At 41.2% G+C, this 144179-nt stretch overlaps 1 protein-coding gene across 4 annotated transcripts; it reads right to left on the bottom strand.

The window, feature by feature from the left end:
* Window positions 1-43084: 43084 nt before the first annotated feature.
* Window positions 43085-113851, bottom strand: LOC110537755 (gamma-aminobutyric acid receptor subunit gamma-2). Of its 4 annotated transcripts, none has more exons than XM_021624119.3 (10): window positions 112217-113851; window positions 105420-105562; window positions 101464-101531; window positions 91702-91922; window positions 91005-91087; window positions 89128-89265; window positions 62354-62506; window positions 56834-57039; window positions 52272-52295; window positions 43085-49664 (listed from the first exon to the last, which is right to left on the bottom strand). In XM_021624119.3, exons 1-10 carry the CDS (start codon window positions 112330-112332, stop codon window positions 49383-49385), a joined length of 1434 nt encoding a protein of 477 aa, XP_021479794.1. In that variant the 5' UTR covers window positions 112333-113851; the 3' UTR covers window positions 43085-49382. The 4 variants fall into 4 exon arrangements, with proteins under 4 accessions (XP_021479794.1, XP_021479795.1, XP_090048880.1 ...); XM_021624120.3 differs by having other exon boundaries at window positions 43085-49661; XM_090192754.1 differs by lacking the exon at window positions 52272-52295 and having other exon boundaries at window positions 47280-49664.
* Window positions 113852-144179: the final 30328 nt, after the last annotated feature.

Here is a 144179-nt window from a genome sequence, read left to right as displayed (position 1 = left end):
TGTACATAGTGTAAGGATTAATTGACACCGAAATGCAATAATTTTTTGTCCTACTATGATTCAACCTATTTGCAGAGCTGTTTACGATTGGAATTTCAATTATATATAGATATTCAGTTAGTCAAGTGCATGTTTGTTCATGTTGTGCGTGCATGTTAGCTCAAAATGTGTATTTATGTTTATTTTGTGTGTGTGTGCGCCCATGTGTACTGCATATGTCCATATATAGACACTCCTTACCTTCCTTTGTTTATCAACAAGTGGTGATGCTTGGCAGTGGGCCAAGCTCAGGGCCGTTCGCCTGCATTTACTCACTGACGGGCACTGATAGCTATTAAGCCCCCTCACAGACTAGTGCTTATTCCCCTGTGAGCAAATAGAGGGTGGTGATGGACAGCTTCCCATTAGACTTCCTCTACTCCTGCATGTTATTTAGCTGGGATGTGTTTGGATGGGAGTCAGAGTGCACTCTCTCTGGGAGGAATGAGATTCCTGTGATTTTACAGACGCTTACAACGGATATGTTGTTGAGCATATTTACAGTCATGTTAGCATACTATAGTGTCCCATTCAGCACGGTTTACAGTCAGTGTGTACGCTAAGTGGGTTGAATATATGTACAGTAGGTGTCAAAAGTGAGTGTTCAAACTCGGTCAGCACATTCACAAAATCCCTGTCTTGATCAGTTTTTGGCCTTAATTGTCCCCCGTGGAAATCAATTAAAAACATCCCCATCAAAATCTGCTTGTTTTAGCTAGAGACATGCATGGGCTGCTTCTCGATCCAACACAACCGCCGATATCGCCCTTCAACATCTGTGTTGAAAGCGGTGTTTGTCAGACCATGAGGCATCCCGAAAATCGGTCTTCTCACAAAAACGTCTGTAGCGTCCGAATGGCTTCTTGAAAGATGAGACTCTCACGAACACATGTTTTCCGTTTTGCTCGAGGACAACCACAGGCCTCACAAGACTCGTCTGAAGTCGGTACAGCCTCTTCTGCCAACTTCAGCGTCCGAACTGTTTGTGCTGCTCACCAATATGACACCTCTATGGAAAGCTGACTCCATTTCACTCTAGAACACAAAACAAGACTTGTCTGAAGATCCCCGGGACCAGTTAAAAAATTAATGGAAGTATTCTGAAATATAAATGCATCAGGCAATCATTTATATTATTTCGTGAGTTACAATACACTTAAGGAAATCAGTCAATTGAAATAAATTCAATGGGCCCTAATTTATGGAGTTCAGAAAACTGGGCAGGGGCGCAGCCATGGGTGGGTCTAGGAGAACATAGTCCCAACCACTTGGGTGCCAGTCCCAGCCAATCAGAATAAGTTTTTCTGCACAAAAGAGCTTTATGACAGACAGAAACATTCCACACTTCCATCAGCTGTCCGGGTGGCTGGACTCAGACGATCCTGCAGGTGAAGAAGCTGGATGTGGAGGTTCTGGGCTGACGTGGTTGCATGTGGTCTGTGGTTGTGAGGCCAATTGTATGTACAGCCAAATTCTCTAAAACGACGTTGAAGTGGCTTATGGTAGAGAAAATTATGTTAAATAATCTGGGAACAGCTCTGGTGGACATTCCTGCAGTCACTATGCCAATTGCAATCTCCCTCAAAACTTGAGACATCTTTGGCATTGTGTTGTGTGACAAAACTGCACATTTTAGAGTGGACTTTTATTGTCCCCAGTAACAGGTGATACCTGTGTAGTGATCATGCAGTTTAATCAGCTTCTTGATATGCCACACCTGTCAGGTGGATGGATTATCTTGGCAAATGAGAAATGCTCACTAATAGGATTGTAAACAAATGTGTGCACACAATTTGAGAGAATAAGCTTTTTGTGTGTATGAAAGATTTCTGGATCTTTTATTTCAGCTCATGAAACGTGGGACCAACACTTTACATGTTGCATTCATATTTTTGTTCAGTATATATACGGAGATAGTTTAGTGCTGTCATACCCTGATCTGTGTCACCTGTCTTTGTGATTGTCTCCACTCCCCTCCAGGTGTCGCCCATCTTCCCCATTATCCCATGTGTAATTATACCTGTTTTATACCTGTGTATTTATACCTGTTATGGGAATGGCCAAAAATGTATGAGACATACTCCACATAATCTGTGAGCATCTGCAAATCACTGCATTGTAGAATACACTTCAACTCCAATCGGAAACGAAGCCATGTCTTGTTATTCCAAAACTCCATGTAAAAGATGAAAACTTAAAGGGACAAGAGCAGTATGAGACACAAACGACACACACACAAGCATCCCTTTAAAACAGCCTTTGAAGCAGAGGGAGAAGAGTGAGATTGTGAAGCCACCACTGGTGAATGCTCACTCAAAAAGCACAACAGATTGCTCCATAACAGAGCTAAATAAATGAGGGCTGGCAGTACTTCTTGGGAGTTGGGGCAAGAGCATTAGTATCACACCCTGATCTGTTTCACCTGTCTTTGTGATTGTCTCCACCCCCCATCCAGGTGTCACCCATCTTCCCCATTATCCCCTGTGTATTTATATCTGTGTTCTCTGTTTGTCTGTTGCCAGTTCGTCTGGTTTGTCAAGCCAATCAGTGTTTTTGTGTCGGCTACTGCTTTCCTAGCTACCCCAACCCCGGCAAACAGCTCCACATCCCCCACAGCTACTTGCCCAAGCCTCCCCAGCTTCTCCTTCACCCAAATCCAGATAGCAAATGTTCTGCAAAACCTGGACCTCTCTTTCTAAAATTATCCGCCGCCATTGTTGCAACCCCTATTACCAGTCTGTTCAACTTCTCTTTCGTATCGTCCGAGATCCCCAAAGATTGGAAAGCTGCCGCGGTCATCCCCCTCTTCAAAAGGGGTGACTCTCTAGACTCAAACTGTTGTAGACCTATATCCATCCTTCCCTGCATTTCTAAAGCCTTTAAAAGCCAAGTTAATAAACCAACCATTTCGAATCCCAGCGTACCTTCTCCGCTATGCTGGTCACGGGTGCACCTCAGTCACGCTCAAGGTAGTAAACGATATCATAAACGCCATCGATAAAAGACAGTACTGTGCAGCCGTCTTCATCGACCTGGCCAAGGCTTTCGACTCTGTCAATGTATTCTTATTGGAAGACTCAACAGCCTTGTTTTCTCAAATGACTGCCTCACCTGGTTCACCAACTACTTCTCAGACAGAGTTCAGTGTGTCAAATCAAAGGGCCTGTTGTCCGGACCTCTGGCAATCTCTATGGGGGTGCCACAGTGTTCAATTCTCAGGCCGACTCTTTTCTCTGTATATATCAACGATGTCGCTCTTGCTGTGGGTGATTCCCTGATCCACCTCTATGCAGATGATACCATTCTGTATACATCTGGCCCTTCTTTGGACACTGTGTTAACAAACCTCCAAACAAGCTTCAATGCCATACAACACTCCTTCCGGGGCCTCCAACTGCTCTTAAACGCTAGTAAAACTAATTGCATGCTTCTCAACCGTTCGCTGCCCGCACCCACCCGCCCGACTTGCATCACTACTCTGGACGGTTCTGACTTAGAATATGTGGACAACTAGAAATACCTAGGTGTCTGGCTAGACTGTAAACTCTCCTTCCAGACTCATATTAAACATCTCCAATCCAAAATGTAATCTAGAATTGGCTTCCTTTTTCGCAACAAAGCCTCCTTTACTCAGGCCGCCAAACATACCCTCGTAAAACTGACTATCCTACCTATCCTCAATGATGTCATTTACAAAATAGCCTCCAACACTCTACTCAGCAAACTGAATGCAGTCTATCACAGTGCCATCCGTTTTGTCACCAAAGCCCCATATACCACCCACCACTGCAACCTGTAATTCTCTAGTCGGTTGGCCCTCACTTCCTATTCGTCGCTAGACCTACAGGCTCCAGGTCAACTATAAGTCTATGCTAGGTAAAGCTCCGCCTTATCTCAGCTCACTGGTCACGATAACAACACCCACCCGTAGCACGCGCTGCAGCAGGTATATCTCACTGGTCATCCCCAAAGCCAACACCTCCTTTGGCCGCCTTTCCTTCGAGTTCTCTGCTGCCAATGAATGGAACGAATTGCAAAAATTGCTGAAGCTGGAGACTTATATTTCCCTCACTAACTTTAAACATCAGCTATCTGAGCAGCTAACCGATCGCTGTAGCTGTACATAGTCCATCTGTAAATAGCCGATCCAATCTACCTACCTCATCCCCATATTATTTTTATTTTGTTATCTGCTCTTTTGCACACCAGTATTTCTACTTGTACTTCATCATCTGCACATCTATCACTCCAGTGTTAATTTACTAAATTGTAATTACTTCGCTACTAAGGCCTATTTATTTAACTCCTCACACCATTTGCACACACTGTATATATACTTAATTTTTTTCTATTGTGTTATTGACTGTACGCTTGTTTATTCCATGTGTAACTGTGTTGTTGTTTGTGTCGCACTGCTTTGCTTTATCTTGGCCAGATCGCAGTTGTAAATGAGAACTTGTTCTCAACTAGCCTACCTGGTTAAATAAAGGTGAAATAAAAAATACATCTAAAAAATGTCTCCCTTTTCTCGTCCTTCTGGCTTTTGACCCTTGCCTGCCCTGACCCTGTACACACCCGCCTGAACACTCTGCCTGACCCTGAGCCTGCCTGCCGTCCTATACCTTTGCCCCACCTCTAGATTACCGACCTCTGTCTGACCTGACCCTGAGCCCACATGCCGTCCTGTACCTTTGCCCCACCTCTAGAATACCGACCTCTGTCTGACCTGACCCTGAGCCTGCCTGCCGTCCTGTACCTTTGCCCCACCTCTAGATTATCGACCTCTGCCTGACCTGACCCTGAGCCTGTCTGCCGTCCTGTACCTTTGTCCCTGTTGCTGTAATAAACATTGTTACTTCGACATGGTTCTGCATCTGGGTCTTATTTTGATACCCGATAAGTGCCTGAAATAAGGGGATAAATATATGGCAGAAAAATAATTATAATAGTTTCCTGATCTTTGTCATATCTTTCAGGTATAGGACAGACAGAACAAACTTCATTTTGATTTATTTGTTGACTATCTGTTGTTCCATGTAGTTGTATGAATTGCCTTTGATCCTTGAACTTGTGCTTTCTTGAGTGATTGGACATCTTTCGGTGTGCATTCTCCATTGTCTCCAACTGTCCGGTACGAACCAGAGGCTTTTAAAAAATAGTTTTTGAACATTTTCAAACAGTTCTCCTCAAAGTATTAGCTAAAGAATTTTGGAATTGGATTAGCATTATTGTCATGCTTGTGCTTCTCTTCATGACATTCACACACATCTACGTCTTGCGACACGAAATGTGTCAACAGCAGGTTACGTATAGGACACGTTGTTACCTCCATGTGTCTCATTATCAGCTTTAATTTCCACATAAGTAAATTTAGACTCTACTGCCACACATTTCCTATGTGATTATGCAAAGTCATCTGTCGTCATCTGTCTCCAGAAGATATACAGAGCGATGTGCACACAACCCCAAATGTTGCCCAGAAACCTTAATTGAACCACCATGCCACTGAATAGACCTGGGCCCGCGTTCCCAAAAGCATCTTAAGGCTTTAAGTTCATTAAAACCTTTGAACTCAATGGTTCTAATGATTAACTTAGCCTTAATATGCCTTTGGTTAACTGGGCCCTGCATCTTTGAGGAGTACCATACTGTGCATCATGCTGGTTACGAGTCCTGATCCTAAGGTCATTCAAAACAGTGGCTACAGATAAGATGTCGGGGAGATGTACAGGCAAACCTTGCGAAGTTCTCCATTCAACAAAGTCGTCTGATCGTGATTTAAAGGGGCAGTAAAGTCTAAAACGTCTATTACTTGCTTTATAAGGATATTTCCACACTATGAGGTTGAAATAACACTTTGGTGTTGTGAAAATTATGATAATGCCCTTTTGTGTAAGAGCATTTTTTTTTTTTTAAATGGCTGCAATTTTTGCACGTTCAGGTGGGTTGGTGTTTTTGGCCGCCGCATAATGTCACCCGGCGGTCTGATTGTAATAGACCAATGATATAAATATAAAAGTACACTTTGGCTGTTGATTGGGTTACCACTTACCAATATCTATTTTTTATGTCACCACATTCTATAATCAAAAGGTAAGGTGTAAGAGGGTGATAGACTACGCTGGCTGCAGCACCACTCTGTTCCTAAGGCCCAGATAGACACAGCACCAATTGTCAAAGCTCCTATAGGCCAGATACCTGTAATGACTACCAATGTCTTCTATTGGTCATACAGCCAATTACAGATAGACGAGTAGCCCCTGTCCATTGACAATTCCTACTAAGTCTGGCAAAGGGCATGCTTTAGCCACTACTTGGACTGAAAAAGAGTTTTGTACATATATAGGATCCTAATTTGATCACTCTTTTGTTGCTGATAATATTCTCATAGTGTATTTGAGGTTTAAAAGGGCTTCTGAAGTTGATGTCAGACTTGATTTGCCCTAATGAGAAATGTATTAACCCCTACAAAAAAATTTCCATTAATTATAATCCGCAGAATTATTTTCATTGTGTCGTAAACTGTCTCAAATGAAGGTCGTACATCTGTAGAAACCCAAGACTGTTCTGCTATGTGGACAAAAGTTATATATATATATATATTACTTTTTTCATAGAGTGTAGTGGTTGAACCATGCCATATAACCGATTAGTAGGAATTGTCAATGGGTCTATGGCTCTCTATGTGATTGACTGTATGATTATTTTAAAACGCATGTGAAGTGTGTGTAGGGGCAGTGGTCACCAACCATCCTCCTGGAGCTCTATTCTCTGGTAGATTTTCACTCTAACCATCACATTTCCCAACACAGCTAAGTGTAATTGTGTGCGTGCAATAAGTGTGGAATACTAACTCTCCTACCTTTCCTGTCACAGGGTGAGATTATAGTTGTGTATAGTAACGTCAGTGTTGGAGAAAGCTAGTGATGACAATGTAAATAAAGACACTGCTTTTTTACCTACTATATATGACTACTCTTTTTCTGTTCTATACCTCCTATCTGATTATGTTTAGCTAAAACCCTCTTACTTTCAATAACAACAACTTGAAAATGTACTTACATGCCATTGCAGGCTGGCGTCTTCATTGAGCAGTAAACATTCAATAGTGTTTACTCATTAGAAAGAAATGCGAATAAGTTATAATCTCCAGCACCATCACAAAGTGTATTTCGTTAAAACAAATGTAAATTTACTTTTTGATGATACTAAAGATGATACCTTACTGCCTCCATTCTGATGTGGTGAATGTGAAATGTGAGTGTCAAAGCAAGTCACGACTCCCTCACTTTGGAAGAACTTTTCAAACATATGTTCACAAATCAAGGCAATATTGTGCCGTATTATTTCAATGAGTTAGTTACATAACCGTCTGCGTAAAAAGATTGAAGCTATGAGAAACTGGCAGCAATGTGTTTTTCTGTTCTCCCCCTGTATGTGCCAAACCAAGCGCCTCCCAATTAAGGCTTAGCGATGAAAGCCAATTATGTTATCACAAAGGGGGAGCTAGTCAAGATAATTATACTGTACATATCCATTCATTCACTTTTACTTTTACTTCAATTGCAAACATTGACTTTCATTTCAATTATTGTGACTGTAGATGATCCATTAATTGCATTTAACTTTCCTAGGATCATTGTGGATTTTAGTACGCACACATCCACATCCACATGCACCCTTGACTGCCTGTGACTACTATGTGTGTCTGTGCTTATCAAGTATTCATTGACAGAACATAAACCTACAGTTCATAGAGGGTTGTAGAGTGTTGTTTAAATGGCATAGGAGTCCTTTAGTGTGGCGCTCAGGGGACTACCATCTTGCCTGGGGGGTAAAACGGATTACCATATAGGCCAATGCGTTATACGATACTACCTCCTTTGTTGCCACCTCATACGTCCCCTGGCGCACAAGGACTGTGAGTATGAGTTCTCTCCTCGTATGTTATAAATGATTCACTGTTGATTCAATTGACAAAAGTTGAGGTACATTTGTGTTATGTGAAAAGCATTCAATCCGCACCACATTTCGGTGACACGTCTTTGAGGAAAAGACGACAGGCACTTTCTCACTGACACTACTGTACATGAAAGAACATTCCATATTGTCAAAGTTGCACGGGTTCAACGTAGATTATGGAATTGTTTTGTTTTACAGACGCCTACACTTTATGGTTCCGTAGAGATGTGTCCTTCTTAAACAGCAGCAATGACAATGACCTTGAAAGGAAACTGATATTTTGGGGTAAAGCTCCCCTGATTTTGTCAAGATCTTGACTTCCACAAATACAAAATACCCACCGACCGGAACTCAGAGCCGCACCGTGGATGATCTAACTGAACACATTCACAGAATTCTGCTAATGAAGTGTGGAAGCCCTTTCTGGCCTGGCAGGCAGCATAATTGACTGTACATATTTTCAACCCTGGTGGATGCCTTGTTTAATGCAGGACAAACACCATTAGGAGGAGTAGACGCTTTAACTGTGAGACACACGCAGAAGTAGGGACAGTTGTCTTTATTTCATACAAAAATCATCCCACTTCAAAAAATGACCCCCACCGATTAGCAATGCACTCGGGAAGGGGAAGAATTGCATTGTATTGTGGGCTGTGTGTTAAAGGAAGGGGGAACTTTACGGCGTTGGTAATAATATCAGCACGAACTGTTACTTTGAATGAGATCCATTTTTCTTTCTGCTCTGATCAGGTGTCACCTCATGCTCCATCTCTTCATGCAGTGATAATCGTATGAAAATGTGGGACTTAAGAATGTTATTTTTCACTATTGAGGCAGAAGACAAATTAAGGCCTAGTGATAATCGGAGACACCTACATAGCTACATATCTGATGTTGTGTAACTAGGGTAACTGTGTTGGAGCGGTCCAATTGGTGAGCAGCTGTTCTTGGTCATTGTCGCAAAGCCACACCCGTCCCACTCACATTAGAAGTTTAGAACGAGAAAGTGTAGGCTATTTAGAAACGATGGCCAAATTGGAAATCATTCAACAAAATAATGAGGATTTCTATCAGCCTAATCAAGGTTTTGATTACATCTCACATTCCAGTGTTGGAACTTGTAAACAAGGCTGCATGGGATTTTTTTCTCTTAATGTGAATCCGATAGAAGCGGATATGATTGAATAGAGCCCAGGATCTCTCTCTCGTCCTTCATATGGCTTGATCTGCTGATTTTCATATCTGTGTTCTTATATCCAGAAAATGTCTGATGTGGGGGAAGTAGACATCATTTGATTACTTACTCTTCAGTATATATCATTAACTGCCATTGAAAACATGTATGAATGGTATAGTCTTGGCAGTGATCACAACAGACCAAGCAGACTTTCCCTTAACCTCTTAAGTATATGAATGCAAAATATATATTATATTTAGTTGTGTTTATTGTGCTATGCGTGAATTGTTGTGTCTTCATAAAGGTTATTAGGCTCTGCAAACAGCTGCTCGATCCTCTATCTGAAAACTGGACCACATTACCAGTGTCTGTTGTACTTTGCCAGTGCACAAAGTCAATTGCTTGTGATATTGAGATGCCATAGCTGAGTGCACCGTTGGCCCCTGCATTGATGTCCTGTTTGCTAACACGCCTGCCCCTAGCAAAGGATGTGTAAATAATGCCATCTATCTTACCCAAGTGAAACTTTTAGATGGGTCAGCAGCAGCAACAGCAGCAGAAGCTGGCAGCGCACATCGTTAACGGCCTCCAACTTTGATCTCCTGGACGGAATTGAACTTCCCCCTCGCCTCTCACCCAACGGATATTCCCATCTGCAGGGTGGAGCAGGCAGAGCAGGCCGCCCATCACTTCTACTAAAGCTAGCTACAGCCTCGCTCTCATCTGGCGGCAGGCCAAGACAGGTGCGCCGTCAGTCCTAGGGCCACTGTCTCCTCAGATCTCCCTCAGATGTCTCCCCTCCCCTCCGCCCTTCACTAACACCCTTCCAGGGTTCTACAGCAAGATTAAAGAGGTGCACTCAGAAGTTAGAAGCCCCTAACGGAACATTGACATACAAATATAGAACGCAAAAGTAAAGTTTTTCTGGGGAACTTTTTTCTAGATATTTTTTGAGGGGGCAGAATTTCTGGCAACCTCACCCCAAATTTAACGTCACAACCTTAAAATGTGTACATTTAGATTTTAACATCAACAAATAACCTTCAATGAATTGCATTTAAATTTATCTTATCAGCATTAAGAGAACCAATAAATACATGGACTCAATAACATATTATTTTTCAAATTATCTTTCAAAACCGTGTATATTATACAATAAAATCTGTACTTTTGTCCCTGCCCCCCGCATTTTCCTTTCAATTTGTCGACCCCACTGTATTTCCCTGACTTTGAATACCACAGATGTGACACATGAGCCAGTGAATAAAACTTAACAACATTGTAATCTCAATGTGTAAACCATCCTAACAGACATTTGTGACTATTCAACATGCAATCCCCACTGCAGGAATCTATTAACCAGCATGTTAAGCCAGTAAGATGTTTTGTTTTCTCCCAACATTATTAAGAGCAGCACGCGTCCTGACGGATCATCCAAAAGGCCTTTGACCTTGGCTAATTATCATTATTTTAACAACACTGTGCTCGACACCAGCAGAATTTTGAACCACATCACTACCTCAGCAGCACATAGAGCAGGAACAGGAGTAGGTCTAGCAAGGGTATTGATAATAAGCCACAGACAGGATAAGCCAGTCCCACAGGGTCGCCAGGGCTGAAGGTGAATACACTTTACCTTCACAAGACATCTCAAATCCCAGTTTGTGGTAAGGCATAACGGGTTTGAGAAAATAAGAATGGTATCAGGAAGGGATCTTTTTTTTAAATGAGTTCAGTGCATTCCACAGTGTTAAATGAAATGACACTGAGGGAGATGCAGTATGTGACAGGAAAATTGATGAGAGCTCCAAAGAGTTCATGAGATTTGAGACAGATTTAATACTCAGTTCCATCAGATTAGACAACAAACCTTTTGTAAACATCTCTGACTTAATTACCACCAATTAGTCATGGTCAACTGAAAAATGAGTGAAAAAAACTGCTTTATCTTAACACGGGAGAGGTAGCCTAGATTTGAAATATAGGATTGCCTTGATCATTAGTTTGTATTTCAGACATGGCAGATGGCTTAGATACCATAGTGAAGAGCAGCCTTGGTTAAATAGCTCTCTGAATGGTTCAACAGCAGAGCCAGGATGTTCTCTAATCAAATCAAATCTAATTGTATTTGTCACACCGGTGGTCACAAGTCATGACCACAGTCAAATTCCATATGACCGTTTAGTCACTGTCATTAGCAGCCTACCAAACTTGCTATCTGCCTGTTACCCAGCACTCTATTGTCCCTCTAATTACGATGACAACAATGCAAATATAATCGAAAATCAAATCAAACACTACACGGGAGCCCATGAGAGCTATGCAATTGTGTGAGAAAACAGAGTTTTGATGACCTCTATTAAAAAGAGGAGGATCCCATCAGCTTACTATATTCTTACAATTTTTATTTATCAACTTTCCTAATATTAAGCACATTGCTTCACTTTACAACAGGCGTATAGCATACCTTGCTGGCATGAAAATAAACCACGGGAAAAGCGTCCTCCATTCGCTATTTAAGTGCATATTTGACATATATTTCTTCCCCTGCCCCTAGATAGGTGCCTGATAATGGTCCATTCTAAATCAAAACAAATTTCACACATCTATTATTTAGTATATGTAAAGATTACATTAAGAATAGTCTGATACAGTAGGTGACAATATCAGCCTATCACATGTGAAGGATGCCCAGCGTGTGCAGCAAGACAAGAAACAGCGCAAGTCCTTGAAAGTAGCAGCTCTACCCTTTAGCTCAGTGCGGATGTTGCCTGTAATCCATCGCTTCTGGTTTGGGTTTGTACGTACAGTCGCTGTGGGGACGACATCATCGATGCACTTATTGATGAAGCCAGTGAGTGATGTGGTGTACTCCTCAATGCCATCAGAAGAATCCCTGAACATATTCCAGTTTTTGCTAGCAAAATTGTCCGGTAGCTTAGCATCTGCTTCATATGTCTATTTTTTTATTGACCGAGTCACTGGTGCTTCCTGCTTTAATTTTTGCTTGTAAGCAGAAATCAGGAGGATAGAATTATGGTCAGATTTGCCAAATAGAGGGCGAGGGAGAGCTTTGTACTCGTCTCTGTGTGTAGAGTAAAGGTGGTTTAGAGTTTTGTATATGTGGGTCAAACATGTTTGTTTTTCTTTTAATCTTGTCGTCATTACCAGGGTCTACATTTTGTTATGAACACAAGTCATTTTGCAAAACTAGCCAAAGTACTACAACATTTTGGACAGTACATCGTTTCATGCGTTTCCTAGAATTTGACATGAGAAGATAAATAGGGTGTCAAATACAGCGGTCATTGTCAGTGTGCATGGGTTCACCTAGCCAAACTTTTCTCAGCTCCACCATTTACATCACATCAATGAAGTTGAGCGGAGATGACTGTGGGCGGACTGAACCTCCTACCACATGGAGTCGCTGTCAGTCCATACTTGTAAATGTTTTAAACCCTTGCCTTGTGCCCACTGTATGTTTGTCCTCTGTAGCTTGCGTGCCTTTCTTTGTTTGCTGAAATACATACTTTTTAATACAACTTTTGTCAAAAACAACCACCAACTGTTTCCTCGTGTCATCTGACAGCGACTCAATGTAGTCAGAGTTACACTCTGCCCAGAGTCGTCGCAACCCAACTCCAATGTGCTATACATATCGTGGAGTTAAGAAACCCAGCTTGGGTTCTCCATGCAGGATCAGTCTGTCCCACACACTAAAAACAAATGGTTCTATATAGTGCCAAATAAGGGTTATTTGGCTTTCAACCATAGCGGATCTCTTTTGGTGCTGAATATAACCTATTTTTGAAGGTTCCATAAGAACCATGCTCATACAGCTCAAATTGGAACCACTGTGGTGCTATAAAGAACACTTTCCTGGCTCTTTTCCTGAGCGATTAGGTTTAAGTGCCTTGGCTTGGTGATTCAAACCAGCGACCTTTCAGTTACTGGCCCAACACTCTTTACTGCTTGGCTACCTATATATATCTAAAAAATAGGTCCTTTAAAGCACAAAAAAAGGTTCCACTGCATAGCATAATGGTTACAACCCTTTTTCGGGCTATATAGAACCCTTTTTATGGTTCTTTATAGAACCTTTAGGGACAATGGTTTTATAAAGAACCTTTTCAATCTTGCGTATGCTTACATGTGTGGGTCATACAAATAAACCACATGAATTTCAGATGTGATCACATGATGTTGTGTGAAGTTAATGTGAAAAAAATGTAATAACATGAAACTACAAATGTGAGCATATCATCTTGTGAAATAAATGTGACAAAAGGCACACGTCAAAATGCAATTCCACACGTGAAAGTTCGATTTTCACGTGAAAAACGTTCAAATGTAAAAGTGCAAATTCAATTTTTATGTGGAAAAGTGCAAATTCGATTTTCACATGTGAAAATGCTATTCCACGTGTTAGTTAGATTTTCCATGTAAAAGTTTTTCCCATGTGAAAGTGCAAATTAGATTTTCACATGTGAATGTTTTTCTCCTGGTGAAAAGTTGGTGTTAACATGTGAACTCTAAATGTAATACATGTGAACATATGGTTTCACATATGAACAAATTTCTGCTCAATATGTGCAAACAGCTGCAGTATTTCACATGTGAAAATGCAATTACCATGAAAAATGCAATGTTCACATGTGAAACTACAAATGACACGTACATTTCAAGGGAATTCAATTCTATGGGGGTTTTTTAAGTAAGTGGTATGATGTTCAGCTAACATTGTGTAAAAAAATCTTTACTGAATGACAATATGATTACATTTGACAGGATCGCTTTTTAATAACATGACCCCACCTGGGATTTGAAATGACAACATCTGGATTTGGGGTATGCTGAGCTTATGCTGCACTGCAAAGTCTGCAGCATTCCTCTACACATTCATTACCAATAATACGTCTCTGCACTCTGTCATCTGCACTTCTACTTTAGTTATCACTTCATCTGACTATTCTCTGATCATTGATCTAAATGAATTATTTCAGCAATATGAGGGGTTTTCTGTATAGTTGTTTAATGTTGGTGGGCATATTGTTCTATGTTAATGTTACTCCTGAAACACTATGATAAATATGAGAGAATTTCTTGAGTGTATTTCTAAAAAGCTGAGGTTTACATTAATTAAGTCCAAAGTGTATGCATAGGTGGTGAATTCAGTCATTGACACAGACATGCTGGTGTAGCAGGAATATCAGAACACTGTGATTCAAGGTTGTCAGTTAAAATCCCTTTGAGGACATGTTGAATAGTAATTACTCTATAAATAAACATACACAGTCAAATTTGTACATTGAAAACAATACAGGCACTGTTTTGTGTGTATCCACATGTGAAACTTCATGTGAAATATCATTGTGTGAAATGTTCCAAAGATACATGGTTTCATATGATGTCACATGTGGAATTTCACGTGAAATAAAATGATAATGTGCAAAACGTGACAGTTTTGCATGTGAAATCATGTGTTTTTTCTTTAAGGGCAGTTCTTTGTAGATCCTTCTTAAGAACCATACAGGTTTTTTTTTTTACTCTGGTTACTCTGTTTTTTTACTCTAGAAGACCATACTTTAGTCTTTCACAAGACACCACTATTGGCACGGTCATTTACAATATGTGATTTCATAACACAAAGCATTAGATGACAGGAACGACAGACTCACGCACGGTTGCACAAAAAGAGCTGTGTACAAACCACTCCCCCAAATATACCTCTACCTATACATTTTAATTATCGCTTAAAGTTGCAAATAACCCTTTTGTGAACTGCAAAGAACCATTGAAGGGCTCAAAGGGTTCTGTGGGTCATTATGGTTCGCCCTTCCCGAAGAACCCTGGGGGAACCCTCTTTTCTGTGCAGAGGAATGGAAGTGACTGGGCAGACAGGCAGCGTGTCATACAGTAGGCAGGGGGTGAAAGGCCTGCCTGTCCTCCATACATCCCTCCCTCCCTGAACCTGATTGTTATATAAGCCCTGCTCTCCAGATGTCTTCCCCCTCTTCTGTCTTCGTCAAGTCAGATTGCAGGACGGCCAATTCCTGGAAGATTTAAATAAATGTAGTGTACTCCCGGGTGTGCTGTGTCTTGACTGTGTGTGTGTATGTGTGTGTGGGGGGGGGGGGGGGGGGGGGATGAGTGAATAGTAAGGAGGTCAAGGATTCTCACATGGGTATCCTCTCTCCTCTCTCAGGTCCCATTTGGCTTGAAGTTATTGTCATAGAGTGAGGGTTATCATAAGCTGTCATAATAATTTACATGCAGCCATAAATGTCATGGTCAATCACTCGTGCATTGCATGAGTGAGTGTCAGAGTGTCATATCAGAGCAGGGACTCTTGACATCTGGTAAAGGTCAGAGGGACTGATGCTATTTATTCTCTCTTCACTCTACATGTCAACAGTTCCTGTACAGTACATTGGCTGCTGGCTTTTTGGAGATTATTATAGGCCCAGTGCAGTCTTAAAAATGTATGTTCCTGTGCTTTATATATATTTGTTACCAAGTAATTATTTGATATTGAGATAAAAATGGCTGCATTGGACCTTTAATGCATTCATCACTGAGTGATGAGATTCTGTTAGATAGGATACATGTAAGATATATAACTGGATGGATACATGGACACATAGGAGGACATATGAGAAGATTATAAATATAGACATGTCTCTGTACCTTGAGTTTATCTATGCAGTAGATGGAAATGTCAAACACATAATGAAATTTAAGGCTTCCCAGTTGTTGCGGTCAACTACATCGCAAGCATGGTTCAGTTTATTATATCATCGTTAGTCAGTTTATTGCACTTTTTCAGAGTGAAATGAGGTGCATTGATGTCCGAGGCAAAATGAGGCAGTGACCGTTCACAACTCTGACCTTTCAGCACAGATGTTGCTTTCACATTGCATTTCTGTCTCCTTTGGACCAATGGACACCACAGCTGCTGTGCGTTCTATGATGTCACCATGAAATGGCTGTATGTAGAATCCCAGTAAGCTATAATGTAGGCTACTCTCAGACAACACAACAAGTATTTTGTTGCTTGGTGAGCCACAAGTGGCCATGAGAAAACACATTTTTCTATTATTTGTTAGCTAGCTCCCAGCTATGTTCCAGATAGGAAGATGGCTTGTATATCATGACGTTTTAGATTGTGAGCATAGCTATAATAAACAGTAAGTAGGTATAGACAAGAAAACATTAATCAAAGCAGTGCTACGCTACCTATAAAAATAGAACTACAGAATTCAAAAAAAGCAAACACACATACTGAAAAGAAGAAAAGATGAAGGACTAATTATTTTTCCAAACTCAGTAATAACTCTCGACCTGAAAAATACAACTTTGTTTTTAAAAGCCTGCACCACACACAAAAACGTCAAGTACATGTTTTATCTTTGTAACCTTGTTTGTGGGTTTGAGATTTCATCTTGTCTGCGAGCCTGTGTGAGGTGAAGGAGCTCTCAGACCTGTCTGATGTGTTTGTGATCTTATTTGGGAGCTGTGAAAGAAGGTCTGCCATGACACCACTATGATGGAAAGCTTATTGGAGCGCTACAGCACTCCTCTCTGTTCCTACCGTGAGCCTCAGCTGCAGACACTGTCTGCTGGACCCTTGGGGATTGACTGACAGACAGAGGGAGCAAGGAGCACATTTTAATCTTCCCTGTATTGTCCTACACTTTTGTCTGGTCCACTTAACCTCTCTCTCTGAATCTAAAAGGAATGGATTTTTGGGACTATGATAACATTTAATTCAGTCTGCAAGGTCATTTCAACAAGGTTGTCATTTGGTCATGTATGGAAAAAATTATATTGGTTCAAAAGATAATTGATGTACTCTTAGCTGACTGTAAAAGTTTGACGGTAGGTGTTGGTTGGTTCTTTATGCAATGTCATTTGGTTAAACAAACACGACAAATAAACACAACAAATGCCAACATTGAGCAGAAAAAAATATGATTTTGCAACTTAGCACCATGGAGCTACAGACAAACACAATTAACACAATTCCTCCTTTTAAAAGCAACAATTTTCCATTGTGGTTGTTTAAAACCTCTACAGGATCGGTGGGTCCCTCGTGGGATGGTTGAGCTAATGTAGTCTAATGCGATTAGCATGAGGTTGTAAGTAACAAGAACATTTCCCAGAAAGCTTAAATTGTTGTTAATCTAACTGCACTGTCCAATTTAGAGTAGCTATGACAGTAAAATAATACCATGATTTTGTTTGAGGAGAGTGCACAGTTAACTTGAAAACATATTAATAAACCAACTAGGCACATTTGGGCAGTCTTCATACAACATTTTGAACAGAAATGCAATAGTTCATTGGCTCAGTCTAAAACTTAAATATTTTACCAGATCTAATGTGTTATATTCTCCTACATTAATTTCACATTTCCTCAAACTTCAAAGTGTTTCCTTTCAAATGGTATCAAGAAAATGCATATCCTTAGTTCAGGTCCTGAGCTAGAGACAGTTTGATTTGGGTATGTCATGTTAGGAGAAAATTTTAAAAAGGGACGGGTCCTTAAGAGGATTAACAGGTCAACATTCACACGGCCACAGGGCCAGACGGTTTACCAGGACGTGTACTTCGAGCATGAGCTGACCAACTGTCAAGTGTCTTCACTGACATTTTCAACCTCTCCCTGTCTGTGTCTGTAATACCAACATGTTTCAAGCAGACGACCATAGTCCCTGTGCCCAAGAACAATATGGTAACCTGCCTAAATGACTACCGACCCGTAGCACTCAGGTCTGTAGCAATGAGGTGCTTTGAAAGGCTGGTCATGGCTCACATCAACACCATTATCCCAGAAACCTTAGACCCACTCCAATTTGCATACCGCCCCAACAGATCCACAGATGATACAATCTCTACTGCACTCCACACTGCCCTTTCCCACCTGGGAAAAAGGAACACCTAAGAGGGAATGCTATTCATTGACTACAGCTCAGCATTCAACACCATAGTGTCCTCAAAGCTCATCACTAAGCTAAGGACCATGGGACGAAACACCTACCTCTGCAACTAGATCCTGGACTTTCACAATGGGCCACCCCCGGTGGTCATGGTAGGTAACACTACATCCGCTAAGCTGATCCTCAACACTGGGGCCCCTCAGGGGTGCGTGCTCAGTCCCCTCCTGTACTCCCTGTTCACTCATGACTGCATGGCCAGGCACAACTCCAACACCATCATTTAGTTTGCTGATGACACAACAGTGGTAGGCCTGATCACCGACAACGATGAGACAGCCCATAGGGAGGAGGTCAGAGACCTGGACGTGTGGTGGCAGGACAACAACCTCTCCCTCAACGTAATCAAGACAAGGGAGATGATTGTGGACAACAAGAAAATGAGGACTGAGCACACCCCCATTCTCATCTAAGGGGCTGTAGTGAAGCAGGTTGAGATCTGTCCACATCACCAACAAACTAACATGGTCCAAGCACACCAAGAAAGTCGTGAAGAGGGCACGACAAAACCTATTCCTCCTCGGGAGACTGAACAGATTTGGCAATGGTCTTCAGATCAATGGTCTTCAGATCCTCAAAGTTTTTACAGGAGGAGTTTATCTAAAGTTCCATGTATAACAGTTGTATTTTCATCAACATTTATGATGAGCATTTCTGTAAATTGATGTGGCTCTCTGCAAAATCACCAGATGTTTTTGGAACTACTGAACATAACGTGCCAATGTATACTGAGATTTTTTTTATATAAATATGAATTTTATCGAACAAAACATACATGTATTGTGTAACATGAAGTCTTATGAGTGTCATCTGATGAAGATCATCAAAGGTTAGTGATTAATTTATCTCTATTTCTGCTTTTTTGACTCCTCTCTTTGGCTGGAAAAATGGCTGTGTTTTTCTGTGAATAGGCATAATCGTTTGTGGTGCTTATGCTGTAAAGCCTATTTGAAATTGGACACTGTGGTGGGATTAACAAGAAGTTTATCTTTAAAATGGTGTGAAATACTTGTTTGTTTGAGGAATTTTAATTATGAGATTTCTGTTGTTTGAATTTGGCGCCCTGCACTTTCACTGGCTGTTGTCCACTAGCGGGATCTCACCCATAAGAAGTTTAAATAACTTTACCTAGATGTACATATTACCTTAATTACCTCGACTAACCGTTTCCCCCACACATTGACTCTGTACAGGTACCCCCTGTATTTTACTGCTGCTCTTTAATTATTTGTTACTTTTACAACTGCATTGTTGGTTAAGGGCTTGTAAGTAAGCATTTCCCTGTAAGGTCTACCTGTTGTATTTGGCGCATGTGACAAAAATTATTAGATTTTATTTGATATTGATGCATACGCAAGTCAAGTAAAAATAACCATACACATACATACTCATGCACACAAACACAACACAAAATCCACACACAGACACACACAAACACACCTCTCTGGGAGACTATCTGGACCCTGTAGAAGTGACTCAGCTGTCAGCTGGGTGACTCAGAGGTCCTGGGGGCAGCAGACGGGCAGTGGAGGAGACATAAAAGCACCCGACCATGGACCCTAGCCTCGGGGCAGAGTTCCAGTCCAGCACAAGCAGACAGAGATGGCGTTGGAGCGACAGAGCCCATGGCCCTTGTTTTCACGTGGTACAAGGAAGCAGCAAGGACAACATCCACAGTGGCCAATTCTGTGGACGTGCATTTTCAAAGCAGTGGTTTATCCTCAAACGGACAGTGGGTGGGGATTTAGTGTATGTCTCTGGGGGCTTTCCTCTGTCTCTGCAGTTATGGGCTTGAGATAACCAAAGCCAAGACCCCGCGTTGTCCAGAGGCAGCATGATCCTGTGATGAACTGGGTGTGAGCATGCTGTCTGTGGACAAGAAAGCCCACCATAATCAGGCCTGGACCTGTCAATTCTGCTGACAGATAGTGAGGGGCAGCTGGCGTTGATGGCTTTGTTGGAGGTGGGGGAGTGAATGATAGGAGAGGGAGCCCCCCTAGGCTTTAGAGTCATGTGTCACCTGCACTTAAGATGGCAGTGGTGGAAATACCACCATATTAACAGTTCTGATGAAACTCAGAGCTCAGATGTAATGTGAACCTGGAGTCCGGACATTTCTGGATTCCTTTTTTTTGCTCAATCAAATCACAGACACAGATTAAGGATCTCCAATCGAGGAGTATGTCTCTGCTATATGTGAGGTTGTGAGTCATACCCTTTTATGTATGTATGTATGTATGCCTATCAGCCAAAAACTAATGCAACTTGCTGACACTTGCTGTCACACTGTCAGATATGATTGGGATCACACAGCTTTAATCCTTTTTTTCAGAATGAATCAAATGAACATCACATTTCATGAAGGTTTTGACACTTCAAGTGAGAAATTATATGAAGTTTTGGGTTGATGACATGGTTTAAAACTTTCATGAATTTCACAACCTTTCAAAAGTAACAAGGCCTTCAAACTACTAGCTGATAACACTCTTAGAAAGAAGGGTTCTTCAGCTGTCCCCATAGGAGAACACTTTTTGGTTCCAGGTAGAACCCTTTTTAGTTCCAGGTAGAACTCTTTTGGGTTCCATGTGTAAAGGGTACCTGGAACCAAAAAGTGTTCTTCAAAGAATTGTACTATGGGGAAAGAGCTGAAGAATACTTTTAGGTTCTAGATAGCACCTTTTTTCTAAGAGTGTACAGTGCTCAAGTAGACAAAAGGGAGTGTGAAATACAGTACCTTCGGAAAGTATTCAAACCCCTTGACTTTTGCCACATTTTGTTACGTTAAAGCCTTATTCTAAAATGTATTCAATCTTTTTTTATCAGCAATAATACACACAATACTCCATAATGACAAAGTGAAAACAGGTTTTTAGACATTTTTGCAATTGTATTATAAATAAAAAACAGAAATACCTCATTAACATATGTATTCAGAACCTTTGCTATGAGACTTGAAATTGAGTTCAGGTGCATCCTATTTCCATTGGTCATCCTAAAGATGTTTCCAGAACTTCTTTGGAGTCCATCTGTGGTAAATTCAATTGATTGGACATGATTTGGAAATGCTGCAGGATTTTTTTGGTACCCTTCCCCAGATCTGTCCCTCGACACAATCCTGTCTTGGAGCTCTATGGACAATTCCTTCGTACTCAGGGCTTGGTTTTTGCTCTGACATGCGCTGTCAACTGTGGGGCCTAATATAGGACACAGTGGCCTCCATCATTCTTAAATGGAAGAAGTTTGGAACCACCAAGACTCTTCCAAGAGCTGGCTGCCTTGCCAAACTGAGCAATCGGGCCAGAAGGGAGGTGACCTAGAAACTGATGGTCCCTCTGACAGAGTTCCTCTGTGGAGATTAGTGAACCTTCCAGAAGGACAACCATCTCTGCAGCACTCTACCAACCAGGCCTTTATAGTAGAGTAGCCAGACGGAAGCCACCTCTCAGTAAAAGGCACATGACAGCTTACTTGAAGTTTGCCAAAAGGCACCTAAAGATTGAACTATTTGGCCTGAATGCCAAGCGTCACGTCTGGAGGAAACCTGGCACCAGCTATACAGAGGCATGATGGTAGCATCATCATGCTGTGGGATGCTTTTCAGCGGCAAGGACTAGGAGACTAGTCAGCATCAAGGAAAAGATGAAAAGAGCAAAGTACAAAGAGTTCCTTGATGAAAACCTGCTCCACAGCGCTCAGGACCTCAGACTGGGCCGAACGACCCTACTAGGGATTTTGTTTATTTTTGCATTTTTCAACATTGTAGAATAACAGTGAAAACATCAAAACTATGAATGGTAAAAACCAATAAGTGTTCAAAAAATCTAAATATATTTTCCATTCGAGATTCTTCAAAGCAGCTACCCTTTGCCTTGATGACAGCTTTGAACACTCTTGGAATTATCTCAACCAGTTTCATGAGGTAGTCACCTGGAATGCATTTCAATTAACAGATTTTTGGAATTTCTTTCTTTCTTAATGCGTTTGAGACAATAAGTTGTGTTGTGGCAAGGTAGGGGTGGTATACAGAAGATAGCCCTATTTGGTAAAATTCCAAGTCTATATTTTGGCAAGAACAGCTCAAATGAGCAAAGAGAAACAACAGTCCATCATTACTTTAAGACATGAAGGTCAGTCAATATGGAAAATGTCAAGAACTTTGAAAGTTTCTTCAAGTGAAGTCGCAAAATCCGTCAATCTCTATGATGAAACCGGCTCTCATGAGGACCGCCACAGGAAATTAAGACCCAGAGTTACCTCAGCTGCAGAGGATAAGTTCATTACCAGCCTCAGAAATTGCAACCCAAATAAATACTTCACAGATTTCAAGTAACAGACACATCTCAACATGAACTGTTCAGAGGAGACTGTGTGAATCAGGCCTTCATGGTCGATTGCTGCAAAGAAACCACTACTAAAGGACACCAATAAGAAGAAGACACTTACTCGGGCCAAGAAACACAAGAAATTGACATTAGACCCATGGAAATTTGTCCTTTGATCTGGAGTTCAAATTGGAGATTTTTTTGTGTCATTTTTTTTAAATTTTACCCACTGTAAAGCATGGAGGAGGTGTTATGGTGTCGGGGTGCTTTGCTGGTGACACTGTCTGTGATTTATTTAGAATTCAAGGCACACTTAACCTGCATGACTACAACAGCATACTGCAGCGATACGCCATCCCATCTGGTTTGGGCTCATTTGTTTTTCAACAGGACAATGACACAACACACCTCCAGGCTGTGTAAGGGCTATTTTACCAATAAGGAGAGTGATGGAGTGCTGCATCAGATGACCTGGCCTCCACAATCCCCTGACCTCAACTCAATTGAGATGGTTTGGGATGAGTCAGACTGCAGATTGAAGGAAAAGCAGCAAACAAGTGCTCAGCATATTTGGGAACTCCTTCAAGACTTGGAAAAGCATTCCAGGTGAAGCTGGTTGAGAGAATGCCAAGAGTGTGCAAAGCTGTCATCAAGGCAAATGGTGGCCATTTGAAGAATCTGTTTAACACTTCTTTGTTTACTACATGATTCCATATTTGTTATTTCATAGTTTTGATGTCTTCACTGTTATTCTACAATGTAGAAAATAGTACAAATATAAAAAACGGTATCAACGGTCTATCATTCTACAGTAAAAGTAATCATCCCTCTTGGCGTTTTTCCTATTTTGTTGCGTTACAACCTGTCATTTGAATGGATTTTTATTTGTATTTCATGTAAAATAGTAAAAATAAAAAAATAAACTAGTTTAAAAGAATTCGGAAAAATACAAAAAGGAAAAGTGGTGCGTTCATATCTATTCACCCCCATTGCTATGAAGCCCCTAAATAAGATCTGGTGCAACCAATTACCTTCAGAAGTCACATTATTAGTTAAATAAAGTCCACCTGTGTGCAATCTAAGTGTCATATGATCTGTCACACGAGCTCAGTATATTTACACCTGTTCTGAAAGGCCCCAGAGTCTGCAACGCCACTAAGCAAGGGGCACCACCAATCAAGCGACAACATAATGACTAAGGAGCTCTCCAAATAGGTCAGGGACAACGTTGTGGAGAAGTACAGGTCAGGGTTGGGTTATAAAAAAGTATCAGAAACTTTGAACATCCCACGGAGCACCATTAAATCCATGATTAAAAGATTTGAAAGAATATGGCACCACAACAAACCTGCCAAAAGAGGGCCGCCCACCAAAACCACGGACCAGGCAAGGAGGGCATTAATCAGAGATGCAAAAAAGTGACCAAAGGTAACCTTTAACTTCTCTGGGATATGTGGGACGCTGGCCAACATCCAGTGAAAATGCAGAGCCCCAAATTCAAATGAATTACTATAAAAATTTAACTTTCATGAAATCACACATGCAATACACCAAATTAAATCTACACTTGTTGTGAATTCAGCCAACGTGTCAGATTTCAAAAAGGCTTTACGGTGAAAGCAAGCGATGATATTATCTGAGTACAGCACCCCAGCAAACAAACACAGACAATCATATTTCAACCCGCCAGGCGCAACACAAAATGCAGAAATAAAGATATAATTCATGCCTTACCTTTGACGAGCTTCTTCTGTTGGCACTCCAACATGTCCCATAAACATCACAAATGGTTATTTTGTTCGATTAATTCCGTCGATATATATATCCCAAATGTCCATTTATTTGGCACGTTTCATCCAGAAAAACACCGGTTCCAACTCGCGCAACATGACTACAAAATATCTCATGAATTACCTGTAATCTTTGTCCAAACATTTCAAACAACTTTCCCAATACAACTTTAGGTATATTTTTACATAAATAATCGATCAAATTTAACACGGGATAAATTGTGTTCAATACCGGAGGAAAACAAAGTGTAGAGAGCTTTTAGGTCACGCGCCTCTAACACAGAGTACACTTCTCTCTACCCTCATTCTGAACAGTGCTACTTCTTCATTTATCAAAGGAAAATCTGGAAATCTGGATTACCGAAGAAAACCCATTGAAAAGAGTGACCTCAAAATAAAATGTCTGAATGGTTTGTCCTCGGGGTTTCGCCTGCCAAATAAGTTCTGTTATACTCACAGATATCATTCAAACAGTTTTAGAAACATCTCAGCGTTTTCTATCCAAATCTACTAATAATATGCATATCATAGCTTCTGGGCCTGAGTAGCAGGCAGTTTACTTTGGACACGCTTTTCATCTGGACGTGAAAATGCTGCCCCCTAACCCAATAAAGTTAAGGAGCTGCAAAGCTCCACAGCAGAGATTGGAGTATGTGTCCATAGGACCACTTTCAGCTGTATACTCCACAGAGCTGAGCTTTACGGAAGAGTGACCAGAAAAAAGCCATTGCTTAAAGAAAAAAATAAGCAAATACGTTTGGTGTTTGCCAAAAGGCATGTGGGAGACTCCCCATATGGAATAAGGTTCTCTGGTCAGATGAGACAAAAATTGAGCTTTTTGTCCATCAAGGAAAACGCTATGTCTGGTGTAATATCTGAAAATGTAGCTAGCTGGACTATCCTACCCGTAAACATTATGGATTGATGTGTCTCCTGTCACGGATGCCATGGTTGCCCTTAGTTTGAAGATGTAATCTGGAGACAGGTGTTTCTCCATCTCCTTAGCTATCATACTCGAATTCCACTGATTTCAAAATTCGGTCCTCTGAAAGTGGAGAGCAATACTTATGCAGTTTTTCTACGTGATAAAACAGTTTTTAAACGCCTTATACAGGATTACCTACACATACTGAGCAGTTCAAATAGACAGAAGCGTGCTATATGGTAGACCAATTCAAACTCATCTCTCGGCATGTCCAGCCTACTCATTATCTCAGCCAATCATGGCTAGAGGGAAGGTTGCCAACTTTTTCTGTGGCTAAACCAACTTGGCTCGTAACTTAACAATTGTATTCGTATTTGCAGATGGCATACACGTTTGTTTTTAAGGCACATGAAAGCTCAAAAAAACACATTTTGATTTTAAAAAAAAGTTTATGTTCAAATGGCTCTCGTGTGAAGTAGTGACCCACGACATACCCCTACTTTCCTGAAACGGGTCACAAATTAGCAAACATTTAGAAAAAACAGGGTTTTTTGGTCATTATGGTGTATTGTTTGTAGATTGATGAGGGGGAAAACTATTTTATATATTTTAGAATAAGGCTGTAACATAATGTGGAAACAGTAAAGGGGACTGAATACTTCCGAAGCCTTTGTGTGTATTGGAAAGGTCTAAGAAAATACAGTAATGAAACATCTACATCTTCATCAAGCTTGAAAATGTAATATACAGCACATTATTTTGTTTGTTACACATCAGAATAGTTATTGCGGTGAAATATGAAAATATATTTATTTTGGAGGACATAGTCTAGAAGAACCTTTACCCTTTACTCTGGCTATTGAATGCCAGAATGCCATAAACCTAACAACATGCTGAGGACACAGCCCCAGTTAGGCCCATAAGCATTTTGTTGGTATGCTAATAAATTGCAATAACTAGACCTTCTGTAACCTCAGGAGAAGTGTTACAGCCCCGTCGCGGACCTCAATGTCTTGCTCCCAGACAAGCTAAAGAAATTCTTTGCTCGAATAGACACTGCAGCCAACGCGAGTAAAACATTTAAATGTGTTAACCTTCGCAATGCTGCCGGCCCAGACGGCATCCCTAGCCGCATCCTCAGAGCATGCGCAGACCAGCTGGCTGGTGTTTACGGACATATTCAATCTGCTGTTCCCACATACTTCAAGAGGGCCACCATTGTTCCTGTTCCCAAGAAAGCTAAGGTAACTGAGCTAAATGAAGTGCTTTGAGAGACTAGTCAAGGATCATATCACCTCCACTCTACCTGACACCCTAGACCCACTCCACTTTGCTTACCACCCCAATAGGTCCACAGACGACGCAATCGCAATCACACTGCACACTGCCCTAACCCATCTGGACAAGAGGAATACCTATGTAAGAATGCTGTTCATCGACTACAACTCAGCATTTAACGCCATAGTACCCTCCAAACTCGTCCTTAATCTCGAGACCCTGGGTCTCAACCCCGCTCTGTGCAATTGGGTCCTGGACTTTCTGACGGGCCGCCCACAGGTGGTGAGGGTAGGAAACAACATCTCCACCCGGCTGATCCTCAACACTGGGGCCCCACAAGGGTGTGTTCTCAGCCCTCTCCTGTACTCCCTGTTCACCCATGACTGCGTGGCCATGCACGCCTCCAACTCATTCATCATGTTTGCAGACGGCACTACAGTGGTAGGCTTGATTACCAACAACAACGAGACAGCCTACAGGGAGGAGGTGAGGGCCCTCAGAGTGTGGTGTCAGGAAAATAACCTCACACTCAACGTCAACAAAACAAAGGGATTGATTGTGGACTCCAGGAAACAGCAGAGGGAGCACCCCACTATCCACATCGACGGGAGTGGAGAAGGTGGAAAGTGGTGGAGAAGGTGGAAAGTGTTAAGTTCCTCGGCGTACACATCACGGACAAACTGAAATGGTCCACCTACACAGACAGCGTGAGGAAGAAGGTGCAAGAGCCCCCCTTCAACCTCAGGAGGCTGAAGAAATTTGGCTTGTCACCAAAAACACTCACAAACTTTACAGATGCACAATCGAGAGCATCCTGTCGGGGTGGATCACCGCCTGGTACGGCAGCTGCTCCGGCCACAACCGCAAGGCTCTCCAGAGGGTAGTGAGGTCTGCACAACTCATCACCGGCGGCAAACTACCTGCCCTCCAGGACACCTACAGCACCCAATGTCACAGGAAGGCCAAAAAGATCATCAAGGACAACAACCACCCGAGCCACTGCCTGTTCACCCCACTATCATCCAGAAGGCGAGGTCAGTACAGGTGCATCAAAGCTATCTATCTCAAGGCCATCAGAATGTTAAACAGCCATCAATTACATTGAGTGGCTGCTCCCAACATACTGACTCAAATCTCTAGCCACTTTAATAATTAATAATTGGATGTAATAAAAGTATCACTCGTCACTTTAAACAATGCCACTTTATATAATGTTTACATACCCTACATTACTCATCTCATATGCATATACTGTACTCTTTACCATCTACTGCATCTTGCCTATGCCGTTCAATAAGATTTAATATGATAAGATTTGATATGACAAAATACGTGTATGAATACATTAGCGGATCTCCTCAGCCTGTGTGATATGGCTGCTTACTGGATCCAGACTGCATAGATTAGAACCTACAGTAGATTAACAATGCAGCCCTGTCTGATGTCGCTGTGGTGCCAGTAACTAGGGGTTGGATTAAAATCTGTATAGTTGAAGTTTCGAGGAAGGTCCAAGCTAAAATGTAAAGGCAATTTCCGATTGAGCTGAGGTATGCAGCATTTATCATGAATGCAGTCTCCACTACTGCGGGAACATTGCCCTTAATCATCAATCGCACAATAAAGTGGATCGTTAGCACTACGGATTGAATAGAGCCCTATGTTTACTCTCCACTCCCGAGTGCATGGGCAGTAAACACAGGCCTTTGCCGTTTCACTGTGCTGCAGATTTGATTTCCCCTTTGACGTGGAGCCCGGGCGGGTGCTACAGGGGTGTAAAGCGCTCTGTCACTCCTGGCCTCACGCCCCATCAATCCTGCCAAAGCTCATTGCCATATTTCGTCTGGAACCCAACATGTGAAACGGTTGGTAATGGTGTCTGCCTTCCTTATCTAACTTTGATTATCTTAAATGGTCACCCAACGCTGAGCATGAAATGATGTGCAGCCCAGACCAGGTTTGGAGAGTCTTATTTCATTAGTTATAAATAACAATAAGACAGACACAACTGGAAGTGCTTGCTCTCACAGGAAAAAAAAGACAGAAACAGTGCAGTGATCTTCCCACCTGGGTCATATTCACTAGCAACCAAATAGAAAAATGTTTACCGGAACAAGGAGAAACTATGAACTTGTCCACTAAGAAACTCTAGTTTTCATTGGAAAACGTTTCGGTAGTGTGCAGTAATTAACATTACCCTGACTGTATGTAATGTCCTGTAATAACATTACCTCTTTAGCATTGACTGATCCAGCGCTTGTGTTCTGTAACTTCTAACTTCTCCAGGTTCAGTCATAGTGAGGAAGCCACTGCTGGCAGTCTGACAGATTATGGATTAAAACATTTGCATAATAAACAGCCATAGAGAATGATAGAGGCCTCTAGTGTCCTAAAGCCTGTGTTAGCATAGGCAGCGCCATTGAGAGCTTCCACCATTTTTATGTAGTCAACTGGATGGGACTTCCAACTTCGTTGGCTGATCCCTCCTGGTAACCCTGTTCTAGTCATGTCCAACCAGTTTATCAGGAGGGATCAGCCAATCCTGAAAAATTAAATGGACTACTTCAAAATGGAGATAGCCTTAATGCCGCTGCCCATGTTGTCATGGACGCTATAATGGCACAGATACAAAGATGAGTCTTCTATCTATCTCTATGTAAGCAGCATATCAGAAAAATGGGTGGAACTTCAGATCTGAAGAAAATGAAAAACCGCTTTACATGATTTATTCCCTGTGATGTAGCTTTCACAAAGTGTCAAAGTAAAACCAATGCTCATACCAAAGAACTGTAAAAGTGTGCGGTACCAGAATAGACATTTCATATGTATTTGACATATGGTTTCATTCATTTATTTTCAACATGTGAACTGAATCTGATGATGCCTGTTCAACACGTTTCATGGCTTGGGGATATAGGTTGCAATGAAGTCAAACACACACCTCCCATATTTAAACACTTTTTTTCCCCATGTCACATACAATTCACAGACTGTTCTTTTTTTGCATAGTAAACATAGCAGGTAGACTCCCTTTACAGGTTGATGCTTCTTGTTTAAAGAATAAGATATCCGTGCACTGTATGGACAACATTGCATACGTCTTTCTATGGGAGTGTTGATGGCATCTGGTCTGTAGTTTTGATCTGGACATGATGAGACGTGGATGTTAGTTATTTGGACGTAGTAGTGGACTTGTCAGTCAGCTGCCACCATAGTAGCATGATATAAATATACACAAGACCAACCCACCATGAAATCGTATCCAAAGTTTATCACAGCTATTTGCCTTTGAATTATATAATAATTCAAATGTGCATGTTTGGCATCCAAACAGCAAGTCCAATGAGGTAGAAAGTCTGCCTCTCTGCAACTCCCAAGTGTCTCTCCGTGAGGGGTGGCAGCTGATGCTTGCTAGGCAGTGTTGTCAGTCCCCTCCATGGTCTCTTTCCATCCTGTTCTTTTTGAGGACACATTTTTCATCAAATATTAAATTGGATAAATGATGAACTTCCCCAAAAGCAAGATGGAATAACATAAGTTTGAGATGCTTACATACAAACAGGTGTATATGCCGTTGACAGCTAACTAATTGGGGCGACAAGTAGCCTAGTGGTTAGAGCGTTGGACTAGTAACTGAAATATTGCAAGATTGAATCCCCGAGCTTTCATGGTAAAAGAAATCTGTCGTTCTGCCCCCCAACAAGACAGTTATCCCACCATTGAAAGGCCATCATTGAAAATAAGAGTTTGTTCTTAACTGACTTGCCTAGTTAAATAAAGGTTTAAAAAAAAGCCATGAATTCCACATCCCATTTTTCACTCCAAAGTTTAATGGGATCTTATTTTTATTATTTTGCTCAATGTGACAAACTTTGGATTGGCCAAGTCATTCAGCAGGGGAAAGCAGCATCGACTGTTTTCTGACTATCACCCTAAGCGTAAACATTCAAGTTCAAAACAAAACACCAGCTGATGTCATCAATATTAACTGCATCAAAGATGTTTTTACAAGTTCAGCCAATATAGTATGGCACCCCTGGAGCTAATTAGGGTTAAGTGCCTTGTTCAAGGGCACATCGAAAGATTTTTCACCTTGTCAGGTAATCAAGCTCAAACCACTAGGCTAACTGCTGCCCTAATCGCAACACATACTGCACAGTATGGTACTAATCATAATCAAATGAACAAATAACAACGAGCAAACACTTTGGGAAAACATTTGGAAACTGCAATGAAAGTGGAAAGTTAAATAGCTCACGGATCTCAGAGTTAGTTTTGTTCAGTTAAGGTTCATTTAACTTCTGTGGCCCTTGAGTGCTTTAGGAGACTGGAAAAATTCTGTTCACAGGTGAGAAAGCATCATGCCTGGCTCTCATGGTATATGAGCAGAAGACTCTACCATCTGGATTCGGGTCAGGTGGGTCTATAAATAGAAAAGCACTAACGCTCTCTCTCTTCAAGTGTCTTCACCTACTGTGCACAATGTCTTCTGGAGGAAACGATCTATTATCATTGTGTTTATCATAATGTAGGATCACTGCCTACGGCATGGTGGCTAGAGTGGCTGGTGCGTCCTATCTCCTACCATTAAACTGATGTTGTTTTCGTGAACATAATCACCAGAGGTTCAATTAGTATGTAAAAAATGAAAGGCTTAATAACTGGAGAGCGCCACAGGTTTCCTCTTTGAACTTCCAAATGTGTTTGCTTTCAAAAATAGACATTTAGAGGGAAATTAAGGGCATACGGAAAGTATCTTGTGGACTTTGATCTTATACCTAAATGGGTTCTCAGGCAGTTACAAAGTTTCATAATATTTTATTTATTTTTATTTAACCTTTATTTAACTAGGCAAGTCAGTTAAGAACTAATTCTTATTTACAATGACAGCCTACCCCGGCCAAACCCTAACCCGGACGATGCTGGGCCAAATGTGCGCCATCCTACGGGACTGACATTTTAGAATAAGATTGTAACTTAACAAAATGTGGAAAAAGTCAAAGGGTCTGAATACTTTACAAATGCACCGTAGGGGAGAGTTGTGTAAGTTGATTCAGCATCACTCCGTCAAGGGATATATAGTATTATTTCAAACAAACACCCCCGAGCCTTATATGGACTTCCTGCCCCATCGAGGCAAGCCGGTGGTTCGTTAAGCCATTGAGTGCATGGGGATAAAAGAGGAAGCAGGCTGCACAAAGAGGGAGAGGACCGAGAGGGAAACAAGTGTTATGGAGAGTGTGAGAAGCGAGATAATTATCTGTACATTTACCCGTTGTGAGCTGGTTGCTGGATTCCCACCGTGTGCAAATATCCCTAATAAATTTCCCATTTGCATTCTAGTTGTGCTTCTTGTGCGTGTTTGGTTATTGAGCTTGGTGATGTGGAAACCCCACACCCTTGTGCCTGCTACAATATATTTCACGATGTTGTGTATCCCTGGAAATAATCAGAATTCATGTAAACAGCAAAATTGTGAAAACATGGCTTTCCCCAGGGTAAATTGAGCCTCGGGACTGAGTAAGTAAAGCAGCCTACACATTTCTGTACTGAATGAAATGTTACCACTACATTTTGAAAAGCAAACACATTTCAACACAATCACGTTCACTTTTTTTGGTCTTGTAATCATTTTAAGCATCTTTTAACACAAGTTTAACACCAAACAAAACATTGTACTTTAAAACAATTTTAACATAGGCCAGGCCCTGTAGCAGACACATCTCAACATCAACTGTTCAGAAAAGACTGCGTGAAACAGGCCATCATGGTCGAAAAGCTGCAAAGAAAGCACTATGAAAGAACAACAAAAATAAGAAGAGAGTTGCATGGGCCAAGAAACACGAGAAATTAACATTAGACCGATGGAAATCTGTCCCTCTCCTTTCCAAATTAGAGATTTTTTAGTTCCAACCACCGTGTCTTTGTGAGACGCAGAGTAGGTGAACGGATGAACTCCACATGTGTGGTTACCACCCACATGGAGGAGGAGGTGTGATGGTGGGAGGGGGGTGCTTTGCTGGTGACACTGTCAGTGATTTATTTAGAACTCAAGGCACACTTAACTGGCATGGCTACCACAGCACACTGCAGCGATACACCATCCCATCTGGTTGTGGGACTATCATTTGTTATTCAACAGGACAATGACCCCAAAAAACTCCAGGCTGTGTAAGGGCTATTTGACAAAGAAGGATAGTGATGAAGTACTGCATCAGATGACCTGACCTCCACAATCACCCAACCTCAACCCAACTGAGATGGTATGGGATGAGTCAGACCGCAGAGTGAAGGAAAAGCAGCCAACAAGTGCTCAGCATATGTAGGAACTACTTCAAGACTGTTGGAAAAGCATTCCTCATGAAGCTGGTTGAGATAATGCCAAGAGTGTGCAAAGCTGTCATCAAGGCAAAGGGTGGCCATTTGAATAATCTGTTTAACACTTCTTTGTTTACTACATGATTCCATATTCCATACTCGTTACTACGTGATTCCATATGTGATATTTCACAGTTTCTTCACTATTATTCGACAATGTAGATAAAAAAGTAAAAAACCCTTGAATGAGTAGGTGTGTTCAAACTTTTGACTATATATAGAACTATTTTTTCCAACAATTGTTTACAGACAGATTATTTCACTGTATCACAATTCCAGTGGGTCAGAAGTTACACTAAGTTGACTTCCAGAAATTTATGTCATGGCTTTAGAAGCTTCTGATAGGCTAATTGACATCATTTGAGTCAATTGGAGGTGTACCTGTGGATGTATTTCAAGGCCTACCTTCAAACTCAGTGCCTCTTTGCTGGACCTCATGGGAAAATCAAAAGAAATCAGCCAAGACCTCAGAAAAATCTCTATAATCTGGATCATTCTTGGGAGCAATTTCCAAATGCCTGAAGGTCCCACATTCATCTGTACAAACAACAGTATGAAAGTATAAACACCATGGGACCATGCAGCTGTCATACCGCTCAGGAGGGAGATGCGTTCTGTCTCCTAGAGATGAACGTACTTTGGTGCAAAAAGTGCAAATCAATCCCAGAACAACAGCACAGGACCTCGCGAAGATGCTGGAGGAAACAGGTACAAAAGTATCTATATCCACAGTAAAACGAGTCCTATATCGACAAAACATGGGCCGCTCAGCAGGGAAGAAGCCACTGCTCCAAAACTGCCATGAAAATGCCAGACTACAGTTTGTAACTGCACATGGGCACAAAGGTTGTACTTTTTTGGAGAAATGTTCTCCGGTCTGATGAAACAAAAATAGAACTGTTTGGCCATGATTACCATCGTTATGTTTGGAGGAAAAAGGGGGAGGCTTGCAAGCCAAAGAACACCATACCAACCGTGAAGGATGGGGGTGGCAGCATCATGTTGTGGGGGTGCTTTGCTTCAGGAGTTACTGGTGCACTTCACAAAACAGATGGCATCATGAGGGAGGAAAATTATGTGGATATATTGGAGCAACATCTCAAGACATCAGTCAGGAAGTTAAAGCTTGGTCGCAAATGAGTCTTCCAAAAGGACAATGACCCCAAGCATACTTCCAAAGTTGTGTCAAAATGGCTTAAGAACAACAAAGTCAAGGTATTGGAGTGGCCATCACAAATCCCTGACCTCATCCTATAGAAAAGTTGTGGGCAGAACGGAAAAAGCGTGTGCGAGCAAGGAGGCCTACAAACCTGACTCAGTTACACCAGCTCTGTCAGGAGGAATGGGCCAAAATTCACCCAACTTATTGTGCGAAGCATGTGGAAGGCTACCCAACACGTTTAACCCATGTTAAACCATTTAAAGGCAATGCTACCAAATACTAAGTGAGTGTATGTACACTTCTGACCCACTGGGAATGTGATGAAAGAAATAAAAGCTGAATTAAATCATTATCCCTTCTATTATTCTGACATTTCACATTCTTAAAATATAGTGGTGATCCTAACTGACCTAAAACAGATAATCTCTACAAGGATTAAATGTCAGGGATTGTGAAAAACTGAGTTTAAATGTATTTGGCTAAGGTGTATGTAAACTGTAGACTTCAACTGTATATACGTATATATATATATATATATATATATATATATATACATATATATATATAAAGTGTATATACTCTACCGTTCAAAAGTTTGGGGTCACTTAAAAATATCCTTGTTTTTGAAAGAAAAGCACTTTTTTGTGTATTAAAATAACATCAAATTGAACAGAAATACAGTGTAGACATTCTTAATTTTGTAAATGACTATTGTAGCAGGAAACGGCTGATTTCTTTCATGGACTATCTACATAAGAGTACAGAGGCCCATTAACAGCAACCATCACTTCTGTGTTCCAATGGCACGTTTTGTTAGCTAATCCAAGTTTATAATTTTAAAAGGATAATTGAACATTAGAAAACCCTTTTGCAATTATGTTAGCACGGCTGAAAACCATTGTCCTGATTAAAGAAGCAATAAAACTGGAGCATCAACATTTGTGGGTTCGATTACAGGCTCAAATTGGCCAGAAAAAAAATAATATTCTGAAACTTGTCAGTCTATTCTTGTTCTGAGAAAGGAATCCTATTCCATGTGAGAAATTGCCAAGAAACTGAAGATCGCGTACAAGGCTGTGTACTACTCCCTTCACAGAACAGCGCAAACAGGCCCTAACCAGAATAGAAAGAAGAGTGGGAGGCCCCGGTGCACAACTGAGCAAGAGGACAAATACATTAGAGTGTCTAGTTTGAGAAACAGACACCTTACAAGTCTTCACCTGGCAGCTTCATGAAATAGTACATGCAAAACACCAGTCTCAATGTCAAAAGTGAATAGGCAACTCCGGATGCTGGCCTTCTAGGCAGAGTTCCTCTGTCCAGTGTCTGTGTTCTTTTGCCCATCCAGTCTGAGATATGTATTTTTCTTTGCAATTCTGCCTAGAAGGCCAGCATCCCGGAGTCGCCTCTTCAATTTTGACGTTGACAATGGTGTTTTGCGGGTGCTATTTAACGAAGTTCAGTGCAAGAGCCGTCACTACAGTTCCTGGTTCGATTCCAAGCTGAATCACATTCAGCTGTGATTGGGAGTCCAATAGTTTAATCATCTGCGCCGTGCAGTTAATATTCTTTATTTGAGGATGAATATTATTATTTTATCATATATCATATTATTACAATGTTAATGTGTTGGCTACTCTTGTGCACCATGCACAATAGCTTGTTGAAAGTATGGTGTTAGCTATTGAAATTAGTGCATTTCCTCTTGAACGCTGTTGTGTTATGGTTTGTTTAGCAATTATTTCTAATGATTGTGTGCTTGGGAGTTGGTGGGAGTTTCAGGTGATAAGTGAGTCCACTTTGCTTGATTTAGTTGGGTGGCACCAGCCTGATTCTGCATGGAGAGCTCACATCTCTGTTTTTTAAGCGGTGTGGTCATGATTTATGCTCTTATCTATTCAGTTGTGGGGGTTTGGAGTCAGACACATGCTCTGCTGTACAATAGACAGTTTAGTTTGAGTCGGGTCTCTCTCCGTCCTCCCTGTCTCCCTCCCCCTCACTCTCTCTCGTGGTGATCTGGAGCAGTGCTCACAATAGTCTCCTACTTCTATTTTCTATTAGTTCTATTACTTCCGTTTTCTTAGAACTTTCTTAGAACAAAAAGGGAATGGGAACCATTTTAAATAAGGAGCATGACACTCTCTCACCCTTGGCTTGCATGCCTGCTCCGGTCCATGTCAAACACGTCTTTCAGACTTGGTTAATTGTTTATGGCAAATATGTCAATATATCAGGCAGGAGTGAGTACACAATCATTTGATTGTGTTGTTGTATTGGGTGTATCTACCAACGGCCTGTATAGATCCGGAAATATCCGTTGTTTTGATATTTTTTGTTTTTTCTCTGCATGCAAACTCGCTGGATGATTCTGTGCAGTATTTCGTTTTTATGTATTATTTCTTACATTATGTGACCAATAAAATTTGATTTGATGATTCAGAATCCATTGAAGATAAAGAAGAGATAGTTACGAGCTCAAAGAAACAAGTCACTGTTTTCGGAGAATTCAAGCACTGTCAAAGACAACAAATCCAATCAACAAAACAAACCAAAGCCAAGTTGGCCAAGCGGTATCAATGATGGCATCAAACCATTCCCAAGCACGTGGGCGCGTGTGGAGAGTGGGGAGAGGTTTACTGATATAGATGTTGACTTGTTGAAATCCATCAATGAAAAAACTTGCCAAACTTGATATCTAACACTGTTCAAGCTTTTATGTCAACTCAACTGAATCTGCTCACAGATGTCGTGCGTTATGTCACTTTCTCCAGAGTCCATAGAATGGGTAAGGCATTTGGGCTATTATTGCATGTTTTGAACATTTTAAGCAAAAGGAAGTTGTCACGACTTCCGCCAAAGTTGGTCCCTCTCCTTGTTCATTCAGACGTCGACGTCATCGGCTTTCTAGTCACCACCGATCCATGTTTCATTTTCGTTTTGTTTTGTCTTCATTATACTCACCTGGTTACCATTCCATAATCAGTGTTCCTTATTTAACCCTCTGGCTTCCCCTGTTGTTTTGTGCGTGATTGTTTTTGTCAAGTGGTTCCGTGTACGTGATCTGGATTGTTGATGTTTATGTTTTATTTATAATTATTGTTGAATTTGAGTAAATATCATGGCTTTACTCATACCTGTGTCCTGCGCCTGACTCCGCCTTACTCCATTCACCTAGAACACTGACAGAAGTCGTGAAGAGCAGGGGCAGAAAACTCAAACACTGATTTTTGAATATATGATCACTTCCCCACGGAGATCAATGAAAGGAGAAAAAACTGTATCCCATCATGAAAGAAAAGCATTGCCTGAACCAACGAGTCTCCTTGGTGATGGATCAAATGTACACCAACGGGCAACTGTATCGGGACTCTAGAGCAACTCCCTGGCTATTTTCATCCAACTGTATCGGGACTCTAGAGCAACTCCCTGGCTATTTTCATCCAACTGTATCGGGACTCTAGAGCAACTCCCTGGCTATTTTCATCCAAATGTATCGGGACTCAAGAGCAACCCCTTGGCTATTTTCATCCAACTGTATCGGGATTCTAGAGCAACTCCCTGGCTATTTTCATCCAACTGTATCGGGACTCTAGAGCAACTCCCTGGTTATTTTCATCCCAATGTATCGGGACTCTAGAGCAACCCCCTGGCTATTTTAATCCAGTTTTCAAATCTGAGGTCGTTTGTTGCAGTGTATCATGACAACTTCAACTATAACGAATACATCATCTATTTATCTTCACCTGACAAGAAAAGGGCTGCATATAGCTCAGGTCAATGTATGTAGCCTTCCTAACAAAATACATGAGGTTTTTAAACTTAAAATAAATAAACAAATAAATAATATTCATATTTTAGCTTTAACCGGAACGCATTTGGATGCATCTGTAAATGATGGGCAAATGAACATTCATTGACATAGTCTACTGAGGAGGGACAGGAATAGGAATGGTGGGGGTGTAGCACTGTGCATTCAGAATCATACACCTTTGAAGAGGGATGACCTTAATGTATGTCAACAGATGCACTATGGGCTCAAGTACATCTATTGTAACTCACCAGGCACCCATATTGGTGGGATGTGTGTATAGACCTCCTAGCTCTAGTCTAAGATGTCCTTTCTGGATGACTTATGCACTGGATTTGACCAGGCCACAGATAGTAACAGAGATATATTTATTGAGGGTGATTTTTACATCAATTGGAAGGATCCTAATAATTCAAATAGAACTACTTTAATGAGATATGACGAGAGCTGTGGTTTGAAACAAATGGTTAATGACGGTACTAGATCATCAACTAAGTTAGGTCACCGTTCGGAAAATACAAAACAAGTAAGAGATAAGAATAACAAATAATTAAAGAGTAGCAGTAAATAACAATAGCTGGCTATATGCAGGGGGTAACGGTACAGAGTCAATGTGCGGGGGCACCGGTGTCGAGGTAATTGAGGTAATACGTACGTGTAGCTAGAGTTATTAAAGTGACTATGAATAGATAATAACAGAGTAGCAGCAGTGTAGAAGGGGGACTCCCTTTACAGGTTGATGCAAATAGTCTGGGCAGCCATTTGATTAGCTGTAGAGGAGTTGTATGGCTTGGGGGTAGAAGCTGTTTAGTAGCCTCTTGGACCTAGACTTTGCGCTCTGGTACCGCTTGCTGTGCGATAGCAAAGAGAACAGTCTATGACTAGGGTGGCTGGAGTCTTTGATTTTTAGGGCCTTCCTCTGACACCGCCTGGTATAGAGGTCCTGGATGGCAGGAAGCTTGGCCCCGGGGATGTACTGGGTCGTACGCACTACCCTCTGTAGTGCCTTGTGGTCGGAGGCAGAGCAGTTGCCATACCAGGCAGTGATGCAACCGGTCACGATGCTCTCGATGATGCAGCTGTAAAAACATATGAGAAACTGAAGACCATTGCCAAATCTTTTCAGTCTCCTGAGGAGGAATAGGTTTGTCATGCCTTCTTCACGACTGTCTTGGTGTGCTTGAACCATGTTAATATTGTGACCATAACCATGAACACCAAGGTCCCAAAGAAATAAACAAGGATTATGGTCAAGCGACATTTTAAAACATTTAATCATGAGCTATTTCAAAATGATTTGGCTGCTGTACCCTGGGAGCTGATTTATCTAGAGGATGATTTAAATCATAATACCGAATGTTTTATTGATTTGCTCACTGAGGTAATGGACCATCATGCCCCAGCAAGAAAGAGTACTTGGTGCTCGTCCATCTCCATGGATTGATGATCTACTGGGTAAGGTATTTTCTCAAAGAAATTTGACAAAAGTCTCAGTAGCCAAATCTGAACTAGAAAATGATGAACAGAAAAATAGAACACTACGTAATTATGCAGTTCAATTAAATCGTAAGAAAAAAACATTATTTTACAAAAATGCTTTTATTGATTGTGTAACGATCGTCTTCGGGAGAAAGAGAGGAGGACCAAAGTGCAGCGTGGTAAGTGTTCATGATTTTAATTAAAGAAAGCACTGAATACTGAATCAATAAAAAAATAACAAAATGAACGAACGAAACGAAACAGTCCTGTCTGGTGACATACACACGTAACACAAAGACAGAAAATAAACTCCCCAAAAACCCAGGTGGAAAAAGGCTACCTAAGTATGATTCTCAATCAGAAACAACTAACGACACCTGCCTCTGATTGAGAACCATACTAGGCCAAACACAAAAACCAACAAAGAAAAACCAACAGACTGCCCAAGACAAAACAAAGGAACTAAGGTCAGAACGTGACCGATTGTAAAAAGAAAATATTCTAAAAACGTATGGAATACAGTTAAAGGCTTACTTGGTACATCTATCTCACCATGCCCATCTAATGTGGAGGATGACAGGAGAACAATAACAAAACCAGCTGATATTGGCAATAATCTTGCTGATTTTTCTTACAAAGAAAATGTATTTACTGAGCAATAATGTAAACACCCATTCTTCCCAACAAACTACTGTCCAATGGATTGATGATCACATCATGAGCAAAAAAAGATGCTCTTTTAGTCTACAAATGGTGTTAGCAGAGGTGTTAAACCTATTGAATTTCTTAACCAATGGTACTGTAAATCTACAGATGTATGATTTTATGGACAATTTTTTACTTCGATATGATGCTCCCAAGATTGCAGCTCCACTGAAATACATATTTAATTGGTCACTGGAAAAGGGGACATTTCCAAATGTATGGAAGCATGCTAAACTGTGTCCAATCCCGAAAGACAGCAAAGAACCCATTATTCCTGCCAATAGTTGACCAATTAGTCTACTCCCTTCACTCAGCAAGATATTGGAGGGTATCGTGAGTAAACTAATGTGTGTGTACATGGAAAAGAATGATCTGATCACAGCATACTTATCACAAAAAACATTCCACCACACTGCATTGGTTGACATGACTGACCAGTGGCTCAATGCTATCGATAATGGCAGGTTTGTGGGTGTACTATTGTTTTTGATTTTAGTGAAGCATTTAATTTAGTGGAACATGAAATCCTTTTGACAAAAGTATTGTATTATGGGTTTAGAAAGTAGCATTGAATTGGGTACAGTCATATCTAACTGACAGGAAACAGTCCACCTCGTGCTATAACCTGTGGAATACCGCAGGGCAGCTGCTCTACAAGTAGATCTGGGAAATATCAGGGAGTGGGTTTGCCGGAACAAACTTGTTTTGAACACAAAGACAACCAAGGTTATGTTGGTCTGTTCCACCAGGAAAAGGCCAACACAGCATGGGGTACAAATTGAGGAAGTGGCAGAAAGTAAACTACTAGGGGTGCAGCTAGACAACTTTTAAATGCATGCATGACCAGAAGGATAGCTAAATATTTACCAGGAAATATTCCTAAGCAAACAGCCCAAGCATTAATTGGGAGTCAGGTGAATTAATGTTCTGTGGTCTGGGTAAATGCATCAGCAAGTGAAATTAGGAGGTTGCAGATTGCACAGAACAAAGCAGCAAAGATTGTTTTCAGGTGGAGATGTCATGCACAATGCTCTTGGTTGGTCATCAATCAACAAGATAATTGGAAAAAAAACATGCTTCTTTTATTTCACAATGTACAACATTTAAAAAAACATTCAGTAAATACTTGGAATAGATTGTCCACCATCAATTATTCAAACAGACAAGAGAAATAGGCCAAATAACATTTTGATTCACATAAATAAAGAAATTGAATAATTTATCTGAGCAAACCAGAAACCTTTCAATATGTACTTTAGAATCAGGACTATGGTAGATTAATAAGGAATCAATATATATTTTCAAACTGTTAAGAGTATTTATCTGGTCAATATGTGAAAATGTGATCGTATTATAAATTGTATTTAATTGCTTGAGGACTCTTGGAAGATCAGTCCAAATGAAATAAAATCAAACATGTGGACTTGTTGCACTAGTAAAACAACAAAGGGCGTGGCCCCACCGGTGCTGGATCAAGGTGAGCGCTTTTCCCCTCGATGGCTCGTATACGTAGCTGTCAATGGTCCTGAAACTATTGGTTTTTGTGCTCAGTTTTACTAGGCACAATCTTGTGTTTACTAATTTACACACCACTATCATTTCTCTCTCTCTTTCTCTCTCTCTCTCTCTCTCATACACACCCATTGTAATAACTATGAAATGTCTGTGCTGTTCACAGCAGGCTTTCAAATATTTTACCAAATCTGGTCCTTTGCTTAGGCTGCTCATCACTTTAGGACTTTATTTTATTGTTAGTCTGCATGGATGCATGCAATGCTTTATTATTTCCTTTTTATTTGATTTGAGTCATTTAGTAGACGATCTTATCCAAAGCATCTTACAATTAGTGCATTCATTTTAGGATTGCTAGATGAGACAACAACACATCTGAATCGTTTCATGTCAATTTTCCCTCAAACAAAGTTTTTATCAGCAAAGTCAGTGCTAGTGGAAAAGGGTGATTTCCCCCCCCCCCCCCCCCCCCCCTCCCAATTCTGGGAGGGATCTACTAGGGGACTTTTTCCTGGACATAGATTAAGCAACATCTTTGACTAAAACATGCTCAATGGAGCTATCAACCATGTTTAATTAATCAATATCTAAATCTAAATGCTGTGTTATTGACTCTCCAGGCCCATATAGTATTTTACAGGTAGCCTGTAGGATCAGAGACATTTATTTTTTGGACAAACTTCTTTCAAGTTCAGCATGTCTTATATTTCACATGACTAGAATCCCTCTTTTGTTATGTCCCTGGAATTACTTTGCTCTCCAACCACCTGGCTTATGTAGGTTAGTTAACCTCTATCTTGGCTTGCCGAGCTTATGGAAAGCTACAATCCCGGTGAAAAGCAAGTCCTATAGGGGTGAGTTTATGACAACATTCCAGGGATATGCACACTTCAATCAACGTACTGTAAGAGTGAAATGTAACTCCAGCAGCATAATAAATCCTGGATATTGCCTCACCTTGCCATGGACCAGATAGCAGAATGTTTGGCACCAAGACGATAATAATGTTCATTAAAAAATGAGTGGCTGTGTTGCATTATTAATGGTGGACCCTTGTAGTTCCCGTTTTTCTTCAGAAGAGCTTGTACCTCTGCAGATGAAAGGCTACCTTTGATAGTGCGTTGTGTAATAACCAGGGGGATTCGCTGCCATCTCTGGCCCAGCAGCTGCGACTCAACCCAGGGGATGAGGTGCCAAAGCAGAGGTCTCCCTGCACCAGCCAGCCTAGCATGCTGCTGCCCTGAAACACATCAAACACTGGGCTCCTGCTAATGCTCCCATTACATCACTGAACAGTCAACCACACCTCAACTCGGAAACCAAAAAAATGGTTCACATGCCTCCAAATATGCATCTTGTTTTGTTCAGGAACAGCACCAACCACTTTATCGCAGTTCAATAAGGATTTTAACCTGTTCTCACAAGTATTCTATGGTCTATACAGCGTGAGAAATCAGCAGCAAATGTTAGTTTGTCATGTTTGATGTATGGTCACATTTGTTTTGTGACCTTCCATAGAACAACACAAGTCATTAATGTGACAAACAAGACACATTGATAATGCAATCATTTTATTGCAAAATTCCACAACTGTGTGCAATTCCCTTATGAAAAGGATTTTTTCAGTACATTTAGTATATTATGCAGACCCTAACAATAATTAATCAGTGTCCCTTTTGTACAATACTCAATAAATATACAGAGATGGCAAACAACTAAGATATGAATGGAATTCATAATAGATGTATTTTGTTTTTGGAACCCAGGTACCCAGTACTGCAATTATGGTGTGGTATACTGTATACAGTAACAGTTGAAAGTTAGGACACACGTAGCACTCCAGGGTTTTTCTTAATCTTTACTATTTTCTACATTGTAGAATAATAGTGAAGACATCCCAACTATGAAATAACACATATGGAATCATGTAGGAACACAATAACTGTTAAACTATTTGATTTTTTTTAATGAGATTTTTCAAAGTTGCCACCCTTTGCCTTGATGACAGCTTTGCACACTATTGGCATTCTCTCAACCAGCTTCACCTGGAATGCTTTTCAAACAGTCTTGAAGGAGTTCCCACATATGCTGAGCACTTGTTGGCTGCTTTTCCTTCACTCTGTGGTCTGTCTCATCCCAAACCATCTCAATTGAGTTGAGGTCAGGTGATTGTGGAGGCCAGGTCATCTGATGCAGCACTCCATCACTCTCCTTCTTTGTCAAATAGCCCTTAAGCCGCCTGGAGATGTGTTTTGGGTCATTGTCCTGTTGAAAAACAAATGATAGTCCTACTAAGCGCAAACCAGATGGGATGGCGTATCTCTGCAGAACGCTGTGGTAGCCATGCTGGTTAAGTGTGCCTTGAATTCTAAATAAATCACTGATATTGTCACCAGCAAAGCACCCCCACACCATCAAATCCTCTCCTCCATGCTTCATGTTGGGAACCACACATGCAGAGATCATCCGTTCACCTTCTCTGTATCTCACAAAGGCATGGTGGTTGGAATCAAAACTTTGGATTTATTAGACCAAAAGGACAGATTTCTACCAGTCTAATGTCAATTGCTCGTGTTTCTTGGCCTAAGCAAGTCTCTTCTTATTATTGGTGTCCTTTAGTAGTGGTTTCTTTGCAGCAATTCGACCATGAAGGCCTGATTCACGCAATCTCCTCTGAACAGTTGAGATGTCTCTTTTACTTGAACGCTGTGAAGATTTTATTTGGGCTGCAATTTCTGAGGCTGGTAACTATAATGAAGTCCTCTGCAGCAGAGGTCCACATGAGAGCCAGATTCATCATAGAGCTTGATGGTTTTTGCGACTGCTCTTGAAGAAACATTCACAGTTCATGAAATGTTCCGGAATGACTGACCTTCATGTTTTAAAGTAATGATGGACTGTCATTTTTCTTTGCTCATTTGAATTGTTCTTGCTATAATATGGACTTGGTATTTTACCAAATAGGGCTATCTTCTGTATATCACCCCTACCTTGTCACAATACAACTGAATGGCTCAAAGAAATTAAGAAGGAAAAAAATTGAAATGCATTCCAGGTTACCTCATGAAGCTGGTTGAGAGAATGCCAAGTGTGCAAAGCTGTCATCAAGGCAAAGGGTGCCTACTTTGAAGAATCTCAAATATAAAATATATATATTTTTATTTGTTTATACATGATTCCATATGTGTTATTTCATAGTTTTGATGTCTTCTCTATTATTCTACAATGTAGAAAATAGTGGGGGAAAAAACTGGAATGAGTAGCTGTGTCCAAACTTTTGACTGGTATATTTTTTTCTCCAGTCTGACAAAGTATATAACTATAGAAATTATTTACATGTGCTCTTCACATAGGTCTTATTTGTAGTTTCCCCAAAATAAAATATCTCTGTCTTCTTTTATCTTTGAATGCTCTGTCCTCCTCTAACCTAAATTAGGTCATGAGATGGTCGAAGAGATGGAGGCCAAATGAAAATAAGCTGAGCAATACCCACATTAACTAAATGTTAAATATATTCATATTTGTGATTGACCTATACATCGTGTGCACACGATCTTTTATGATTATCTCCTTCCAAGTACCAGGAGAATTCCAAAACCTTTAACTATGTGTAATACTGTATGTACCATACCATATGTGTGTAAACTAACATAAGAAAATAAAGAAATCACAAAAATACAATATAATGTTTTTTTGTGTATAGTAAAGCAACATTTAAATAGTTGATATAAATAATCAAATTTAGTATGCCAGCACCGTTCAATATGACTGGTTGGTCATTGGGTATTTATAAACCACATACATACACTTGATACCTCAGTAACTACTTTCTCACAGTTAAAAACATCTCTACTTTCTGAATGTGCTCGTTCAGCCTTTCTTCAAACAAACAAAAAAAGATGCTAACTCATTCTCTTTATCAAAGGTTATACTTGAATGGATGAAAGTGTGTCTCTGAGACAGAGGCATTAAGATAAAGCTAATGCACGGTTTGGTCCTTGTGCTTTGATATTTGTTCATAAGCTATAGACCATGAGATAATGTTCCGTATGGCTCAGTTAGTAGAGCATTGCACTTGCAACACCAGGGGTTGTGGGTTCAATTCCCATAGGGGACCAGTACAGAAAGTGTACACACTCACTACTGCAAGTTGATCTGGATAACAGCGTCTGTGAAATGTAATAATGGTAAATGAAGGTATACAAATAATGTCTCGTGTATGTATGTGTTAATAGTAAATTATATCTGTTAAATATTATTTCTCGAAGAACACAAAACGCGTTTCTCCCATTTCGCAAAATAACAGTTCATTTTGACTAAGAGATCATTGAACACTATGGATTTCTGAATGGATGTATCACATTTGTGTCAAAGTTTGGCACTTAAAGTTGTTCTTCCACACCCTTACATTCCTCTCCATTTCAACTGAAGTAAACTATCAAGTGGCCAAAAGAATCCATTCCTTTCTGTTCAAGTGAGAGAAAAAAACACACACACCCTTAAGACAAAACCTTGTACTGAGTGATAGCTTCGCAACAGGTACAAAATAGAGGACCACTAGTGAATGCACAAGGGGAAGAGCTTCAAATTCCACTCACTTTCCACTTCGTTCAACTGACAATGGGTACTACAGTTGTTGCTAAGAAACTTTACAATTTAATGCAGAAACTCTGACGGTCACTTTAGACTAGAGTATCACGTATGTTCAGTACCTCAGGGAGTAGCTAATATCACAGTTGAATGTCTGAAAAGATATTGTCAATTGAGGCTGTAATAAGTAACTTCGCCACCTACCTTTTTAGTCATACCATTCAATGAACAGACTATAACTGGTCTTTTAGAGCCTATGTAGACCACAACATAGAAAATACAACAACAACAAGATAAATTCATTATAGAACGAAATGATGTCTCTATGATATTGTTGACAAAGGACATTCTCCATCTCTGTTTTGTTGAGGGCTTTCTAAATACGACGATTTCCTTGAAAAATACCCTACAACACTCAAACTCTACTCTGGACCTCAAAGCCAGTTTTTTAATTGTTCCCCTCTAATCAAGGACTTATTTAGACCTGGGACACCAAGTGGGTGCTATTAATTATCAGGTAGAACAGAAAACCAGCAGGCTCCGGACCTCGTAGAATACACCTGCCCTACAATATCCCACACAGTCCAGCATAATGCAATGATAATAATGATATCAATGAAAGGGGATACATGAAGAAAATTAAACCTATCATTGCCCCTTTCAAAAATTGAAGGGTTTGATAAGTGTTTGTTTCCTTTTGTGATCTACTATGTACACAATATCATGTGATTTACAATATGTACAGTAAAATGACTTATTCATTTCGATCAGGGTTTCCCAAACTTGGTCCCGGGTCCTCCCAGGGGGGCAAGTTTTGTTTTTTGCCCGAGCACTGCACAGCCTATTCATATAATCAAAGCTTGATGATGAGTTATTTAAATCAGCTGTGTAGTGCTAGGGCAGAAAACAAAACGTGCCCCCATGGGAGGCCCCAGGACCGTGTTTGGGAAACACTGGTCTAGATTAAAGCACTGCTTTAACATCCTCTGGCTGCCTTTAGCTAAGGTACTCTTTTGGAACAGGTTGGCCATGATTTGGGTATACAAGTACCCCATAAATTGCATTGTAAGCGTTCCATTAGCATATGATGTGAAGCACAAATAGTTTGAGTACTTATGTTGACATTCACAATGTGCCACACTATAAATGAGTAATGATGTATTGACACATTAATGATTTAATGAGCCATTGTAAACACAGAAAAGCAAAACAAACAAAAAAAATAAATTCCTGAACTTCTCCCAGATCTTTCAATACATTTTCAGCGTCAGATCATTGTAATTTCCACAGTGTTTCTCTTCAAAGAGAGTAAGGCTTATGCATCTGGTCTGGTCACAAGCAGATGCTTTCTTCTCCATGGAGCTGTCATGTTCATCAATATTCCTCAAGTTAAATGGTTTGTTTTTGCCTTAAGTCCCTCTAAACCACCCATTGAGACAGATGGAATGGATCCTGTTTTAATGCAGTGACTAAGTAATGCAGTTCAGTCTTATGACAAATGGGAGTTTGTTTTCTGTCACTGAGAGTTTTGGCATTTTGATGGGTGTACGCATTCAGAACTACAGCCGCTTCCATTGTAGACACTCAATGTGCCAGCTGAATGAAGTAAAACACTGCTTGATGTGTTTGCTTGAAATTCACTTCCACCAAGTGGTTGTGGGGGAGAGAAAGGGAGCAGAATATGTTTTTATGTAAGAAAATATGTTTCGATGTAAGAAAACTATACATTTGTTTTTGATGCCTATTTCTTATCTACACACTTCCCAAAGGAGCCAGCACAGCCATACTTGTGTGTCAATTGAAGATAGCCATCAATAGCAAAATGTTTGAAAGGGAAGAGTTTCTCAGAGCAGTCGACAAGTTAATAAAAGTTGATATAACAACGTTTTCCCTGTAAGGTCTGGATTGATCCTCTTGTAATACATATTGGTAGAGATTAACGTTAATTTATAAGACAAAATCTGACTTTGTCTCATTTTCTACTTTTCCTAAAAAGTAAGACGAAATCCAGATGGATAATCAGCAGTGTTCTTTTTTTGTATCCATAGCCAACAATAGAAGACCTTAAAGGGGCTATCCACAGTTTAAACAATAACAAACAGATACCCCACCTCTGTCTTTGTAAAAAGCTGAGGGATGGGCCTGAAGAAATGTAACCACTCTTAAATTTACAGACAGGGTTATTGATGCAAGGACTGACCATTCATGAAATCTAAATGATGGGTTTAAACATATTTTGAGGCGAAACAGTGTTTGTTTACATTTACAATGTTCACAAACATTGGAGTAAAACGAGCTTATATGCTGGGTTGGGATGGGGTAGGACAGTTGAAGTAAGCTCATGAGGCCTTTATAACTTCAAGTATCAATGAGAATATCATTAATTTATATGTCGGTAAATGGATGTAACAACTGTGGATTGCCCCTTTAAAACATGTGTTGATTTTGGGCCTGAAAGGTGCATGCAATAAATGTAAACCACTACATAATAATAAAATATATACAGTGTCTGTACAGTTGACCATTGACCATAAACAGTATTTTCTAGCGCTCTGACCACACATTCAAAAAAATGCATGTTTAACTGTGTAAAAGTAAAGTTTCACAGTTAGATGAAAGAAACCTAGCTATCAAATTATCATTGAAAATCATACTTACTGTTCAACCTACATAGCTATTAAAGTGCTTGAGATTTAGCTTATTTTGTATTTTGGATGGATGGAATACAGCAATAAGTAAATGCATATTTTAAAAGATGGGGAAAATAAGCTGATGTCAAATCTTCCGTTTGTCTTCTACGGCGCATGCGTGACTTGTTAACGCAAGAAATCGGGAACATGCCTTAATACTTTTTCAGTTTGAGTGAAAATGTTTACTGTGATCTAATTTACTGACTAAGGGCAGATACAAAAAAACAACAACATTGAAGCGGCCCTGACTGCGATTACCTTCTACGTAAACCAATTATCTGATCAAGGGGAATCTGGAAAATGTAGTCCTGCAGAATCACTACGGTGAACTTAGGTTCTTGCCTTACCCAAAGCACAGTCCCCACTATCGGACTCCAGATCCCTGCATGCCTAATGGTTTTGCTACAACTTTTGCTTCAACCATATAAAGAAATTATGAGAAATATGAATTAACAAACATAGAAAAATCAAACAGAAACAAAAGGAAAAGGAAAACATTTCAGTGGGTCCCCTTCTGAAAAATGGTCTAGTTGGAGCAGAACATATATTCTAAGTCTGGCTACACGCTGGATCTAGAGATAGAGATAGGAGATCCAGTAAACCAGGTTAAAGAGACCGAAAGCGGTGGGGAAACCGATGCGAGCGTACGAGTCTATCTTGGCGACACGGATATGCAACCGCCCGTGCCGCCAGGCCCCGGAGCGGCAGTCCTCGAAACAGCAGAAGAAGCTGGTGCAGTCCTTGCCGTCTAGGCACTCGTAGCCATACTCCTCATCCCGCTCCTGCATGTGGGTGGCGTTGTTCATCTGGATGGCGGTGGCTGAGCGAGGGCGTATGTCCACCGTAGGTGTCTGCTTATAACAGAGAGAGCACAGTTAGCGACTAGAGTCTAAGAGGCAGCACAGGGGACCTAATTTAGTCTCTCTTTATGTTAGTATACAAAATGTAATTTGCACCTTCACTTGCCGATGGGATCTTTTTAAGCATGTCAGCAAATACATGTTTACATATCAGCGGCACCTGCATTTAATTAGAGTGGCTTAAAGATGACAATGGACTATTCCCTTTGGAACACGTAATGCAAATTACACCTTAGGGTAAAGAAGTTTAGCTTCTGTCAAAAACATTGTGTAGTTTCGCTTTGTTTAGCAGAAAGATGATGCTAGTGCTGGGCAACCCATTATAAGCTCTGCTGTTGCACATCATGGGAAAAGAGTATCGTGGTTATCATTAGTCCCAAAGCTAAACCATAGTCCCCTTTCGCATTACGATTCACTCAAATTACATCAGTCCTGCACTATTTGAAGTGAATATTAGGAAGGCTTCATAAAGCAATTAAATAGGCTTCGTAAGCACTACATAAATGGGTCACAAATCATCTCTAACCGTATTTCATGCAAATGTGAACAAATATCTGTACGGTTACGTCACACACGCATGCCACATTATGAATCTTTATAGAGCATGACATTTGTTAATAGATTATATGTGAAGCATCTATGTAGTGCTTATGAAGTCTATATGAAGGCTTTATGAAGACTTCATGAGATGCACTTCAAATAAAGCGGGACCAATTCTTGTTCTGTACGTGGATGCCCTTGTATGGATTTCAGAGGGAGGAAATCTGAATTTATTGTAAATCGCTTATGATTTAAGCTGTATGATAAGAAAGACTCCTGAGCAGGGACTCACTGTTCCTCCATCCTCCATTTCCTGTCCCTAAATGGGTTAAATCAACTTCCATTTAAGCCTGCTCACCACTTCAGGGCACAGCGTTTTATTTCGGATGATTCCTAAAATAGGTCAGTGACATCAGCGAGTCCTTTGCTCCATCAGTCAAAAGAGGCACAATTAGCATTCAAACAGGGCATTTTCATGGGCTTTTATCGCAAAACAACACGCCACCTTTTAAGAAAATGTAAAAATAACTCTCATGATCAACTTTAAGAATGAGTTTTCTCTGACCCAGCATCATATTTTCTGTATGAGTCACTTAGAAATATGATGACGTAGTTACATGTATTGCCCCGCTTAAAATAAACTGAATGGAATCGCTACTAACTGAACGGAGACCAAAGCCTCTTTCAAAAGCCTTTTTGCTCTTCATGAGCCTTTACTGTAGCTAGATTTACAATGTGATGCCGTGCCAGTACTATGTTTAGGTAATCATACTGCTTTCCGAATGTTTGGTCTTTATAAAAATGAATCATATGTGTGTCAAGTACCACTTCTCAAATGCCATAAGCATTGGGGTAAATTGTTTAAGGCGTGTGTCATCATAAAAGCTCAAAACACTGATTTGACTTTAACTCGTTCCCTGCAGCTCAAATTTGCCCAGTACTCGAACACAAGGGTTATTGTCGTCCCTTTGAAAATGATACATGGCTGGTTCCACAATTTTGCCTGATTGATTGACAGCCGCCGGGGGATTTGCAGCAGGGAGCAGCATCAGGTCATGTGACCCGGTTCTCAAAGTGGGGTTGCACGGGAGAAGGAAGGGTGTGGTAGGAGCTAGCTCAAGCAGTGTAACAAACACAGATACTGCAGCGTGGCCGGGGTTTGCAAAACAAAATAGTGGCATTGCAGCTTTAACCGGATGAAAGTAGACAACCTCTGGGGAGGAATGATTGAAGGAAACACAGGCCTCTGCTCTGGACCACTTTAATCTAAGCTTAGCGTCAGCTGCAGTACATTTTTGTTGTTGATTTTTGTCCATTTCAAATAGCTATAGAAAATGCCCTTCCTATAAATGGCTGGTTCAAATGTTGACTTACAGTATTCTCTGACTAATGGTATTTAAATTCAGTCAAATGACCCCATTAAGAAATGTTCTTTCATACCATAGATTAAGGGTGATTCAGGTTTTGAAAGCACACCATCTTCTTTACTTGAGTGTTAAATATAGCTCTTCAGTAGCACCCTCTGCACTGTGAGTGTATGAAGATTACTGGGGCTGAATCTACTCTGCTGCGTGTGTAGCCGTTAAGATGATCACTACTAATGAGGCCTAGCACAGTGTAGGGGTTGTCTACTTCAGTCTGTTAAGGCTCTGCTGACTCTATAGGAAGCGTCAGGTTAAAAGCCCCACAAATACACGGGTAGGTTAAATGATAGCGGAGAAAAAGATGCCACCGGTTTACAGTCAAAATTGCACAGTGTGAGGCAGAAAGAAATGGGAAAAAAGCCAGAATGAAACCATTGCGTGCCATCTTTATACATCTTTCAACCAGTGTGGACTGGTTGAAAGAGCGTAATATTGTCACTACACAAGTACGTCTGGCTGCCTCCGCACTTTCCTGTGAGCACTTTGTTTGATGGTATTGCGGAAGAGATTTTGAGGTAAAGGTAAAGAAAGGGTATCTAAAACAGACAAGTAGCAGTGCAATGCGCTAGCTGGGGCCAGAAAGAGGCAAAATGCAGCAGACACATGCAGTCAATAGTTGAAACTGAAGGCAATATACCTTTGAGGAAAAGAGCCGGAGGAGCTTTTGTCCCAACAGGAAACAAAGAATATGTGGAATTAAAAGAGAACAACACAAAAAAGAACACATGTTATAAACAAAAACATAGAGAACATCAAAAGAACATCAAAAGTAGAAAGAGAACAGTATACTGTAGAGACACACATACAGGAGGAGGAAGGTGCATGACAGGACACATCACACTGGAGACCAGGTTGATCTCCAGCCAAATCTACCTTTAGAGATGTGCTATATCCATGATAAAAACAAACTTGACATCAATGGTTTAGGGGTGATATTGATCCTAGTAAGGCTCAAAGCTGACCCGTTACACCAAAACAAGACAATGTCATTTTTTTGTACAGTTAATGGCATTTGTATCTAAATAAAACACATTGAATATGGATTTATACTCTCTTTCTCCATCTAACTTAAAATACCTTAGATTACCTAATCAGTTCCAGTGCGCATACATTTAGTAGATTGATTATAAATTACCTGTTGTTGTTCTCATGCATAATGCAGATATCTGAACAAATACCATCATAACATGAAATAGGACATTATTATGTTTTATTTTTCATAAAATGGTTAGAAACAAATGTATTTGTCACATACACATGGTTAGTAGATGTTAATGCAAGTGTAGCAACCATGCAGTAATATACCCTAAAAATGTCACAACAACTACCTACACACAAATGTAAAGGAATGAATACGAATATGTACATAGAAATATATAAATGAGTGATGGCAGAACGGCATAGGCAAGATGCAGTAGATGGTATAGAGTACAGTATGTACATATGAGATGAGTAATGTAGGGTATGAAAACATATAAAGCGGCATTGTTTAAAGTGGCTAGTGATATATTACATCAAGATGGGAAGATGTAGTAGATGGTATAGAGTACAGTATGTACATATGAGATGAGTAATGTAGGGTATGAGAACATTATATGAAGTGGCATTGTTTAAAGTGGCTAGTGATGCATTTAATTACATCAAGATTGCAAGATGCAGTAGATGGTATAGAGTACAGTATATACATATGAGATGAGTAATGTAGGGTATGAGAACATTATATGAAGTGGCATTGTTTAAAGTGGCTAGTGATGTATTTAATTACATCAAGATGGCAAGATGCAGTAGATGGTATAGCGTACAGTATATACATATGAGTAATGTAGGGTATGTAAACATTATATAATATAAAGTGGCTAGTGATAAATTGATTACATACATTTTTCCATTATTAAAGTGGCTGGAGTTGAGTCAGTATGTTGGCAGCAGCCACTCAATGTTAGTGATGGCTGTTTAACAGTTTGATGGCCTTGAGATAGAAGCTGTTTTTCAGTCTCTCGTTCCCCACTTTGATGCACCTGTACTGACCTCGCCTTCTGGATGATAGCGGGTTGAACAGGCAGTGGCTCGGGTGGTTGTTGTCCTTGATGATCATTTTGGCCTTCCTGTGACATTGGGTGCTGTAGGTGTCCTGGAGGGTAGGTAGTTTGCCCCCGGTGATGCGTTGTGCAGACCTCACTACCCTCTGGAGAGCCTTCCGGTTATGGGTGGAGCAGCTGTCGTACCAGGTGGTGATACAGCCAGACAGGATGCTCTCGATTGTGCATCTGTAAAACTTTGAGTGTTTTTGGTGACAAGCCGAATTCCTTCAGCCTCCTGAGGTTGAAGAGGCATTGCTGCGCCTTCTTCACCACGCTGTGTGGGTGGACCATTTCAGTTTGTCCGTGATGTGTACGCCGAGGAACTTAAAACTCTCCACCCTCTTCACTAACGTCCCATCAATGAAGATAGGGGGCTGCTCCCTCTGCTGTTTCCTGAAGTCCACGATCATCTCCTTTGTTTTGTTGACGTTGAGTGTGAGGTTATTTTCCTGACACCACACTCCGAGGGCCCTCACCTCCTCCCTGTAGGCCGTCTCGTCGTTGTTGGTAATCAAGCCTACCACTGTACTGTCATCTGTAAACTTGATGATTGAGTTGGAGGCGTGCATGGCCACGCAGTCGTGGGTGAACAGGGAGTACCGGGCTGAGAACGCACCCTTGTGGGGACCCAGTGTTGAGGATCAGCGGGGTGGAGATGTTGTTACTTACCCTCACCACCTGGGGGTGGCCAGTCAGGAAGTCCAGACCCAGTTGCACAGGGCGGGGTCGAGACCCAGGGCTGTAATCAATGAACAGCATTCTTACATAGGTATTCCTCTTGTCCAGATGGGTTAGGGCAGTGTGCAGTGTGATGGTGATTGCGTCGTCTGTGGACCTATTGGGGCGGTAAGCAAATTGGAGTGGGTCTAGGGTGTCAGGTAGGGTGGAGGTGGAGGTGATATGGTCCTTGACTAGTCTCTCAAAGCACTTCAGGATGGCGAAAGTTAGTGCTACAGGGCGGTAGTCATTTAGCTCAGTTACCTTAGCTTTCTTGGGAACTGGAACAATGGTGGCCCTCTTGAAGCATGTGGGAACAGCAGATTGAATATGTCTGTAAACACACCAGCCAGCTGGTCTGCGCATGCTCTGAGGACGCGTCCTGGGATGCCGTCTCGGCCTGCAGCCGTGCGAAGGTTAACACGTTTAAATGTTTTACTCACGTTGGCTACAGTGAAGGAGAGCCCGCAGGTTTTGGTAGCGGGCCGTGTCAGTGGCACTGTATTGTTCTCAAAGCGAGCAAAAAAGTTGTTTAGTCTGTCTGGGAGCAAGGCATCGTGATCCGCGACGGGGCTGGTTTTTCTTCTGTAGTCCGTGATTGACGGTAGACCCTGCCATATACCTCTCGTGTCTGAGCCGTTGAATTGTGACTCCACTTTGTCTCTGTACTGACGCTTAGTTTGTTTGATTGCCTTGCGGGGGGAAGAGCTACACTGTTTGTATTCAGTCATGTTTCCGGACACCTTGCCCTGATTAAAAGCACTGGTTCGCACGTTCAGTTTTGCGTGAATGCTGCCATCAATCTACGGTTTCTGGTTAGGGAATGTTTTAATAGACGCTGTGGGTACAACATCACCAATGCACTTGTTAATAAACTCGCACACCGAATCAGCGTATTCGTCAATGTTGTTGTTCGCCGTAATGCGGAACATTTCCCAGTCCACGTGATCGAAGCAATCTTGAAGAGTGGAATCCGATTGGTCGGACCAGCGTTGAACAGACCTGAGCGCGGGAGCTTTCTGTTTTAGTTTCTGTCTATAGGCTGGGAGCAACAGAATGGAGTCGTAGTCAGCTTTTCCGAAGAGAGGGCCTTATATACGTCGCGGAAGTTAGAATAACAGTGGTCTAGGGTTTGGCCAGGCCTGGTAGCACAATCGATATGCTGATAGAATTTGAGGAGCCTTGTTTTCAAATTAGCTTTGTTAAAATCCCCGGCTACAATAAATGCAGCCTCAGGATATGTGGTTTACAGTTACAGTCTCGGGTGTCTCTCTGGAATGCTACCCTTGCTCGGATTTTGTCTACCTTGTTGTCAAGAGACTGGACATTGGCGAGTAGTATGCTCGGCAGCGGTGCGCGATGTGCCCGTCTACGGCGCCTGACCAGAAGACCGCTCCGTCTGCCCCTTCTACGGCGTCGTTGTTTTGGGTCGCCAGCTGGGATCCGATCCATTGTCCTGGGGGGTAGGCCAAACAGAGGATCCGCTTCGGTAAAGTCGTATTCCTGGTCGTACTGTTGGTGAGTTGACGTTAATCTTATATCTAATAGTTCCTCCCGACTGTATGTAATAAAACCTAAGATTACCTGGGGTAACAATGTAAGAAATAACACATAAAAAACAAAATACTGCATAGTTTCCTAGGAACGCAAACGCGAGGCGGCCATCTCTGTCGGCGCCGGAAGTAGCACACATCACCCTCACTGAGTGACCCTTTTACCCAAAGCCTATGAGAAATTAAAGGATGTTATTTCCTCGATTTCCTGTTTTATTCTTAACTATTCATGAAGATCAAAAAGGAGCTCAGTCAAAGGCTTCTGCATCATATCTTGGCAGACCATGTGAAGAACCTCAGTGAGAACAACCTCGGTGAGAACATCCAGATCATTACTCATTCATCCTGCACACATTTATCTCCAAAAGCAAATCTTAGTTACAAAGAAGCTGAAACAGCAGCATCCCACAGCCTGTTAAGTACCTTGCTAGCTAACTCAGGTGCTTTCACTTTAGCTACCATGATGTTGTGGGGATTTGAAGCCCCTAAGAAAACGTCTGGTTATGTTACAAAGGTCTAAATTACAACTGCACAGCTGTGGTGTGGATTAAGTACAGGTTCAATCTATCCCGTGCCTCTCACGCAGACTGCATGGCACTCACAATGACTTCTCCCTTAAGGGAACCTAGTAGTAGTTGGCTATACATTACAGTAATACAGTGAGAGTGATTGGTAAAGCTTTCAGAGGCTGGAAATAAGGTTAGAACTCTGTGAAAACACTCTAAACTCAAATGTTACATTCTTTGAGGAGAAATGTACACATATACTATAAGTTCCCTGAGAGAAAATCTGACAATTTTGTATTTACCACTTGTGGGCCTACTTTGTTTTGGATATACAACACTCACCGGGTTTTTATTTTTCTTGTCCTTTTTTGTGCTTGGCTTCCTGTTGCTCACAAAGTAGTGCAGTGTTCCATACTCTATCAGAGCGGCGAAAACAAAGATGAAGCACACGGACACAAAGAGGTCCATGGCCGTCACGTAGGATACCTTAGGCAGCGACTTCCTGGCTATGGTACTCAGCGTAGTCATGGTCAGCACAGTGGTAATGCCTGTCAATGGACAAGAGGGTCAAGATGAGGGTAAAGAGAGGTTATAGCAGCAAAGGGTAACATATACCATTTGTGACCTATTTAAGAAGCTACAATTGAGCAGTTGGCGTACAGGCGTACAGTTGAAGTCAGAAGTTTACATACACTTTGGTTGGAGTCATTAAAACTAGTTTTTCAACCATCCACAAATTTCTTGTTAACAAACTATAGTTTTGGCAAGTCGGTTAGGATATCTACTTTGTGCATGACACAAGTAATTCTTCCAACAACTGTTTACAGACAGATTATTTCACTTATATTTCAATGTATCACAATTAGAGTGAGAATTAGTGTTTACATACACTAAGTTGACTAAGTTGAAAATTCCAGAAAATGATATCATGGCTTTAGAAGCTTCTGATAGGCTAATTGATATCATTTGAGTCATTTGGAGGCGTACCTGTGGAATGTATTGCTTGACATTATGGGAAAATCAAAAGAAATCAGCCAAGACCTCAGAAAAAGAATTGTAGACCTCCACAAGTCTGGTTCATCCTTGGGAGCAATTTCCAAATGTCTGAAGGTACCACATTCATCTGTACAAACAATTGTACGAAAGTATAAACACCATGGGACCACACAGCTATCATACCGCTCAGGAAGGAGACGCATTCTATCTCCTAGAGATGAACGTACTTTGGTGCAAAAGTGCAAATCAATCCCAGAACAACAGCAAAGGACCTTGTGAAGATGCTGGAGGAAACAGGTACAAAAGTATCTATATCCACAGTTAAACAAGTCCTATATCGAAATAACCTGAAAGGCTGCTCAGCAAGGAAGAAGCCACTGCACCAAAACCGCCATAAAAAAGCCAGACTATGGTTTGCAACTGCACATGGGGATGAAGATCGTACTTTTTGGAGAAATGTCCTCTGGTCTGATGAAACAAAAATAGAGCTGTTTGGCCATAATGACCATCGTTATGCTTGGAGGAAAAAGGGGGAGGATTGCAAGCCAAAGAACACCATACCAATTGTGAAAGCACGGGGTGGCACCATCATGTTGTGGGGGTGCTTTGGGGTGCAGGAGGGACTGGTGCACTTCACAAAACAGATGGCACCATGAGGGGGGAGAATGATGTGTATATATTGAAGTAATATCTCAAGACATCAGTCAGGAAGTTAAAGCTTGGTTGCAAATGGGTCTTCCAAATGTAAAATGACTGCAAGCAAAATGGCTTAAGGACAACAAAGTCAAGGTATTGAATTGGCCATCACAAAGCCCTGACCTCAATCCTATAGAAAATGTGTGGGCAGAACTGAAAAAGCATGTGCAAGCAAGGAAGCCTACAAACCTGACTCAGTTACACCAGCTCTGTCAGGAGGAATGGGCCAAAATTCACCCAATTTATTGTGGCAAGCTTGTAAAAGGCTACCCAAAATGTTTGACCCAAGTTAAACAATTTAAAGGCAATGCTACCAAATATTAATTGAGTGTATGTAAACTTCTGACCCACTGGGAATGTGATGAAAGAAATAAAAGCTGAAATAAATAATTCTCTCTACTATTATTCTGACATTTTACATTCTTAAAATAAATCGGTGATCCTAACTGACCTAAGACAGGGATTTTTTTACTAGGATTAAAAATCAGGAATTGTGAAAAACGGAGTTGAAATGTATTTGGCTAAGGTGTATGTAAACTTCCGACTTCAACTGTGTCACACGTCACAATTTCACAGGATAATTTTTATTTTTATTTTATTATTATTTTTTTAAGTTTGCATTTTTTTTCAGAAATCAAATTGTTTTGGTCACATACACATGATTAGCAGATGTTATCGCGAGTGTCGCGAAATGCTTGTGCTTCTAGTTCCGACAGTGTAGCAATATCTAACAATTCCACAACAACTACTTAATACACACAAATCTAAGTAAAGAAATGGAATATGAATATATACATATAAATATATAAATAGCAATGACCGAGCGGCATAGGCAAGATGCCATAGATGGTATAAAAATACAGAGATGAGTAATGCAAGATATGTAAACAGTATTAAAGTGGCATTATTGAAGTGACTAGTGATCCATTATTAAAGTGGCCAATGATTTCAAGTCTGTACATAGGCAGCAGCCTCTCTGTGTTAGTGATGGCTGTTTAACAGTTTGAATGCCTTGAGATAGAGAAATGCCTTCTTGAACATGTGAACTCCCATGTGCCTTAATAACAAACGTGTATGCCATTTGTAAATACGAATGCAATTGTTAAATTACAAGCCTAGTTGGTTTAGCCACGGAAAAAGTCCGGAACCTTCCCGCCAGCCATTATTGGATGAGATAACGGGGGGCTTGACATGCCGAGTGATAGGTTTGGATTAGTCTGCCATGCAGCTCGCGTCTGTCTAACATGAACTGCTCAGTATGTGTAGATAATCCTTGCTACCGCTGCTTTTTGTAAAGATATAATGTTAGCCATGGTGGTGTTGCTACTACTCTCAACAAAATTACTGTACTTAATTTAGCAGGCACTATCGTCAAAGATGGGGAAAAGGAGAAAGTTGTGATAGACTACTTTCTGCACACGGTCAGTGTAAACTGGAGTGACTTGACACAAAGGGCCAAACAAGCTGTAGCTAGCTACAATTTAAACAGAAAAGACACAGGACGTCTTACTTAAAGTGGTTCCAGTCTGCCATAAAGTTTTCAGATATTATAAATCCATAATTTTGTCAGGCAGTCGTTTTTTTGCAAGTTAAATCGTACTGTTCGCTAGCTAAAAAAATTGCTCGCTGTCTCGCAAGCTAATGTTACCCGTATAATCTGAATAGTAATTGTATTAGTATCTCAGAAAACCATTTACATTGCTAGTTATAGCTTAATGTTAGCTAACTAACATTGAACCTACTTGATTAGCTTTAGCTACCTGCAGAATCATCCTACAGCATTTCATGCATGGTGGCTAGCTATGACATTCAGTTTGTACTGTAGCTATGGGGTTGGGATTATGGTTTATGTTTAGCTAGCTAACTTCATTATTTAGCTAGCTAAATCGAGGTGGTCGGTCACATTTTTAGGGATGTTGGATTCTAGGATTTGGGGATATTGTGCAGTGGAGGCATTAAACCATGTAGGAGATGTAGAAGACTAACATGAAAAGTTGTGAGAGAGTATGCCTTTGTTTATTGAGGATGTGTCTACTATTCAATGGTCTCAGAGATGTGAGGAAAAAAAGATACAAAAACTCTAAATAAACTTTCTGTACAAAAATGTATTCTCATAGGAGATTATTAGAATGGAGGAATCTCAGACTGGTTGAACAAAATAAAATATGCATGATATACAGTGGGGATGGTTGAACAATTTTAGCATCCTGCAAATGAATAGAGCTTGCTATTTTATCCTTATGGGTTTAAAATTCATTACATACTTCATTCCAGCAGGTTATACCAAAGTGCTTTATCTGGACACATAATCCATATCATACTTATACCCCAAATAAAAAGGAACTCAATGAAACAATATCATTTAGTATAGTGATCAGAAAAAAATATTCTGGAAAGGGTTAGAGTACTGGATTACACGAAACTAAAGGATTGTGAAATGCACTGTCTGTTTAATTGCAACCAATTGACACAGTATGACGTGTAGTCTCCCATAACGGATGGCATAGGGACCAGCTGTTTTGGTTCGCTTGATCCACAACATATCCATGCTTTCGAATTCAGCCAATATGTTCATACCATGCCTTACCATCAGCCATCTGGTGCATGTAAGAGACATGATGATGTTGAGGGAGATACTTCATCGGGGGAAACCCTTTAACGAAGCACACAGGTAGCACAGATATGTGTTTATCGTGTACATCTTCCAACATCCCTGCCTCAAACACACACTCCAGCTCTTCAACAAGTCACTCTAATATATCATGAGGGCTTTAGGCTAATCTGGTTGTTATTTATCTATTTTTTATTCAAAACGAGAGACATCATCATGCCTCAAGATTAATGTTGTAATATCCATAGGGGTGCCTAGAGTGATTGTGATATTTGGTTGGATGGCACTGAAGGATTAAGAATTATGTCACAGCCATTAATCCTTCCAGCTAGCTAACCAACATTTACCTCCCTGTTATCTTTGGGAAGGAAATTAAGCTATTTGACTACATTTACATGTTGGCAGGCAACTCAATTTGTCATGATATTAGTAAAATGTTATGAAGATTATATAAAAAAAATATATATATATATAAGATATAGACACTGGCAGTACATTTAATAATAAATCAACCTCTCACAGTAATAGGGTATAACATTGTTTCTAAAAGTCAAAAAGCTCTTCTATGATAAGAAGTGGATGTCCGTGTGTCACGCCCTGGCCTTAGTTACCTTTGTTTTCTTTATTATTTTGGTTAGGTCAGGGTGTGACATGGGGGATTTATGTGTTTTGGCTGGTCTATGGGGTTTTGTATGATTATGGTGTGTTACCTAGTCTAGGTGTTTATGGAAGTCTATGGTTGCTTAGATTGGTTCTCAATTAGAGGCAGGTGTTTATTGTTGTCTCTGATTGGGAACCATATTTAGGCAGCCATGTTCTTTGGGTATTTTGTGGGTGATTGTCTTCCGTCTTTGTGTCATTGCACCAGATAGGACTGTTTCGGTTTTCACATTTGTTTATTCATTTATTTTGTAGTGTTCACATTTATTGTCCTTATTAAATATGTTGAACACTAACCACGCTGCATTTTGGTCAGAAGAAAACCGTTACACCGTGAACTGGATTGATTTACATTCAGCAATACTTTCAAAGATCCTGGTGTGAGTGCTTGTGGTCAGGGTCGAGAAGCTTGGAGGTGCACAAGCAGCTGACTAAGGAATATGTAACTAAAAGACGACGTTCTCTGAAGATGGCCACCCTTTCGGAGACAGGGGCAGGTTCAATAGCTCACACATTCTCCTCACACATCCCCCCCTTTTGCTTTAAGCAAAGTTTGGCCCCTGCATTTTTACGTAGAGGCTGCATCTCCCCTGAGCTTTGCATAAAACATATGCGTTCGGCTGGGCTCATAGAATCAAGATGGACTAGTTACTGAAGCAGCTGACTTCTCTGGGCGCTAAAGGTCGGTCTGGACCACAACAAGTCCTATTTTATGAGAGACCGAGACTAATTAGGGACCACACTGCTAATGAACTCTACTGATAAAAGTGCAAAAACCTATGTTTGTGTTGTGGCTAGGATGGCTGATTGTGAATCTGATGAGATTAAATACAGGAGAGAAGCAGAATTATCACTCTTTTATTCTCTGATTGATGAGATTTGTATTGCTTTGTTGTTACCTAAGGATGTTCTAGCAGGTACAGCATCCTTGTTGATCCAAAAGGAGACCCAGGAGAGGACAACGATGAGGGTGCAGGGGATATAGGTCTGAATGGTGAAGTAACCCATCCTCCTGCTCAGGTCGAAGAAGACTGTCAGAACAACGTAGTCTCCTAAAGACGAGAGACGACAAGAGAGAAAGCGAACATTGAATCACCATATGGAAATTACACTCAACTAAAATATAAACGCAACAAGTGTTGGTCCCATGTTTCAAGAACTGAAATATAACGTCCCAGGCATTTTCCATACACACAAAAAGCTTCTTTCTCTCAAATGGTATGCACAAATGTGTTTTCATCCCTATTGGTGAGCATTTGTCCTTTACCAATGTGTATGGGGGAGGGGTATGTGCTGCTGAGGAGTATTTATGTCTGTAATAAAGTCTGGCTCCCCATTGGGTGGGCCTGGCTGCCAAGTGGTTGGGCCTATGCCTTCCCAGGCCCACCCATGGCTGCACCTCTACCCAGTCATGTGACATTCATAGATTAGGGCCTAATGAATTAATTTCAATTGACTGATTTCCCTATATGAACTGTAGCTCAGTGAAGTCTTAGAAATTGTTACATTTGCATGTATTCTTTTGTTCAGTAAACGTAATATGCAGGAAGGCAATGCAGTCAATACAATTACCATAGAGAAATACATAAATGCCATACAGTCAACAGATAAACAGTAGACAGGAGTAGGTAAATATGTGGGATTTTAGTATTGCGTATACTGGATATCCGATTTGCACATAACATCACAACATCCATCCTGAAGACTACATATCCCCTTATCACAGGGTATCCCTGCCTCCTACACCTTCCGGGATCTGCTCTATTCTGTCTGCTATATGGAGTTACAAAGTTTGTGAGAGTGCCAAGCAGCTCACCCTGCATGTGTAGGTTTACAGAGAGCTCACCGTATGTTGTACACTAATTGATTAACACCACAATGTAAGCTGTGTCAGAAACCCTCCTGTCCCCTACTATAGTTTTGTGCTCGTAAGCCTGTGAGGCATCGAGCATACTCTCCTAGCCCCTTTTCTGCTCGGCGAGTGGGGCAGCGCTGCTTCTCGGATGGAATGAGAACAGCTGGCTTTATTAATAAAGCACCAAGCAATTTGGCAACCTGGTAATTTATCTCACGAGTTAAAAAAAAAGAAAAAAAAGAAACACACGTTGTCTGCCATTTCTGCAAAACACCAACATCTGTGTGTGCACACAGCAGGACTTTGTGATCAATCCCAGGTTACACCTTACCTCACCTCCACACTGATGGCATCATTAGATAGCCGAGTACAGCGGTAGAGAGGGAGAAAGAGCACCATTACCGCTCATATCTCCATGCTATTTTCTGCCGACGAGGCAGTTGGTAGGAGGAGAGAGAGACATGAAGGATGATCTGAGGGGTCTGTGGTCCACTATTTGTTTTTTATTAACATTACATAAGTTAAGGCCTGGAAGTTGCACAGAGAGCCCCTGGCAGCTGAGAAACTGCCAGTTAATACATTTATTGAGCTTGGTCAGCAGTGGCCTAGCCACATTGCATTACCCTCCACTATTTATAATGATGGGCTTCGCCAACGGACTCAAATACTACCTTAGTGCAAGACACCCCCCCGCTGCACAACAGTACAGAACATCTCTGGCAGTGTTTCCTACAGTCATTACAGAGAACAGTGCTCTCCTGATAGAGACTTGAGGTGAGGATATCGACAACCTCCTCCATTAGAGATCAAGGCTAATGTATCAGTAGCAATTCAAAAATGCCTTCCTGTTGTCATGTAACACTCAGCTTTCTTGTTTATCACCTTGTTAATTTGTGTAGCTCAGAACCCCACCTCACCACGGAAAACATTATTATTCCTTCAATGGACAACACAAGAGTGGAGCTAGCCAATGAATGAAAGGTCAAATGGAGATACGATAGCTAGATATACAGTTGAAGTCGGAAGTTTACATACACTTAGGTTGGAGTCATTAAAACCTTCCTTTCAAACACTCCACAAATTTCTTGTTAACAAACTATAGTTTTGGCAAGTCGGTTAGGACATCGACTTTGCGCATGACACAAGTAATTTTTCCAACATTTGTTTATGGACTGATTATTTCACTTCTAATTCACTGTTTCACAAATCCAGTGGGTCAGAGGTTTACATACACTAAGTTGACTGCCTTTAAACAGCTTGGAAAATTCCAGAAAATTATGTCATGGCATTAGAAGCTTCTGATAGGCTAATTGACATCATTTGAGTCAATTGGAGGAGTACCTGTGGATGAATTTCAAGGATACCTTCAAACTCAGTGCCTCTTTGCTTGACATCATGGGAAAATCAAAAGAAATCAGCCAAGACCTCAGAAAAAGAATTGTAGACCTCCACAAGTCTGGTTCATTCTTGGGAGCAATTTTCAAATTCCTGAAGGTACCAGATTCATCTGTACAAACAATAGTACGAAAGTATAAACACCATGGGACAACGCAGCCATCATACCGCTCAGGAAGGAGATGCGTTCTGTCTCCTAGAGATGAAGGTACTTTGGTGCGAAAAGTGCAAATCAATCCCAGAACAACAGCAAAGGACCTTGTGAAGATGCTGGAGGAAACAGGTACAAAAGTATCTATATCCACAGTAGAACGAGTCCTATATCGACATAACCTGAAAGGCCGCTCAGCAAGGAAGAAGCCACTGCACAAAAACCGCCATAAAAAAAGTCAGACTATGGTTTGCAACTGCACATGGGGACAAAGATTGTACATTTTTGAGAAATGTCCTCTGGTCTGATGAAACAAAAATATAACTGTTTGGCCATAATGACCATCGTTATGTTTGGAGGAAAAGGGGGAGGCTTGCAAGCCGAAGAACACCATCCCAACCGTGAAGCACGGGGTGGCAGCATAATTTTGTGGTGGTGCTTTGCTGCAGGAGGGACTAGTGCAAAAGATAGATGACGTCATGAGGAGGGAAAATTATGTGGATATATTGAAGCAACATCTCAAGACATCAGTCAGGAAGTTAAAGCTTGGTTGCAAATGGCTCTTCCAAATTGACAATGACCCCAAGCAAACTTCCAAAACTGTGGCAAAATGGCTTAAGGACAACAAAGTCAAGGTATTGGAGTGGCCGTCACAAAGCCCTGACCTCAATCCTATAGAAAATTTGTGGGCAGAAATGAAAAAGCGTGTGCGAGCAAGGAGGCCTACAAACCTGACTCAGTTACACCAGCTCTGTCAGGAGGAATGGGCCGAAATCCACCCAACTTATTGTCGGAAACTTGTGGAAGGCTACCCAAAACGTTTGACCCATGTTAAACAATTTAAATGCAATGCTACCAAATATTAATTGAGTGTATGTAAACTTCTGACCCACTGGGAATGTGATGAAAGAAATTAAAGCTGAAATAAATTATTCTCTCTACTATTATTCTGAAATGTCACATTATGAAAATAAAGTGGTGATCCTAACTGACCTAAGACAGGGATTTTTTACTAGGATTAAATGTCAGGAATTGTGAAAAACTGAGTTTAAATGTATTTGGCAAAGGTGTATGTAAACGTCCGACTTCAACTGTATCTGGTTAATCCCATTTATGCATTGCATGAGTGCAGTAGACATTGTGATGAACAAAGTACATAGGGTGTAACGTTTGATACACACACCACTGATCAACACAACCCAATCATGTTTTGATGGGGCTGCGCACGGCACGGCAGCAGTGACACATCACACATTATCATGGCCCACGGCTCACCATTCCTGGCTCTCCTCTTTTCTTTTTTCTGTGTTTCAATAAAAGCCCTAAAAATAGCCCTCCCAAATTATTTAGTGAAATGTAATATTGTGTCCTTGGCATGTGCTGCATAGGTCTCCCTTTCTCTCTCTCCCTCCACAGAATCTACAAAGCTTCTGTGAGGGAAGTTGCCGGCTCATCCCAATGCATTTCTCAGTGCACTCCAGGACATCAAAGGGCCCTGTCTGCTTCTCCCTAATGACAGCCTAGCGTGTGCACACGAATGTCCGCACGCACACACACACACGCACACACACGCAGACACACACACACACACACACACACACCTCAAAGCTCCTCTCTTTCTGTCAGAAGATCTGATCTGTCAGCCCACAAGATAATGGAACAAATGGCGTAGGTGTAGAAATGCCTGTCCTCCTTTAATCTTCACACCGTGGGAATGCATGAAGCAACGCTTCCTTCTCACAGGCAGGCAACTCTTCTGGTGGGATTATACCTAATATATTTATAATATTTATTTTACTTCTCTTTGACGCGAGAAAATGCAAGGCCCTTATCCAGGAACATTAAAGATGGTTGGAAATCGGCTCAATGGTTTAGGTTGGGTGATGCCAATGAAGATGAAGCCTCTTCCATGTGCAGGTTGAGATACAGTAGATCTTGGATTCATTTAGCCTATGTGGGTTAAAATATTTCTCCCTCGTCTAGTGGTTAGCCTAACTGGTGGGCTATTGGTTGGAGATTTTCTGTTTTGTTCTATTCAAATAGACCTCTTGCTCTTCTATGAAACAGAAACATTTTGAAAAAATGATAATGCTGTGAAAAATCCACCATATTGCCTAAACAATGACTCAAAATTGAACTCATTGTTTATATTGAGATATTGCTTTCTGTGTTTGTATTAGTATAGCTGCACATTTTCCTGATGCAGGCAATTTAGTAAGAAACCTCACAGATGTAATCGTCTCCTCCTGTAAAGATTTATGGAATGCAATAATGTTTTGGCAAGGAAGATCATTCAGAGCACACTGTTAAAACCTCTGGGACTGCTAGATAGAATTAAACACACAACACAGGCCTCGCTCTGCTCGTACTCCTACCATCCCAGATCCCACTGCAACAAGATTACTGTGGTAAAAAAGCAGTTAAATTTCCTATCGTAGATGGAAAGAAATATTGTCTTTGGATGGGCGGAGGAAATGCTGAAACATCAGTCCCTGGAATGTTGCTGGCTGCATATTGCCGGGGCGACTGCTTTCAGGAGATGGGATATGGTAATCCCAGCTTGGGTTGCTGACTAGTAGAAAAGCTGCTGCCACAGGAGAATCTCTCTCACCCCCTATAAATTGGCATGATGGAGACAGGCAGGCTTGGACCTGCGGCACATGTTGGCCGTCCCACGGTCAGAGGCATCTGGTGACAGGATGGCATGATGTCTTGCTAGGGCCTCAGCCTCGCTGTCAAGGGTCGGCTATGAGGGGAGATGGTATGCATAACCACAGAGCACAGTCTATTAGAAAGGATGGTAAGCATGACTGTGGGCTCAGCTACAGTATAAGAGGGGATGTTGAGCAGCACAATACACTGGGGAGTGGGGACACAGCCGTTACAGTGTCTGTCTAGGGTCTTTATTAATGCCTATGTGCGGAGGATTATACAGCATGTCTTAGTCAGGGAATAGTGTGCCCGCTGTTCAAAGAGATTACCACCATGGTCTCAGGTCCAGGATCGGACTACCACATCTGGGGTTTACGTAACCACCCAGATCTGAATTTTAACTCCCAGTCCAGTCAGTCTCCACTCCCCATATCTAATACATTTATTTCCTTATCTTCCTCCGCTTGCTCCCCATTTGAACTGGTTTAGGGGAGACTTATCCCCTTCACAGAACAATCAGAGCGGTGATGAGCAAACTCTAATCCCAGATGTGCTAGGAAAAATGAGATAATCTGCAATTCAAAAAGACAAGATCTAATTAGTGAAGGCAAGCCATTGCGGTGGTTGGCGGTAGACCTGGAGCTTCGCCAGTAAGGAGATGCACCCTTATAGCTTAGAGGTATGCAGCACACAGTGCAATTAGGGCAGGCTTTCCAAACCCAAAACAGAAGGCATGGGGTCTGTTCAATCAGACTCATACTGTACTGCACATGCTGTCATTTTCTAGTTGTCATAGCAATATTTTCTCTAAGCACGGATCCATCCTCACAAAGTAATACATTTAGAGGGGTTTTTCGAGGAGCTCCTACAAGCTGAGAATATTTCACATTTCATTTGGACATGGGAAAGGTGCAAAATAGCTTACACGACAGCTCAGCTGTAGTCGTGGAATTATATCGCAGAGAGTCACGTTGAATGTACCCGGTACCACTACCTTAGAGAAAGGTCATCCTCTCATTGCCTGCAGTCTAAGTGATCTGACATCTAATGAATAGTCTCGGAAATATGAGGAAGAGATGACATACTATATCACAGTACTACGGAGCACACTTTCTTTTGTAGTAAACAATTTTTTAAAATGATGTCATAAACTAATCAGCGAGCCACAAGTTATAGTGAGACCAGCAAGTCACCTCTCGCCTCATAATGTCCTTGTTGATTAGCTTGGAGAGCCATGAGGGCTAGAGTGAGTAGGGAGCCATAGACTCCTGTGTCGTGTCCATAGGGGGCACTAAGTCACGTGACCCCCTCAGATTTGTCCTGTTCTACATTCTTTTCAGATGTTTTGACTGAACTTCATTTTTAAGCCCATGCTTTATCGTAATCCATTCTCCCGAGTAAGTAGAGATACCGGACGCTAGATGCTCGAGTGTCTGCAGTATCGTCAGTGGAGGAGGAGAGAGCTAGTATAGAGTGACACTCACAGCGTTGGATTTGATTTTAGCTGCTGGTGATTGGCATGGGGTATGTTTGTAAATGAATTTGATCAAGCTATGGAGCCTATTGATTCCGTGATGAATAAATAAAACAAACTTGTTTTTGTTTTTTCTCTGTAATACTAGCCACCGAGCAATTTCATTTGATGGAAATTCATAGATAGAGATTGAAAGGCATTTAGATTGTTCTTTTCAAAACTGAAATTACAATAAATATGTACATAATTATTGACTGAAATTAATGTAATTATTCGATTATGATACTATATACCAGTGTGATAATTATACTATACTTCTAATGATTAGAAGTTCTTAAAGAATCAACGTGCAACATGATTAAAAATTACAATCAAAAAGGTAAAGAGACATGCTTAGACAAACTTTGAGGAAAAAGAGACATAATGATTATGGTTCTAGATTGCAAGAAAAAAGCTGTTTCAGGTCTTTGAAAAATGATCAAATCCCCCCCCCCCCCCTCCATCCTCACGTACTTCCTGCCCCTCTAAAACAGTGGGTGCATGATGTCCCTGCTAGAGCAGGGACAGGTGCTTCTACACCTGCATTGCTTGCTCTTTGGGGTTTTAGACTGGGTTTCTTTACAGCACTTTGAGATATCAGCTGATGTACGAAGGGCTATATAAATACATTTGATTTGATTTACTGGACTCAGGAATACTGGACTCAGGAATATGATGGCAATTTACTGAGCTCTCATAGACTTTGTTTGCCTGGATAAATGGATAATTATCTCTACGACTCTCCTCTCCTCCTACCTTGACTGCACTGCTTCTTGCAGCTTAAAACTCAATGTACTGAGGATACTGGTACCGGGCTGGCTGCTGTGCTGTCTCAACAGTGTAGGGTTAGGAGTGGGGAGAGGACATTTAAGTAGCAACGATCATAAAAATGTATAAATGGTCAGAAATACAGGTCTGATAAATGTAACAGCTGCATAATGGAGTAAGATACTCAACTATTTTTTTTATTTAAAAAAATCCATGAAATATTGACAGTATTATAGTACATGAACTATTGGATAATGAGAGACAGAAAATGAATGGATTCCAGACATTATGGTGGGACTTCATGTATTCAAATGAATGTCAAATATTATTATTTTTTCTTCTTTGAAATTATATACAGTGGGGCAAAAAAGTATTTAGTCAGCCACCAATTGTGCAAGTTCTCCCTATTAAAAGGATGAGAGAGGCCTATAATTTTCATCATAGGGAAGTATTCAACCATGACAGACAAAATGAGAAAAAAAATCCAGAAAATCACATTGTAGGATTTTTAATGAATTTATTTGCAAATTATGGTGGAAAATAAGTATTTGGTCAATAACAAAAGTTTACCGCAATACTTTGTTATATACCCTTTGTTGGCAAGGATAGAGGTCAAACATTTTCTGTAAGTCTTCATAAGATTTTCACACACTGTTGCTGGTATTTTGGCTCATTCCTCCATGCAGATCTCCTCTAGAGCAGTGATGTTTTGGGCCTGTTGCTGGGCAACACAGACTTTCAACTCCCTCCAAAGATTTTCTATGGGGTTGAGATCTGGAGACTGGCTAGGCCACTCCAGGACCTTGAAATGCTTCTTACGACGCCACTCCTTCGTTGCCCGGGCATTGTGTTTGGGATCATTGTCATGCTGAAAGACCCAGCCACGTTTCATCTTCAATGCCCTTGCTGATGGAAGGAGGTTTTCACTCAAAATCTCACGATACATGGCCCCATTCAATCTTTCCTTTACACGGATCAGTCGTCCTCGTCCCTTTGCAGAAAAACAGCCCCAAAGCATGATGTTTCCACCCCCATGCTTCAAAGTAGGTATGGTGTTCTTTGGATGCAACTCAGCATTATTTGTCCTCCAAACACAACGAGTTGAGTTTTTACCAAAAAGCATTATTTTGGTTACATCTGACTATATGACATTCTCCCAATCTTCTTCTGGATCATCCAAATGCTCTCTAGCAAACTTCAGACGGGCCTGGACATGTACTGGCTTAAGCAGGGGGACACGTCTGGCACTGCAGGATTTGAGTCCCTGGCGGCGTAGTGTGTTACTGATGGTAGGCTTTGTTACTTTGGTCCCAGCTCTCTGCAGGTCATTCACTAGGTCCCCCCGTGTGGTTCTGGGATTTTTGCTCACCGTTCTTGTGATCATTTTGACTCCACGGGGTGAGATCTTGCGTGGAGCCCCAGATCGAGGGAGATTATCAGTGGTCTTGTATGTCTTCCATTTCCTAATAATTGCTCCCACAGTTGATTTCTTCAAACCAAGCTGCTTACCTATTGCAGATTAAGTCTCCCCAGCTTGGTGCAGGTCTACAATTTTGTTTCTGGTGTCCTTTGACAGCTCTTTGGTCTTGGCCATGGTGGAGTTGGAGTGTGACTGTTTGAGGTTGTGGACAGGTGTATTTTATACTGATAACAAGTTCAAACAGGTGCCATTAATAAAGGTAACGTGTGGAGGACAGAGGAGCCTCTTAAAGAAGAAGTTACAGGTCTGTGAGAGCCAGAAATCTTGCTTGTTTCTTCTCATTTTGTCTGTCATAGTTAAAGTGTACCTATGATGAAAATTACAGGCCTCTCTCATCTTTTTAAGTGGGAGAACTTGCAAAATTGGTGGCTGACTAAATACTTTTTTGCCCCACTGTATATGGCGCTTTTATATGTTTTGTAATATACTGATAGAATAATAATGTTTTAAAATACCAACTATTTTCATAAACATATGGAAATAATTGAATTATCTAGAATAAACCAATGCACATTTATTTGACAATAGTGGGAAGATAAAACAATTGTGTGATTGTTAATACACCACATGACCAAAAGTATGTGGACACATGCTTGTCAAACATCTCATTCCCCAAAAATTTGCATTAATATGGAGTTGGTCCCCCCTTCACTGCTATAACAGCCTCCAATCTTCTGGGAAAGCTTTCCACTAGATGTTGGAACATTACTGCGGGGGCTTGCTTCCATTCAGCCACAACAGTATTAGAGAGGTCGCGCATTGATGTTGGGAGATTAGGCCTGGCTTGCAGTCGGCGTTCAAATTCATCCCAAAAGTGTTCGATGGGATTGAGGTCAGGGCTCTGTGCAGGCCAGTCATGTTCTTCCACACCGATCTCGACAAACAATTTCTGTATGGGCCTCGCTTTGTGCACAGGGGCATTATCATGCTGAAACAAGAAATGGACTTCCCCAAATTTGGAAGCACAGAATGGTCTAGAATGTCATTGTATGCTGTAGCATTCAGATTTCCCTTCACTGGAAATAAGGGGCCTAGTGTCACGCCCTGACCTTAGAGATCCTTATTTATTCTCTGTTTGGTTAGGTCAGGGTGTGACTCGGGTGGGCGAATCGATGTTTTCTATTTCTTTGTTGTTTTTGCCTAGTGTGGTTCCCAATCAGAGGCATCTGTCTCTCGTTGTCTCTGATTGGGGATCATATATAAGTTGTGATTTTCCGTTTGGGTTTTGTGGAGAGTTATTTTCTGTTTAGCTGTTTTGCTGCCTGACAGAACTGTGCGCTTTTGTTTTTTCTACTTTGTTATTTTGTTGCGGTGTTCAGTTTATTACAAATCATGAACGCCTACCACGCTGCACCTTGGTCTCCTTCTTCAACCCACAAGAGTCGATACACCTAGCCCGAACTATGGAAAACAGCCCCAGACCAATATTCCTCCTCCACCAAACTTTACACGTGGCACTATGAATTGGGGCAGGTAGCAATCTCCTGGCATCCATCAAACCCAGATTAATCTGTCGGACTGCCAGATGGTGAAGCGTGATTCATTACTCCAGAGAACGCTTGGCATTGCGCATGTTGATTTTAGGCGTGTGTGCGGCTGCTTGGCCATGGAAACCCATTTCATGAAGCTCCCGAAGAACAGTTATTGTGCTGAAGTTGCTTCTAGAGGCAGTTAGGAACTCGGTAGTGAGTGTTGCAACCGAGGACAGATGATTTTTATGGGCTACGCACTTCAGCACTCAACTGTCCCGTTCTGTGAGCTTGTGTGGCCTACCTCTTCGCGGCTGAGCCGTTGCTGCACATAGAAGTTTCCACTTTACAATCACAGCACTTACAGTTGACCATGGCAGCTCTAGAAGGGCAGAAATTTGACGGACAGACTTGTTGGAAAAGTGGCATCCCACTTTGAAAATCACTGAGCTCAGTAAGGCCATTCTACTGCCAATGTTTGTCCATGGAGAGTGCATAGTTGTGTGCTCAATTTGGCTGTCAGCAACAGGTGTGGCTGAAATAGCTGAATCTACTCATTTGAAGGGGTGTTCACATACTTTTGTTTATATAGTGTATGTGGATTTTTCATATGGCTTTCTTTTCTGAGTGGCGACATTACATCAAGTCAAACATCAAACATGTTCTATCCAAACAAAGGGGAACATTCACTGTAAGCAGACCATTTTCTCTTCTGTCTTGTCATGTAGTTGTCTTGTCAGTGCGCTTAATCCCCATCAACTTTGATAAACACATGTGTCAAAACTTTTGGTAACACTTTATTTGAAGATTAGCGGCATAACATGTTATAAAAGTTGACAACTTTTCAGAACCTGTCTTAACATTGTCATAAGACTGTCATGAAACATATTTCGACCTGTTCTGACATTTATTGCAACATTTTATGGCTGGTTCTGACACCAACATCTAAACCAACAAAACCTAACAAACTACGCAAACCACACCATTCCAGCATACCCTACTTGTCAAACATGTACTTACCCCAATGCTCTGTTGCTGATGACTGGAATGAATGCAGGGGCAGGACAACGTGTGTTATGACTGACATTTGGGGGATGCACTGTGTATACAGTTTGGTCAAATATTATTGTCAACCTTGAGCAAAAAAGACTGTATAAATAAATAATAAATACCATAGCACTGCTTGGAATTTGATAAATGGCATTGGCACTTGGATTGGAAACGGCGCTATGGTCAAATGACATGAAAATAGAGCCAGTGGTGGGTTTGGCATTGACAACCAGAAGCATTTGCAGAAAAGTACCTCATACCTTTTGAAAAAGTTGGTGGTGGATCTTTGACGTTATGGGGCTATTTTTCTTCCACTTGTTAAGGTCAATGCGATGGCATAATGAACTTTATCAAGCACCAGGATATTTTAGCCCAAAACCTGGTTGCCAGGATGTTGACACGGTCGGAGGCCGAGCAGTTGCCATACCAGGCGGTGATGCAGCTGGTCAGGATGCTCTCGATGGTGGAGATGTAGAACTTTTTGAGGGGAACCAATGCCAAATCTTTTCAGTCTCCTGAGGGGGAATAGATGTTGTCGTTCCCGCTTCACGACTGTCTTGGTATCTTAAGACCATGATAGTTTGTTGGTGATGTGGACACCAAGGAACTTAACTCTCAACCCGCTCCGCTACAGCCCGGTCGATATTAATGGGGGCCTGTTCGGCCCACCTTTTCCTGTAGTCCACGATCAGCTCCTTTGTCTTTCTCACATTGAGGGAGAGGTTGTTGTCCTGGCACTGGACACTCTGACCTCCACCCTATAAGCTGCCTCATCGTTGTCAGTGATCAGGCCTACCACTGTTGTGTCATCAGCAAACTTAATGTTGTTGTTGGAGTTGTGCTTGACCACACAGTCGTGGGTGAACATGGAGTACAGGAGGGGACAGGGAGTACTAAGCACGCACCCCTGCGGGGCCCCAGTGTTGAGGATCAGCGTGGCAGATGTGTTGTTGCATACCCTTACCACCTGGGGGCGACCCGTTAGGAAGTCCAGGATCCAGTTGCAAAGGGAGGTGTTTAGTCCCATTGTCCTTAGCTTAGTGATGAGCTTTGTGGGCACTATGGTGTTGAACCCCGAGTCGTTGGTGTGAAAAGCTAACATCTTATGCATTGAACCAATAGGGTTAACCCACTAGGTGGAAATTGCAACATGGCCCATATAGTGAGGACCGCTACAATATATACAGGTAACTGCCAAAATATAGGAAACACCAACATGAAGTGTCTTAATAGGGCATTGGGCCACCACGAACTGCCAGAGCCGCCAGAATGCGCCTTGGCATAGATTCTACAAGTGTCTGGAACTCTATTGGATGGATGCGACACCATTCTTCCACAAGGAATTCTGTAATTTGAGATTTTGTTGATGGTGGTGGAAAACACTGTCTCAGGCGCTGCTCCAGAATCTTCCATAAGTGTTCAATTGGGTTGAGATCTGGTGACTGAGACACACACACACATGGAAAGAGATAGAAAGAGAAGTCCATTGAAAAAAAGACAACTCTTCAATTTCAAAATCTAGAGATAACTTGTTAATCTAACTGTGAGTTTTCATGTCATTTCGAAGCCTATATTGGATGTTTGACAGAGTGAAAAACTGGCGTTTTAGCTCTTACATCGTTTTATTTTACAAATGATGGCTCATATTATGTGTATTTACATGTGTATATATGAACCACGCTAAATATATCTATTTTAAAAGGTTACTTTTCATGAAATGTTTATCTAACGGTGCACTGCTAGGTTAGCTAGCTACCATTTCGCCATTTAGCTAGCTACCATTTCGCAACAAATGTTGTTGTTGCTGTCCATGGGTTTTTAAAAAATATATATATATTTTTTAATTTTACCCCTTTTTCTCCCCAATTTCATGGTATCCAATTAGCTACTATCATTGCTCCAACTCCCGTACGGGTTCGGGAGAGACGAAGGCTGAATGTCATGCGTCCTCCGATACACAACCCAACCAGCCGTACTGCTTCTTAACACAGCCCGGAAGCCAGCCGCACCAATGTGTCAGAGCCTACACGTGCACCTGGCAACCTTGGCTAGTGCGCACTGCGCCCGGCCCGCCACAGGAGTCGCTGGTGCGCGTTGAGACAAGGAGATCCCTACCGACCAATCCCTCCCTAACCCGGACGACGCTAGGCCAATTGTGCGTCGCCCCACGGACCTCCCGGTCGCGGCTGGTTACGACAGAGCCTGGGCGCGAACCCAGGGACTCTGATGGCACAGCTGGCGCTGCAGTACAGCGCCCTTAACCACTGCGCCACCCGGGAGGCCTGTCCATGGGTTTTTGATACATTTAATACATAGGTGTCTTTTACAATTTGTTTGTACAATTATCACTGTATAAATAAAGTTAAATAGATGCACTGTTGTTGCCTATACAATGCATGGGTGTATATTTAGCTAGCAGGTGGTATTGGACACCACCATCTTTAGTGATTAACAAACACTAGCTAGCTAAATTAATAGTTGAGAGCTAAAGTAGATATATGTCATGAAGACATTCAGAAAAACACTTTTTTTTGTATTTAAGAATGTGTGCATGTGTTTGCTATTGTTATCTAGTCTTAGCTTTCAGTGTATATTTCTTTAGCGGTAACACTGCATTATTGTAATTTCTGTTCTTTACTTAGCTAGCTATTTATTTGAGAAAGTAGCTAGTTGTGTCTGCATCCAGGGGTGGAGGGGAAGACCTTGAGGGAGAATGCTAGAAACAAACTTTGAATCTAACCTCCTGTGTGTGACCTCAACGACAGAAGGCCTGTTCCAGCCCACTCACATAGAATTACAATAGTTCAATAATCAATGTAATGATTGATCATTATTCTTTGTTGTCGTGATCTGAGATATCATGGATCTAGTAGCTTTCCCTATGTGCATTTACTTTGTTTTTTAACTAATCAGGATGCTGACGACTATATGATCCAAGAGGACCTTTATCAATATGCGTTGAAGGTCTTTGTGGTCAACAAATGGACGAGGGATCAAAATCCAGAGCATTTGGAGATCTGCATCCAAGGAGCCAAGGTCTTGAACACTCTTTCTGAAGCAGTATAGTTATTTTGTGACTGGGTTTGATGCTTTCATTCATTCAACAACATTTAGTTTTTTGATACATTATTCTGTTCTCTTTTAGACAAGCCACATGGAAAAATTAAAGATGTGAAGATAGTCACGTCAATTATAGGGATTGGATGAAGCTCAGTGTTAAATTAAAATCTTCCTTTCACCCTATCTAAACCCATATGACACCAATCTCGATGAAAAATCCTAATCAACTTGATTGGAGGTACACAACACACTCCTCATGAGCCGCTCAGCCATTACCAAGAACCACATACCGTATTTGTTAACAGGGTCATTAGCAATTGATTTCACAGGGTCACCCAGCTCAAATTCTAGACTTCAGATTAAAACAAGACTATAGCATCCATAAAGTGACCATTGGACAAAAAAATTTTTTTAGGTGCAACATTTTTATTAAATGTATAATTTATTGCTCTCACATGCTCATTTCTGTCCGTTAAGAACCAACTATGTGCTTCCTTTTTGTAGCATTTCTGAAAATGCTAATATCTCTTTTAGCCTGAAACTCTAACACAGGGTTGGTTGCTCGGCAACAACACAGCTGCTTGCACAACGCTGCCACTGCCAGTCATAAGAAGTGTATGCGAACAAACAGATATTTTGATTAACTAGGTAGCTAATTTTACGTAGCTAACCTTAACTTGATTGTACAAAGCTAGCAGATAGCTTATGTACCTCGCTAACAGTAGTCAGTTGAAAGCTTGCTAGCTAAAACACAGGCAAATAAAGGTAACTAGCCAATGAAGGGTTTTTGTTTTGATTAGCTAGCTAATGGAACGTTATACCAGTCAGATGAGAGCTAACGTTGTGTAAACTGCTGATCTAGACACTTGTGTGTAATTGGAGCACAAACAAATATGTACAAATACACTTGTGAACGTCATTGGCTGCTGTGATAGCCAATTAACTTTAGCTAGCTAAGTAACCGTATCCATTATAGGATTGGAACATTAGCTAATGTGTCTGGCCAGTGTATGCACCACAATAGATTATACTTTCTTACACAAAGCATTAAGTTTAAAACCACCAGACTTTGGGAAGCTGCCATGCTACTCACGTTCATTTGCATTGCACAGACCAAGCTAAACACGGTAAAATGAGGTGGCCAGATTTCAGACAGGTCAAACACTGCAGTTAGCTACGCTACATTTCCTCGAATAACAACCAAGACCACTCAAACCATAGTCAAGAAAGTAAATAGTTTTGTTAAGAAACGGTAAGCTAGTTATGAACCACATAGTAAACGGCTGAACCCCAAATGCACACGTAAACAGGACCTCAGTTGTGCAGACTTGACTGACAGCATCACTATTTCAAACATGTGTAGAATACATTCCAGATCCGACATAAACTCTTTCTTCTGCTCTCTAGTCATTCTTATAATCCAAACGTGTGACTGGTCAACACAGTGTCCAGTTACTGTTCACTGTGTTCACAGAAAATCTGAAGTCACCATGCACAAGTAGAAAGTAGTCAGGGGCCTGCACAAAGTGCACCAGTGTAAAACAACAACATCAAAATCACTGCATGCGCAACATGCTGTGTTGCAGCCTGATCCCATAGACTAGACGTAGCATAGTAAATGTAAATCCGGGTACTGAAATTATTAGTTATATTACTTTTGGTATGGTTACTTAAGACAGAAGGCTACTTAAGGCAAAAACAAGGGTGGTTGGTTGGGAGGAAGGAAGGGTGGGAATATAACACGAAAGTCTAGTAACCCAAAGGTTCAGTTTTCCAATCTCATTATGGAAAACGTGATCCTTTTAGCTAATTGCAACTACTTTTTAGCTACTTTGCCACTAGCTACTGTAGTTGGTGAAAGCTGTGTGCTGGAAAACCTTGGTAGAGCATGGGTGGAATAGGCATTGTGGTGCTCATGTGAATTTCCTTTCTTTCTCCACTTCAGACCAATGCCTATTCTCACTTAAAACATAGATTTTAGTTTTGAATAAAGTTTACACAGGGAAACAACTACCATTTGTAAACATTGTTATTTAACTGAAATCATTACATGTTTTATTTTTATGCTGTAACTTTTTATGCTGTAAACACCTGTTTAATAGTCATGCTGTTAACACTATGTCAATTTATGTTAGTGTAGATTCAGGACTGTGCTATAGAAATGCATTAAAGTGTTATGACCATAACCATACTGTGCAACATTACCTGGACTAGCTAAATACACTTTATGCCACTGTCATGAAGCATTATAACCTTCATGTGTGACTTTACTTGAACTAAGTATATACACTTTATGACACTGTCATGAAGCATTATGTCCATCCCGTGTCACTTTAATTGGACTAAGTAAATACATGTTATGACACTGTCAAGAAAAAATATTATATAACAAACATACTGTTTACATGTAGGCTATAGTATAATGGAATGACTTGCCTTGTGAGGTAGCCAGTATAGGTCTAAATAGGTCTAAATGTATTTGTCATGACAGTGTTATGACAAGTTATGTCAGCTGTTGTGACATATTATGACATGGTTTTAGACTGTGATAACATGTTATGATGCTTCAAATAAAGTGTTATCAAACTTTTATATCTACGATGTCTGATGGCAGCCCCGATTCTTTTGTGACATCGTTTCACACTTTTCCCAATAGTAAAGTCCAGGAGAAAAGGTGATTTGCACAGTTAATAGTATGAATATTGTCAGTTTCTATTTTGAACGCAACCGTGAATTGAAAATTAGTTGACAAATATACTGAAAAAATATTAACGCAACATGTAAAGTGTTGGTGCCATGTTTCATGAGCTGAAACAAAACCTTTTTCTCATATTTTGTGCCTGTTAGTGAGCATTTTTCATTGCCAAGATAATTCATCCACCTGATAAGTGTGGCATATCAAGAAGCTGATTAAACAGCATGATCATTACACAGGTACACCTTGTGCTGGGGACAATAAAAGGACACTCTAAAAAGTGCAGTTTTGTCACACAACACAATGCCACAGAAGTCTCAAGTTTTGAGGGAGCGTGCAAATGGCCTGCTGACTGCAGGAATGTCCATCAGGGCTGTTGCCAGAGAATTTAATGTTTATTTCTCTTCCATAAGCTGCTTCCAACGTTGTTTCAGAGAATTTGTCAGTACGTCCAAACGGCCTCACAACCTCAGACCATGTGTAACCACGCCAGCCCAAGACCTCCACATCTGGCTTCTTCACCTGCAGAATCGTCTGAGACCAGCCACCTCGACAGCTGATGAAACTGAGGAGCATTTCTGTCCTTTGTAGGGAAAGACTCATTCTGAGTGGCTGGGCCTGGCTCCCCATGGCTGCTCCCCTCACCAGTCATTATGGCCTAATGAATTTATTTCAGTAAAATCGTTGAAATTGTTGCATGTTCCGTTTTATATTTCTTTCATCATTCACTTCTGAATCGGCCAAATTATGGCTTAGAGAGGTGTAATCTCAGGTTTGTGTGGCATGAGCCTTGCTACATGAAGTGATATTAAAGTGTGTGCTGGCTGGGCTAGTCTAGCCCCCTGATGGTCCCCAGTGCAGCTTTCCCAGCTAAGATAATGATATGCAAGGATGTGGCAGCATGGCAGCCTTGCCTTGCAGACTGCACCAGAAGACACTGGGGAGCGGGCCAACCAGCAGCTCCCTAACAGCCTGGCCTGTTTATACACTATACCCATCTCGCCTCGCAGCCTCCATCTCGCGCCAGCAACAAACAACTGTCACGCAGCCTCAAAATGTCCCACACTCACAAATGATTTCTTTCTGCTCAATGTATTCCTGTGTCCTAGTTTACTTCTCTGAATCGCGCCGAGGCAGGATGCTGCGGTTACACTTCAGAATATGAGGGAGAGAATCAGTGGAAAGTCAAAACTGTTCGGAATTTCAAATGTCAATTTGTCTGTTTCTCTCTAGCCCCCCGCTCCCTGTTCCACTCTCTCTCTATTTCACTATTCCCTTTACTCTCTGTTTCACGATATCCCCCTCTCTGGCGCTACAGGAGCTCCTAATATGCAGGTGTAAGTCAATAGTGAGGAAAACAAAGTGGTTATTTTCCCAATTCAATCTCTTCTTTGGCTTATCAGGAGCATCAATGTCCAGGTGTTAATTATAGGCTTATTAGACTGTCACAAGCTGGATGTATAGGGAGGTATTTTACTCAGCAGAGAGGATTGTGTCTGAATCACAGCCTCAGTCACTCCCACTCATCTACTCTTCTCATCACTGGCATCACCCAGGAGGAAGACAGAGGTTCAGAGACCTGCTCCTTTTGAAGCACAGCTGTTCCGCCTTGGTAAATTGATTATGCAGTACATTCGGAAAGTATTCAGAACTCTTCCCTTTTTCACTTTATTTGGAATGGCAAGCCAGACAAAATAAAACATGCGTATTTATATAATGAATATGAGTTTAGTATTGATATTTTATTAGGAACCCCATTAGCTTTTGCAAAAGCAGCAGCAACTCTTCCTGGGGTTCACATAAAACATGAAACATGACATAATACAGAACATTAATAGACAATAACAGAACTACATCAATTTAAAAAAAAAAGACATACAGTGCCTTCGGAGAGTATTCCGACCCCTTGACTTTTTCCACATTTTGTTATGTTACAGCCTTATTCTAAAATGGGTTAAATAAAACAGTTACTCAGCAATCTACATGTCACGCCCTGACCTTAGTATTCTTTGTTTTCTTTATTATTTTGGTTAGGTCAGGGTGTGACGAGGGTGATATGTGTTTTGGCCCTGTCTAGGGTTTTTGTATGTTTATGGGGTTGTTTCTAGTCTAGGTGTTTTTATGTCTATGGTTGCCTAGATTGGTTCTCAATCAGAGGAAGCTGTTTATCGTTGTCTCTGATTGGGGACCATTTTTAGATAGCCATATTCCCTGGGTATTTTGTGGGTTATTGTCTATGTATAGTTGCCTGTGTCTGCACTCGGTTTATTATAGCTTCACGTTCGTTTTGTTGTTTTTGTAAGTTAAGTTTGTTAAATGTTCTTCCTTTTCATTAAAGAAAAATGTATTCTAATCACGCTGAGCATTGGTCTCCTCTTTACGACGAACGTGACACTACACACCATACCCCATGATGACGAAGCGAAAAAAGGCATTTAGAATTTTTTGCATTGATCATCCTAGAGAGTCCACCTGTGGTAAATTAAATTGATTGGACATGATTTGGAAAGTCACACACCTGTCTATATAAGGTTCCAATGTTGACAGTGCATATCAGAGCAAAAACCAAGTCATGAGGTCGAAGGAATTGTCGGTAGAGCACCGAGACAGGATTGTGTTGAGGAATAAACCTGGGAATAGGTACCAAAACATATCTGCAGCATTGAAGGTCCCCAAGAACACAGTGGCCTCCATCATTCTTAAATGGAAGAAGTTTGGAACCACCAAGACTCTTCCTAGAGCTGGCCGAACGGCCAAACTGAGCAATCAGGGGAGAAGGGCCTTGGTCAGGGAGGTGACCAAGAACTTGATGGCTCTAGAATTTCTCTGTGGATATGGGAGAATCTTCCAGAAGGACAATCATGTCTGCAGCATTCCACCATTCAGGCCTTTATGGTAGACTGGCCTGACGGAAGCCACTCCTCAGTAAAAGGCATGACAGCCCACTTGGAGTTTGCCAAAAAGGCACCTAAAGGACTCTTAGACCATGAGAAACAAGATTCTCTGGTCTGATGAAACCAAGATTGAAATAGTTGGCCTGAATGCCAAGCGTCACGTCTGGAGGAAACCTGGCACCACCCCTACGGTGAAGCGTGGTGGTTGCAGCATCATGCTGTGGTGATGTTTTTCAGTGGCAGGGGCTGGGAGACTAGTCAGGATCGAGGGAAAGAATAACAGAGCTAAGTACAGAGAGACCCTTGATGAAAACCTGCTCCAAAGCGCTCAGAACCTCAGACTGGGGCGAAGGTTCACCTTCCAACAGGACAATGACCCTAAGCACACAGACAATGCATGCGTGGCTTCGGGACAAGTCTCTGAATGTCCTTGCGTGAACCGGATTGAAAATCTCTGGAGAGACCTGAAAATGGCTGTGCAGCGATGCTCCCCATCCAACCTGACAGTCGTTGAGAAGATCTGCAGAGAAGAATGTTAACTCCCCAAACACAGGTGTGCCAAGCTTGTAGTGTTATACCCAAGAAGACTCGATGCTGTAATCACTGCTAAAGGTGGTTCAACAAAGTAATGAGTAAAAGGTCTGAATACCTATGAAAATGTGATATTTCAGTTTTTTTGCAAACATAAAAAAAAACTGTTTTTGCTTTGTCATTAAGGGGTATTCTGTGTAGATTGTTAAGGGGAAAAAAGCGATTTAATCCATTTTAGAATAAGGCTGTAACATAACAAAATGTGGAAAAAGGGAAGGGGTCTGAATACTTTCCAATGCACTGCATACAGTGTGTATCCTTCCTAACCCTTTTAACACAAGGGTACGTGGGTCCTGGACTTTCTGACGGGCCGCCCCCAGGTGGTGAAGGTAGGAAACAACATCTCCACTTCACTGACCCTCAACACTGGAGCCACACAAGGGTGTGTGCTCAGCCCTCTCCTGTACTCCCTGTTCACCCATGACTGTGTGGCCATGCACGCCTCCAACTCAATCACCAAGTATGCAGATGACACAACAGTAGTGGGCCTGAACACCAACAACGACAAGACAGCCCACAGGAAGGAGGTGAGGGCACATGGAGTGTGGTGTCAGGAAAAAAACCTCTCACCCAACATCAACGAAACAAAGGAGATGATCATGGACTTCAGGAAACAGCAGAGGGAGCACCCCCCTATCCACATTGAAGGGACAGCAGTGGAGAAGGTGGAAAGTCAGTACAGGTGCAGGCGGGGTACAGGCAAGGTCAGTACAGGTGCATCAACGCTGGGACCGAGAGATTGAAAAACAGCTTCTATCTCAAGGCCATCAGACTGCTAAACAGCAATCACTAACTCAGAGAGGCTACTTCCTACATTGAGACCCAATTACCCAATCACTGGGCACTTGAATCAATGGATCACTAGTTACTATAAACAATGCCACTTTAAATATTGCCACTTTAATAATGTTTACATATCTTACATTACTCATATCACATGTACAGTGGGGCAAAAAAGTATTTAGTCAGCACCAATTGTGCAAGTTCTCCCACTTAAAAAGATGAGAGAGGGCTGTAATGTTCATCATAGGTACACTTCAACTATGACAGACAAAATGAGAAAAATAAATCCAGATAATCACATAAATATGCTAAATAGATAAATGTGATAAATAGATAAATGTGCTAAGCACATTACTGCCATCGCTGAGTAAATGTTTTTTATCTGGAAAGGAGAACCTGAAATAGTGTAGATGTACTGTAAGTATAGTTTATGCACTTGTGTTCCACGTGGAAATATCTGTTGGCAGGAATATGTTCTTTTATTTCTACTTCATTCATTACGCTGCCCTGTGAAAGGGCAACTTTGAGCTTTCACTTCTTCTTGGTCATCTTCTTTAACAGCCTGGCACCTTCTCTCCTTAATCTGCTTTTGATTACTTCTATCGAACCTGGTGCAAGACGATGACCACAGTGCCCCTGGGATGATTCCCAAACCTCTCCCCACCACAGTCACTATATTTCCACAAGGTTTGTCTCTTCACCCTAAGTGGGGATTGCCTCAGAAAACATCCCGTGTTGGTATTTGGGTTTTGTTTGTTTCTTTGCCGGGCCCCCATTGCAGGACTGAAGGGCTAAAGAGGGGAGAGAACAATGACGCATTAACCAGGCGGGCGGGCGGCGTTATGCCCTGTGTGCTGTGCTTGTCCCTCGTCCCTCACCCTTCGACCCGGCCACTTCCTTTCATCCACAATGCCTCCGGATTTCATCTGCAAACTGTGGGGCTCCATAATCGGAAGAGGATGATGATGTGTCCCGAGGCTTTTTTGACTCCAGCTAAATCACACAGACTGACGCACACTGACAACAGAGCTGCACGCCACAGCATCTAAAAGGTCACTCTAAGAATAGCACTCGTCCCAAAAAAACACACACACAAATACATAACAAATTAACCATCAGCTACGCTGTTTAAAACCATACTATGATTCATCTTAAAGAGATAGAGGGGGGGAATGTGGAATATGGAAATTGAAACATGCCGAATGCGGCTGATTCTTTTTACGGTTGAGATTATAGCTCCAACACGGGCTCTGTTTAAACAACGGTTTTCCAATTCATCTATTCAGCTATTTGCTGCACATCCTAATCCTGTTATTTGCATATCTTAGTCCTGTGACCTCCGACCTGTATACGCTAATCATTTTATAGATAACTCATCGCACAGTGGAATAACACATGTCTCAACCCCATTCACCTTTTTCCTACCGCAAACTTAAATCGACGTTTAAATGGGCAATAGACATCCATCCAGACCCTTTACCTGTAAGAGCCTTGTGTATCACTAAACCCTATTACTCATATAAACCAGGTAAATCCATGGGCACACTCATATAGAAGAGGTTTACCCTAGTATTCTTACAGACCAGGTGTACACGTGCATGTCCAACCCAATATTGATTGACAAAAAATATACAAAAAAAACAGGTCAACTGTGACATGTCATCCTCAATTGTCATAAAAATAGGAGTACTCCTGCATTTCAGCCCCAATATTCATACAAATCAGATCTACACCTGTATTTAAGCTCCAAGTTACTTACCTACAAAGTCTGCGCCTGTGCTTGAACTCAATCTACAATCTACATATCTCAGCCCCAAAAACCCATACGAACCAGGTTTACACCTGTGGCTATTCAGCAAGATCTAACATTGTGCAAAAGACACTAAAGAAACCTATTGACATTAAATATGTGTTTAGTTATTACCCAAGATCAGTTTATGGGTCAATTTCCCCTCAAATAACAAAATATGGCATTTTACAGTCAAAACCACTGATTTAAACAAATGTAAAGGCAAATGGATAATGGTACAATCATCTGTAACATCATCTTGATCAAGTATATCCGTAACCCAACATAAAAAAATAAAAAAAATCTGCTATGATTAAATATACTGTATACCCATAACCCAGCTTAAAAAAAATAATAATCTGCTATGATTAAATATACTGTATATAATAAATTAGAGCCACTGTATTTTACCATTGGCAACAATTATATTTTCATATCCCACAAGCATCATGGATTCAATCTATTGAACATGAAGGCCAATATGTAAACTAGACCCTTTAAACATTGTATTTACAAAGAAAATATTTTTTAAATGTCAACAATGTATTTGTTTTTTAAGCTGTTGAATAGTGACTTGCGGTGCCAAATTAGTCTGTAAAAGTGCAGCTTTTTGATTGTGATAACCTTAATAATGCATAGTATAGGACTTATTTGTTGATAAGTACAACTTTATCTTCTCTAGAGCCTGTAAAGTACAACAAAACATGTTCTCTCACTATGGTGACCAATGGGACTAAATGGGTCAAAGCAAATGCTCAGAAATGAATGCTTGTGTTTGGCAAGGGACAAATCAAATGGAAGAAAACAACAACGTCTGACACAACTTGCTCCCAAACAACTTTCTCTTCCTGCTCACCCCCCGCCCCCACCTCTCCATCATTGATCTCTGAAACAGCTTGTTTAGCAGCACTGGACTCCCGGCTTAACCCGGTGAATTAAAGGTTGAGTTTGCATTAAGGTTACCCAAGTATGGAGGCAGACACTGCAATGACTTACAGACAAATCCTCTAGTGTGTTGTCTGGTTCTCACTCTCGGACTGCTTGCCCATGTAAAGCTAGTTCCTTAGTTGTCAGCAGCAATGGACAACAGCAGGGGGCTAGATCAGGACACTGTCTGAGGAGGACGTAGGGATCCGCAGGTAGACTGGTGGCCCTCGAGGGGCCTTGATGTGATGTGACATAGTGAAGGTCTAAGTTTGTTGACATTGCCAGAGGATGAACACCAAATCAAAGCAGACACAGCCTCCTTATAAAGCAAACCTTAGTAAGAAACAAACATCTTGTTTCTCTGTGTCCTTGTGCTCCCCCTAACTGACCTATTTTACAACCGGTATAGAACTCAAAAATCACGCTAATCAAGTGACTCTAATGTCTTTATGTGCTTATGGCCAAACTTAAAATAGAACTCCAGCTATGTGCACTGAATGTACAATATACCTAATGCCCTAGCAGTAGTCAACATTTCCCATATCAGCACAAATGGAACGGTAGTTAAAATACAGAGTGCAAGGGCATGATCCCTCCTCTGCTACCTCCTGAATAAATTTTCACCAGATGGTGTGTTCCAGAATCTTAAACAAAGGCAAACTCCACAATGGACTACACCATTACAACAGGGATATTCACTTTCCCTTGTTATGTAACAGAACACCTATTTTGTTTATCTAACCAATATGTCAAAGGAATAGACAAATACTTTCCACTTAGTCCTCCCCCACACAGCATCTATCGCTTGAAAGTAAAATCAGTCTGATTATAGTATACTATTTCCAATCAATGTAATTACCTCTCAGTTGCATCGACAGTGAGTGACTTTCCAAGACATTGTATTGTACCTCTGTTTTGTTCACTGACTTCAGAGAAAGTGTTATCCCAGGGATCTGAGGCTAGCATGTGAATATAACAGGCAACAGCTGTCGGAGCAGCTGCGCATGGTAGATATAGAGCGCCGCTTTGTCATTTATTATTTGTTTTTAATCTACGAAAATTAGGTGTGCCAGGTTGTCACACTGCATGCAGACACTGACAGGTCTGAATGACTGTGGCTGCCCATTCAGTTTATCTCCTCCATACACAGCTTTACACTTCCAACAGTTCAGGTCACATTTCACTATCTATACATGCAATAGTTGACATGATATACAGGCTACTTAAAAGAGTACCTCGAACATCACTTCCTGATAACGGCTATACGCCGAAAGGAGTTGGATCTGTTGTCATCAAAGACATTCTGTTCATCTTTCACAATACTAGTTAGGACCACGACACAGAGGTTTTGAGAAATGAATAGGCCATCTGACATCTGTACACTCTTAGAAAAAATGGTTCCAAAAGGGTTCTTCGGCTGTCCCCATAAGGAGAATCCTTTTTTGAGCCAAAAAGGGTTATTCAAAAGGTTATCCTATGGGGACAGCCGAAGAACCCTTTTAGGTTTCTAAGAGTGTAGCCTAACAATCATATGTGTAATTAAAATGGTACTTTATGTCCCCTTTGCAGTAAATGGAAAACTAACCTGGAAGTGTCTTAGAGCATAGCAACATGTGGACCTTCTCCGGTACAACAACAATTGCCTTCTAAATACACAGAGATGTAATCTGAAGAAAATGTAAGACCTAATTGCTCTACTAAAGCATGTCTGATACAATCACGTCTGTTTCGTTAGGCCAGGGAGATAGTCCTAAACAGATGAAATATAGATCCATTCTGCGTGATCAATATCCATTTAAGCGAAACATCTAAATAAATGGAGTATCTTTTTTTTAAGATCTTTCTTCATTTGCATTCCCTCCCCCCTAGAAGCCAAAAAGACTCTTGCCATGTTTCATGATAATTGTAACAGATTGTGTTTCCTCTGGTTATCACTTCTTCTTCTGTAGCTGCCATTTAGGGGAAATAACTGCTAAAATGGCATTATATCTTCATGACTGTCACTATTTAGGTTTGGCCTTTTAGAGGAAACTTGTCAGCCATTTTGTGTGGGCCAAAGGTAAAGCTCCCTATCAGCTCGCCTGTACACCAAAGAATATCACAGTGACTACCCAACCAATCCACCTATTTCTATATAAGCCCCTTAACACACCGCCAGATATATTAAGCATTCAACAACTAAAAACAGCATCTGATAAACTTTAGCTGCCGAGGAGCCATTTTCCTCAGGTTCATTCATTTCCTGCTTTGTTTCTAGCGGAATGCACCAACAGACAATGTGTGCATGCAAAATGTCCTGTGTGGCTCAGTAGGTAGAGCGTGGCACTTGGTTTGATTCCCATGGGGGACCAATACAAACAGAATACGAATATGTATGCACTCACTGCTGTGAGTCGCTCTGGATAAGATCGTCTCCTAAAATAATGCGTATGTTTTCCTCTGTTACTAGGCACAGAGTATTTTAATTCACCAGGGTGCACATATCATGCACGCTGCATGCGCCAGGAAGGAGGGCTCCTTGAGTAAACCACAGCACATTCAGAACAGGGAAGCTCAGAGAGACAGAGTGAAAGAGAAAGAGAAAAAGAACGAGGCCATTACCTGACACGGTCCTGACGATCTCGGAGGTGTTCCTCAGGCCAACAAAGGAGAACTGGTAGAGCCTCCAGGAGCGGATGTCTCCCACCTCCACGGAGCTCCTCTTCCACTTGTACACTATCTCCTCTCTGGGGTAGCCATCTGAACAAGGGGGGGGGGGGGGGGTTGACCATTAGCTCTGGACATTACTACCTGGTGGTCTATGACTGAATTCATCCCATATTAAAATGTGTTGCACAGGTGATGTGTTACACTATGTACTTCTGTAGCGCTCCAATGGTTATTAGGTTTAAGGCCACAGTAATGTAAAGTGGACAATGAATATTCAGTAACATCATACGGTGCAATCCTAAATAGTGACTGGACACTAATAGCGACTGACCTTGAGTCAAGTCTTTGTTGATTTCTGTCCAGAGAAGAAAACAACAATGCATAGGGCTACATCATGCTAAATGGGGTGATTTAATGCATCTCAACTTTCCCAAGTGCAAGCTGTAGTGGGTTTTTACATTTTTAAACACATAGCTTTGAAGGTTGTAGTCTTTATCTGCTGTCCACATTAAGGCCATTCTGTCCTTCCAAAGATGCTTCCATGGCTATGCTTTCAGGATACATTACAAAATGGTTGCAGTGAATGTGGCACTCTTTCTCAGTGCGTGCTGAAAAAAAGATATGCTGCATCGTGTGCTGCAACTGAGGGGAGCTAATGCACTTCAAACTGATTTCAGCCATTGGAATCATCCGTGGCTTTCATCAATTTTAAATGTGTTTTTCTCTTCTGTTTTTAGGGCTTCAACTCTCATTTCTCTTTCTTGTTGCCCTGGAGCTATTTAGGAACCTCTCTCTCTCTCTCTCTCCCAAGACCGTCCCATGGTGCATCTGTAGCTCACTTACAGGCTCATTACCACGAACCCCATCCCCACCAGCTCCTCATGAGGAACACTGATTTCTCTGGCTGTGGTCTCTCTCACCAACCCTGCCTGCCTGGCTACTGTATAGCGGTGTAAAGTACTTAAGTAAAAATACTTTAAAGTAATACTTAAGCTGTTTTTTTGAGTATCTGTACTTTACCATTCATATTTTTGACAACTTTCACTTCACTACATTCCTAAAGAAAATGATGTACTTTTTACTCCATACATTTTCCCTGACACCCCAAAGTACTCGTTACATTTTGAATGCTTAGCTGCACAGGGAAATGTTCCAATTCACAGACTTATCAAGAGAACATCCCTGGTCATCACCACTGCCTCTGATCTGGCGGACTCACTAAAGACAAATGCTTCATTTGCAAATGATGTCTGAGTGTTGGAGTGTGCCCTTGGCTATACATAAATGTAAAAAACAGGAAAATTGTGTCATCTGGTTGACTTGATATAAGGAATAAGAAATGATTTATACTTTTACTTTTGATACTTAAGTATATTTAAAACCAAATACTTTTTTTCACTTTTACTCAAGCAGTTTTTTACTGGGTGACTTTTACTTGAGTCATTTTCTATTAAAGTATCTTTACTTTTACTCAAGTACAACAATTTAATAATTTTTCCACCACTGCTACTGCACTGGATCTAAACTTCTACGGTTTGGAGGTCAATGTGAAAACGTATCGCTTCTCCCTTCTCAAAATGTACTGCTGTCTCTTTCCTTTCCCCCTATCTCACAATAGTAAAAAAGGGGGGGGGGGGGACATGGGAGCATTATGTCCACTGTGCTGATGTCTTCATCAGCATGGCATGGTGCTTGTTCTTGGCTGCCACTGCTGTTGCAGTTGGAAGCGGGCATGTGGACGCCATGCAGAGAGATATATAGAGTGTGTGTGAGCAAGAGAGAGAGTGAGCGAGACGGTGGGGTAGGGGAGAGCATATGGCCAGACTCACAGCTTGAAAACTCCAGGGGACAGGAGTGCTCATCCATTGGAAAGTTGTTCAGTTTAAGCTGGCACTCGGCATCAATAGTCAACCTGCAAACAGAAAGACACACCACTTACTGTGCTGGTTGGGGTTGTCAACAAAGCATCTAACATACCTCTGTTTTGTAACAAATCCTGTCTGATTTCTACCATTCAGTGGACATGAAAGTCAGACTCATTAAACCTTCTAAATGACAAAATGGGCAATAATGACATTACTCATCCATCCACTTTTGTCATGTATCATTCTATTCAGCATTAGGATGATACAATTAGCCATTGGTGAGGTTGGAGTTCCCTAACGAATTAATGAACTGTGGTTGCATTCTGGGAGAACATCAATCACAGATGGGTTGAGGAGTCCAGTCCAGCATAATTCCTCCACTAATTAGACAGTATGAGAGAGAGAGTTATCTGGCTAGATAGTAGATACCGTTCATCCTAGACCACTGCATTCTCTAGACTAGACCACATCAGTACTGCCAGGCTGAAGCTACTCTCCTTCCTTAACCGGGGGCACCAAATTAGGATAATTAACGTGGTCCAAAGCTCAACCAGTGCCGATAGAGAACTACCGCCTGTCAGATACAGTCAACTGGAAACAGCCTCTGTTCCCTCATTTGTGTCAGGGTCATCCATCGGTGATTCTTCATTGGAAATCTCACCGCAGTGTGTAGAGTATCCGTCCATCGTTCCAGATCCGAAGCATGCGATTGGGCGTGGTGATCCAGTGGGCGTCGGCCTTCTTGGAGTTGCGAAAGAAGGTGTCGGGGATCCAGATCTTGCCCACCATGTTGCTGTTGAGACGCAGGACCTTCATGGTACTGTTGAACTTCAATCTCCGGTCATACCACGTCTGGGCAAAAAAGATGTCGATGGTGTACTCCTGCGGAGAAAAAACAACAACACAGGCTCGATTCAATCAAACCGGCATTGCGGTATTACGCAGTAGCTATTTCTCCTAAGGCCAAATGAGATCAGATAATGTTTTTGCTACTGTAACAACCTGCTACTACTACAATGTAGACAACCCTCACAGGTAGATGTATCCCATTTCAGAATAAGAACTACGTGCACAGGCAGTAGTTCATAAACTATTGGGCTTTGTGCCAAAAGACACAAAGCCCATCACTATGTCAGTTTTGAATGAATTCCATCCACAGTCATCCTTTATATACATGTTAAAGTCTGTGTTGAAATAAAAACATTACCATTGAGCACCCTGGGATCCTTAACTAGATCCGAGTGCCCTGAGACCCTGGACAGGAACGAGAGTAATCCAGAACTGTTACTACAAATCACTCTCCAGGTTCCACCAAAACCGTTTATTCTGAGGGCAGTTTTACAACGACATTGAAGCGTAATGCTGCCTGCCATATGTTGGAAGAGCACTTTCTCTAAGAAAAATGGCTTCCTTTCAGGCCATGAATCCTTTGTCCTGATGAAATAGTGGTGCTGAACTGGACCATCTCAACCTGAAATTGAAATGTTTAACGGGGCAAAGAATGGCTTCCCTGGGGCGGCAGGTAGCTTAGCGAGCCAGCAACTGGAGGCTTGCCAGTTCGAATTCTGAGTCTGACAGGAAAACATCTGTTGGGAAGTGAGCTGGCAACCAGAGGGTATCAAATCCTAGAAGTCATTGCCTGCTGTTGTGCCCTTGAGTAAGGCGCTTAACCCCCCACAATAACAGCTCCCTGGGTGCCCAGTGTGGCAGCCCACTGGATCTCTCCAAAACCTGTGTGCGTCTTTCGGAGGGGTTGGTTTAAAAGTGAAAGTCACATTTCGGTTGGATCTTGTGTGCAATTGACAAATAAAGTGATCTTAACTTTCCATTGGAAAGCAGTAACATTATCTAACCTCATAACCTCCCTGAAAAGTGTTTTCTGCAGTGATCACTGTCTCCCATTCAACAGGGCTGGGATCTACAGGTAACTTCCTCCGCTTCTCACAACTCCTCCAGTCCTTCTCTCTCCTCCTCCCCTCATTCTCGTCCTCCTGGCTTGGGGCCACCACAAGCTGCCAGGACAGCATCAATGCGCCCTGGCATAGATTCTACACGTGTCTGGAAATCTATTGGAGGGATGCAACACCATTCTTCAATGAGAAATTCCATAATTTGATGTTTTGTTGATGGTTGTGGAAAAAGTCTGTCTCAGATGCACCCCGAATCTCAATTGGGTTGAGATCTGGTGACCGAGACACACACACACACACACACACACACACACACACACACACCCTTGAACACCGCTATGCTCCTTTGAGACCCCTCTTTCAAAGTCACTGAGAACTCTTCATGATCCTAAGCATGATGGGATGTTAATTGCCTAATTAACTCAGGAACCATACCTGTGTGGAAGCACCTGCTTTCAATATACATCGAATCCCTCATTTACACAAGTGTTTCCTTTCTTTTGTCAGTGACATCCATACAGTGCCTTCAGAAAGTATTCATACCCCTTGACTTATTCAACATTTTGTTTTGATACAGCCTGAATTCAAAATGGATTTAACATATTTCTGCTATCACCCATCGACACACAAAACCCCATAATATCCCATACATTTTGCGAATTTAACATATCTATAGAAATATCTAATGTGCATACAGGACCAGTCAAACGTTTGGACACACCTACTCATTCAAGGGTTTTTCTTTATTTTTACATTGTAGACAAATAGTGAAGACATCAAAACTATGAAATAACACATATGGAATCATGTAGTAAGCAAAAGTGTTAAACAAATAAACTATTTTATAATTGAGATTCTTCAAAGTAGCCACCCTTTGCCTTGATGACAGGTTTGCACACACGTGGCATTCTCTCAAGCAGCTTCAAGAGGAATGCTTTTCCAACAGTCTTGAAGAAGTTCCTACATATGCTGAGCACCTGTTGGCTCATTTTCCTTCACTCTGCGATCCAACTCATCCCAAATCATCTCAATTGGGTTAAGGTCGGGTGATTGTGGAGGCTAGGTCATCTGATGCAGCACTCCATCCTTCTTGGTCAGATAGCCCTTACACAGCCTGGAGGTGTGGTGTTTGTCATTGTCCTGTTGAAAAATAAATGATAGTCCCACTAAGTGCAAACCAGATGTGATGGCGTATCGCTGCAGAATGATGTGGTAGCCATGCTGGTTAAGTGTGCCTCGAATTCTAAATAAATCACAGAGTGTCACCAGCAAAGCACCCCCACACCATCACACCTCATCCATGCTTCACGGTGGGAACCACACATGCTGAGATCATCTGTTCACTTACTCTGCGTCTGACAAAGACACGGCAGGTAGAAACCAAATATCTCAAATGTGTACTCATCAGACAAAAGGACAGATTTCCACTGGCCGAATGTCCATTGCTTGTGTTTCTTGGCCTAAACAAGTCTATTCTTCTCATTGGTGTCCTTTAGTAGTGGTTTCTTTGCAGATTTTCGAGCATGAAGAACTGATTCACACAGTCTCCTCTGAACAGTTGATTTTGAAATGTGTCTGTTACTTACTTGAACTCTGTGAAGCATTTATTTGAGCTGCAAACTGAGGTGCAATTAACTCTAATGAACTTATCCTCTGCAGCAGGGTCTGGGTATTCCTTTCCTGTGGTGGTCCTCATGAGAGCCAGCTACATCATAGCACTTGATGGTTTTGGCAAGTACACTTGAAGAAAATGTAAAGGTTCTTGAAAGGTTCTGTATTGACTGACCTTCATGTCTTAAAGTAATGATGGACTGTCATTTCTCTTTGCTTATTTGAGCTGTTCTTGCCATAATCTGGACTTGGTCTTTTACCAAATAAGGCTATTTTCTGTATACCACCCCTACCTTGTCACAACACTACTGATTGGCTCAAACGCATTAAGAAGGAAAGAAATTCCACAAATTAACTTAACAAGGCACGCCTGTTAATTGAAATGCTTTCTATGTGAGTACCTCATGAAGCTGGTTGAGAGAATGCCAAGAGTGTGCAAAGCTGTCATCAAGGCAGAGGGTGGCTTCTTTGAAGAATCTCAAATATAAAATATATTTTGATTTGTTTAAGACTTTTTTTTAGCACAGCCATTAAACTCTGTAACTGTTTTAAAGTCACCTTTGGCCTCAAGTCCCTCAGAGGGTATCTTCCTCTCTGGCAACTGGGTTAGGAAAGATGACTGTATCTTTGTAGTGACTGGGTGTACTGATACACAATCCAAAGTGTAATTTATAACTTCCCCATGCTCAAAGGGATATTCAATGTCTGCTTTTTTTAACCCATCTACCAACAGGAGCCCTTCTTTGAGAGGCATTGGAAAACTTCCCTGGTCTTTGTGGTTGAATCTGTGTTTGAAATTCACTGCTCGACTGAGGGACCTTACAGATAATTGTATAAGTATTCAGGAGTAAAAATAGCTGTACAGAGATGAGGTAGTCATTCAAAAATCATGTTGAACACTATTATTGCACACAGAGTCCATGCAACATATTACGTGTCTTGTTAAGCTATTTTTACTCCTGAATACTTATTAACTCAAGACATTTCAGCTTTTCATTTTTAGTTCATTTGTAAAAAAAATATTAAAATAAAAAACTCTAAAATCACAATTCCACTATGAAATTTTGGCGTATTGTGTGTAAGCCTGTGACAAAAAAATCTAAATTTTATCAATTTTAAATTCATACACAGCAAAATGTGGATAAAGTCAAGGGGTGTGAAAACTTTCTGAAGGTACTGTATATGAAGGGTATTCAATAGAGCACTGAAGAAAGGGGAGAGCAGTGTGTGTGTGTGTGTGTGTGTGTGTGTGTGTGTGTGTGTGTGTGTGTGTGTGTAGTCGTGTGTGTTTGAGTGAGAGAGAGAGAGATGAGATTGAGAGTGTGAGAGGAGAGAGAGAAAGGCAAAGCGAAAGAGAGCATATAGAGATGGGCAGAGAGGGGGTATCTTATTTGATTAATATTTGACAGTTTTATTTTTTTCATTATGTTTTATGGAACGGTAGAGCCCTGAGGTTCAAAAGTGATGTGCGGGTAGAGAAAAATCTGGGGACTTGTGTGTGTGTGAGAGGGCATAGAGGCATTACATTTTCTACAAAGCTTAGCCCAACAATAAAGCCCAAATCCACACCAAAGAGTCATAAACGAGATAAAAAGCAACTCTGTTACCCAGAACACACGTATGCCAATTCAATAGGCTATATAAAAAATATATAAATCAACAGACAGCCCAAAGCCAATGACATGGCTCTCATATGCCTTTTCTTTTGGGCCTTGCCAAGAGGGAGCTCAAATTTGCTCCCTTTCCCACCTCTGTCTCTCAACACAGTAGGGGGGTCCATCCCATTCCACCCCAGCCTGATCTATGTCTCAGAGCTAATGGTCTTTCACAGTCTAAAAAACAAATATAATCAAACAGTCAGGATATCGAGGCCTACTGTACATGAAGCCTCAGAAATCAATCCAGTCCATCCTGCATTGCTGATCCTGTACATCAGTATAACATTTACATCACATACTTTGTAGCATTTCTTTTTTTTAAGAATAAGCTACTTTATTTAGCAAAGAAGCATTCTATACACAACAATTGTTGTTGTAAAATATACATCAATATATAAATACGTGTTCATAAATAATACTCTACATTTGGAATGAAAACATAGACTATATATACAAAAGTATGTGGACCCCTTTCAAATTCAGATATTTCATCAACACCCATTGCTGACAGGTGTATAACATCGGGCAGACAGCAATGCAATCTCCATCGACAAACATTGGCAGTAGACGATTCTGTGGTTCCAAATTTGTGGCAACCGTTTGGGGAAGGCCCTTTCCTGTCTCAGCATGACAATGCCCCCACAAAGCAAGGTCCATAGAGAAAGGGTTTGTCGAGATTGGTGTGGAAGAACTTGACTGGCCTGCAAAGAGCCCTGACCTCAAACTCATCGAACACCTTTGGGATGAATTGGAACGCCGACTGCGAGCCAGGCCTAATCGCCCAACATCAGTGCCCGACTTCACTAATGCTCTTGTGGCTGATTGGAAGCAAGTCCCTGCAGCAATGTGCCAACATCTATTGGAAAGCCTGCCCAGTAGAGTAGCGGCTGTTATAGCAGCAAATGGGGGACCAAAACCGTATTAATGCCCATGATTTTGGAAAGAGATGTTTGACAAACAAGTGTCCACATACTTTTGGTAATGTGGTGTATTATGCATAACCTCTACGTTACCTGTTCGGCTGACATGTTTCTTTCTTGAAAATATTTGTTTTAACTACTGATAGTCATTAGGTCGATTACTGTAGGCTGTTTGTCTCGTAAAGGGAAAACACACTGCTTCTGGTGCTGCTTGCTGGCTGTCAATCAAATGGCAAGGGGCTTGCCCAGATTCCGTGTGACACTTAGGTTGGAAAAACGTCTGCCTACAGCTTAAAAAATATGTCCGTCTCATATCAAACAAGGGATTCCGTGGCTAAGGTAAAACAGTAATTAAATGAATTTATTATTCATGTACATGAACTATACATTGACACATTAAACCCAAAACTAGATGTATAACCTGGAAGCAGTCTTTATTGTCGCGGGAGATTTTAACCAAGCAAATTTAAAACAAATGTTTCCAAAGTATCACCAACTGTATCCTGCCCCTTGAGAGGAAACAATGTGCTGGACCATGTGTACGCAAACATGCGTGATGTGTACAAAGCCATCCCCCGCCCCCACTTTGGCCAATCAGGTCACGTCTCTCTGTTCCTATTCCCCGCCTACAAGCAGCAACTCAAGTATTAGTCACCAACACGAAGAATAGTGAGACGCTGGACGGAGAAGGCAGACCCAATGCTGCAGGACTGTTTTGAGAATACTAATTGTAAGATTCATCCACCCAGGACTCATCTATCAACATTGAGGAATATACAGTACATAATCAGTCACAGGCTTCATTAGGGAATGTGTTGATGATGTTGTACTTGCAATAATCCGGACATACCCCAACCAAAAACCCTGGATGAACAGAGAAATCCGTACCATGCTGAGAGCCAGTAAGGCAGCATTCAATGTCAGCAGAACGAACCCTGATGACTCGCTGGCACGCAAAATGTACAAGGCAACCAGGTACGAGCTCAACAAATCCATTAGAGATGCAAAAAAACAATACAAACTCAAACTTGAATCGATGTCCGACAAGTCATACTCACGACGCATGTGGCAAGGACTACAGGCTATCACGGATTACAAAGGCAAATCCAGTTGTGTGGTGCCCACCAAAGCTTCCCTCCCAGATATGTTTATCACATTCTATGCTCGCTTTGAGGCAGACAATATTGAGCAATCCAGGAAGACTCTCGCTGCTCTGGACAACAAGGTGCTTTCGCTCTCAAAATAGTAAATATTCACAAAGCCTCCAGCCCAGATGGTATCCTTTGCCGCGTCTTCAAAGTGTGTGATGACCAGCTGGCGTCTTCTCGGACATCTTAAACCTGCCCCTGTCCCAGTGCCCAAGAAAACCAAGGTGACATGCCTAAATGACTATCGCCCCGTCGCACTTACCGCTGTCACCATAAAGTGTTTTGATAGGCTGGTCATGGCCCACATCAGGGCCAGCATGCCAGGCACACTGGACCCACTCCAATTTGCCCACTGCTCCAACAGATCCATGGAAGATGCCATTTCCATTGCTATTCACACAGCCCTAACACATCTGGAGAAGATGAACACCTATGTGAGAATGCTGTTCAATGACTACAGTTCGGCATGTAACACTATTCTTCCGTCTAAGCTCCACACCAAGCTCTGACCCCTGGGTCTGGACACTGCAACTGGAACTTCCTGATGGGCAGACAACAGGCTGTGAGGATTGGCAACAACACCTCCTCCACACTAGCTCTTAACACAGGGGCCCCCCAGGGGTGTGTCCTCAGCCCTCTGCTGTACTCCCTGTTCACCCATGACTCTGTGGCTTTGCACAAAGCTAACTCCATCATCAAGGTTGCTGACGACATGGTTGTAGGTCTGATAACCAATAACGACGAGTCAGCCTATAGGGGGGAGGTAAATGAACTGGCTTTTGGTGCCAGGACAACAACCTCTCCTTCAACATCAGCTAAACAAATGAGTTGATTGTTGACATCAGGAAGCAGAGGAGGGAACACGCCCCGATCCACATCAATGGGACTGCAGTAGAGAGAGTTTTAAGTTCCTCTGCATCCACTTAACATGGACCAACAACACCACCACTTTTGTCAAGAGGGCAAAGGTGTGGAAAGTCATGTATACTGAGACTTTGTCAATTCTTTAAAAAATCATCTTTATTTAATATTGATTAATTATTGCAATAATGTAGCTGGTCGACCACACACTCCAAAGTGTGTGTTGCAGAGAGCTTAAACTTTACAGAGGAATCCGGGTTCTTATATAGCTGACACTAAGAATGCTTAGTCATGGCTGTTTTCACCCCTCCCATGCAGATCATGGGGCATCATATGCCACTTTGGGTTCATCTCGTGCTTATCGTGTTTTAACCCCATCCGGTTTAGTTTCCCAAATACAAGAATGAATAGGAACAATGAGGGATTGTTCTACTCCTAGGCTATCGCAATCTCGGTTATACCCACCACATCTTGTCTATGGAATGCAGGCTGTAACTCAATTGTCAGCACAAGCCCCCAGAGGCCCAACTCAGTCCCATAGACACAGGTGAGAGAGTACTCGTCGTAGCTATTCAATGCATTATAACATCATCTTGTCATTTTTCTCTCATAGCGCAACAGTGCTTCCTAAGACAGCTGAAGAAATTTGGCATGGCGCCCCTGGTCCTTTCCAAATACTACAGCTGCACCATGGAGAGCATCCTGACCGGTTGCATCACGTTCTGGTATGGGTGGTGAAGATGGTCCTGTACATCACTGGGGCTGTGTTCTAACCCATTCAGGACATCTACTCGAAACAGTGGGTTGGAAAGTCCCCCAACATCATCAAAGACCCGACACACCCCAGCCATGAGCTCTTCACTCCCTTACCGCCAATCAGACGATATTGGAGCATGAGGTCTGATACCAACAGGCTGAGAGACAGTTTCTATCTACAAGCCATCAGACTGCTAAACACTTGAACTGGACTGACCACCTGCACCTTAGCACGCATGCACACACATGCACTCACTCACGCACACACCCATATATTCATGCATGTTACACACACATCACAACTACAGCCAACATACTCTTATTTACTATTACTAATACTGTACAATTTAAACCTTTTTCACCCAATCCCCCCTTCCCTGACACGTGTAAATATTGGACTATAAATGGTGTCTTCCTGTAATTATACTTGTGCTAAAATGTCTATTCTATTCTACTAGCCATTTACATTGTTGATATTCTTATTTTATTATTTATTATTGTTGTTGCATTGTCGAGAAGGAACCTGGAAGAAAGCATTCATATGACAACAAAAACATTGAAACTATCTTTGTACAGGACATTTCAACTGACAACCCACCCAAGCAGGCCTTGCTCCAAACGGACGATCCTAAGAGCTCTGGCAGAGTGAGTAGTCCTAGTGCATACCATACTATTCACCATTATGTTCATGCTTTGAGACACCCCTGCATCATCAGTCGACCCATAATCCTCTTCTCTTTAGAAAAGCTTGCATCCTCACCACAATTTCCTCAACAACAGCCATGTGATTTAATGTGAACGTACCTACAGCACTGATTACCTCTAAATGTACAGTAATCAATGTGGTCTTCACACATGCATGTGCATGCACACACATAGGCACGCTCACATGCAGACAAACACACAACGCACACATACACAGCCTCAAGGTGATTAACAGGAGATCGAGACATTGACTGTCTCTTAACCCTGTGATGAGAGAAAAAGAGCCACACTTGTGTTAAGACTTTCTGTGGCTTGGTGCTCGCCGATGATGGAGATGAGCGATTGTTGTGCTGAATTACAATGAAATATGATCCTCAGCAGGGATTTCAGTTAGAGTACAGGCTCTTCAAGCCATACCCATCCTGCCCTATTTTTACAGCCCAGCTTAATGCCTGTACTCCGTCTACAAATAGCAACAAATAGCTTATTCCGTCAAGTTTGTATGGGCCTACTCCATTTAATTCTATATGTTTAATCCGACAACCATAGCCAAGGAAATGCAACAAAAGCCATGATATTACCTTGAGCAGGAATGAGGACATATTATCTCAAGTTTGATGTATGCTACACCTCATGTCATGACATGTCAAACACACGCACAACACAATTACATGTATGTCATTCATTACATAACGCAATTCATCAACATTACAACTTCAAATGTACCCATGACACCAAATGTATGGAACAAGTGCAATGATGAGACGATAAACAAAAACAATTCACCAGCTACCGAGATAAAATATTACTGTAGCATCAGAGTGCAATTTGAGAGAGAGGACGAGTATACTCACCATATTGATAGCATTTACTGGGCCGATACTGTTCACAAACATGTCCGTGTGGATCACGGTTGGTTTGACTGAAAGAAGAAAAAACAAGTGTAATGATGCACATTCGATGAACGATATGGTTATTCTGTGTTTAGGTGTTGTTGATGTCTATCTTTCTGTCTATCTTACGTCAAGGCTATATAGCTTGTGGTGCTGTAGCAGTTAGTGTGTATGAGTGTGAAAATATGGTATGGTGTTAGCTGCCCATGGTGCTGAAAATAAACTTTACCATACCCTGAACTGAATGCTCTCTCTCTCTCTCTCTCTCTCTCTCTCTCTCTCTCTCTCTCTCTCTCTCTCTCTCTCTCTCTCTCTCTCTCATACACTGCTCAAAAAAATAAAGGGAACACTTAAACAACACAATGTAACTCCAATTCAATCACACTTCTGTGAAATCAAACTGTCCACTTAGGAAGCAACACTGATTGACAATACATTTCAGGTGGAACAGGTGGAAATTATAGGCAATTAGCAAGACACCCCCAATAAAGGAGTGGTTTTGCAGGTGGTGACCACAGACCACTTCTCAGTTCGTATGCTTCCTGGCTGATGTTTTGGTCACTTTTGAATGCTGGCGGTGCTTTCACTCTAGTGGTAGCATGAGACGGAGTCTACAACCCACACAAGTGGCTTAGGTAGTGCAGCTCATCCAGGATGGAACATCTGGCAAGAAGGTTTGCTGTGTCTGTCAGCGTAGTGTCCAGAGCATGGAGGCGCTACCAGGAGACAGGCCAGTACATCAGGAGACGTGGAGGAGGCCGTAGGAGGGCAACAACCCAGCAGCAGGACCTCTACCTCCGCCTTTGTGCAAGGAAGAGCAGGAGGAGCACTGCCAGAGCCCTGCAAAATGACCTCCAGCAGGCCACAAATGTGCATGTGTCTGCTCAAACGGTCAGAAACAGACTCCATGAGGGTGGTATGAGGGCCCGACATCCACAGGTGGGTTTGTGCCAGAGAACACCAAGATTGGCAAATTCGCCACTGGCGCCCTGTGCTCTTCACAGATGAAAGCAGGTTCACACTGAGCACGTGACAGACGTGACAGAGTCTGGAGACGCCGTGGAGAACGTTCTGCCTGCAACATCCTCCAGCATGACCGGTTTGGCGGTGGGTCAGTCATGGTGTGTTGTGGCATTTCCTCCATGTGCTCTCCAGAGGTAGCCTGACTGCCATTAGGTACCGAGATGAGATCCTCAGACCCCTTGTGAGACCATATGCTGGTGCGGTTGGCCCTGGGTTCCTCCTAATGCAAGACAATGCTAGACCTCATGTGACTGGAGTGTGTCAGCAGTTCCTGCAAGAGGAAGGCATTGATGCTATGGACTGGCCCACCCGTTCCCCAGACCTGAATCCAATTGAGCACATCTGGGACATCATGTCTCGCTCCCACCACAGACTGTCCAGGAGTCGGTGGATGCTTTAGTCCAGGTCTGGGAGGAGATCCCTCAGGAGACCATCTGCCACCTCATCAGGAGCATGCCCAGGCGTTGTAGGGTGGTCATACAGGCAAGTGTAGGCCACACACACTACTGAGCCTCATTTTGACTTGTTTTAAGGACATTACATCAAAGTTGGATCAGCCTGTAGTGTGGTTTTCCACTATAATTTTGAGTGTGACTCCAAATCCAGACCTCCATGGGTTGATAAATTTGATTTCCATTGATAATTTTTGTGTGATTTTGTTGTCAGCACGTTCAACTATGTAAAGAAAAAAGTATTTAATATGAATATTTCATTCATTTAGATCTAGGATGTGTTATTTTAGTGTTCCCTTTTATTTTTTTGAGCAGTATATATATATATGTATATATATATATATATATATATATATAGAGAGAGAGAGAGAGAGTCTTTGAAAAACACTCAAGATATGGTGGCACACTAAATTAAATAAAGACATTCCAAACCACTTTTGAGAAGGATAACATTAATGTGGTTATATAAACAAACCTCTACTTCTACATCCTGGGAATACTCATCAAAGGTGCAATGACGTGTAAAGGCTGAAGCAAAACAATGAATGAAGCACACTATCAGTACGTCCATTTGGACGTCCGATTTCATTTCACTCCAGGACGGCTCCATATTATATCTTGTTTATACCTGCACTCTATGAACCACACCATTTATTTTCACCCATAACGACAATCCAGCCTGTGCCCTTGTGATATCATAAATCGAGGAAAGGAAAAATGTCTTCCCCCGTCCACCTCTCTTGTTTGCTCTATTGCTATACATAGACTGCAGCAGCATTAAAATTGAATGAGCTGCAAAATGGACTTCAAAAGAACTGTGGCACAATCTGCAATGAATCCAAATCCCAGTTTTCAGTGCTTGGAGTAGAAAAAAGCGTTGTTTGTTGTTAGCTAATTATAACCCACTGTATCTGTGCAGTGGTTTAAAGTACTTAAAGGGATACTTTGGGATTTTGGCAATGAAGCCCTTTATCTACTTCCCCAGAGTCAGATGAACTGGTGGAGACCATTTTTATGTCTCCGTGTGCAGTTTGAAGGAAGTTGCTGACTAGCGCTAGAGAAATGACTAACTAGCGTTAGCACAATGACTGGAAGTCTATGGGTACGTGCTAGCATTCCAACTGCCTCTGATCTGGCGGACACACTAAACACACAGGCTTTGTTGTACATTTTCCCCTGGCTATCCGTAAATAAAACAAAAACAAGAAAATTGTGCCGTCTGGTTTGCTTAACATAAGGAATTTGAAATTATTTATACTTTTACTTTTGATACGGGTATTATTTTAAATCAAATAATTTTTTACTTTTACTCAAGTAGTATTTTAATGGTGACTTTCACTTTTACTTGAGTCATTTTCTATTATTAAGGTATCCTTACTTTTACTCAAGTATGAAAATTGGTTACTTTTTCCACCACTGTATCTGTGTAACTCTGACAGTATGGGAGAACATGACAGGGTGCAAAATCAGATCATGTTTGATGGTAAGATGGTGGCGGCTGCCTCAGTACACTCTTAGGGGGGAAAAAGTGCTATCTAGAACCTTTAAGGGCACCCTTTGAATAACCCTTTATGGTTCCAGGTAAAACACTTTTGGGATCCATGTAGAACCCTTTCTACAGAGGTTTCTACATGGAACCCAAAAAGGTTATAACTTGAACTAAAAAGGGTTCTACATGGAACCAAAAAGGTTTCTTCTATGGGGACAGCCGAAGAAACCTTTTAGAACCCTTTTTTATTAAGAGTGTAGATATACTGCAGCTACAGATGTAGGATCTTAATTTGATCACTCTGTTGTTGCTGAGAATGTTCCTGCACCGCAGGAAATGCAGATGAGCTTAATGATATACACAAATTCACTGAACACCTGCACTAACGCACGGTTACATTAACATTATTGCACTTTTCTCGTAGCCTAATTTTGGTCAGCTAGTAGCCTAACCATTGATCATGCAACATTATGGACTAAACATTCAAATCCTGTCGCTGCAGAATAATTTTCCTGCGACGATACGGGTCAAATTAAGATCTTACACCCGTATATATGCATTCTCTGTCTGAACATGGGAGCTGAGCCCAGCTGCCAGTCAAAGTGAAGGGAGAGAAAGCTACTTCACTGGCTCTATACTTGGCCCACAGCAGTGCAGTGACGGACAATGCTAATAGGCCCATGATGCATTACCAGCCCGTCCAGGTTTCACAGCTGACGCTGCCTCTGCATAACAATGCTACATGAGTCATACTGTGGTGGGCCTATGGTCTGTAGTCTGAATAGGCTCATTGAAATGAGAGGGCTGTCTTTGACGATGCTATCAGTGATGATGGTGTCTGTTCTTCCCTCATAGCTTGTGTTGACGATGTTGATGAGAATGGAGATTGGTAACGGGGAGGGCAGCCTTAGCAGCAGCAGCAGCCAATCAATGTGCGTTGATATGACACCTACCTCCTATATCTGGTCGCAGTTTGTTATCGTAGCCATCTAGTAGGCTGTTTAGGATGTTGGTGACATCGCTCTCGTACACTTTGGGAGTCAACACCCAAGTTTTGTTTGTCACTTCATCATCGTCGTTTTCAGTCTGGATAGAGCTGAGGAGAGAAAATGGGAACAGAGGAAATATGAATAAATTATTTTTCCACCAGCACTATAAGCAGCGAGGTCAAATGAAAAGAGGGAAAATCAGCAACTTTCCACAACATCAGCACAGCAAAGACCACGACATCACGCTAGGCTAAGCTTGCTATGCGTTTAGGCTCCGTTCTTACAAATGTGCACTTCCCTCTGGTTGAAATCAAAGGACAAGGCAGAAACGGGATAAAAGGGCAGAACTCCTGCTGATTGCCACTGATCTCTATGTGTTGCCCTACATGAACATCCTCACAAACTGACACCAGTCCCACAGCGCAGCTGGAACTGAGGATGACGGCAATGAATAGTGCCATAGTCCCCAAAAACACAGCTGTGAGAAAAAACTGGACGAGAGAACATTCCGTTACCAAAACCCTTTCATAAAACATTGAATAAATGCAAGGTACAAACATTTGATCTGTTGTTCCATTTCTGAGATTTTGGAAAGACAACCAAGAGTGCCCGTGGTCCCCAAAAACCCAGTTTGGGGAGAGATAATTCCGTTATCAAAACCCTTCCAGAACCCTGAAGAAATGCAAGGTACAGACAGTGTTCCATTTGTGAGATTTGTAAAAGGATTCTTTAGTTTTCTGCACTCTTTTCAGTGTTCAGGCAGAAAGGTCAGTCTTGTGACTTGGCTCACATCTGTAAAACGTCACAATGCTTTAAGATGTCTCAACAATCCTCATAAATGTTTGCTTCACTCAGCCACAAGAGTCAGCTAACTGAATTGCATGCAGAATAAAAAGGTGTTTTGCGAAGGGTCTGGGAAACTGAGGCTGGAGACATGCATAGGCTAATAATGGTGCATTGGAGTACACCACAGATGAGCTTGATCTAGAAGTGCTAACGGCAACAAACTGCCATGAAGTGTGTGATCAGCCTAACAAACACAGATTGTGGGTTCTGGGAGGTTGTTACTGCCAATGGCACAATACGATGGAATATGAAGGATATAGATTGTATCAAAACTCACAGCTCCAGAGCTCACCCCAACTCAGTAACCATGGAATCTGAGGGATATATAATAAAACAACCTTGAGAACAGCCAGCCACCGGAAGCCCTTTGAGCAGAGAGGCTTTTGAGCTTGGAAAAAATGTTTCCATGGTGCAAAAACAAAAGACACACATCACATATCTCTCTAATGGCTTTTTCATGCACTTAGGTATGGTGCAGGATATCGTGTTTTGACTACCAGTCTTCCTCAGGCAGCGTTAAGTGCTCAATATTCCTATATGGCGTCACCACCCTCACATGAAAACTTCATAGATGGATTCAGGACGGCTTGGATCTATCTTGGACACTGTAAATGGATCTGATTCAAATCATAGAATTAGAATGTACGTTGAAATAGAATGAACATTTTAGATCTGTGGGTTTTAATCTACTACAGAGTTGAGCCAATGGCGTTCAGGTGCTGTGGCTCGGTTTTAACAGAACTCTGTGCTGTCAATGGAAATCCTCCAGAAGTGGCTGGGTGAAAGAGAAATCTGTGCATGTACCTCAGACAGATTTGAAGTATCAGTGGTTCATTTGGTAAAGGGAGGCCCATCAATATGTCCAAGCTAGAGTGTGATGCTGGAGTGCACTGGAGTGCACTAATGTTATTGTAGCTACCTCTATTGAGAAGGGCCTAGCTAACCACAAGAGGGCTGTTTCCTATTGTATACTCAAATGTTTAAATTGTCCTTTACGGTGGTTGCATCATGTGAAAACTGCTATCAGATGAAAAGAGAACTAAAATGTCAGCATGTGAAACACGGTCTTCGTGAAACCATTTAGGATGTATTTGAAAATGCAGGTTACTTGAGTGCTGTTAAATATGCTGCCTGATTAAATGTTTATCAGAACCAATTATTAATCAAATACCAATATACATTTAAGACACCCAAATCAGTGACTAAACCATCATTTCAAATGTCACAAAAAAGGTGGTGGTAATTTCGATGTATACTTAAAATGGTCTCTTGAGCATAATATTATCATGTTGAAAAATCCCTGCTTCCCTGTTGATAGTATGTCACATTTCCGTAAGCTATCATTTCCCTGTGTTTGTGACTGTGGCTAATGCTGGCACGGCCCTCCGAACTCTCTTCCCATGCAGCCAACCACACACAAGACACTAGGCAATCACTAGTCACCATTCTTACAATCATTACACCTAATGAAGACTCATTATGCTAGCTAGCACAATCTTAATGAAATACAATAACACAAACTGCCTTAATGGAGGTCCTCATACCACTTTGCGTGTTATTGCTATAGTGAAGGTACTAGGATATCCCTGGTGGAACAAGGTGAAAATGCCTATGTTTGTTCATTTCATGGAGAGTGAGATTGCAGTTTAGCAGAGATTTTGTAAAATGGCTTCCCTCCCGGTGCCCTGTCCTGAGGACACAGAGCTATTAGTGACAGATCAACTGACCTGTGGTGGCCTGCCCTGATTAGCTCACCTCTTGCAGCAGCAATATTCGTGGACTCAGATGATCCTAACTAAATGGAATCAGACAGATTAGAAACATGAGGATCCCCCCCCCCCCCCCCTAACCTGGACAAATAAAGGTTAAATAACTAAATAAACAATGATGAAATAAAACCTAGGGCAGATTAGGCCAATTTGAGAGGCACAGGATGCTTGGTTTCATTTGTATAAACAGTTCAGATAAGGAAAAGGACCAGAAGGCCTATACACAGGTTTGTGTGGGAACTGACGAAGAGGAGTAGTAGGAAGGATCGGAGGACTAATGCGCACCGTGGTAAGTGTGCATAGCTTTTAATTAAGTACTAGAACACTGAACAAAACAATAAATAACAAACGAACAGTCCCGTAAGGTGAATGACAAAAACACTAAACAGGAAATAATCACGCACAACTCAGGCTATCAGGCTAACTAAGTATGGTTCCCAATCAGGGACAATGATTGACAGCTGCCTCTGATTGAGAACCATACCAGGCCAAACACAGAAATACCAAATTATAGAAAAAGGAACATAGACTGCCCACCCCAACTCACGCCCTGACCAGACTAAAACAAAGACAAAACAAAGGAACTAAGGTCAGAACGTGACAACTAGCTATCAGAAGATGGCAAATCCAAGACAAAATCCAATAACACACTGAAGCTCAGTCCCTCCAGGATTTCTCTGGGATTTTTTGTGATATTTGCGGGCAAAAATGTTTTTGCTGCAGCAATTCTGACATTTTTGCATGGAAATATGCAATGGTTTTGTCCAATTTGTCGCAAAAAATGCGTTGATGAAGGAAAACGTTTGTTGACGAGTCGCTTGATTGAACCATGTTCTGCTGTAAATGTGCGGCGATTGGTTGAAATTGCAAGCCTTATTTTTGTACTGCGGTGATGGGTCAGTTTTCTGCGATAATATTGTGACTAACGGATTTTTTAAGCGGAAATAGTAAGGTGACGGGTAGAATGTGCAAGGGAATTCTGAAACAAAACAAAAGTGATAGCAGAATCCTGGAAGGCCTGAAAGCTGATAGGTTAAAACAGAACAGTTCAATTGAAAGATGGGACTACGTAGGCCTACTGTAATTCCCTACACATTAAGTGTCATGCAGGTGGGAATTTAAGGAAGTAGGTTATATAAATGCTTTTTCACAGTATCATCTTCAGTTTACCCACTACAGTAGGCTTATGCCCTGTGCCCTTTGAAAATAAACTTGCTTTTTAGGATTAAGAATAGGCCCAGCGGCCCATATTCAGTGTCTTTCAGGATAATTGTAAAACACTACCCGCAGGCTAACACAGCAGTGACCATCCTGAGATACCTCACAGTCAGCGGTATCTTATGCACCAGGAAAATGAAGTGTCTAATGTAAAAGTATATATAAATCCCTATGGTCCTACTTCAGGATTATTGTAATACCGACTGGAAGGTCCTGGCTACATGTGTTATCAGTTCAACACTGAGACCCAAATCACAGTCGTATCCCAGAATCTAGAATTGTCCTCACATTTCCCCCATGGGTATCTGAGAGAACAAACTCTGAGTCATGGCAGAGAAGTAGAGTCCCCTATACATTACATGACATTACCTATATATGACATTACATTCTTCACATATAAATGCTTTCAACCAGGGAGAGAGAAGCTTCATCTCTTCATATTTTGTGAACAATTGTAAAAATGTGATCCCAAAATAAGGCAGACATAGCCAAACCTACAGGCCTTTCTATCTCCAATTCCTTCAATCAAAGAAAACAGAAAGAGCCAGCCACTTCATTGAAGTTTTGCCCTGTAGAGACATGAGACACCTGTAGGTCATTGTAACATAGACCTTCTGAGGGATCACACTATAGATGCAGTTTGTCTGCCATATAAGTTGTGTAATAGCAACAGATGCTATGATCAGGGCCAGTTTAACCCAATGGACAACATGGGCTCCAACCCAGGGCATTGCTTCTGGCATGCCCATACAGTGACTTACTTGACTTAAGCCCTTGGTTCCTATAAGCCCGTTGACAAATGTCCTCCATGTGCCATACTGTAGTCGTGTATTGTTGTCATCTTTAACAAAAGGCTATTCAACCTGTCCGACATACATCCAACATTGTTGACTATGTCAAGTGAGATGAAAGAGAGTATACAGCGAGAGGACACATTGAGAGGAGCAAATTAACAATAGACATTTTGACAGTAGCGCCATGCTGAGATTTGCTGTACTGGAGCTCTGACTTGACCATCTAGTTAGTACATGGTGTGGGTACAGTGTGATTGCCTGAAATGGTTGCATAATGTATCAAACACGACACATTTATTTGATAAGGCACACCAATGTGATACAGCTTAATACACCTATTGTTTTCTATGCCTCTGGCCTAGGGCCCACCTTAATCCAGCACTGTCAGGGCATGGCTTAATAATCATATTGTGATAATCCACTCAACACAGATTACCTGACCTGTGATGATCTATTGACCTTTTGAAATCAGAGACATCACAACACAAAATGCCTGGGTGGGGTGGGGTCCAAGGGAGGGCCACTAGGCTACAGGTAGTCTCTCATTGTGACACTACTTCGTGCTGGCAAGGCCTTGGCACTTCCTGGGTTTACAGATACTTCCTGGGGATTACATCAGAGGGCATGTGTTTCCCCTGGGTGCCGATGCTACCAACAGTGAACTATGGGTGGTCGTGGAGCATGGCCCAGTATACTGTAAACCAAATAGTTGGAGTGGAAGTTTGTTATTGTTATGAATATCTTATTGTTCCTAACAGTGGTTTCATAGGTCATACTCAGTATTGCAATTCAAATAGCTAGTAAGGAAATTGTTGTAACAACTATACCCTTCAAATAAATGTGTCAAAATAAAATCCCTATCCCTTTTGTAGGGACAGGCCAAACCTTATGTTGTACCTAGCCTTGACAGCCAATAAGGTGTTGCTCTTTCCCCGGTGTCTATGTATGTATCATGTAAGTATTCCTCCTAGAATTGACTAACTAGAATGCATCTTTACGGTGTCTTTCTTTGATAAACATGAGCCGCAATCAAGGTGTTCATTACATGTCACGCATCTAATTAACATGCTCATGTGATCTGTGATATGACATAACCAAAGTACCCAGATACAGATCCTACTGTACATTTCAGAACTCTTAACCACAGAATCCTTTTAAATTAGGGTTGAATCACGTTAATAAAGGCCGAAATATGTGTGAATACAATTGCGCACACAGTGCAGACATTTTAATCTGGGCCAGAGAGCTCCATGGTCACATTTTCAACGATGGTGATTGAATGAACACTGATCTATCACCCTCCATTTCTCACCCTCAAGGAGCACACAAGACAGAAGAGATGTGAGCCCTTAAACCATCTGCTTCCTTCTCAAGTGTTCATATTCTCTTGGTGCAAATGGCTGCCTTTTCGTGACAAGTCAACTGAGCATTTTCTTTCCACAGATTCAGGAGTTGGCAGTGAATCAGTATAATATTCTCAAACGTTAAGACATCAGGGTGTTCGTAGTCACAGTTCATCACATTAAAAACATGCTGGGAATGGTGATGCTTTGGATCTTGGAACATAAGGAACATACATCAATAGACTATGCCTTCACCAGGTCTTCACATGTGCAATTAGGGTATACAGTACATGCAAAAGTAGCTTACATTTGCAATGGTTCAATATATAGATATGGTATGCTATTTTATACATATTTGTTCATGGCAATAGCTTTAAATATTATTCAGATCTGAATAGCATTGCCCAGTAGCCCACAGAACCGTGATTATATTCCTTCTACAGCGAATACAACCGCGGAAATAATGGACATCCTGCAGATCCTCCCCAAAAACGGCTCTATTGGAATCACGTTAAACATTACAGTGAACTCGTATGGCGGGGCCAACACTACCTAACCAACCTGTTAACATATCATTACAATGTGTGAAAACAATGGTTGACACGTAGCCTAACTAAACGAGTTCTGGTTCTGTAACAAGCCCCTATAATAAGCGACAGTGTATGATCGTGTCTGAGAGAAAGCATAACATATTGAAATAACTGGGCTGGGCTCTCATTCTAGGAAGCAAAAAAAACATATTCGTCCGGCCATACATGTATCTGGTGCCTGCGTTTTAATAAAAGCCTTACCTTGTAGGAAGATGAGCGAATAAAAACACCCAGAGAAATAGCTTCACAGGGAAGGAAGCATTCGCCATCGCTGTCGAGCATTTAGATGCTACATTTGTAGGAGCCATTATCACCATCTTCTTTTCCTCTTTATTGCAGATGGACGGGTCCCCTTATTTACTGTCTATCCTCACGGTGATACATTACGCGAATAGCATAAGCGGCTCGCGTTAGCATTCGGTTTGGGAAAATGTAGACCTGCTGCAGTGTTGAGGAAAACGGTCACAAAACTGATTGAATCGAAGCAAGCTTGACCGATCATACGAAATAATAGTAAAAACTACATAAATACAACGGTTCCGGAATAGCCTAATATCCCAAATCTGAGAAATATATTGGATCGTCAGTCTGAATGCAGATTAACTCTGGGGTCAAAGAGGAACGGATGCACGTTGCTGCAGCACAGATCAACACATGCGTGGTTTCATCGCGCGGAAGCAGATATGTGGAGAGATGAACATAAACCTTAGCTTGCTACTATCCTTAAAATATGCACCCTAAATCGTTTTGGTTGCTATTTTGCTAGATTAGAAATGCCGCATAAAATGTTGAGAGAGAGTTGGTTTGGCAGGTTTGAGCGTCCGACAGACGTGTATTCAATTGGGTGCTACTAAATAGATCCAGCAAACAGCTGATATGGCGGTAAGAAGTATGCTATAGCTAAATCTTTCACATAGTAAACAATGGTAACAATATGTATTTCACTGAGCTGAAAATGTAATCTAGGCTATAGCCTAAGCGACTAGTTGCCACCATGTACAGATCCCCTACGGTTTTGCTTTCAGCACCCCGGACAGCTCCCCCCCAGGTTTCCGCTTGCGATTGCAAACCTATTATCAAGAATTACGTTACGATGGTTGTGAAATGAAGATTTTATTTTATTTTATTAATCTTCAAAATGGAAGCTAGACTATGACATAGTTTTTTTGCAAATGGGTATATTTATATATATATATATATCCATAGGTAAGATAATGTATGACACGTTTTAGTTGTCAAGGTGCTTGATACAGGTTACACATTTAGAAAAAAAGGTGCTATGTAGAACCTAAAAGTGTTCTTCGGCTGTCCCTTAATGAGAACCCTCATGAATAACCCTTGTTGGTTCCTAGTAGAACCCTTTTGGTTCCAAGTAGAACCCTTTTGGAGTCCATGTTCTACATTGAACCCAAAATGGTTCTTATTAGAACCAAAAAGGGTTTTACCTGGAACCAAAAAGGGTTTTCCTATGGGAACAGCCGAATAACCTTTTTGGAACCCTTTTTTCTAATAGTGTATTTGGTCTTGGAGGTTTGTAGCTCAGTGCTATTTTAACAACTGTCTTGTTAGCTGTAATGTATGAACACTGTGGTGTTCACTGGTCTCTTTTAGAGTCTCCAAATGTGTTTAATTAACACAGGGATTAATGTTCTTATTCTTATTTGCTGTAATTCATTCTGAGGTCACCTTGGGTAATTTACTATAACATAAAATCAGATAATATAATTTGTCTGACAAATTATCTGATGGGAGACAGTTATACCTAAATGGTCAGTCCCCATTTACTCTCACCTGGGGGAACACTCCCCCCCCCCCCCCCCCCCAAAAAAAAAAGTAAAAAAATGTGTTTGAGAAGTGTCTGCAAGTTTGTGATGTCATCAAAGGCATCACATGTGCTTAGCAGTCCTTTGAGGGTTGCCACTTTGGCTCTGATCTAAAGCAGCATTGTGCTCCCTGGAAGAATATGTACAGTACACTATATGCATAAATTAATTTGTGGAACATTGGCACATCTAAGCAGCATATCCAGTAGCATAGATTTCTAGAATGTATTCCATGGGAAATTGCTTCAATTAAAGTACAAGGTATGTATTTAAATCAACCAAATACATAGCCTACACCATGAGACAACACATGACATTTGACCCTGATGTCATGTGCTGTCCTAGGGTTTGTCTTATGTTTTCCCTTCACAAATCAAATACTTTTGCCCAGCACTAACATGCTCAGTGTTTCCAAATAAGAAAATATGCTGAATTGAAAACAAACATTGTCAGAAAATCTTTGTCACAAAAAAGATAATCTTTCTCATCTGAATTCAACAGGCACAGATGTATCCAGTAGTCTACATATTTTAATGGGATGCTTGCCAAAATCCCTCTGAACACTTAGCCCACACGCATACACAACAACAGACACGCATCGCTGAGGGTCCTATGAGGATAGCGGTGATTAACTGTTTGCATGTATCAATTCCACATTGCATAGTAAATACTGTTTCATTCAGATACACATCAGGATCCAGTCTCCTTGCATCAACCCATATGCATATTAGCAATGACAAATCAGTGGTTAAAATTCATCCCATTGAATGGCTAGCCTTACCAGCTGCCTGTGTCATGCATAGATAGTGAGGTGCCTTGGTTTAATGAACAAAACCATGTACTCGTTTGTAACAATTGAAGCTTGGAGTGATATAATTATCTGTGGGAAATTTGAATGCTGGTTCACCAGTTCTACAATAATATCTTCAACAAGCACCTTTATGGAAAAGAAAGAGAGTGTGCTGTCATATTTTTTATCGCCACATGAATGGTTTCGAGCCCAATTTCTCAGCTGCGCCTGATGCTTAAGTTATCAGATTCATAAGCAATGTACTGCATGCGACATGTGGAAAAGCTAGACGTTTCGGTCTCCTCGCCACCCACATATCTACACTGATGAGGAACTACATTTAGAGTGATGATAACAAAAACCTCACATGCCCATGTTTATATAACCCAGCAAACGTGTGCTTTTTGCACTGACCTGGAAAATAATTGGGATTTAATTAAATACAGAATCTAGTCTCAGGCAAGCCTCATGTTCCCCAGCAACGCCGGCCATATAACGCCACTGGATCTGTTTTGTTCCTAAACATTCCATTGTGTTTCTATTCGATGACTTAAAAAAAAAAGGGATTCTGAATTCTTTACATATCATAACCCCAGATAAATACAATTGAATGGTACCAGTGCAATATAATTCTTCAATGTTCCATTTGTTTTTGGACAAAATACATAGTTACATCTGGAAAAATAGATCTTTGTAGATTATATGTGGTACAGTGAAAGAGCTCTGCGATGTGCAGAGGGGAGGTCTTGGTTTGATCTACAAGGGCAAAGAAGACAGAGGACAGCATTATTATTCATCTCCTACTGTCGTTGTTACTTTATATTCTTGCAATGACCCCTTTAGCCCGTAGCCAACACATGGTACATTGACATCCAATGGAGAGTGAAGAAGTCTATACTTAGCTTTGAACCTGTTTAGAATAAAATTCTGTTGGAGGCTAATTATAATACATTTACAACTAGTGGGTGTAAAGTCCATAAGCATTTAATGTCACCTGGAACAACAGAACGAACCAGATAATACCGGTGTGAGCCTGTGTATTTTTTTATGTTATTTCTTGAGGGGAGGCAGATTACACAACCTGAGTACACAGCCCAGGTTGAGGGCTTTATCAATCAGTTGTCTGCAGATTAATTCAACTCTTCTTGTTTAGTTCGGTGTTATATAAATTACACAGCTCTCCTGGTCCCTTCACATGGACAGACATGATGAACAAAGAGCTTTACAACAGCTTGGAATGATTGCTGGATTTACTTACAGATTCTAGGGCTTTATGTCAATTTTCTGTCAACTAATCTGTGTATCATACTGGTGGAGCACGAATTCCAATAGTTGGTCACATACATCGTTTGCATTTTCATATATCAGAGGGATGAATTAATGATCTACATGGGCCCTATTTATACATTAATGTATAAATAGGAACATTTGTTTAATTTGCATACTGGGGGAAACGTCCTTTGTACAGATCACTGATAGACTTAATTCTTTATCAGCTTCAGTAGAATTGTCTAAAAAGTATTAGTACAGTCTCAACCACTCCTTCCCATACCCAGCCTCCATGTTCTGAGGTCGTCAGAGCCCTCTCTAATTTGTCATCATTAAACGCAAGATAATAAGGCACCAGTATGCTAATGTGAGTCTGGCTGACTGCTCACATGGACCTAGTCTCTATAGTCTGTTGTTCATCTGAAAACATCCATAATAGCACGTACCCCAGGGACTGATGCATCAGCATCACACTCCCAGGCAGGCCACCATGTCATTGGTACTGTCATGGACACTGCTAATCTCCAAAGATGGTACAGAGATATTGATTTGGTTGGATGTTGATTAGATGCTTATTTTCCAGCGGTCATTGCTGCTCATTTAGGGTAAAGTAACCTCTTATGCACTTTGACAGCTACCTTTTATGTAGCACTGCACGTGTGTATATGTGTATGAAAATCAATGCACACAACTGTAACTGTGTCCTTTCAATGAACACGAGTGATTGTAGTTACAGTGGTTTAAACAGGCCAACTGCAGTTGCTCAGTACACAATAACCATTGAAGATTGACCAAGATAGGATTTACCTCATAACACTGTCTGGGCACTCAGTCAAGTCAAGCACAGGTTATTTTGGATTTGAAGAGAGGCAGGTTGCATGGTGAAAGAGTTGGTTCAACGGTCACAGAAGGAGAGTGATTCAGGAAATGCTCCCTCCACACGCATTCATCTGTCCTGTCACGCATACACCTGTGCTGTACTGCCTCCCTGGATTCTCTCCCTGGGCTCCCTCCGAAGAGTGCCTCCCTGTACTCTCTCCCTAATACTCACCTGGATATGCACCTCAGCAACAACCACTTTACATTTCAGCCTCCTCTTAGCTACACCACCCCTTCACAGTCTATTGACTAGATTAACTGAAGGAATTGGTCAATTGTTGTGTTAGGTTGTTGTTCCTGTTCAATGTGCATCTTTGAACACCAGTCATAGCGTTAAGTGCATCACCAATATTTAAAATGTTTTTTTTCTTTCTTGTATCATGTATTTTTAAGGGCATTCTTTTAAAGGGATTCTTATGCATCTTTGATAGGCTGCCATTTTGGAGACTGTGCAGTTTGAATACATTGCGAAGATGCCACACAGGTTACACCACTAGCCTTTCAGGCGGATATACTTAGATCATTGTAAATGAGGGTAATCGGTTCTGAATCATTTACTCTGTAGTTTGGTGGTTCCAAACTTCTTCCATTTAAGAACGATGGAGGCCACTGTGTTCTTGGGGACCTTCAATACTGCAGACATTTTAGGTAACCTTCCCCAGATCTGTGTCTCAACACAATCCTGTCTCGGAGCTCTACCGACAATTGCTTCGACCTCATGGCTTGGTTTTTGCTCCAACGTGCACAGTCAACTGTGGGACCTTATATAGACAGGTGTTTGCCTTTCCAAATCATGTCCAATCTATTGAATTTACCACAGATGGACTCCAACTAAGTTATAGAAACATCTCAAGGATGATCAATGGAAACAGGATGCACCTGAGCTCAATTTCGAGTCTCATTGGAAAGGGTCTGTATATTTATGTAACTATGGTATTTTTTGCATAAATGTCTAAAAAACAGTTTTCGTTTTGTCATTATGGGTTATTGTGTGTAGATTGGTGAGGGAAAAATGAATTCAAACCCTTTTAGAGTAAGGCTGTAATAACAAAATGTGGGAAAAGTAAAGGGGTCTGAATTCTTTCCGAATGCACTGTATTCACAACTAAGTTTGTTCAAGTCAGAGCATTGTTTTAAAAAGTAGGGTAACGCCAGAATTACCATTGGTAAGAGAGGAGCAGACATATTTGTCTCCAGTGAGTGCTTTCTTATGTACATGGACTTATGGGGCCATTAGAGATACTAGACCATGCATTGTCTGTCAGACAGAGTTTACCTCAAAATCTTTGAGCAGTCAGGGTTATGAAAACTCATCTCTGAACATATCAACCGCCTTTAAAATTGCAGATCACGACATGTCAAATTTTTTATGTTGGTTTTCAAAAACTATTTATGTTTTTGGGCCGCCAATGGAGGCACTAAAATTTGAGATAAAATCAAGAGGAATATGTACTTGTTTCCTAACCATCAGGTAAAAAGTACATATTCCATTTGATTTTCTGCCACAGGGCATAGACAGCAAACTGGGCTTACAGTTTTAAGTCTCTACACCTACAGTAGTTTGACAGTGACCACACAAACAAACCTGCTCCCAAGACTGTTAACCCAGTCTTGGGAGTCTATTTACACCACCCTATATCTAGGGTTGATGTATTGCTCTGGTCCAACCTATCCAAACTAAATAAATTCAATGTATCTCCTCCACCCGAGTGTGCTGACATCACACACATCTGTAGTATAGTGATGCAGATACATTTAACACTTAACCTTTTACTGCAGTGGGCTGAATCAGGGTCACACAGAGTGTTTCTTGACGGTCTTAAACAGATCTACTTTGAAATGAAAGTATACACCTCACAAACATGGTTATGGGCTTAAAAAAAGAAGATCTACATTTCAGAGGTGAAATGTATTCCATTTTGAGTTTGCGTCCTAATGTTGCATTTTATAGACTGAAATAAAATAAAAGCCGTTTGACATAAACCCTGGGGCAGCAGGGTAGCCTAGTGGTTCGAGCTGGACTAGTAACCAAAAGGTTGCAAGTTCAAATCCCCAAGCTGACAAGGTACAGATCTTGTCGTTCTGCCCCTGAACAAGGCAGTTAACCCACTGTTCCTAGGCCGTCATTGAAAATAAGAATTTGTTCTTAACTGACTTGCCTAGTTAAATAAAGATCAAATAAACACACAATTTTCAAAATAATATAATATCATTTTTTACTGTTCATTTATAACATTGAGGCCACTAGGTCATTTGACTGCTGGAAATGGCCAAGTAGCCTATCACAACAAGGATAGTACTGTAGTCATAAGAACACAATCATGCCATGAGAGGTTGATGACCAAAAAAGTTCCTAAACTGGAGTTGAATGAAAAATTGCACATCTTGTTAGCACACTAAAGCTACGTTATGTCTCTTTCTGCAAGGCTGGCATCTCTTCCTTTTGGACTGTGAGCAGTGGGGGCGCCTGCGTCGCTATTTCTAACCTCTCTCTCTCTTTCTTTGCTGTGATTATGAGAGACGTCAGCAGGATGATTTAATTGCTGCTCTGATACAGTATTTGTGCTGCTTAAATTAAGCAGGTATAATCTCTCCTCCCTAAGGTAGATCATGTTGAGTTTCTCCTTCCGGCTTAGATATTATTTGCGGGGCATCTCTGTAGGGAGGTAGCAATCCAAATAGACATCATAACTATTGCCTTGCATGTGCGGCTTTTTAGCTATACCCAAAAGGAAATGACAGATGGGGAGCAGGTGATTAGCCACGTTAACGTTTTATAGTCTCGTAGACTAGAATAATATAAACCAAAAAAAAGAACTGTGTCTATAGCAGGACTTTTCAGTCCTACACCAACCCTTAATTAATCAAAGATGGAATCTGATATACAGTATAAGTAATATCAACACACACACACACAGTATGTAATTCTGTTGTCAAAAGATTCAGCTGCTTTAGGATGTTGCTTTAGGATGTTGTCAAAGCGCTTTTTCCCTCTCGATCATTCATGGTCTGTATAATCAAGATTAGCATATCCTCCGGCAGATTGCGAACTCCTCGACACCCTATGGATTTCTCTGATTACGAGTTTAAATCTTCAACTCCTCGTGTTCTTGTTTTTATCCACACTCTCTCCTAAATTACGAAACATAAACTAAACTGTTTGCTTGATGAAACGCCAATCTAATTTTCTAATAAGATGCCAGCATGAATCTTTTATTTGAATTGTCATCCAAAAGTATTTACGCCTCCATAAATAATACTAAATAATCCTCTGAACTAAATTGCCCTTTCATCACATGCAGCAAGATATGTTTGATGTGGATAAATATGTAAATGAGAAGAGTTACTAATCAAATGGTAAAAAATAGGAGTCTGTTGATATTTGAAAAAAAAATGACGTCCCCTGCCAAGAATACGTGATTATTGCAAAGATCAACACTCCTTTACCAAGTGAGAAAATGCGAGGTATAACTTCATATCCACGTACAGTATTTGCTTCATTCAAGTACTGAGACTGGGCCAATTAGACCTAATAGAAAAAACAAACAGATTTAAATAGAGACTGTACCCAAGACCAACACAAAACAGTGACCTTTTTAGATTGGCAGTACAATGCAATTTCATATAACTTCAACTTCTGTTTACTATGGAAGAAAATGAGCCATGTTCCAGTGGTGTTTAGGGTCATTTCCCTGTCAATGTCTCTAATCAACTAACTCAATCAAACTAAAGTAAAATAATTATGTTTCTCTTTCTTGAGGTGAGCATGAGGTGCCCATGTATGTATGGCCTAGTTGTTATTCACGACAAAACAGCAGAGTAGTTCTCGAGAGCAGCGTGACTCATTTCAGATTTCTTGGAGCAGCAATCTCTGAGATGGTATTGCTCTGCCAAGTTATGGTGAATTATTTAGTTTTCCCCACTCTTCTCCCATGCCTCCACTAACCTCTTGACCCCCTCTGACAGTGGGACAGGATGATATCGACGGCTCTCAGAAATGACTATTATTTATTCCAGAAACTATAACAGTTTGTTCTTGTTCACACATCGCATCCTGCCATCAAAAATCATTGAAAAGTTAGATTTCTCTTGGCTTGTGAATCCATGATCTCCAACCCTTCAGACCATTCTGTAGGATGACGCCAAAATGAAATAATGAGTCCCTGATCTTTTCTAATGTTTATGTAATAGTGAGGATGAATTTTAACCATGCCAGTAACTGGGTTTTTATAGCCAGGGAACATTTAGCCACATACACTATCATCTGCTTTGGATTTTAATGACAAATGGAGCCCAATGCCTGGAAATGCATGAGGGACAATCATAACGTCATTTAGCCCTGAAATGTTACCACAATCAGTACAAAGACAGAATGTGCCATCAAAGCCATTGAGATAACAGTGGGGAATTCAATTTGTAGAGCCTGCAATTGTTTGTGTCTCATTTAATAACAATAAAATGTGTCCTTCATAGAAGTCAGAACACCACAAAACGGTCAGCAGATCACTGCTGTCCCTGGGTTGAGCTGATGCAATACAGTATCTTCGAAAAACACTGCATGTCTCCAAACAGGAAAATAATTCTGCAGCAATATTTATCCAAATTGACATGCATGACCAACATGGCTGATCTGTGGGCACACACAATTCACAGCACCCTCCAAATGTTGAGTTATGAGCATTGTGACAACCAACCTGTGTGGCAACCAGCCCTTGAAATAAGAGGATGACACATATCTCTGTGTTCAGTATTTCTCAACGCTGCAGAAATGTGATGAAAATCCAATTTATTGCCCAAGAGATGTTTGGTAGATCCCAAGCCTTTTCTGCATTCTCATCAGGCAGTTATATAACTCTTGTTTAACCCAAACCCATAGATTTCTCTCACTGTGAACACAGACAGCAATAGTTGCTCAGCCAACAATTGTTCATTCATCCAGCTTTTTTGAGTGTCCAACATTTTCTCCCTGACTAAGGGGATAAAGGCGAGTGCACTTGTCGTCACCAGTGGAAAAAGGTGATAAATAACCTTTTACAACTGTTTCTACTGCTGAATATAGAGAGCAGCTAAACTTTAGGATAGATATGTCAAAATAATACTTGAAGAAAGCATTTAATGAAAAGCGTGTCATCTCAAATGATGAAATAAAATAAAGTTTTTTAAAGCCCTTGACTTTTTCCAGATTTTGTTGTGCTACAGCCTGAATTTAAAACAGATTCAATTGAGATTGTGTGTCACAGGCCTACACACAATACTGTGAATGTCAAAGTGATGAATGATGTTTTTCTGAATTTTAAGAAATGTATTAAAATTAAAAGCTGAAATGTCTTGAGTCAATTAGTATTCAACACCTTTGTTATGTATAACATAATTTGTTATGTATAACATAACACCTTTGTTAATATAACATAATAAATTGCATGGACTCACTCTGTATGTATGCAATAATAGTGTTAACATGATTTTTGAATGACTACCTCATCTCTGTACCCCGCCCTCAGTCGAGCAGTGAATTTTAAACACAGATTCAACCACAAAGGCCAGGGAGGTTTTCCAATGCAACAAAGTGTGGAATACGTACAATGCCTGAAGGCACTTTAGATGTATTTATGGTTGATTTTGCAAATCCTGCACAATTAGAAGTTAAGTGTTTTTGAAAATGAAACCTCTTGAAACGGCTTTTTATCTATCAAACTATTTTCTTCACTGTCTGGAAACAAGATTTAATAGTGGCTGAAACCATGCTATTTAATAATATAAAGACGTTTATCAGTTTCCCCAAATACCTAGAGGGGAAATGTCATTACCACCATGTCCTAAAATTAGCTATTTTAGTTGAAAAGGAAATTGCATAACTTGTGCCTAAGGTATTTTATATAACATTTCACCAGATTTTTTTGGGGACATGTTTATTCTTTTTACAATTCGGAAGTTTTCTTAATTATATGTATTCAATGTTTAATGTCTAAATGTCCATAAATGCCTTGATGATACTGAGAAACATTGTATTTATCACATCAAAATCGTGATATTTTACGTTCTTTTAGGAATGATATTGAACAAGTGAACCTTATATTATAATGTTCACACATGGTAAAAATCATCAATATCAATTGTAATTTAACACAGCTTTGCCTCAAAAATATGTACTGTGTTGGTAATGGTTTTATATTGTGGTAATGACAGAGTGTGGTGGAAATTACATTTCATATAAAACAACCAATGAAAAATACCATTCAACAGAGTGTGGTGGAAATTACATTTCATATAAAACAACCAATGAAAAATACCATTAAATGTCAGTTGTACATGTTTAATTTTATTGAAGATTTAGACCAGACCATTCGTTCCGATTCATCACAAAGGTGTTCGATGGGGTTGAGGTCAGGGCTCTCTGCAGACCAGTCAAGTTCTTCCACACCAATCTCAACAAGCCATTTATGTAAGGACCTTGCTTTGTGCATGGGGGCATTGTCATGCTGAAAAAGCAAAGGGCCTTCCCCAAAACTGTTACCACAAAGTTGGAAGCACAGAATTGTCTAGAATGTCATTGTATGCTGCAGTGTTTTGATTTCCCTTCACTGGAACTAACGAACCATGAAAAATTGCCCCAGAGCATTATTCCTCCTTCACCAAACTTTACAGTTGGCACTCTGTATTTTAGTAGGTAGATTTCTCCTGGCATCCGCCAAACCCAGATTCATCCATCGGAATGACAGATGGTGAAGCGTGATTCATCACTCCAGTGAACACATTTCCACTGCTCCAGAGTTCTGTGGAGGTTAGCTTTACACCACTCCAGCTGACGCTTGGCATGGCACATGGAGATCTTATGCTTGTGTGCAGCTGCTTGGCCATGGAAACCCATTTCATGAAGCTCCCAACAAACAGTGATTTTGCTGACATTGCTTCCAGAGGCAGTTTGGAACTCGGTAGTGAGTGTTGCGACTGAGTACAGGCAATTTTTATGCGTTTCGCACTTCAGCACTCGGAGGTCCCGTTTTGTGAGCTTGTGTGGCCTAACACTTTGTGGCTGAGCCGATGTTGCTCCAAGACATTTCCACTTCACAATAACAGCACTTACAGTTGACCAGGGCAGCTCTACAAGGGTAGAAATTTGACAAACTGACTTGCTGGAAAGGTAGCACCCTATGACGGTGCCACATTGAAAGTCACTGAGCTCTTCATTATTGCTATAGTACTGCCAGTGTTTGTCTATGGAGATTGCATGCCTATGTGCTCAATTTTATACAACTTCAGCAGCGGGTGTGGCTGAAACTGCAAAATATACAAATTTGAAGGGGTGTCCACAAACTTTTGTATATACACTACAGTTCAAAAGTTTGGGTCACTTAGAAATTTCCTTCTTTTTGAAAAACCATTTTTCCATAAAAAATATGCCGTTTCCAGCTTTATTGGTCATTTACAACATTAACAATGTCTACATTGTATTTCTGATCAATTTGATGTTATTTTAATGGACAAAAAAAGTGTTTTTATTTCAAAAACAAGATTTCTAAGTGACCCCAAACTTTTAAACGGTGGTGTATATATACAGTGCCTTGCGAAAGTATTCGGCCCCCTTGAACTTTGCGACCTTTTGCCACATTCAGGCTTCAAACATAAAGATATAAAACTGTATTTTTTTGTGAAGAATCAACAACAAGTGGGACACAATCATGAAGTGGAACGACATTTATTGGATATTTCAAACTTTTTTAACAAATCAAAAACTGAAAAATTGGGCGTGCAAAATTGTTCAGCCCCTTTACTTTCAGTGCAGCAAACTCTCTCCAGAAGTTCAGTGAGGTTCTCTGAATGATCCAATGTTGACCTAAATGACTAATGATGATAAATACAATCCACCTGTGTGTAATCAAGTCTCCGTATAAATGCACCTGCACTGTGATAGTCTCAGAGGTCCGTTAAAAGCGCAGAGAGCATCATGAAGAACAAGGAACACACCAGGCAGGTCCGAGATACTGTTGTGAAGAAGTTTAAAGCCGGATTTGGATACAAAAAGATTTCCCAAGCTTTTAACATCCCAATGAGCACTGTGCAAGCAACAATATTGAAATGGAAGGAGTATCAGACCACTGCAAATCTACCAAGACCTGGCCGTCCCTCTAAACTTTCAGCTCATACAAGGAGAAGACTGATCAGAGACGCAGCCAAGAGGCCCATGATCACTCTGGATGAACTGCAGAGATCTACAGCTGAGGTGGGAGACTCTGTCCATAGGACAACAATCAGTCGTATATTGCACAAATCTGACCTTTATGGAAGAGTGGCAAGAAGAAAGCCATTTCTTAAAGATATCCATAAAAAGTGTCGTTTAAAGTTTGCCACAAGCCACCTGGGAGACACACCAAACATGTGGAAGAAGGTGCTCTGGTCAGATGAAACCAAAATTGAACTTTTTGGCAACAATGCAAAACGTTATGTTTGGCGTAAAAGCAACACAGCTGAACACACCATCCCCACTGTCAAACATGGTGGTGGCAGCATCATGGTTTGGGCCTGCTTTTCTTCAGCAGGGACAGGGAATATGGTTAAAATTGATGGGAAGATGGATGGAGCCAAATACAGGACCATTCTGGAAGAAAACCTGATGGAGTCTGCAAAAGACCTGAGACTGGGACGGAGATTTGTCTTCCAACAAGACAATGATCCAAAACATAAAGCAAAATCTACAATGGAATGTTTCAAAAATAAACATATCCAGGTGTTAGAATGGCCAAGTCAAAGTCCAGACCTGAATCCAATCGAGAATCTGTGGAAAGAACTGAAAACTGCTGTTCACAAATGCTCTCCATCCAACCTCACTGAGCTCGAGCTGTTTTGCAAGGAGGAATGGGAAAAAAAATGTCAGTCTCTCGATGTGCAAAACTGATAGAGACATACCCCAAGCGACTTACAGCTGTAATCGCAGCAAAAGGTGGCGCTACAAAGTATTAACTTAAGGGGGCTGAATAATGTTGCACAGCCAATTTTTCAGTTTTTGATTTGTTAAAAAAGTTTGAAATATCCAATAAATGTCGTTCCACTTCATGATTGTGTCCCACTTGTTGTTGATTCTTCACAAAAAAATACAGTTTTATATCTTTATGTTTGAAGCCTGAAATGTGGCAAAAGGTCGCAAAGTTCAAGGGGGCCGAATACTTTCGCAAGGCACTGTATATAGTGGAGGTAGTAAGTCACATAAATAGACATTAAAATCACTCAATCATCCTAACATATTACAAAATGTGATGGTCTTATTTAGCAAATAAGTGTTCAATTTCAACATAACCATGATTGTATATGTCATTTGTGTGTCTTTTCAGACCTTAAGATAAGTAAAAATTTCTGAAAAAATACATTTTGCCATTACCACCACATTCTGTCCTTAACATTACAGTTTATTATGTGGTGGGAATTACATTCTTATGACATTTGGTAATAAATAGTAGGGATTCCAGCATGCCAACTCTAGTTGAACAGCTACCATACAATGTATCCTAAATACACAGAATTAAAACATAATTTAAAAAATCTAACATAATTTGATGAAATTGTAGCCTATTTGTTAATGATGTACAATGGTCTTATTTACCTTTATTTTTCTATGATATCCCGGCAGCACATTGTTTTATTTCCCTTCATGACATCCATGTGCTCCACTGTCACTATTCATATCAATGGTAACCAAGTACACAAACTTTTGATAAAAGGTGGTAATGACACAATACTTAGAGACCACTGTATTTTGAGTAAAAAAAGTAACAAATAGCTTATGCACATTCAATACGTATATCATTTCCATTTATTTGACCATTTAAAAAAAAAACAGGTGCATTAAATATCTATTTATCAAGAACTTTGCAAGTGGGGTACATAGCAGAATGTCAAAAGTCTGGGTGTTAGACAGGACAAAAACACAGCAAAAAAGTGAAATCCAGACATGAAATGGTTTTGGAAATTAAATCAGAAAACATATTGAAAGCTGGGAAAAAAGTTTAAGGTATATTAGTCTCCACTTAACGGATGTGAAAAAAAAAATGGATGTGAAGAAAAAAAATCTAAATGAACATTTTCTCTTAAAAATCTAATCTTGAGACACAAAACGGGCCCATCTTTGCAAAATCACCCTCATATGTCTGGAGGTTGTACCACATACATTTATTTGTGAATTCGGGAAGATGAAGAGATGTATTGCAATTCATGGATTAGCACCTGTTAGAGACTGCACAATTTAATATTTCTGATTTTTGAATATCAAATTGTATTTCTAATAATCTTTCATGTGAATTTTTAATCAGTGCAATTTAGACCGCCTTGAGGACTCAATTCATGAATTGCAGGGTTGGATGTATATTTGTATGTTTCACAACATATTGGAATGATTTGGGTTTTGAGCTAAGGTAATAATCAGCTATTGTGTTCTTTTTGTGGTGGCAGACAAAATTACTTAATTTCTTACCTGCCAAGCCAACTATTTGACTTACTCATCACCATGACACAGAACACTTAATTAAGAAAATCACAAATATATATATATTTTTAACAAAACAGAGAGTTAAATGGAATGGGTTAGTGCTAAATCCAGAATGTTAAGTATGGCCCTGTGTCATCTTAGGTAAATATGCAGTATACTGTATGTCTCTCTCGGTCTCTGCTGCTCCATGTGCTAGGCTGTGTGTAACAAGGGCTCTTTATCCTGGGGGTGCAGCAGCAGGAGGTGGGGAAAGGTTAGGCCTCGTGCTCAGCGGCCTTCAAAGACCCCATGCGAGAAGTACAGCTAAAGCTGGCTTGTTGAGGCCTCAACCCCTGGGCTTCGCTTCACCTGCCAACTGTCAACACTGCATCACTGGCTACAGTGCCGGTGCGAAGAAGTGGAACACGTCAGGACTGGCTCTGACATGACCTTAGATACACCTCCTGGCTCCTGAATACACGAGTTGGCCCAGTAGAGAATGGAAAGTCTAGACGTCTAGATGACAGAGGTTGACAGATTTTTTTTTGCTCTTGAGAAAGCCAGGCGTCACAAACTGGTTTGTCCTTTAATAATTCTTTGACACATCTCAAACTTGACTTTGGAGAAGATATGCACTTGACTTTGTTGAAGATATGTCACAATGAGTGTCTTTATGCCTGCCGCCTTACCCCAGGCCACCATGTATCACCTAGCAAGCCGAGACAATGTTGGGTCTAATTTGGGAGAAGTGCCTTAGGCGGCATGTGATGCATGTGTTCAGATTTAGACTCTGTCCACCTAACGGAGTGTGCCTGAGTAACTGCATAGCCCATGTCAAGGCTTCTGAGGCACCGAGCATCGATATTACATTTGTGTTTATTGTTTTACAATGTGAGTGAACATTGCACTCTTAGGAAAAAGGTTTTGGATAGAACCAGAAAGGGTTCTATGCTTACTTCATATGTTTTATGTCGTCCTTAAGTTTTCTATATAGAACCAAAAATGGTTTCATATGGAACCCAAGTGTTCTATATGGTTAATTGAAGAAGAACACCTGGGGGTTCTGATCAAAGATCCCTGTAAAAGGGTTCTATATAGAACCATTTGTGCCATATATGCCATATATGAAGCAAGCGATAAAACCCTTTTTGGTTCTATCTAGAACCTTTTTTCTATTCATCTTCAATTCATGTACTGATACATTAAATAAATAAATGGCAGACTCCATTTGTTAGAGTCAAAACTGATCATTTGCACAATGCTTACAAATGAAATTCTGAGAAGGCCAAAATGTTGATTTGAAAGATTTTCAATTATGCACCACCCCTTTTATGCCCACATGTAAAGGTACATTTCAGCTTCACACTGTGAAGGTTTGAGTCATACATCTGGAGCTGCACAGTCATTTTTTGGCCAGAACAAATGACAAATAATGCACCCTGGCAGCAATGTGTATTAACTTCTGATTTGTGCTGTATTGGGTTATTTATGAGTTAATCAAATATGCATTAAGCCTAATTTACAATATCTCTGTCTGGTTGAAAAGTGCTCTGGCTGATATATGCAGCGTTTCTCTCCGCATTAGATGCACTTATTTTAATTGGTCCACACCTTAGCCTAACCCTCAGCTGTCTACTGTCTCGGTCAGGGGGCCCTTTTTTCAGACGGAAAAAAAACAATTATTCGGCCATGTGATTAAATTTAGTGGAAAGGAAACCCTCTCACTTGAGCATAATAGATTTAGGTAAGAACTTTTATGGAGAGCGTTCAAACCTGGATTAGAATATTTCCGCCTCTCTGCCTCCACTACTCGTACTCCAGCGTTGAGTGCAGCATTTAGCATCTCCGGCTCCGTGGGCTGGGTGGGAACAGGCGGCGTGTCAACAGAGGGGGCCATGAGATAGCGCTGCCCTCGCCTCCCCTGTCAGGGGCGTATCTGATCCCCTGTCAATCAGCAGCTAACCCGCCGTAGTCTGGCCCAAGCGGACGCACAGCCTGAGTACACACTCTGCCTAGTCTGTGTTGGGAAGGCTTAAAAATGAAGCCTTGTGCTCCATTTCAGCTTTGACACATGCGTTTTTACAGATCGTTATCTCCTCGTCACACCACTCGGCTATTTGTGTCTCCTCCTCACAGGTTTCATAGCGATAATGAAATATTTAGAGCTAACATTTTACCAATGTAAACCCTATGACCTGAATTTAGTTGGAATCGAGTTGAAAGCAGCAATGTCAGTGGTCATTATGCCTTTGGGACATGGCAGTGGGACATTATTCAGTGCTGAAAAATCAACTTCTCCCGCTGTAGTGTCAGTGAGCAATAGCAGTAGAGTCCCTGGTTGCAGCAGAGTCCCTGAGACTGGGCATGTGTTATTAATGCAATAGAAAATAAGACTTCATATCACCCCACAATAACCACCCCAGGGCATAATGTTTTTTTATGATTCCGAAAGAAACAACAACACAAATATATGTTATTCATGACAGTATGCAGTATTAATATATCATCTATTTCCTCTAAACCATGGGTGAATTCCTTTTTCTCCAAATTCAGGTACAGAAGAACACAGAAGAAATTACACATCATATGAGCTCAGACGCAAACTCGGTCCTGCAACTCAAACAAACAGATATCCATCCTGCCAAGCTATCCTTCACCACAGCTCTGCATAAAAGACACCTCAGCTCAGACTCTCAGCTAGTCTCACCTGTGAGACCAGAGAACTATAGCGGGCAAAATGTCTTCCAAGTGCAGGAAACATTTCATGGAGCTGTGGCCAAGATGGGCTGCACACCTCCAGTGAGCTACGACAGCCAGTGACGGCCTGGTTAATTTACTGCCACAGAACTCCTCTGAGTTGACAGTCCCTTGCTGCGCTTGGTAATATTGACTGGATTGATGGAGCTAGGCTGTCTCTGACTGTACGTGTCTGCCTGCCTGACGCATTGCTTCACACACCACCAAATATTACAACAACTCCCCCTGCTGGCTTTACTGCAGTGAGATGAGCTGATGAATTATTGAGCGTTTGCTGAGATTCTCTCCTCCTCTCTTTCCCTCTCTCTTCCACTCTTTCTTCCACGCCCCCCCCCCCCTCTCTCTTTCTCTTTCGTCTCTTTTTGTCATTCTCTCGCACTCACACTTTTAAACTCTCTCTTGCACTCTGTCTCTTTTTCTGCCCTCCTTTGTGGCTATTTCTCTCTCTCCCTATTTCTCCCCCTCTCTGTTCATTTCGTTACATCAACTTGCCTTTTTTCCCCCTCTTTATTTGTTACTTCACTCTTACAACGTTTCTTGTATTTGGCAGTGTAAAGCATAGCCTTCACTAAAGGTAATAAACTGTGGAAGAGAGGGGGAATGGTCGCCATGCATTCTGAGTAATCCTCAACGACAGCATTTGTCCATGTCCATTTCTCAAATAGTGTTGGAACGGTTTGGTCACACGGCTGAAATTTGAATATTCATGAGAGTTGATGTCACCCAACTGCAATGGTATGAATCAATATGGACTGGCGTCCTTCTCAAAGTCAGCTATCAGTATTCTAACAGTGTGTGCAGCGTCACAAAGTCAAAGGACAACCAAACTAAATGTGATTTTTGCTTCACGATAAAGACTTAAAGGTTCCAAGTCGGACTCTTTCAGTGGCTGTCGTCACGCCAGGGGTGCGCGAGCTGTGAGCCAGATCAAACAATGTAAATAAACAGATGAAGAAAAGGTCTGTGGGGGAAGAAAAAACAATAACATCAACATAAACAGGCAAGTGTGTAAAGGTTTTCCTGCAGCAGAGCACACTGGACAATGACTTGTGATCGAGGACATTTCGTTTACATCTCATTTATAAACCCCAGCCAAGTTCCTGCATCTTCAAAAGAAGAAGGAGAAAAGGTGTGTTCTGAATCAACTGGAGCTTCAGTGCTTAAAAAAAAAATAAGCAAGGCTTTCATGCCCTGAGTCCACAGGTAGAATGTCATATTGAGATAGTCTCGCATTGCCACACCTCCAAAATCACGTCAGTTTGAATGGTCTGCGGAAAGATGTCGACTGGTTGTTACATTTCCAGAACCCCCCCCCCCCCACACATGACTGCAGAAGGGGTTCTGAGTGTTATGTGCGCCACTGTTTTCCGTCCGGGTAGTTGTTGCCTATGCTAGTTTCAAATGCTAGTTATCAAGTTATCAAGTGTGGCCGACGGTCTGCGATTTATATTTATTGAAATTGAAAGTGGATTACGTTGGTAAAGTCAAACGTCACAACACGTTCTAAACCGCTGTGGTGATAAACACACTTTTTTCCCCTTGTCTCCATTCGTCTGCATGGCTGCAGGTTTTACCTTGTTAGCACAAAAAAACATTGTGAAGATTGCTCATTATTTCGTTTTTGAAGGGGCACACAAAATGGAGGCAGTGGGAGTGCCTATTCAAGTAAGCAAATGCATGTAAAAACATTATGTAGGCCACTTCGTAGGCTAACTCAACTAAGCTGCTCGTTAGCTAGCTAGCGTCACACACTGTTTAGCTAAGTGAAGTAAATGTAATCAGCTAGCTAACGTTGTATTAGCTAGCTTTCTTAATGAGATCATTGTAAATTAGAAATGGGCTCCAAATGCATTTCGAGATATCAGCCATGGAAGAGGGTGACATTGCAGCTCCAGCTGTCAGTAAAAAGGGAAAGTATAGGCTACTTGCACAGGGCAGGTACTTTTGTGGGAGGACATTATGAAAAGATTATCCAGTTCAAGTCTCTGGAGGGTTCAACTTTGAGGACGGAGAGATAATAGCGGCATACATTGTTTCTTTGTAATGTTTTCTGTCCTCAGATATGGAAAGCTGTGAAAGCCTGCTTGCAGATGAAGAGAGAGGTCCCAATGAATGTCCAAAGAGACTAAGGGTATAGCCTATGTGACATGCGTTATACAGTGTCTTCAGAAAATACATTTCCACATTTTGCTGTGTTACAGCTTGAATTCAAAATTGATTAAATAGATTTCACCCATCTCCACACAATACCGCATAATGACATAATTAAAATGTTTTTTTTTTTTTTTGAAATGTTTGCAAATTGATGAGTCAAAATTGTAACTCAGCCACTCAGGGACATTCACTGTCTTCTTGGTTAGCAATTCCAGTGTCAATTTGGCGTTGTGTTTTAGGTTGTCTTGCTGAAAGGTGAATTAATCTCCCAGTATCTGGTACAAAGCAGACTGAACAAGGTTTTCCTCTAGGATTTTGTCTCTACTTAGAGACATTCCATTAATTTTTTCCTCCTGAAAAACTCCCCCGTCCTTAATGATTACATGCATACCCATAACATAATGCAGCCACCACTATGCTTGAAAATATGGAGAGTGGTACTCAGTAATTCGTTGTATTGGACTTGCCCCAAACATAACACTTTGTATTCAGGACAAAAGGTAATTGATTTGGTGAAATGGTGAAATCCCTGAGCATTTTCCTTCCTCTCCAGCAACTACTTCTGTGCGAGACATTGGAAAACCTCCTGGTCTTTGTGGTTGAACCTGTGTTTGAAATTCACTGCTTGACTAAGCGACCTTACAGATAATTGTATGTGTGGGGTACAGAGATAAGGTAGTCATTCAAAAATCTTGTTAAACATGATTGTTGCACAGAAAGTGAGTTCATGCAACATATTATGAGACTTGTTAAGGACATTTTTACTCCTCTTCAATGGCTGTGCGATGTTGCTGGATATTGACGGAAACACGCTGCTGTACACGTCGATCCAGAGCATCCCGTACATGGGATGCTCTGGACCGTATACTGGTGAATATTCAGGCCATGGAAGAATTAGGACATGTTCAGCTTCCAGAAATTGTGTACAGATCCCAGCGACATTTGGCCTTGCATTATCATGCGGAAACATGAGGTGATGGCGGCGGCAGTATTTCTGTGCATTAAAATTGCCATCAATAAAATGCAGCTGTTCGTTGTCCGTAGCATGCTTGCCCATACACTAACCTAACCGTCCCCATGTGGCTCTCTGTTCACAACGCTGACATTGCAAACCGCTCACCCACACGATGCTGTCTGCCATCTGCCCGGTACAGTTTAAACCGGGATTAATCCATGAAGAGCACACTTCTCCAGCGAGCTAGTGGCCATCGAAGGTGAACATTTGCCCACTGAAGGTGGTTACGATGCCGAACTGTAGACAGGTCAAGACACAGGTGAGGACAACGAGCACGTAGATGAGCTTTCCTGAGAGGGTTTCTAGTAGTTTGTGCAGAAATTCTTCGGTTGTGCAAACCCACAGATTCATCAGCTGTCCGGGAGGCTTGTCTCAGACGATGCCGCAGGTGAAGAAGCCGGATGTGGAGGTCCTGAGCTGACGTGGTTACATGTGGTCTGCAGTTGTGAGACCGATTGGACATACTGCCAAATTGGAGGCGGCTTATGTTAGACAGAAATGAACATTAAATTATCTGGCAACAGCTCTGGTGGACATTCTTGCAGTCATCATGCACATTACATGCTCCCTCAAAACTTGAGATATTTGTGGAATTGTGTTGTGACAAAACTGCACATTTTAGAGTGGCCTTTTATTGTCCCCAGCACAAGGTGCACTTGTGTAATGATCATGCTGTTTAATCATCTTCTTGATATGCCATATCTATCAGGGGGATGGATTATTTTAGCAAATGAGAAATGCTCACTAACAGTGATTTGTGCACGCATTTTAAGAGACATTTCTGGGATCTTTTATTTCAGATCATGAAACATGGGAACAACACTTTACATGTTGCGTTTATATTTTTGTTCAGTATATGAACCTATTATAATTGGTGCAGGCCAACCCTGCTGGATGTCTGCTGTTTGCGAAGGGCTCTATATCAGCCCAGCATTAACACACCTGTTTCAATACTAATGAGTTGATAATCAAGTTTGGTGACTTTGTGTCTTCTGAGCATCATGCTATACTGTTTAATTATAAGCCACCAGTGCTGGCCATAATCCTGTATAGGCCACATAAGCACAGCCCCACTTTCTTTACTGATTCCTCTAAACTCTTAGGAACTATGATGAAATCATTGTGTTGGGCAATTTTAATATTCATGTTGGCAAAGCGACTGACTCCAAGGCAATTTAAGTTATTAATCTTTTAAGCTCTATGGACTTTATCCAACAAGTTACTGGGCCCACCCATAACCGCGGTGTCACGTTTACTCCCGCTCCCCCTCTCTGGCGCTCAACGTCGACAGTTGTATCATCATTACACACACCTGCCACCATCGTTTCGCGCACTTGCCCCTCATGACACTCACCTGAACTCCATCACCTTCCCGATGACCTCCCCAATATCTGTCACTCCACTTGGTTCTTTCCTCAGGCATTGTTGACTCTGTTTCTGTTTCATGTATGTACACGTTTCGTGTTTCTTGTTTTTACTATGTTCTATTTATTATTACATTTGCACTCCCTGTACTTGCTTCCCGACTCCCAACGCACCATACCAACGGCCGTACTCTGGACCTGGTTATTACAAAGGGGCTTTCTATTGCCCTACCTATATTGTTGACGTTGCTTTATCTGATCAACACTGTATATTTTCTACTACCTTGTTGCCCATATCAAAGGGTAATACGAAACGCATTATTATGAAACGCTATCTTACCTCTGAAGTTGCTACAGATTTGATTTAGTGTATGAACAATACTCCATCACCTATTCTGCCATCCTCTTGTGAGGATTTTGTTGATAATTTTTATAGCAAATTAAGGGCAACCCTTGATGCCAAAGCTCCAGTAAAGTCGAAAAAGGCCATATCCAAATGGAGAGTCCCTTGGATGAGTGAGGAAACAAATCAATTACAGAGAATTTGTAGAACGGCAGAGAGGAGGTGGAGAAAGTCAAAGTTGCAGGTCCATTATGATATGCTGAGAGAGCAACTTGGCATAATCACATAACATTAACATTTTTTTTTAGGGTATCAGTCAAGCAAGACCTGACGAGAAGTTTGATGACATGTGCCCAGCCTACCAAGCAAAGGCACTATGGATTTATTTTCCCTGGTTGACACACAGACATGCTGAGGAAAGTGATATCACAGCTTAAATCTTCTTTCTACCTGCCTTCTCGATCCTATCCCCACCACCTTCTTCAAAACAGTTTTTAATTGCACATCTAAAGAAGTGCAAGCTGTTGTTAATCACCTACCTGTTCACTGGCACTTTCCCCACTGCACTGAAAGCTGCTATCGTGAAACCCCTTCTGAAGAAAAATAATTTAGATTATTCACCTCTTAGCAATTTTCGGACAATCTCCAACCTTCCATTCTTAAGCAAAATTCTGGAGAAATTGGTTTTCAAACAGCTAAATGATTTTTATAAGTGCCAATTGTATTTTTGAAAAATTCCAATCTCGTTTTTGGGACCAGCACAGAGACAACCTTAGTTAAAGTGATAAATGTTCTTAGAGCCAACACAGACGCCAAACAGCTCTCTGTTCTTGGATTTAAGTGCTGCATTCAGCACTAGCGACAATGATGTCTTTCTGGCCAGACTGGAGAGTTGGGTTGGCCTCTCCGGTCCAGTTCTAAATTGGTTTAGGACCTATTTATTTGAGAGTTTTTTGTCACCCTTGGTGAACATGACTCAGAGAAAATACATATCACATACATGTATGTTCCACAATGTTTTATTTTGGGTCTGATACTGTTCAGTTTATATAGTATGTTACCCCTCGGCAGTGTTATCAGAAAGCACATTATTGATTTTCACGATACAGAACTTTACATTTCTGTGTCACCAGAGGAATTTTGCTCCACGGATAAATTATTAGACTGTGTTAGTGATTTATATACTTGGATGGCTCACAACTTCCTCCAGCTAAAACAAGACAAGACCAGTCCACCTGACTGTCTGCTGCTCCAGTTTCAACTATTCTGCCTTATTATTATTCGACCATGCTGGTCATTTATGAACATTTGAACATCTTGACCATGTTTTGTTATAATCTCCACCCGGCACAGCCAGAAGAGGACTGGCCACCCCACATAGCCTGGTTCCTCTCTAGGTTTCTTCCTAGGTTTTGGCCTTTCTAGGGAGTTTTTCCTAGCCACCGTGCTTCTTCACCTGCATTGCTTGCTGTTTGGGGTTTTAGGCTGGGTTTCTGTACAGCACTTTGAGATATCAGCTGATGTACGAAGGGCTATATAAAATACATTTGATTGATTGATTGATTGACAAGACCGAGGTACTTATTGTTGAGATAATCTGGCCGCACATTTTAATTCACGAGAAATAAAGATAAAACACCAGGTAAAAAACATAGTGTGTTATTTTAGATTCTGAACTCACACATTAGGAATGTGACCAGAATAGCTTTTTACCACCTGAGGAACACTGTCAAGCTACGGCCGTTTCTCTCTCAGGCTGATGCAGAGAGACTCGTTCATGCTTTTATTACAAGTAAGCTTGACTACTGTAACGCTCTCCTGTCTGTTCTACCCAGGAAAGCTATTGATCAACTGCAAAGCACACAGAATGCTGCAGCACAGGTACTGACCAAGACCAGACGGAGATCACACATTACACCGGTTTTAAAGTCTCTGCACTGGCTGCCTGTGAGTTTTAGAATAATTTTTAAGATTATTCTATTGGTTTTTAAATCAATCCACAATTGTTGAACCCCAATCATGTCAGACATGCTTTTGAGTTATGTACCCAGTAAGTCCCATGCCCGAGGTCCTCTGGCACTGGCCTTTTAAGTATCCCAAAGCCTAGGACCAAGAGGCATGGAGAGTCAGCCTTTAGTTACTATGCCCCCAGCCACTGAAACAGCATGCCAGACAACCTGAGGGTGGCCGAAACTGTAGATATATTTCAAATAGATCTTAAAACATACCTTTTTAGTCGTTCAGTTTTTGTTATTCTTTAGTTTAAAAAAAATCCTCTTATGTTTGTTGTGTAGTAAATATGTATGTTTTTATTCATTTTTTCCCCCTGTGAATCACATTATGTTGCATTCCATGTCTGAAATGTGCTATATAAATAAAGCTTGATATGATTTGATTTGCTGTCATCCAACAAATGTAAACGCCTGGAGTTTGCGAAAAGGCATTGGCACTTGGATTGGAACCTGTGCTTTGGTCAAGTGACATGAAAATAGAGCTCTTTGGCCACGCACACCAGACATGCCCGCCATGCTAAAGATCCAGGCTGGACAAATGCACTGGGCCAAGGACCGTTTCCCATGCTGACTGCCCGCCAGCTGAGTCAGATATCCAAAGAGATCCTATTAAATTACTATTATTCCTAGTATTCTAATTCCTAATTCTACGAATGTATCGCCCTGAGGGTGGGACAACCCTCAGGTTTAAGGCATTGGTCACTCACATACAAACCCAGTGCAGTATTCCAAGCTTTAACAGTCACACCACTCTAACATGTTCAGCATTGTTCTAATAGCCTCATTAAAAAAAAGGAAATGCTGCTATTTTACAGTTTCACACAGTATCCAAAGTGCCCCAATTACTGTGAAAATTCGTTATTTATCCGCATGATCGCTTACACTTGCAATTTAATGGGATAAAGCCCTAACATTTACTCTTCTGTCTTGGAGATGTATGTTCACAAGGAAAGGGGTCAAGACGTCCGAATTGTGGATTCACAGCTGTCACAAGGAAACTAAATGAATGTAATGCAATGATCCCCCCCCCAAAAAGGAATTTCTAATTATGTTACGTAACTTCTGTTATATAATGGTCTGTAAACACACAGCGTAGGTCTAGCAGCTCACAAAAATAAGATATTTCTGGTGCTGGACAATCAAGTTTATTCGCCATCTGCACAGGATGCAACAGGTGTAAAACAGTACAGTGGAAAGTCTTACCTAGAGAGCTCTTTCCCAACAATGCAATGAACATAACAATCATTTATACAGTAACAGTCAAAAGTTTGGACACACCTACTCATTCCAGAGTTTTTCTTTGTTTTTACTATTTACTACATTGTATAATAATCGTGAAGACATCACCACATGCTTCTGAAAATGTATGTCCTTCTAATAAACGCATTTCATGTAATTCTGCGCCATTACATAACTGGAGATTTTGGCATAACCTTCTTTAATATGAGCCGTCATTTCGGATTTCCATGTGGGGAACTCTGGCCTCTTTCTACAGTGTCGACTTTCAGACCTGAAGATATCTGACGTCATGATTCCACCTCTTTTATTTCAGAGTTCCCAGTTGTGTTGAAAACACCATAACACCGCACAAATTATTGAAATGACAGGCTACTTTGACACGGACAAACAGAGAATCTGAGATCAATGAAAATGACCTTGTCTTGAATCCATCAATAGCCTAGGCCTAGGTGTGTGGAGAGACATATTGTATGCTACAATATGAGAAGGAAATTATAGTCCTTAAAATGCTTTCCAGTTTCACTGACTCACCCCAATGATGCGCAGCTCGCTAGCTGGTGATGGCCTATTCGCTCATGCCAAAAGCCTCTCTCACTCTTGTTTTACTTTGTGAAACAATATTTGGGTAGCCTACAGCTGACAGATTATAGTCTTCTCTTTTCAGCAGAAGCCATTTGCTTTCCAAACTGTGTTTTCCCACAAGGAAGGCTATTTTAAATATCATTTTAAACACGGCCAGTTATATCTGCATGCTGTTTGTTGACTGACAGATTTTTCCCGACTGTAGACTGTGCCTTGTTATTGGGTTACACTCCACAGCTAGGCTACTTTTAAAATAAGCTATTTATCCTCTGTGGCAGGATAATTAACTAAGAGGCACCTCGAATGAACTTTGATAGTGTTTATTATCTTTTTTACATTCCAAAAAGTGACAATTATTTTCATGCCAGAAGAGGTACCAGATCCGGCCAAATAGGTTCCGGAACGAAACAGTCCAAAACGGAGAGGTGGCAGATCCTGTTCCGGCAGGATACGGTTCAAATTAAGCAATGGATGTGTCATATCGTTCCCTGAGGATGGATGCCTGTGACATCCGCCACATGCAGACACAAAGGAGGCAGGGGCGGTGTGATGCCAAGGTCTTCCGCCTATCTCCATCTCTCAGCGTTCCTGTACACGACAGCCAAATGAGTGGTCATCATCCATGCACACCCAGCCTACTCCTAATCCTATCCACATAGTTGGTTACATAAATGGAACATCAAAACCAGAGTGATTTTCCACACAGAATGGCGGGAAAATAACAAATTAGTATTATACAACACACACAGCCATGCACGCACACATACACATAAAGAACATCCATGATCTCACAAGCTTTTTCTTTTTCTCGCACAAAAGGGTAACAAAAAGTCAACAGTAAGTAAGTACTCTTTGAACAGGATGTGAAGTCAACGGCAGGTTGCAGCACAGGGATTCCTTCCTTTTCTCTATTTACATTTTTCATCTCACCCTCTTCTCCGTTCCTCTCCCTCTCTCCAACCCCCCTCCCTCTCCAGAGAGACAAAAGTCAATTACGGAAGTTGAAACCGATGAGTTGTTTGAGTAGAGGATCAATGCGTTCTGCCTGCGGTCAGGTTGACCCGAGTGACAACTTCAAAAACAAAGCACTGGGCCCAGAGTGAGAGAGGGTCTATGCATTCTAATGAGAGGCACCAAGGACATACAATCTGCTGATGACATCATTATGGCCTGGTCCGATTAATCCCCGTCCTCCCCTCTCCGCCAGGCTGTTGGCAACTTTTTGCTTCATTATTTGATTGTGATGCGCTGCAAAGTTCAACCAAGTAATGGGAAGTCCATTTAGAGGGAACCTGTCACAGTGGCTTTCCCAGCATCTATTGTCTGACTAACATTATCTCTAATGCAACAACCACTGTAGAGCAGCTCTTAGGTTAATGCTGCTGTCTTGCACTGCCCGGGACATCCGCGTCCAGCATTTCATTTTGTGTGGTATGTACTGTAGCATTATTGCCATGATGACACCCTTGGGGCATCTCACTATTTAGACCCCTAACACATTTATACTGGATTGGAAAGGCTTTCCCAACCCGCTGAGGTTACTGCTATATAGACTCTATTATAGGATCCTCTAATAATGTGAAAATGTTAGGGTATTGTATGTTTGCTTTGTATTGAAGTAACATTATGGTGTATACTTTTTTTGTTTCTTTTCTATACATACCTTCACTTTTTTTTATCACTTTGGTGCAGTCTTCACTAGGATGTTGTATATCTTCACAACTCTAAGCACAAAACCGTAAACAGATCATTTTGCTATTACTTAATCCGACATTTCTTAATTGATGATGACTTATCCGTTTGGTAAAACTATAGATTTTAAATGGGCTTGTCTACTATAGTATGATATACTGTATGTACAGTATATAAAGTACCAGTCAAAAGTTTGGACACACCTACTCATTCAAGCATATTAGTTTATTTTTACTATTTTCTACATTGTAGAATGATAGGGAAGACATCCAAACTATGAAATAACACATATGGAATCATGTAGTGGGCAAAAAAAGTGTTGATGCAGCTACATAAAATGATTGGGAAATATCCAGTCTTTGCTATGTCCTTCATTTCCATGCTGATAATTTGAAATGGCATTAGATTTATTTTGTTCTGTTAAAGTCATTTAATACATGTTAAGTATATTTACTTAACATGTACATATTAGCAAACTCCAGAAACCGTTGTAGCTGCACACTGGACGTGGGCTGGGGCGAATCCACCACCGCTCTCACCTTTTCCGGATCCATCTGAACATTCCCTTCAGCGATGATGTATCCCAGAATGGAGAAATTGGAGCAGTGGAACTTGCACTTCTCAGCTTTTACAAACAACTGATTTTCCAGGAGGCGCTGAAGGACCTGTCGAACATGGAGAATGTGTTCCTGGGCTGAACGAGAGAAAACCAGGATGTCATCGATTCAACATGTCCCAGAGCACATCGTTGGCCAGCGTCTGGAAGACAGAGGGCGTGTTGGTGGTACTCATAGTGTCCACTGGCAGTGTTGAAAGCCATCTTCCACTCGTCTCCTTCGCGTATCCGCACAAGGTGGTAGGCATTCTGAAGGTCCAATTTGGAAAAGATGGTAGCCCTCTGGAGAGGTTTGAAAGCCGAGGAGAGAAGTGGTAGAGGGTGCCGATTTTTGATCGTAATGTCATTGAGGCCCCGGTAATCAATGCATGGACGCAGGGTTTTGTCCTTTTTCCCACAAAGAAGAATCCTGCTCCAGCAGGAGAGGCAGAAGAATGAACGCTCCCAACAGCCAGAGAGTCCTCGATGTACTCCTCCATGGCCTTGGTCTCAGGACCAGACAGGGAATACAGCCGACCTCGAGGCGGTGTGGTACCCAGGAGGGCAATAGCACAATAGTAAGGACAATGTAGGGGGAAGGGAGTTAGCACGAGCCTTGCTGAAAACCTCCAGGAGGTCATGGTACTCTGCGGGAATGGCAGAGAGATCCGAGGCCGTACTCACTCCCTGAGGCAGACGTTCCGGGGATGGCTGTGCCGCCTTCAGGTAATGTGAATGGCAGAACGGGCTCCAACCCAGGATTGAACCCGTAGAACCAAATGGGGCTATCTTCTGTATACCATGCCTACCTTGTCACAAATTAACTTTGAACAAGGCACACCTGTTAATTGAAATGCAAGCTAGTTGAGAGAATGCCAAGAGTGTGCAAAGCTGTCATCAAGGCAAAGGTTGGCTACTTTGAAGAATCTCAAATATAAACATATATTTTGATTCGTTTCACACTTTTTGGGTTTCTACATGATTCCATATGTGGTTTTTTTTTGTACTTCCCTTACTGATAAAAAAAAAAACAGACTTCTGGCAAACAGCTGTGGCAAACCTTTGGCAAATTTGCAGCAAGCTGTTGCAATATATTTGCGGCAACTTGTGAACTTCTGGCAATCAATTATGGGGAACTTTGTGGCAAACATTTTACTGTTTGCTGCAAACTCTGTATAAATATGCAAATTAGATCAGGTTTTTGGTTACTGTGTGTTAACAACATTGAAATGTATCTACAAAAACCAAATCACATATAACTTTAAATGAAGTTATTTCACAGAGAAAAACCAAACATACTAAATATGGTAAATGTACTAAACATGTATTAAATCTATTTAATTAACTGATCAAAATAAATCCAATCCAATTTCAAATTATCAGCATGGTAATGAAGAAAATTGTAAAGACGGGATATTTCCCAAATACATTTACATGAGAGAAATGTGAACACTTCGGGGATATTGACCTTAGGATGTTTAAACGGATAACTACAGAATAATTTACATGAGCTAACTGAGCAATAGATTACAACCAATGGAAGTTTAAAAGACAATTAACACATTTTCAACAACAAAAATTCCAAAAATGTATCAAACCCAGTTCAGAACTATTGCCTTGAACTGCTTTTTGAACGCATGCACTGAAATAATCAGAAAACACAAAGCGATCTAAAGTAGGATACTGAAAACAGTTCATATTTTGGCATCATAAAAGGCGTATATGCGTAATATGGCAATTCATATTATTTTTCTAAAATGAATTATTGTTCGCAAAAATAATGCTGGGTTACCCACATTTGGGTAATTTCAACAACCCAGTGCTGGGTCAATATTGGACAAATATAGCATTGGGTTAATCCAACACAGCATTGGGTTAATCCAACACAGCAGTGGGTTAATCCAACACAGCAGTGGGTTAATCCAACACAGCAGTGGGTTAATCCAACACAGCGTTGGGTTAATCCAACACAGCAGTGGGTTAATCCAACACAGCATTGGGTTAATCCAACACAGCAGTGGGTTAATCCAACACAGCAGTGGGTTAATCCAACACAGCATTGGGTTAATCCAACACAGCATTGGGTTAATCCAACACAGCAGTGGGTTAATCCAACACAGCAGTGGGTTAATCCAACACAGCGGGTTTGGGTTGTGCTTCTAACCCAGCGCCTTGGGTTCAGCGCTTGATCCAACTGCTGGGTAAATTAGAATATTTTGTTGGGTTAAAACAACCCAGTGTGTGGGGATTGACCCAGCAGCTGGGTTATTTTTTATGTAATCCTTGGGTTATTGGTTGAATTTGTTGAATTTCAAATGGTTCATTTGTATCGCCTGCATTTCAGAACATACATCACAGCACGTCAGATAATTGTCCACAACGTACAATAATATATAACTAAATATATTTTATTTCACAACATACCATGTCATAAGATAGGATTGATCATTCAAATGTTGTATATTATTTAATGAACTAAACATCAGAATAACGCCCCAGCTGAACGTGATGTGCACACTCAGATTGCAGTGAGAAAACCAAAGCATGCATGTGTGTGACACTGTCTTAAAAGGCATGAACACAGATCTGTCTATCATACCGTGCCAGAGCTAATCAATAGATATTCATATTCACTGACACACTGCAGCTATCTTAGGCGATAGCACACACACACGCGCACACACACACACACATCAAAAATGGTCTGCATTTGGGTGGAGTTCAAACATTGTTAGCGTAAAATATTACATTTAAAGGTCAATCTACTAAGGACACGGACTAATGACTCGTTACTTAAGCGATGAGCAACTGTATTTCATTCATAAAGTGCTTTTCACAATCCCTAAAATGTAACCATTTTCGTTCAAATCATTTGTTGTGATAGAAGGAAAGCGTGCCAGAACGTGCGTCAGTAGTTGAACTACAGGCAAACCAGCGGCATACCACACTGTCAGCAAAAAGAAGGCACAGATGCAAACAAACAAAAAAAATGTTTAACAGAGTTAGAAATAGTGCCTTAAGAGCATATTATCATTGGAATGAGACACTCATGGCTCATCTATCCATTTTTCTATTAATTCACAGGAACACAGGTGCTTCCTCCTGTCACTTCTCACATTACATACAAAAACAGATACACATCCACTATTGTTCAGTGGAAAATAGACATGCTCGCAACAGTCTTACTGTGCGCG

Source organism: Oncorhynchus mykiss, chromosome 12, assembly GCF_057628025.1.
Source record: "Oncorhynchus mykiss isolate SJ-2025 chromosome 12, ASM5762802v1, whole genome shotgun sequence".
NCBI lineage: Eukaryota > Metazoa > Chordata > Actinopteri > Salmoniformes > Salmonidae > Oncorhynchus > Oncorhynchus mykiss.
Note: the sequence above shows the minus strand (reverse complement) of the source record. Positions and strands in the feature narration are given on the sequence as shown.

Bases quoted from the DNA above. Each gene is read 5' to 3' on its own strand.
- LOC110537755 (XM_021624119.3), bottom strand. From the start codon at position 112,332: ATGGTGATAATGGCTCCTACAAATGTAGCATCTAAATGCTCGACAGCG. The intron at 91,923-101,463 runs GTGAGTATACTC...TTTTCTCCGCAG, and splicing joins CAGTAAATGCTATCAATATG to GAGTACACCATCGACATCTT. The intron at 52,296-56,833 runs GTGAGTGTTGTA...TTGGGACAAAAG, and splicing joins ACAAGAAAAATAAAAACCCG to CTCCTCCGGCTCTTTTCCTC.